This window comes from Patiria miniata, unplaced genomic scaffold (genome assembly GCF_015706575.1).
Source record: "Patiria miniata isolate m_02_andy unplaced genomic scaffold, ASM1570657v1 HiC_scaffold_29, whole genome shotgun sequence".
Classification (NCBI taxonomy): domain Eukaryota; kingdom Metazoa; phylum Echinodermata; class Asteroidea; order Valvatida; family Asterinidae; genus Patiria; species Patiria miniata.
The window spans coordinates 5,584,515-5,728,693 of NW_024037068.1; the positions used below are offsets into that span (position 1 = coordinate 5,584,515).

Below are 144,179 nucleotides of genomic sequence, written 5' to 3' on the forward strand. Positions count from 1 at the left end.
CACATGCATGACGCTAAAAACTAGACGCTTGAAATTGTGGACATGTCAAATTATCTTTCTCCCGGTTACAGCAACGAAAAATTCATAATGGCGTATGACATCAATCAAGATAAAGGATTATTTCCGTATAAATGGTTTGATAGCCTTGAAAATATTAACCCATCAATTACCACCCCATCAAGCTTTCTGTTGGAATCTCAAACAGAGAAAAAAAACATCACATAGAAGAACATAAATACTGTCAGGAAATCTGGCAGACAAACAGCATGAACACCATGAAAGATTTCTTGGAATGGTATATTAACTTGGACGTCGTACCATTCTTAGATATATTCCAAAAATGAGCGATTTGTACACCGAACGAAACATGTTTAAGTGCGCCATTTCTGTGCCGGGCTCCTCACTGAGGTACCTATTTCTCACCTTTGAGCCTTGAATATATTGTTCTTACTCATTGACAACGATAATACCGATCGGAACTACAAAATCAAGGAAAATTTAGCAATCGGACTATTCAATAGATATCATGAGAAATTGAAACTCATATCAGAAACGAACAAATTATGTGTCAAAAAATCATGGGCTTTGATGCAAATGCCCTCTATCTCTGGGCTCTCATGCAAAACATACCCACCGGAACGTTTGTAAGGAGAAAAGCAGCCCAAAACTTCAAGCCAGTAATGGCACAAAAGCACGGGGTGGAAACGGAGTGGCTGGAATGGGAGGCAAGAATGAACAATATTCATATCACGCATAAATTCAACCGACAAGTACCGAAAAAAAGGATTGGCCCACGAAAGTTGCCAGTCGATGGGTTTTGCCAGGAGACAAATACCGTATACAAATTTAAGGGATGCTACTGGTATACAGGCACAGGTGTCATCTAGACAGTACCTTTTCTTAGCCTCCCCCGCCCTGCCCAATATTTTGTATCCCATTATACTTCTTTGGAACTTTCCTCCCTTTTGCAATGTTGGTGTTTTTAATATTGTTTTGTGCTTGGTCAGTGTTATGTGTTTGGCATTGTGAAGGGTTGGAGAGACACGCCCTATTGGCGACAGTGTTTTGTTTCAGTTTTGTTGTTTTCCTTGGCAGCCCTGCACTGTCCATGTTTTGTTTTTCGTGTGTAGTGTTCATTTGGATTCATATTGTTTACATCTTTATGTTTTAATATCCAATTTTAATTTCCAATTTATGTATTAATTGTAACTCTGTGAATGGCCTATATTACATTTGCCGAATAAAACATTTTTATAAAACTGATTACAGTTAGGTTACAAAAGCGAGTTTCGAAACACTCCGTATTTGGAGGGAAAATCAGCTTACGTAAGAAAACAGGGGTATAGCCTACTATAGAAATGAGGGAGTGTGAATGGGAGGCTTGCCACACAGGCAACACAAAGTGAGTAATTGGACTAATTATCTTTAAAAATGATTTACTTTGTTCCATATAGTGACACACTTTGGCTGAAAGTGTCTCACTACACGGACAAAATGACTCAATTATTACGATATTAAGTCAAATTACTCATTTTGTGTTTTCTGTGCAAGCAAACGATCCAAACCTACGTCAATTTTAGAATTCAATTTGCATGCCTCACTTTCACAAGAAACAAATGTCTCAGCAGCAAGCGTTAAATTTATTTTGGGGCTTGTAGAGTGCAAATTTTCATGTACCAGAAGCTCTGAAAGAAAAATTCGCAAAATTGCCTCCTATTTTAAAGAACGTCATGATAACGATCAGGGAAGATATCGGAGATCACGAATGAGTTTGCAGAGAGGGAAGGGTTGCTCAAAACGCCACGTAGAAGCTTAATTGGCAGTTTGTTGAAACTCGAATTGTACTTGCCACCATAGGCGTGGCCAGGATTTGTCTAGGGGGGGCAAAGCACATCCCCCCTCCCCGATATCTCTGTACTTTTCCTCTTCCGCCCCTCTTTTTTTTTCTTCATTTTTCCTTTTTTTTCTCCCTTTTTGTTGGTTTTGTCTACGAAAAAACGACCAACACTTTCGAGATTTGTATGACACTGGTGGGGGATTGGATGAAATACATTTGCCAAAAAAAAATTTAAGCCTCAAACTGCCCCTATATATAGTATTTATTGTTTACAAGCATGCAAAACTTCACAACTTACAATTCTATTAGGATATCCTGGTAAGTTGTATAGATCTTTCCCATTTCGAACTTTGTGACATGGACACGGATTCCGCTTACCTGGCCATCTCAGCGAGACTTTTGAAGAAATTATTAGAGAAGAGCGGGAAATTTAATTCGAATAGGAAAAGGTATAATAGTTTCCAACAGACGACTCCCCGGCTTATCGTGCCTATGACAAACATACCCCGGGGCTGGTTGGATTCGATTGAACTATGTTCAGTTATTATTCGAATTTTGAGCTTTCAATTTTGACTTGAAAATCTATTTGATATAGTTTAAGTAGGAAGTGTTTGAAATATGTTTTTTAGGTTTTAATTTTGATTTAACTTTGGATTTGATTGAACCACGTATACAGTGACTTATTTGATTTTGGGGTTGAAATTTCGACTTGAAAATTAGTTTGAATCGTTTTAAGTTTGAAGTTCGTGAAATTTGATTTTGATTGAAAAACTGACTTGCATAAAGTTTATTTTGCAAATAACATACAAAATAAATAATTGAACACAAGAGAAACAGAAGAGAAACAAAACGGACAGTGTCCTCATCTTGTTTTGCCTTCTGCTTATCTGTTCATTTTGTAAGTTTGTAGGACTAGGATTTGTTAAGCCTCCTTTTGTGAATAGGGTATAAAATCGAAACATTTTTGATCATTTTCTCATTTACTGAAATGGATGTGTGACTGAAACATCCTTTCACTGGCGTAATCGCTGGTCCAACTGGGAGCAGGAAAACTCAGTTTGTAAATCGTCGTATTCTTGTTGAGGGAAATACAGCTACTGAACCGGCTATTGATAACATCGTTTGGTGCTACGGACAATTCCAAGGTGCGTACGTTCATCTGGCTAGTCTGGTACCTATAGATTCGATTCAAGGCTACCCCGATGACCTATTGCAGTCCCTGGACCAAAGTCAGCAATAAGCGACAATAGCGCTAAGGTCGCCGAACCTTTCACCACAGGAAATTACCATAGAAATATATCTGTTATTCTCATACTACAATTTTTTTTTACAGGGGGAAAGAAATGAGGACATAAACGCTCATAACATGGTCCTATTTTAGATTTAAACGCTTATTACATGCAGTACAGCAAATTTGTGATAAGATCGGTCAGTAAGTTCATGATAAATATATGAAACTTGGTACACAGTCAGAGTATGTCATTGGAAAGATATTTAGCTATACCAGGCCATCGAAGATTTGTCCTTTGAAAAAAAAAAAGTATAATTGAATAACAAGCAATATTCCAAATTTTGAAAATGGCGACCTGCATGTTATTCTTTTACTATCAAATGAACAAGTTCATTATATTGTGCACAAATCTGGAGGCTTACCGCGAGGCTTCATCCACCCCATACGGATACCCCTTTGTCGATTTAAAACCGGACACCGCATACAATCTGAGACTTAGAACGAGTATATTTTGGGGTGAATATCCCACTGTTAATATTTCAAAAGTATCAATGACGAGTTTGAGGCTGGTCATCAAAACTTCGAGGACGGTATATTGGTCATTTCGTCAACGTTTTTATGAGGGGCGAATTTCATGAAAAATCGTGGTGAAATTTTGGCGAAAATGATTAAAAACATCAATATCTACAACCTGTCTATGAAAGTCTATGAAATACCGGTTGTAATCGCACCAACAGCAAATTAAGACAAAACGATATGTTTGTTTTTTTGCAAAATCGCAATAAATCCTCGTATCATTTTAGCTAGTGTAAATACCACCACCCTGCGTATTACTCCTTGTATAGTGCTCGAAACCGCCTGTGAGCACTCTATGGTATTAATGAATGTTCAGTAAATAAGGGGCCATTCAAAATGTTCAATGTTTTAAAATTTCGACTATTTTTCCAAATTGTGGGTGGGTGGGTCAAGCTAAATAATTGAAAATCGAAATTCACTTTTCATGGCAAAAAAAGGACAAAAAAAAGAAGAATATCTTTTGACTATACGCGCAAGCGTTCCGATATTGCGATGCGTGTTTCTTTTCCAACTTCGTCCCCTGTATGTACTGTACATGTACGTCATGTACGTGTATAAAGACCCACTGTGGCATGAGAAGGAGGTGGTTTTCTTCAGTAGACTTGGACCCTGGGCGTTTGTAGCAGTTAGGCCGTGCAGATGTAGCAGGGTACCAGGTGTACTAGATCGGCTCTATAACACGCCGCGGGCGTCGATTACCAATCGCTATAAAAACTGGATAATATCAACCACTGGACTCCAAGACTACGAGGACCGCAGCCTACGCTCGCTATACTGCATGCATCATGCATGCGTGAACGTACGAGTGTGGCATTTCCACGACTCGACTGTAAACAACATGGCTGCCACCATGGATGTCACAACATCAACATGTACCGTCACAACATGCGAGATACCTACCGATCTTTGCAGTTTCTGGAAACAGCAAAAGCTGATAATGAAGAACCCATGTTCATCGTACGAACGGTTTGATTGTTCGTCATGTTTGTTGTGGAAAAGTTGCAAAGAGACAGCTTTTGCCTCCGCCAAGCAGCAATGGATTTTTTTCGGAAAGGACACGCAACCCGCACAGGCCACCAGTGGGATGTAATGATGTACATGCAAGTGCATGTTTTGTTTTTTAATACTGCGTAACAAATCAGTTTTTTTATTAATCGAAATTAGGGGTGGGTGGGTGGGTCAAAATAATTTGGAAACAAAGTCGAAATTTTAAACATTGAATATTCTGAATGGCCCCTAAATACATTGTATGATTGTTATACAATGAAGCGTTCTCACGACGGGGCGAATTTCCGGCGCGTGCAATGAAGCGATTTTACAAAGTGGCGAATTTTAAGGCGCACGCGCAGTGGAGCAAAATCTGTGCGTACTGTACAAAAAATGCATTGACTCAAACCGCAGTAGGGCGAAATCTGCGCGTACTGACTCTAGCGTTTTCACGAAGGGGCGAATTTCACAGCCACAGGGGCGAATTTGCTAATTAGTCGGGTTTGTTTGTTTCGTTTTTACGAACAGCCACTTCTCCTTATTGATTAATTCTGCAAAAGTAATCACCTATTTTTCTTAAAGTTTGCTACATTAAGGAAGGGCAAAACCTAATTTGATTTGTATCACCCCGGCGCAAAAATTCCATCTTATAATAGTTTATGCGGTACCCGCTGCTATGTACATCAGATTCGAACCAGCCAACCGATCCCGTTAACTCGGTGGTCGAGTGGTAAGACATCTGCACTAGAAAGCAGGAGGTCGTGGGTTCGAGTCCCACCCGAATGATTTTTCCAACGTTCACTCGGGAGGTAACACACTGAGTATACAGTGTTTAAACGTCGGTGAAGGGCAAAACCTAATTTGATTTACATTAAGGAACATTAGAACCTCTTCTTTCCTCCGATACCTAAATCCTGCATATATTATGCATCTTTACGTTTCAAATTGTTAAATGAAAAATGACCAACTTTAAACGCGATTTTCTCGAATTTTCACTGTTCAGACAGTGAAAGACTAAATTCGCCTCTTCGTGAAAACGGTGACGATTTGACGTTTGCTAGATTAGTCCGTCATTGAAATTTGTCTTTCACTGATTGTAATTTGTCAAGCAATAAATATGACTTGTATTGCATGGACTTCAATTTGTCATTCCCCTATAAATTCCTTTCCCGGTATTTGACAACTTTTTCACAGCGATTGAAAGATGTCAGTGTACGACACACAGGTCGACTGCTGCTGCTGCTGCTGCTGCTGCTGCTGCTGCTGTTGTTGTTAGCGCAGTTACACTCAGGTAACACAAAACAATCGGCGACTGAAATGTTCCGGACGGTCGTTGCTCAGGCCTGGCAATGATACTGTAAAGTTGGTCGCCCACTGTTCTGTGTCGTCACACGTGCAATGTCGACCTTGGGTGGATTTATTTAAATTCATTAAATTTCAAAAGTATACCGCGTGCTATGGGTGTGCATTCTACGAAACATTGGGGGGAAATTTGCAATTATTGAAAAATCATGCATAGTTGTTTATGAAGGTTTGGAGTTAACGCTGGACGGCTAACTAATAAATGCAATACATATTGCAATAAAGTTTAATCATATGCCTCAATTAAACCAAACCTGGGATATAATTGCATGGTTTGTTCAGAGTTTACAATCCAAATGAACAGATGTTGACCTCGTTTGTATACAATTATTAATTGCGCGGCTGATCAGCCGTGTGCAATCATAGTATACTCTTGGCAGGACTAGAGTTTGCTCATTTATAGCCATCATGTTGCTCGGAGTGTTGTTTCTTCTGTTCCTGACCAGCCAGGAGGCCTGGGGTTTCTGGGAGGATGGGAGCAAGGATCCTACCTCCTCACACTTGGTAAGAATTTTGTAGTCGAGTCGTAAGACCATCACCAGTCAAGTCAAAGGTAAAGCTAGAAGCAACAGTGAATGAAGTGCACCATTTGGAATTTGGATAGCTCGTGGTGAAAAGTTCTTCGTTTAACTCGACACGTACACTGCTAAATTACAATCAGTCTTACTCCCTCCCGACCTCGGCTTCATCACTCGTAATTTTGGCTTTATCTCTGGTTCATGGACGCTTTTAATATCCGTACGAAATGAATACAATCCACACGTTGAGTAGACGTTACTGCACCATGCAGAGACTAATATTCAGCCCAGCCAGGGACCAAAATCACCTGAAACTGAAAGACGGCTATACAAGGCAGAGGTTTTGTAATTTAAAGTTTGATTGGTAACATTTTCCACATTCCGAATTGGATTAAGAGCAAGGCACAAACCACACCGATTAAAATACAGGCTGGTTTATATTGTGCGTATGCTATGATTGCAATTCTAGTCGCCACTGAAAACACACGCATTTCGACTAGATTGTCGTAGTTTTCGACTAGATTGTCCTTCTCCGCATACCTTCCGGTTTTCCTTGTCAGAAATACCAGTGACAATTCGTAACTTGCATCGGCATGACCATTTTTTTAGGTAATAGCCAACACCATTATAAAATAAGACCACGAAAGCCTAATCAAAGATGGTCTCGGACAGTCTTAGTCACAAGTGACGGGGAGTCAGTCAGTTAGTCAGGGAGTCAGTCGGGGAGTCAGTCGGGGAAGTCAGTCAGCCAGTCAGTCGGGGAGTCAGTAAGATACAAAAAAGACACTATTTGACCGGCTCCACAAAAAAATGGTATCAAATCGCACTGAGCATTATTGAGTAATGGCCCGCTCAACATTGAGAGTGTGAAAATTTCGTCAAAACGTGATTTTCATTTTTTTGTCAAGAATGATATCTTTAATACCTACGGTTTTAGGTTTAATTCACAGAAATGTTGATTTTGATGAACAAAGTGGAACAAAAAACAACAATTTTGTGTAAATCGTTCTGTTGTTTTATAACAGAGCCAGCTATTTCAAAGCCTGTTTTTTTCAGTTGTGTAATTTTAACTCCAAGGTAGTAATTAATATGCAAATACGTCATATGACTGGAGGGGCTATGGAGCTGTATTATATACCAAATGAAAGCCTACATTGTGGGCTTTCCAACCAATTATATAACTAAATTTCATTTTTTTGGCGACATAGTACCTTTTTTGTGCTGGTCATGTGACCTCTGGCAAAAAGCGTGTAATTGTCCTGAAAGGAACATAAAATGTAGTGTGGTTAATCTAAGGACCTACTCCTCATAAGAATGAGGCTCTCTTCGTTTTTATTTAATTATTTTGTTTTTGTTTTACAAAAAACAGGGTTTCTACCAGAAGAACTTAACATGCAACGACGCCGGAACTACTTGTCAGCTTTGCTACACTGCGCATGTCAACGGAAGAGCTTATCCACGTATGTTTCCTTTCAGTATACAGTTAGACTTGACTCAAGTCGGAATTGCTTTAAGTCGGTATCTTAATTTAAAAAAAAAAAGTAGCAAAAATCACTTAATTTGCGTCTTTCCAGATGCCCGACAAGGTACACTTCAGCGCGCGTTCCACTTCAGTGCCGTATAACAATGCGCACACACTGTATGTACATTGTACAACACGCGTATTACACGTACATGTCACTGCGTGTGTGCATGTATTTCAGAGCATGTGCATACATGTGGTGCAAAAGTTAGCAATTCCGACTTGATCAATCTGCCATCAGCACCCCCCCCCCCCCCTCGCGTGCACGCGCCTGTATTCATCAATGCATATGCAACACCATCTCTATGCATGGGTTGCTGCATCACTTGAAAATAACATGTACATGTACGTTTTTAACATGATGGTCCGGATTCGACGCATGAGGGCGCGCGTTATGTACTGTAAGTATGCGATATATATCGCATATATATGCGCTGTGAGTGTATTTACTATATAGGCACAGACCGAGCGCAACCCAGACTTGGCCAAGTCTAGTATACAGTGTGTTCGATTCTTTCTCCCGCGCTTACTCGTGCAAGCGCGACAGCGTTCGATTTACCTCTCACGTGACTTCTCGCGCTTACTCGAGCCTGGCCCTAGTAACCGACTCGCCGAGCCGGTTACTTGGGTAAGTATTCCATAATACAACGTCCGGCGGGCGCCTCAGCTCGGGCCATGTCCGAAACGGGACTCCACGGAGCATAGAGCTACAAACCCTATGTAGCTCTATGCACGGAGCTACGGCTACGAATTATTGTCAGCGCGTCCTAGCGTATTTTCACAGGGCGTGGACTTGCTCTAGATATAGACAGTTAATTGATTAGGATGCAGCCTGGGAAAAATGTTGCAACCTGACGCAATTTCCGCGATTGTGTACAAAGTCTATGGAGAGTCAAGAACATTTTATAAGTATTTCCTAACAAAATTGGAAATATTCCGCAGTCCCAGATATGAAAGATTCATGTCCTATCATCATTTTTGCAATGAATGACCTTCATTGAGATGATATATGAAGAAAAAAGTGGCGTCAGGCTGCAACATTTTGTCCGCCTGTGTCGTGTCAAAATTGAACTTTCCAGCATTTGGCGTCGCGAGAGGGGGGGGGGGGGGCAAAGGGGGCTTCGCCCCCCCCCCCTCCGAAAAAGCAAAGAAGGAAGAAAAAAACAGAAAAACAGAAAAGATAAAGAGGCGAGAAGTCATATTGGTGAAAATTTAATTGGTGGGGGGAGGCAAAATGTTCCTGTCCCCCTCTAAAACCAATAAATCGAGAATATGTTGAGAAATACAGGATTTTTTTGGGGAAAATATCCCCCCCCCCCCTCTAGAAAAAAATCCTGGCGACGCTCATGTTTCCAGCTCTTGCACGAAACTAAACCGTTCGTTTATTTAGCTCCACTGTGCATGTCTGTCAACACGCGAGGAGCCAGGCGTGAGTAAGCTGGGGGAAGTAATCGCACGCACTCAAGCAATATACGTGAGTGAACTTTTTTTTGCCGGTTTTGAAACAAACATAATTATCAAAACGTAGAACATAGTTGTCATTTTGAATATATTACAGGTTTCGTGGACAGCTTAAATAACAAATCGTTACATTTTGAACCACGCCCATTAAATCCTATTTAAAGATCTATTCTGCCTTACAATGGCATTCAACAATCAAATTTAGTGGTTCATTCGATCGCTTGAACTTTGCTCGACATAAAGTTTGTTCAATTATAAATTGACACCGAGAAGCCAGTAAACAGAAACGTAGGCCTACAACAACATTCTGTTTCCCCAATCTGGAAATATATTTATCGGGTTTTTATTGTTTGCGTATTTCCATTTCAATCCATTTGTGAAGACGGGCTCTTGACATTGCAGAGCAGTCGCCAAAAAAAAAAAGGAGAGTGCTGGCTCAAGCCTTGAAAATATATAGCGTTGCTATTTTTTTTCATTCAGAAGATTGGTCGATTATTTACTTTCTTCGGTAAACAAAATGCAATGCACGGGTCTGTGTTCAGAATGCATGCAAATTTGACCTCATAAATACCAAAACAATATGCACAATATTTATGGAGGAGTTTATGGACGTACGGGCGATTAGTACGACTCATCATGTGCAATTCTGTGCGCGGCCTATTGCATTAATCGAGGCTACTGCTGGCATATTTGTTGTCATTCAACCCTGATGTACTATATATTTGCATAACTGTATACGTGTGTTAGTATGAGAGGTTACGCTTCAGTTCAATAACCTTTTGAATCCACTTTGAGGTTGTGCAATTTTACAGTTTCCATACTGCAGGGACAAAAAAAATTAACGCTACTTACGTTTGAATTGATAATAAACGGTAACCAGTTAGCTCAACTTTAAAGCTCCTTAAAATAGTCAATTTGAAGTAAATAATCCTTTCGTAGTATTTTTACATTTTTTTTAAAAAATCACATATTTCAATCCATACATTCGTTCGATTTCATAGTGTTTGTATTGTGGTAAAATTGATTTGTAGATATTATCGAATATACTACCGAACCCTATAAGTTGGAACACACCAGCCTCGCTGGAAGTTATGATGGCAAATACTCCGTCATTCAAGGTAAGCGATGATGAAAAAAACACACAAACAAACAAACAAAACACCCTCACAACAAACAACCCAAATGGCCAACACACAAACAGACAAACAAACAATAAACACCCAAATGTGTTCAACCAAAGATATTAGAGAGGGGAAGATGGGACAGTCCGCTTAAAAATTGAAACAGGAAGTACTTGCTCAAAGGTCACGATGGGGAAGGGCGCCTCGCACGGCAGGTAGGGGAAAAAATAGATTTCCCCATGTACTCAACGTGAAAACTGAGCTATGCAACGCCGCTAAACTACTCTTTTTTTGGAGGGGGGGATACATTATGCAGATGGGTAACATTTTAAAGCAGATTATTCTCTGTTTAATAGCGCCATCCCTGTGCTTCATGAGAAAATACCTTAAAGTGCCTTTTGTAAGTATTATGCTTAAGAGCTTTTGTACAGGTTCAGTGACAGGGGTGGTAATTTGAACAACTTATGCAGTTTGCATCGTGTTTATTACTTTGTGTTTATGGTTCAACGTTATTTTTTGCAAACTAAACAATATATTTGTTAAATAATTAATTAATTAATTAATTGTATTAATTAAAGAAATTATGCATGTTTTTAAAGTGTTTGTAATGTACGTTAAAGCATTAAGAAATCAAATGAATTATTATACCTTCAAAATATTTAATTGTTCAATAAATTAATTACATTAATTAATTGTAAACGCATTTTTAAAATAAATGTTATATTATATATTTTTATATTTTTTCTGAATTTTTTTTTTATTTCAGTGTACTGTGCTTGTGATGCAATGTTAAGTATTTTTAAAACAAAATGAATTATAACATCAAAGCTTTAAAAAAAATAACCATTCTATTTACGTTATGAGCAACGGGTTATACATAGGAACCAAATTATTCATATTAAATAATACAAATAAAATGCTAATTTGTTTTTCAAGGAAAAAACCTTGAAGCGGGTCTCCATAATTTGAACAACTTCAGGAAAGTTATAAACGTTTTAAGCATTCGCAGCTGGAGTCCTTATCGATTGCATTGCTTGGTCCCCCCCCCCGCCCCACGAACAATTTGATCAGCATTGCTAAATCTCAAAGTAGCCTACTATTTTCATTGACACTACTTTAATTCACCTTTGTATTCATTCGTTCATTCATGTATTCCTTTGTTTATTTTAAAATAAATGTCTCGGTGTATTTGTCTTTTGAAAGGTTTTTTTTTCTTCATCAAGTTTTCATCATCAACACCGATGGGCTATTATTCACGTGTTAATTCACCTTAACGTCATATGCGTTTACCTACCTGCCGTAAGCGGCGCCCTTCCCCATAACCCCAATTGGATGACGTCATCGTGTTTCACAGGTCACCTTACAAATAGATACCCAGTGTCCTATATTTCCCTCTCTAGTTTCTTTGGTTCAACTCAAGTATTATGTGTTTCCTAAAAGATTTACTTCGAAGAGCAAGAGCTACAAACCAACAAAATATATACTGAACGATATATAACCTGAAAACTTTATATTGCGGTCGAGTAAAATAAAATGTTTTCTACCATCACAAGCAGTCTGGTTCTTTCTTCTTAAAATGAACGGAAAATATAGAACCAAATAACCTTCAAAGACAAACTTGCGTGTCTTCTATATGTGATCCTATAAGAAGTCTTGAATCACACAATAATGACAATTACAAGCTGACCCCATGATGCAGTTTTAGTGAACCGTGAATGAAAAAAAAAATGCAACCCAAACATGAGTGGAAAATCACCAGAGCTCTTGATCAGTAACCGGCATTTAATAAATTATTCAACACGGGCACCAAAAGAAACTCGAACTATTTCACCCATGAGTCTGTATGTAATAAAATTATGTCATGGAGTGTGAAATATCAAAACTAACAGCAGAACATGCGTTTTCTACTGAAAGCGAATGCCAAAAGGGGGGGGGGGGGACTCATATCATACGTTTATAGGAATGGGTTCTTCCCTTTATTTTCTTATTTTGTTATGTGCGTCTTGATACGATCCACAGACGATCCGACACAGACGTTCCGATTGTGCTCCGAGCTCCAAACAGAGCATTCTCACATGAGAGACATGAAGTTTGAGCTTTGCCTGGAAACTCGATTTTCTCGAGGTGGAATGGTGCCGGAGACCTGTGCCTCACCCATCGCTGTGGTCTCCCTGCAGGTTAATGATGGAGACAAGAAGATGAGGGGCCAACAGGTGTTAGTGTGTAAACCTTAGCAGTCAGGGGCGGTACTGTAAAGGGAGTTTGGAGTTTGCCACCCCCCACCCCCGCCTCCCCCATTACCACATCACCCAATGCTTACATAACCACAAATATTGTCATACTGTATACAAATAAATGTCAGGATTAGCGTCGGATGATGTCCAGCCAAGGCCCTGCTGGCCTGGCTGTATGTTCTTGTTCCATCTTGTTCATGTCGAATTTTCCTTGCACATTATTTTGCCAAGAAGCCTTTACGTAACTTGTAGGATGCTCATCGGGCCTGTTATCCCGTGTTAATTATGCCAGATACTAAGTATATTTGTGACGTTCCATATCACAATGTGGAATAACCCACCACCTTTAACTTTTTAAGTTACATACATCATGTTAAAGCGCAAATATTTGTTTATTCCAAAGATATGCCACAGGAACTTCAACAGTGTCCCGCCGAACTTATGCCATGGTCATTTCGAGAAAAACGGCTTTGAAAAAGAAAAACGCATTGCGATGCCAACTGCAGTGGAATATGTTCTCCAGTTTCCAACTGTTGGGAGTATTTTTTCCCCAACATAAATTCATAGTGTGAATCTTGAATACCTTAGCTACTCAAAAATAAGAAAAACCCATATTGATTTTGACATGATTTTCTAGTGCATCCAACTTTAGGCGTTGATTACTCAAAACAAGGTTTTGGGGGACATTCCTCATTTTGCCACAGTAGGTCACATTTTCTTCCTGTATACCGCAGCATTGAAGTTACGTCCATTGTTCATCTAATATTTTAGACAAGATGTTGCCCCGTACTCGACATAATTTGGAAATTGAAGTAACGTGAGTACGAATGTATACATTTCATTCTTTTCAGCATCTGGGTTTTTTTTGGTTATATGTTAGGTAAAATAAGTGTGTTTAATTAAAATAGAAGTGACTACTTTGTTCTATGTTGGATAGTTTCAACCTTCTAAAAATACGCCTTTTGGGGTTGCTTTTGCGCCCATAACGCACACACGATGTGGATGAATAATTATTGGGCCACAACAATGATACCAAAATAAATCTATACTATGAATATTCAACAACTACGTCGGCGATTTTGTTCGATGAATCAATGCAAACTCCAAACCGCTCTAATTCGAGGGCGAAAAAAGGTTTGAAAATGAAAAACCTCGAACAAAGTTCAGGGAAAATGCACAAGTTTAAGCTGTTTCCAAGCAAGCACACAAGCAAAGCAAAACAACAACAACAACAACAATCAACCACTCTTGCATACGACTAGTGACATTTTTTTATTAGAATCTTTCAAACTTTGGGGCAATTTTAGGCCCTTTTAAATAATAAAATAATGTGTTTTTTTGTAACATTATGTAGGAAACATTACTGTCTTCTATTACGCTTCAAATTTTAAAGGGTTCGTACAGTGATACTTATAGTAATGTCGTATTTGCTTTAATTGACTTAACAAAAAGTTGCACACTGTTAAGAATGTGTCGGTCTATGTGAACCTCCGATTATCACAATTCCAATTGTAAATTAAGTCGTAAGGGGATGCAGTGTATTGTGTTTAACGCTGTGTTCTAAAAAGATAAGTATTTGGGAAAGAATGGTAAATTAAAATTGTTTGAGTTTCTAGATTAAAATTGAGCACTTGTTGGCTTTCTTCCATTCTTGTGTTACTATCATTAGCATTATTTTTTTTGTCTTTTTACAGGCATTATTATGATCACCTATATTATACATTTTGTGCGTTTCCAATAAAAACACTACACACCATCCAAAGAAGAATGTTCAAAACCTAACCTGTTGAAGTTAGGCAAAATAAAAAAAAACATGTTTAGCGTCCCCGCCCTCTTCCATTTGGGAGGCCGCCTCTTTTGTTTCTTAAACCGAATAAAAAAAATGATATATTTTAAACAGTGACATCTTTTGGCCCCTTTGTCTGTAGCATTGAGCCCATATAAAGCTGGCGTGTCATTTTCTGAGTCCAAGTGGCAGTCATTAAAAAAAGAATGGCAGCCATCTTGAAAAATAGCCCGGTCGTCAGGAGGAAAAAAAGAAGAAAAAACAAAAGGCCTCTTTTTGCGTTTTTTTTTCTTCAAAAAGGCATGACGCTCAACATTTTTTAATGTCATTTAAGAGAAAACTCTTCATTCCAAACATTAATCCAGTGACTGATCGCTTGAAATTACCTACATTTCTTGATTTCTTGTAAATGACAGCAAGTCAGACGGAAATATTTCACAAATGTGTTTAATACTAGACGAATGCTTTGTTTCATCATAATTCGCATGTTGCTTTCGGATAATTGCAAATGAACCTATATGCATTTAACACGCTGGCTCATGCTCGTAAAGGACATGCAAAGATGTTTAAATAGCACGGTTGTGCTATTCAATTGGTGAAGAAAAGGAAACTGAGATTGTATGCGGACATGTAACGAGAGCGAGCGGACTAGTCTGTCAAAGACTATCCTAAAAATAACAGTGCAGGGAAAGAGGAGACGGGCAGACAGAGAAAAATGTGTACAGACAACATCGCCGAATGCACCGAGGAAAGCTTTGCCACAATACAGGTCCTTGCTCACAACCGTCAGAGGTGGCACCATACAACGCTCATGCACCCATGCAGCGCCCCTACGACCCCGGCGGGTTACGGGACCAGTAAGCAGTAAACATCTCATTCAAATAAGTCTCGCAACGCCCCTGGCTATCACTTGTGAATAATTCTTGCTTAAACCTCACCCTGGCCCAAAATGTTAACTCCTATGACTATGTTTTTGACCATGGTAGACCCCTAGCCCTACGTAGACACAGACCAACAGCGGCTACAAGGTACAGGGCCTTTTTTAATTAAAGAGTTTTGCACTCAGAATTATATTATTTTAACCACTGAGATGCAACCTTCGGTAGCCGACAAGTCACACAGAACAGAATGTAGGATATATTTTTGTGATCTGTGCAATTACATTTTCAATATTTATTTAAAACAATATCCACAAAGTAGTTTCAGTTATTGCATTCTTGCGGGGGGGGGGGCAAAGTTTGTTTCAATACGTGTTGCATTTGGTAGTTTCAATCTTTGTGTAACGGCGAGAAAGTGTAATACCGCCCTCAAGTGACGTTGTTTGTAAACTTCGTTCTGGTAAATTTCGCTGAAAGGGCATGATGTGACCGACATCACAAATCATGTAAAATTCCCCCATTGTTGCTCGAAGAACTCCAGGGAATACTACAGTTGGTCAAATTTATAAATCCTTACGTATCAGTTATCGTAGATAAAACATTCCTGTGTATTTTTGGGAATCGGGGGAGATTTCATCGTAAATTTGGCTACATTTAAGGGACATATACAGGCCACGTGTATGCAAATCGTTGACATGTACATGTACATGGGGTTATTGTTGACACATATAAGGCCTCCTAAGTTATTAGGCCTCCTAAGGCATCCTGGTCTAGGCTATAACTTACCTGTGATTAATGTTCAATTGTAATTAAGCATGTTCATGTTGATTTAATAATTAAGACACATAATTGTTGTAACTGCCTTATTGTACATGCTATCCTAATGTAACATTCATGTAAATATTGATTGTGATTTGTTTGTCAGTGTTGTAGTACTCGTAATCGGTACTCGTACTCAAGTACTACTCGAGTACTTTTTTGGAGTACTCGTACTCGAATGTCAAAGTACTCGTACGCGAAATGACGGTACTAGTACACGGGCAGCAAAGTACTCGTACTCGACATGTCGAAATTGTACTCAATCATTAAAGTACTCGTACTCGATGGAATAGCAGTACTCAGGGGAAAAACATGTTATAGCTTCACTCACCATGGCCGTATTTTATCGATTCTTTCAGTTGGAAATTGTTGATTGGCTTGTTGAGAAATCGAGATTTCCTGATTTTCCTCTGTGCGAGTCTGGACAAACACATTTAACAGCTAGCCGTGAGTGGGTCTGTATAATGGTCTGACTAGGCCTTGGCCAATTACGCACAATTAACCATTTGCCGTGCAAGTACTCGTACTCGTACTCGGAAGTACAAGTACTCGTACTCGGAGATCCGTTCTTGTACTCGGAGGTACAAGTACTCGTACTCGTACTCGGCATTACTCGGCAGTACTCGGCAGTATTCGGCAGTACTCGGAAAAGAGTACTCGACTACAACACTGTTGTTTGTTATAGTGAACCGCTGACTTCAGGAACAAGAGGCTGTCTGTTAAGGGACATACTAAACAATGTTCAAGTCAAGTGGAGCCGGTTGCTAGCGCGTTACTTCTTGTATTTCTATGTAGCCCATTCAAGAAGCTACAATTTGCAAATTATTAAACAAAGGGTACTTGTACATGATATATTTAAATTGTAAATTCCATTAAATAATTTCATAAACTTAACGGTTTTAAACCCGGTGGCTGTTTTATGTCTTCGAAGTAGTGGAATTTGTTCCAATGATTTGCCAGACTCTATTGTTTTACACAGCCGAGAAGAAAAGGAGCAGGCAGGATTGAACAAACAAATTAAACCAGTCATGGGCGGCCGTGTACTCATCTCTTCTCTCACAAAACTTACTACTTCTACTATCATAATGACAAGAGGGAATTCTCAAACATATGGCCATCTAAAATAAACAGGTTATTTGTACAATCACGACAATCACCTCATCAGTAGGACATTACCTTACAGCAGAAGATGACAATGGGAACTTAATTAGCCTGTCGTTCCTCACTTATATGGTCCTTGAAAAATCTAAATGTTTGTAATTTGTCAATTATTAAACAACTACTGAAAGAAACTAACAAACTATGGAAGAGGAACATTATCGAAAATACTATGAAAGACTATGAGCCAATTCAGCCAAAAGACATAAACATGTAGTATTGAAAACTGTTTACAACCGAATTATACGGTGGCTGGTTTGTTAGACAACATGTTACGGCACAGATTATTATCATAACATTGTTAATAGTGGACATTTACAAAGACTTCTGATAATATGGTAGCAAAATACTTCAAAATACAGTAAATGTAATAAAGTGTAAATGATGACCTTTGTTCAAGTTTCCTGTTTTTACTTCCGTGACTTCTGTTCAAATGTTTTGGCCATTTAGGCGACCGATGCATTTCCCGAACTAACCACTTCCTTGTTCACGGTAAAGACGTACATTGAATGGAATTTGATTAGGTAGAGTCATTCTGGACATTCCTTAGTTAGGCCCAAAAAAAATAATCGGTCTCTGGTCTGACCAAAGTTCCGGAATTGATGCGGCGACGCGTTTTTTGGGTTTTTTTTGGTGGCTTTTTTTTTCAAGCTTGAATTGTACAGACAATGTGGGTACTATTTTGCTTGTTTGTGTCCTCATTATACATTGGTGTCCTCTATAATTTGCCTTGGTGTCCTTTATAATTTGCCTTGGTGCAATTTCCCCATTCCTTGGTGCTCCTTGGTGCAAAAATTTGAGGAGGTGCGGCAATAGAGGGCGCTGTTGTAGCTTCCGTGTTAATTTGAAGAAGAAAAAAAGGTTGACGCGCATGATTAAAATCGACGCGCACGCTGACCAGAAACAGAGTATTTTTTTTCGGCCTTAGTTCGTTTATTTATTTATAACATTCACCCCAGGACATGCCCAACTTCCGTTGGAGCCCTGCATACGGTACACAATGAAGTCAAGCAAAGCAAGGACACAAGCAGGAAAATGCACTTCGAACATGGCTTACAAGTACAAGATATAAGTTTATTTGAAACATTCAATATGAGGCTGACTACGGGATGGGGAAAAACTCGGCACAAACTTTGTGGGGAAAAACGGGGATGATTCCTGATCTGGCTCCAAATAGTTATCACGGTTGTACGTAGTTTTTGCCACCAATGGTTGGCAACTTTAGGCAAAATTGTAAAACATTACAGTTAGCCGGAACTGTTGCAAATTAGGGTTGAAATGTATTCATCTTAAGGCCCGCTCAAGCAGAATGGTGTCTAATGTTCGCAAAATTATACAAGAAATGTATTGTATTGGACTATCTGCATTAGAGAGTGATGTCAGCTAATAAGGAAATGTCTCGATATACAGGTTTTCCTTAAAGAAGGAGAAAAGTGCTATATATATTCAGTCTGAATGGATTAATGATGTGGTTGCTTTCTAAATTGTAAACTTGGGTTTTTTGAATATAACTGAACTATATAGTCAGAATAAACCAGTTCGGTGTTTCAACTACGGATGCAAGGAGAAACAATGATATTTTTTTTTGGAAGGGGGGAGGGAGAGGAACACTTAACTGCTTTATTTACTTCAAAATGACGTCATCAGTTATTTACGTGAACATGCGTAGTCTGAACACCAAAGTGGCTTAGACTAATATTTTTTTAGTGTCCTCGTGGCATTTAATAAGTCCAGTAGTCTGGCACCAGAGCCTGTGAGATGACGTCCTGTGTTATGGTTGTCTCCGCGGGCGCCCCCTTCTGTTTGGTTGTCAGGCAGTCGTTACCAGGCTTCGCATTCTCGTAGCCTTGGCGCAGACGCCTGTACGTCTCGTCAAGGTCGTCACCGAAGCTGGTCTTACGTTCTGAGTCGAATTCGGTGTTCGGTCCCGGAGACGGGAGCGCGTCTACGTTTCGATCTGGTCCACTTGTCTGGGCGAGATCGTCATCAGCAACGTGAGCATAACCATCCGACACTGGCCGCAATTTGGGCGGAATGCCCGGCGGATTCAGCGATCCGCGCCGTGGAAGTTGCATGGCCATTTGCTGACCCATGGGAGGGCCTGGAAACAAGTCCTTGTTCACATAAACCTGACTATCATACGATTCATAGATAGCCTCGTCTAGGTTCAGTGCTATCTCGCTCTCGGGAACATTCGCGGGTTCACGTATCGGAAATTCATAACTCTCCTCAAACTCTAAGGGCATATACGCGCACTCTTCTTGCTCCCGATTGACGCCACGGTGCCGTGAAGGTACTGGTGGGGGTGGGTTCGGCGATTCGAATCCCTCTGTTGTCGACTTGTCCCGTTTGATGAGAGACTTTTTAATGCGTTTGACGATTCCATCCTTTGGCGTTTCGATCTTGATTTTAAGCCCGCTCTCTGGGTCCTTGAGAACAATTCTACTGCCAGCAGCCAGTTCCATTCCTGTCAGAAACGAGATGGCTTGAAATTACAAAACAAACGTATCATCATGTCCGCCGTATATTGACCACAGACACACGGCATCAAGGCTGCCCCCTCTAGAAGATTTTTTTATAATGAAATTATTAAACTGGTGAAAATATAGACTCGATAATACTGAAAAAAAGCATAAAGTACCGTGATGGATATTTCTACATATGAATAAAACATGTTTTGAAGTTTTTTTTGTTGGGCTGTTGTGTTTCTTTATTTTTTTTTGGGGGGGGGGTAGGCTACTTATTTTTTCCCCATTTTGTTGAATTTTGTTCTGGATTGTTCACGTATAGGGGACGGGAAAGAAAATCGATCAAAAAAAGTCATATTTACTTCTGTGTTTAACAAAGCTATTTAGGGATGGATGGGCTAATGTACCCAAGAGCGCCCCCCCCCCCCTCCGCCCTGATCCGTCAATGAAGCTCTTCAATCGTTACGAAAGTAATCAAATAACTCTCCCCGTGGGTGACGGCATGCCGGTTGAACGGATAGAAAGTGTTGATTCTCTTTGACTCACCTTGAAAATGCTTCGGCGCATCGAGAAAGGCCTTCATACTCATTGCCTCCGCCATATTGTTCTCGCTAGTAGATGGTACCACGTTCCTGATCTCTAGAAAAGTATTCTATTGGTCTGCAGCCGGTCACTCCAATGGCATAAGTGAAACTGGCTTATTCTTCCACGGTGACAGTTCACTTCACCTCGGTTACTGGGAAACAAGGAAAGGAACTGTAAGCATTGGGAAGTCCCCGAATTATTGCGCCATCGATTCAATGATAATGCTTACTACCATTCTATTTGTAATTCCCTAATCCCGCTAATTATTGCGCAATCGTGTCAGTGAATCATTGCCTAATACCATTCTATTTTCAATTCCCTAATCAATCCAATGACCCTAATCTTCCGCGACAGTTAATACGTATCATGTAAATGTCGCTTCATCTTGTGCCGCACGATGACACGTTGAATCACTTCTCCTGCAATTTCTTTTATCTCTTAAGTAATGCTGTAAACACTTCTATATAACTTTTACCTGGTGGTTTGAGATGTTTAAATTAAGACACTTTTGGCGATTGATTTGTTGATAGACTGTATATTGGATTTCGGCGACATTCAAATATATGCTGTCATTTTTTTACAAATCTACAAGACATGAAAACCAGTGCATTAAATTTTTGAGCAACAATTCTCCCGAGATTTTTCTTTTTTGTTTTGTTTTAATTTAAGTTTACCATCAACCGTCAGATCTGCTTTGATTTGCTTTTAGCCAAACAAAAGCAGGTATACGTACAGCGCCATCAGCTAGCTATGCCATGTCTTCATTGATACGCATAACGAGTAGACGCATACTTCACTCATTCAATCATTGTCACTAATTTTAAGTTACAGAACTTATCCGGAGCGGGGGCGCCCTAAGTAGGCGGGGTGTGGGTGCTGTACAGTGAATTACTGTCAGGAAAAAGCGCGGCACGTCCTACCAGACCAAACAAAAATGATTGGAATAAACTTAAAGCACCGGATTGTACACAAAAATTACAGGTGCATAAGCTCATACTTGGTAATTTTCAAATTTCTAAAGGGCATATCTCCAGTCTTGTACAGTATCTTCTCTGGTATACCCATGGGCTCTTTGCAAGGTTTATAAACGGTTACTCGTTAGGTTGAGGTTTTAACCAGAGAAAAGTTACTCGTTTAGATGATAAAGGACAGTCAGGAAAGTTGCAGAGGTTGATACAAAAACAAATATGACAATTTTTTTCCTAACAGATTCTTATTTATTGGTTGATGCTACGAATGAAGGCTGAAACCGTCTTCTCAAAAAAAAAAAAAAAACAACATTCATTACAAATGTCTTATTTGAATACAAACCGCAATAAATACTACCAAAGCCTTGGAGCCTAAGAAGCCAACGTTGAATATGTTGGTTGTTGACCTTGTTTGTCACTTAGGCATACTGCATGGTATGTATTGGTAGGTGACTTACAAAAACAACCGGGCACAAACATTTCCTCTTTGGCCAACACATCCTGTTTCGTTTTCTTTTTGAATGTTACTGTAAATTTCCTTCCCCGAATAATAGTGCACAGCCGGGGCAACTATTGCTCTCAATATCCGTTAAGAGTCTTGACTATTCTACAGGGTGAGTAAAAAACAAGTTCCTTCGGAAAAATCCTGGTCTCCCACAAAAGCGGGAAAGGTTACCCGTTTTTCTCTTCAGCCAACATTTGATCTTGGTATTGATCACATTCAGTACAAGTTTCACTGATATTCAGCGATGCATGCAAGGGACACAGGCCTTTTTTGTGACTATACTTGAAAACAACACAATGTTTTCTAATATTTTAAGGGGATATTAAAGTTAAGTAATGGCCAGCACACTGCAAGACAGAACATGTCAAAGTAGGTATGGCCAGTCAAGATTTGGAGTACACCTTCCGGAGGTACGGCAGCCTAACGCTCAGACAGTGCAGAAACGTGGTAAAATACGGACACAATGGCGCAAGCAAGAACCTGAGCAAGGGTAGCCAAGATCGCCGGATCTTACCCCCTTTTATATTTTTTTTCTTTGCAGGTACTAATTTGGTTTCTAACTCTGGAAAAAAGTATTACATGCACCCTAACACCACGTACATGCGTTGACATCCGGTATCTTATGCATGTCAAAGTTCAGAGCTTGTACGCCTTTAACACCAGTGACTTCCGCAGTTTGTATGCGAGGTGTGTTCGTCCTAGCGGTGTTATGAAGTCGGTGAATGGGATACTTTGGCTCATTTGACTCTGTGACTCGGTAAAAACGTAGACATGGCACTACGCTCACCGTTTGGATTGACCCGAGATAAGTTGGCGGAATTGCTCTCCTGTGGGGTGTGTTTCGAGAAGTACGATGATGGTAGCAGGGCGGCCAAGCTGCTGCCGTGTTTGCATGGGTTCTGCACGGAATGCCTCGGCCGGCTTGTGCGCGGTGCTCCGGTGCTCACGTGCCCACTGTGCCGTCGAGATACTCCTGTACCAGAGGCCGGAGTCCATTCCTTACCCGATCACTTCATCGTGACGAAGCTGCGGGAACTCGATCAGGTACTCAATATCGATGCCCATCAAGCACGTCACGCTTTCCGCTGCGGATGGTGCAAAGACGAAAGCCCTGCCGTGTGCTTTTGTCCTGGCGAGGAATGCTCGGCGTTCCTTTGTGAAAAGTGCAAGGATCACCACGATAATATGAAAGCCTATCACGGTCACGTGGTACACTCCATGGAACAGGTGCAAGAGGACCCAGATATTTTATTATCACGGCAAAAGCTACAGTGCGAGCAGCACATCAAGCATGCCCTCTCCGTGTTTTGCGAGGAAGAGGGCTGCCATCGGGCCATGTGCTTAGTGTGCTCGACGACAGATCACCGGGGCCACCAAATTATTGACCTAGATCAGAAATCTTCAAAGGTGAAGGAGGAGTTACAAAGACTTGCCCGGGCGTCCCAAGGTCAGAAGGTCAAAGTTGAAGATATCTCAGGGAGAATTAGCACCGAGATAAACAAGACAAGTGCTCGTTTTGAGGAGATGTCGTCTGCAGTTTGCAAAGTGTTCGAGGAACTGCAGAACCAGCTCAAGACCAGGCAAGAGGCCGTCATTGCTGACTTGAAGAAGTTGTGCACCGACAAGGCCAATCAACTCAAGCACCAAACAGACCGCGCCGAGTCACTGGCTTCCCAGTTTGACTCGGCCTGTCAGTTCGCCGAGAGAGCCTGCGACATCGGTAACCCCGTCGATCTACTCAAAACCAGGGCACAGATCATCTCCAGGCTATATGACCTTAATTCTCTGGATGTCGACAAGTCTCTGCCGTTCCTTCCTGCCGGCGAAGCCTTCCTCTCCTTCACCGATGATCATGACAGAGTCTTGTCCGAGATTGAGAGCCTCATTCCACGCCTGGGGCATTTTGTCACATCTGGTGATGAAAGAGATTTGATTCCTAAGGTAAATATCGAATTTCCATGGAGACATGGGTCGTCCGTGGAAGTCAAAGCCGTGCAGAAAGTTCGTATCTCTGAGGACAGCCCATCTTGCCCATCCGTTGAAAGTCTCGGTGAGCGTCTTTTTGCGTATCTGCAATCCCCTGACGGCAGCACCACGAATTGCAAGGATCGCAGGCAATGTGGTGACTTCTTTGAGTTCGAGTTCCAACCACTGGTAACGGGACAACATCAGCTTAGTATCAGTGTTTCTGGATTGCAAGTCACTGGCAGTCCGTTCCAGATCCACGTTGTCGATCGACCCGTTCAGGCTGACGTTAGGCCGGCCCCTTCCAAAAGTCTCGACACCCAAGTTCTCCCGAGTGATGCGACTTGGGCCGACGCCTTTGCCAGATGTGAACACAGCGTTGTCTTTAAGCTCCGCAGTCCACAGAATCGCCAGCCGCAACTCGAACAAATAACGGTGCGGTGCACCATGCCCGATATCCCCGAAGAACTTCGCTCTGTAGCTAACGTGAAGCCCTGGCGTTCGTCGTCAAACAGAGACTCCCAGTTGACTGGCATCGAAGCTCACATCATAGAGACCGAGGAGAAAGGAACCTTCCGTGTCGCCTACACACCGCCAGCAGCAGGACAGCTGCTCGTGACAATTCTCGTAGACGGCAAGCCCGTCACTGTCCAGCCAATCGTCATCACGGTCAACCCTTTACATCCAGACTCCACGGATATGGTCACATCATGCTCAATGGGGCGATGTTACGAGGACGGTGCCGCGCTAGATGTGCCATGTACGGTGCTCATCAGCACGCGGGACTACATGGGCAACCGGCTGAGCAGCGGGGGGTATGAAGTCACTGCAACGGTTAAACCTTCCAGTTTGTCGGATGGCGATTGGCCCTGTGATGTCCAGGACAAATCTGATGGCAGGTATGAATATCTCGAGTCTAGCAAGACTCATCTAAACTCTATTTTGTCTTGCCCCTCCCTTTGTGGGAGTTTTGCATTATTGAGAAGGCCCAACGTTCCCCCAATGTTTGATCCCCCCCCCCCTCCAAATCTTAACATGATGATCGTGTCCCTGAATTTCGCTTTCTTTTATGGCCTCACCTGGGAAAATCGAACGCAGACTGTTACTTTATAGTTGTATCTCGCCCTTTATTTTCTTAATAATAATTATTGAGTGCATAATAATCAGCCGGATCTATGAGACAAATTATCCGGGCAAAATCTCCTAATAAAAACAACTTGTGCAGACATCCGTGCATATCTGATGTGTATGGAAATAATAAAACCTTGCTTCTTATTAGAATTGTTTGATTATGTGATTGACACAATGATACTTTTTTATCTCTTTTTTTGTTTTCGTGTCGACTACCGCCTTCAGTTACCTCGTTACCTTTACCCCACGGACCCCAGAGCCTCATCTTTTCACCGTCAAGATCTGTGGATACGAGGTAAAGCCGAATATGCCCTTCGTGGTTCCCGTACACGACAGCCTGACGTTCAAGGATCCCCCGGGCGGGTACCAGTCTCCCTCAGCGATAGCTGTAGACATAGAGAGGTCAGTCGGACTAGGGAACTGTTAAATCGTGTAATTCGTATAACATTTGATAGAAATCAAAGTTGCCTTTCTTGCGGAGTGTTCAGACGTAAAAACAAATGGCCACGTGGTTAACTACAATGCATGATGGGAATCTAATATCGCCGCTTTTAATTTCACCTTTTCTGCACAATTGTCTCTGCTTTTGGGGTAGTTTTCAGGTATATCAACAGTAATTGTTTGTCCGATTTCATTTACATTTACAATTACTTTAGATCTCGGGATAAACAGTGAAAACCAACACTTACAAATTAAAGGACTACAGAAAACAAAAGGAACCTAACAGCTCCCGAAGGATAGGCTCTCCTAACTAAAATGTTCACACATAAATATTAATTAAATTGAATTAAATTAATCAAGTTGAATTTAATTTTTAAGCAAATATTCAGAGAAACCTCAAAAAGAATTAACAGAGTACGAGTATTAAGTTTAAATTAGATTATTTCGGTTGAAAAAGGTCAAATTGATGGACACAAAAAATTGTTATTTAGCCCACAAAGAAGGTACGCTTCCTCTAGCGGTGAAGTGTTGATAATTGATTTAGAGACTGTTTATTCCACTTTTGAATGCATTTAGGGGGCCAAAAATACTGTATTTAACCAACAAGTGGAAACAAAGAAAGAGCGTCCTCTTGTGGTAGCTGTACCGCAGCCGAACGAGCTCCTATGGTAGAGTACCGGCCATAAGCGCCAACGTATATGCCTGCGACATTAATCCCTGCGATATGTTTCAGGCGAGAATGGTGCATTTGGATAACCGTTATTTCATGATGTTATTTCAAGTCGAGAAGTGATTTCAATCGACGGTCGATATCCATTTCAAGTCATACCTGGATAACTCAAGTATGGAATAAATTGAATGAGTAGTAATGTCCTATCCCTAATTTCTTCATCCTGTCTGATTATTCCAGTCAAGTCATGTACGTGGCAGACGGCAAGAAAGGCTGCATCCACCGTTTGGCGATTGACAACGGCTGTTCCGTGTCTACCGATTTGGGGTCACCCATCGATCTCACCCTACGCCACACCTTGCTGATTGCCCTGAGCGCAGCAAGTAATCTAGTGCTGCTGGTTCCCCGATATGTCTGTGTGATCATCTATAATACGAAGGGGGACAAGGAACTCAGGTAATGCCAAATAAAATAAAACATGTTTAGCGTCCTTGCCCGCTTCCTTTTCTGAGGACCCCTCCTTTTTTTCCTTTTTTTTTAACCCAAAAATGATAAATTTTAAGCAATGACATAATTTTGGTCTCTTTATCTGTTGCATGTAGCCCATGTAAAGCGTGTACGTCATTTCCTGAGTCCCAGTGGCGGCCATTAAAAAAAAAAAAGCTGGCGGCCATCTTGAAAATAGCCGGGTGGGGCAGCCATTTTGAAGAAAAAAAAGCCTCCTCCTTGCTTTTTTTCAAAAAGGCAGGACGCTAAACATGTTGACCTAGATGACCTAGCGACGCATTGAGCGTCACTACGTCATCCGTGCTGAAATGTAAACATTTTTTTTTCCACCGGTCACCCAGCCTCCGTTAAATGAGGACGCTGTTCAAAGCAATCGATCATGGGCACTATCGGACAATAGGTGGTGCTCTTCATGGCACCACAATTGCCGACGTTCGCAGGGAGTTATAAAGGGCACTCGTGAAAAAAGGGCACACTTTAGTAAATATTTGGGGGGGGGGAAATACCCAATAACCCCCCCCCCCCCCCCCGATGCAACGCCAGTGTGTTTGTGTGTAGTTTTAAAATGGGGAAAGCATCGTGGAAGCTATTGTTCGCACTATCTCTGTACTGTTCAGATAATGCGGCAGCTGCTTCGTATTTTTTTTTTTACAATAGCTGGCACAATGCTCTCGCCAATGATGGGGGCCTCCCTTACAAAAATATCCCATGGTGATTTCCCATGGGATCGCCATGACGATTTCCCATGAAATGGGGTTTTGGACCCCATGTAACACATGGGACTTTTCCCATGGAATTAACCCCATGTACCACATGGGACTTTTTTTCATGGTATTTCCACCATGGGATTGTTCGCATGGCTTGTTTCAGAACATATACCTTTCCATAGCAGAATTCAATATCTGCATTATGGTTTTACCCCATGTCAATTATATTCACACTTTGGGGAGTGGCCATCATGGGACTCCGAAGGTATGGTATTTTCCCATGCGCGCATATCCATGCGCGCTATATTATAATTGTCTTTGTATTGACAGCCTAGCGGAGGCTCTCAGTTAGACTTTTTGTATCCTCATTATGTTTTTCTTGTTCATTACCTATCCAGAATGAGAAGGGAAAAAAAAACAGTTGACTAAAAAAAATGCTTTTACTTACTATCATGCCCTAGTTGAAACGTTGGCTGACTTTGGTGTGGTTTGATTTGAACCGTTTCGATGGTTTCGTTGTTTTTCCTTGTCAGCTGGCCATGCGCCCAGGAAAACACGAAACCCGTCAACATCACCATCTCCGCCAAAGATCACGTGATCATTGGTGACGGCATGTTGCAGACTCTGTTTGTGTATGGAATGGCGGGTGAACAACTTGGCCGAATTCAACTTCCAGAGGGCGCCCTTGGGTCCGGGCTACACAACGTCTGCACGGACCGCAACAACGACATCCTCGTGGCCACGCACTCGGAGCCCTACCAGATCCTGCGGTACCACTTAGCGACCGGAAACCTCGTCTCCCAAATCGACTCACCCGTCGCACTCAAACAACTGGCTGTGGCCACGACGCCAGAGGGCGTCCTTATCGTGGCCGCGCTCGGGGGAGTTCTTGTGTTGCAGCACAGCTCAGCTCCTGAGGGCGTCTCTATTGTCCGTAGGTTTCAGACGGATGACATCTACTCGGAATTGGCGTATGTTGGGAATAGATGTTTTGTGGCTCTAGACCGGGGTAAGAAGCACCTGGCTAAATACAAGTATGAGCCTTAAATGGCAAACCCATGGATAGGGGACTAGATTAAACTGAACGATGACGATCTAACTTTGATATGTATATATACAAGGACGTTCCACAAGAGGCTCTTGTTCTTCATATTTGTTCCGTTGTATATTTTGTGTCCCATCAGGGTTGCAGTCAAATCGACCATAAGTCATAGCAACGTAAAATAACAACTCGATCAAAGGTCAGATCACAGGCAGGGACATAGGGAAGCTGGTGTATGTGAGCAATTGCAACAAAAATGACTTTGATTGTCGCTAGACTTGTGTTTGATTGACTTGTGATTGACTTGTCGAAACCTGGCGAAACTGAGCCTGCCGGTCCAATCTTCTTTCAACACCAACTGTTTACCCTTACCTTCAGAATATTATTTCACAATTGTTATCCCTTTCCCCCACATATAACTGTGTAAATAGTCATGCTAAACAAACAATTTATTTTTCTGTAAACTAATTTGTTTACGGCGCTCAGATAGCTTCTCATTTATTGTTGATCAGTATTGCCTGTAGGTTTTAAAATAGCTTCAATTTAATCAAATACAACGTATCAACTTGTTTCACTGCTCATAATGATAAGCTCTCATAATATTTACAGAAGAAAGCAGTAATAAATAGTTAAGTGCATTATTGTTTTTTTCCACATATAATTTTAGATATAAGTAATTAAAAGTAGCTTTTGACTTTGAGCCCGTAAGTGTTGTACCATTGGAAATAATATTTTTTGAGGCTTTAAAATTATTGTTTAAAGCTAGATTCTCATGAACATTGCCTTCATTTTCCTGTAGCAAAAAAATGTAACTGTAGAATAAGGTAGCACGTCTGACGCTTGTATTTAGCTATCACAAAACAATGCGCATACAATTTGTTTTGCAATTGTTCTGTATTTTAATAAAGGTTCAAGTTTAATGATAATACAAGGTCAAAACTGAAACTTCATAACTGACGCTTTCCTTCTTATTTTTTTGGGACTGATTTTCGATATGTTATATTAGGAATAAGGTTATAAAGTTCGTTCAGTTTAAATTTAAAGAAACACAGCCAAAAAAAAATCATATTAATGATGAATTAATAACTCTATAGTCAATAAATAAAACCTCAACATCTTTGCAATTTGTTTAAGAGTGAATTTCTCACATCAGGATATCTCTTTTCTCACATAAGTTTGTTTTGTCTCCTTCTCATTGTTGTTGGCGTCAGCAGAATCGTAATGAGTAAATTTTGAGAACCTTCCACCAATCAAGTAGGCTTTTGATCAGCGACTTCTAAGACACACAACGACACACGAAATTCGTCTATAACCAAAAGACAAACATATGGAATATCCAAGAAACACTAGAAATGTTGTTAGTATATCGTAGCTAGCTGGCTTTGACGTCGACCCCAGAGGGCGCCCTGTTTGACTCTGTTCTGACAGGGATGCTGTTCTGAAGCTCGGATCTGACGGTGAGGGCGTACGGCTAGTCAAGCACAACCGGTGACGGACCACTTCTGCACCTGTTTTGCAATGGGCATATATGCCTCGTTGCATACGTTTGACCAGCAGGACATGGTGAGATAGGTGCGGTAATATACTTTAGTTCGATTACTTTACATGCGTGTGTAGATATGGCTCATATTATTTCAAGTTCAGAAACACATTCACTTCAGAAAAATGAAAGAAGCAAGTGCAATGACATTAACTTGTTCATATGTAAAATAATAACAAGGCTGATCACGGGTTCCAATGGTTATAAAAGCATTAAATAGCGCCCTCATAAGGTCCAGGTCTCTCAAACTACACCTATTCAAATTACTGTATATACGTATCAATTTTCTTTGTAATACACATGCATGCATATACTTCTTACTTTCATTGTCAATAAATTATAACCTGTCTTCATGTACAAGGAATCTCACTCGCGGTTCGTTCAAACCAACCGCGTCGGGCCCCGGACCCCTCATTTCTGTTAGCTTCCTCATTGCATACATTTCTGTTAAGGCCCTATCACAGTGTTATCATCGCTCAAGGAAGGCACTTGCATTAATTATGGCGGTAAGCTTTTCACAATGCCTTCCGTTTGCTTCATGAATTATCGTACTATAGAATTGCGGCTATATTGGCGCTCAAAGATAGGGAGCTGAGTTGGAGCAAATTCTCGCGTTGGAAATGATTGTGTTGTTACCTTTATATTTGCAGGTGGCATCCACATGGTCCTAGAAGGCATTCTGTTGTTGAGTTTTGATGTTATCTGAATCTTCGTCATAATTTCGTGCCAAGACTTGTGCTGTCAAAGGGAAATCTGCCATCATTGACATTCACGGATATCTCAGATGAATTTCTAGAACTGCTTTGCAAGATCTCATAAAAAAAAATTCAAAGAACTTGCGGTCGGATCTAACTCTATCCCGCTTGATTTATTTCTGCCCTAGATCAACCAGGGACTTAAGGCATGTGATTTTGTAATGTGTTTACTTATTAAGATTACATGATATCAGTAATAAGGGCCTTGGTGTTCCACCTCCTTCTGTACAATGGCAGATCGAGGGTCGGGACCAACTAAGCTAGGCCACCCTCAACAAGAAACACTTTCATGAATTAGGCCTATGTATTTTTTTAAAACTGATTAAGCAAGAAGTCAACAAGGGCGGATCCAGGGGGGGGGCCAAAGGGGGCCATGGCCCCCCCCAAAAACGAAATCAATTTTTTTTTTTTTTTTTATGTGACATCGCAATAACGGCAGGCAATGAGTACACCACCATCTTTTCCTCAAAAAAAAACATTGGTTAAAGTGGTCAGAAATTGCCTCAGATCGCACCACAGAGCATCTAGAATCCAAAAAAATTTCGGGGCCCTTAAGCGGGCCCCGAACCCAACGCCGTAATTTTTTTGACCCACTTTTTTACATCGCAATAAAGGCAGGCAATGAGTACACCACCATCTTTTCCTAAAAAAAAACATTGGTTAAAGTGGTCAGAAATTGCCTCAGATAACACCACAGAGCATCTAGAATCCAAAAAAAATTTCGGGGCCCTTAAGCGGGCCCCGAACCCCACGCCGTAAATTTTTTTGACCCACTTTTTGACATCGCAATAAAGGCAGGCAATGAGTACACCACCATCTTTTCCTCAAAAAAAACATTGGTTAAAGTGGTCAGAAATCGCCTCAGATCACACCACAGAGCATCTACAAACCAAAATTTTTTCGGGGCCCTTCAGCGGGCCCCGAACCCCACACTGTAATTTTTTTTACCCACCTTTTGGGGGGAACCAAAAATTTTTTTGGCCCCCCAAAAAATTATGTTCTGGATCCGCCCTTGGAAGTCAAGTGAAAATAGCTGTTTTTTTTTCTTAAACATGTATATGCTATTCCCTTTCAATCTATGAATTTGCTTTTGAGTTGCCTAGTATTTACCATCATGTTATGTGTATGAAGTTGTTATGAGACCTTTTCACTGTAGTTTGTTAAATACATTATAATTGTGTACAAATATTTGCAGAAGAACTTGGACGCGAGTTCAAATCTGAGGTCTTTTCCAAATTCTTAGGCATTTTCAATATACTGACCTTCTTTTTCAAAAACTTCAACTATACTGCTCATTATCAAAAACACAAATACTCCAACAACTCTGTTTAATGTCATAGGTTAATTCCTACGGACTCACTTGTCAGACTCTGGACTAGCTAGCGTTGACATCAATACTGATCAATTGTGTGACAGGGCCACAGTGACACCAATGAGCACTTTTTTGTTGCAAATGATTTGCTGCAAAATGTGCCGGTGGTTTTTTGGTTTAATGTATTTTTGCTAGTCCAAGAGGCCAGTCGAGCTACATCATCCTGGCCTAAAGAGTTGACGACTACCCTTATTCATTTGCTCATAATTAATGATGGCCAACTTGTTTTGCAGAATTTGTCCATGCTAATATAGCAACATGTCCACACGTTTGTGCTTGTATATGTTTCATACTTTAAGAAGTATCAAAATGTTGTGACTCCTAAGAAAAACCGAAAGACCAACCCACCTTACCCCCTTCCAAAAACAGGTGCATAAGAAAAGTATTGTCTAAGTAAGAAAGACAGATATCAATGTGAAAAGAATAATTCCCCGACATGTGATCTACAATAAACATGCACTAATGGTTTATGCCCGCTGGTTGGTGACTTCGACGATTCACCAGTCGATCGTTATAGATTATTGTAATCAAAGGCTGGCAGAAATAGAACTCCAAAGTTCAAAGGTAGCTCTTTATTTGACTGAGAACAAGGTTCAATACGAATATACATGTATTATTGTTTTTATCGAGATGTACATACTTTCTTATCGGTCAACTCGACTATTTATGGAAAGGGGCAGCTGTATGAAATAATACCTATCATCAAGTCTATGGGCATGCTTGTATACGTACAAGTGCTGACATTTCGCTACTTAAGTGGATGACACCTGGACAATTAGTTCTGGATAGCAAATAGGTCTGGATATGCATGTACAGCGCTATAACATTTTGTCACTTTTCTGGATGATTATCTAGACAACAAGTTTCTGGATAGCTTAGGCCTGTAGTAACTTTTCAAAGAAACTATATCGCTTGATAAACGTTGCGCAAACAAATCACAGGCGTTCTTCAGTATGTCAAATACAGTAGTCCATCGCACAACAAAACCACTACCCCAAACCGATGAAGATGTCTTTGGGAATGAGCAAGAGCGGCTGGAATGCGTCTACAATTTCAGACGCATTGACGCACACGGGAAACTCTACCGGTCAGCGCGACAGGACGTGGCTTCCGAAGGGGACCTCCGGCACCTACATAGGCTCGGCATACGCACCTACCTGGACCTACGCAACGGGATCGAGTATCGCAACAGCCTGGGCCGGAAGAAGAAAACTGTGGACGGCGAGGTTCGGGTGGTGGAGCCGGTCCTGCCAGACCCTCGAGAGAAGATACCTTACCCGAACCTGAGCTCTGTTCCGTTGAAGGGTCTGGATGGAAAACCTACTGTGCTCGGTGAGATTCTTAAATAGATCTACTAAGATATGTCTATGGATTTTAATAAAATTATATTGCCACAGAAAGCACGTGAATTAAGATGAATGGTTTTCTTTGTATTATTAAATTGAAATGTTTCCAAAGATTTAATGGAATAGACATACTGTTGGGTTGTTGTTCAAGCCTTTGTACGGTAGTACATGTAGTTACTAAATCAGTACCTTGATCCTTTCATTTCACCCATAGGCCTTATAGCAGGGGCGGATCCAGTAATTTTCACACAAAGGGGGGGGGGGGGGTTGCATCGGCAAAAAAAGCCCAAAATGTAGACTTTTTTTTTCTCCAGACACTTGGCCTCCGAATATCCAAAGGTGGGGTGGAGGGGATGGGGTGAGTGGGGGGGGGGGGGGGTTCCTTGTGCCATATTTTCAATGGGCGCTGTTCAAATTCGACGATTATTTAACACTATATCACAGAATAGTGTACCTACACCCCCAACGAAGCTGGGTCTATCCGTATTTTGTGCAAAGGCGGACATTATTACCAGTAATACAACATTTGGTGTCAGAGCAGGGGGGGGGGGTAGCATTATTTTTTCATTAATTTCTATGGATTTTTTTTGACAGAGCTGGGGGCGGGGGGGGGGGGGTGTTGTTGACCCCCCCCCCCCCCCATCCACGCCTGAATATCCCTGACGTTGTATAATAGCGCGATCCATACTAGATAAGCTTTTACCATAATCACCACAAGTCATTGCAGTGCGGAAGCGTTCCTGACTATTTCTACCATTGTCATTAACTAATTACTTTTTAATAAATAAAAAGTTAACAATTACAATCTAAGCATTTCGTGGTAAAGTGTTAAATCGGACTCCCAGCAAGTACATTATCATCAAATCCAATGGCAAATTGTTCAGAAAAAAAATATTTCTTTTCTTGTAGATGGCTCACCCACAGCCACGCCCACACGATACCTCATAGACATGTTTCCCAAGGAGCTGATCCTGGCAGTGTTCAATACTGCTCCGCTGTACAAGCGTCTGTTCTCGCTCCTTCTCCTTCTACTCGATGTGATCTTGGGCAATCACTACAAGTACTTCGTCCGATGCTTCTCGGGCGAGATCAATCGGCTCGGACTGGTCGGACGATACGTCAATATACTGGAGCACTGTGGCAAACAGCTATGCTTCGGTAAGTAGCAACAACAACAATCATCTCGAGTCACTGACAAAATCATTGCAACATTTGAATCTACGAGAGACTCATATCCGACCAGGCATAATAATAATAGTGATTTCCGTCTAGGGCCGGAAATTTGGACGTACGTTTTAGACATTTTTGGGGCTGGTATTTTTTCATGTGTTAATGCTGTCGAGTTGAAACGCATGGTTTTCAAGCATCCCTGATAGAAGTGTATGTCTTAACAAGTAAATTGGAAAATCGTTCTTGGTAAGCACGATAGGTCCGACTCACCACTCGGTTTCGGACGTATTCAGAAAAGGGTTTGTTTTTTAATTCATATGACACTATCAAAAACCATTCTGAAGCGTTTAGGCCATTGATTGAAACTGATGTAGTTTTGTTTGTAAAGAGGGACCAAACTGAAGAAAGCAACCATTAAAAAAAAATAGGAGTTGCAACTACTCGTTCACCTTCACCACTGCGTACATGGCGCCACACCGCACGTTTTATTGTCCTCCCCGATCCCATCCACCACCCCTCTTCCATGAGAGGTAGCCCAAAAAAGTGTTTGAATTTAGTAAAAATATGTAAACAAGGCAACAGTCTTTTGACACTATTTTTTCTCAATTTCTGATGTTGCTGACATCTCATACTATTTTCAACATGCGTGTTTGGTAAAATTCAGTATTATTTCATGAAAACTACATACTATGACCTTCGATACGACATATTACTTATCATATTTTGACGATTTTTAAATTTTGACCTTTTGGTTTAATAGTTTCCGGAATTGCTCTCTACTGGAATCGGCAAGCTATCAGATCGGACGGCACAGATATTTTAAATAGTGCTTATTACAAAGTGTTTGCGTACCATTCAGAGCACGCGATTACTGTACATTCACGGAAGCCCCTTGGCGACAGCATTGTGAGTTGATATTATACAAAACAACTACCGGTACTCCTTCATGACGTCGGGATCATCTGACCAGTAGCTAGCACTGCTAGACGATGCTTTCGCAATTGAATGGTACTCCGTTAGTGTATTATGTGCTCGGAATGGTCTGTAGGGGATGAAGGGCAGTATCAGAAACATCAGACGAATATCCCCAAAGAATGAGTTTTTGTAAGCTGCATATCAACAGCAATTGGGCAACTCATTTCAATGATGATCGAAGGACATACTGATTGCTTCCGTATCTTGGTTCCTGTTCCCCTCTGATCAGTTCTGAACACACTGTCCAACCCGGAGAATCTGCCCGCAGTCATCTGCTGTGCTCACGGTAAGGACCGGACCGGTCTCGTGACGGCCATGGTGCTGAGCATACTAGGCAAGTCAGACGAGTACATAGCTCAGGAATACGCTCTGTCAGAGGTAATTACTATGCAATAGATCGTTTGAACCGTACAGCCATCTTAGTCTGAGGTGCGCACTTTTGTTCAATAAGGCCAGCATGAATATCCATTGTTAATAAATGTTCATAGCAAAACGCACCTCATAGATGACAATCGGTCTGCAGTACAAAGATGTACATGTAATGACGTAATGGGAGTCATTATATGTCTCTTTTCTATTTATGTTCATGTACCGGTGTACTGTCAAGCTGCATCAACGCAAATCTTCACTAGTTATATACATTGTACCGTGACTCTATCTGCTACTTTGTTGTTCAAACTTCATTCGATGGCTTTATCAAGAAACGCAAACAAAGCACGCCAAAGGCCTGAACTAGACTATATATTAAGACTTACCTTATTAACTTGGTCTTCGCCCAATACGAGGCACGAGCGCTACTGACACGGCTATTGCATGGAAAGTTAGCCGAGAAACCGTGTGGTTAAAACGACTGCGCGCGGAATGTACGCAAATCGGCGGTGAGTTATCCAGATGCTAGACTATTATAGAGACCTGACCTCATATCATAGATCACACGTGTACGCCTCGTGCTTCTAATATCTAATTGGTTGCTGTGCGTCTTGGCTGTCACGATTAACGCGCCACTATAATTAGGTTCACGTATATTTGAGGATCAGACATTCACGTGTGCAGAGCCACACGAACGAACGCCCGCTATATCCTAGCATGCAAATTGTATGCGACCCCGCGCACCAACCAACCGGAGTCTAAGCTAAGCTGTTGATTGGTCACTTTGGCAGCCATGTTTTTGTAAAACAAGAACGTGTTACGGAAGCATCGATAGAAGGCGCGCGCGTAATGGTCAGAATATTGATGTTAAGACGCAGTCTTGCTTTGCATAAATACCGTAATCGGCGAATCTAAGCGAATAGGCTTAGCTACCACAGATGATTGTACATGTATACAAGCGGCTATTTCATGGACTAATGGGTTGACCTCTACGTCATATAGGTCATTCTGACAATCCATGTGCTGGCCGGTATCAGACACAAATGGCCTTGGTGTCACCGCTGTAGCAACCTCGTCCCCAGTGCTTACTTTAATTCCAACCTCGTTTCCAATAGTAAGCCCTGGATAGGAAACTTTCTTCCTGTATCCTGATTCAATACCGCAATTGGCTAGTAATGCATTTATATTGTGTAGTTGGTGTTGTTATTTCCAACGTGGATTACGTGTTTTCACGATCATTGTAATTATATCGTCCACGCCTTCTCAAAATACTCCTTAAATTTCCTTTCCAGTTTGCTCATATTAATATGAAATGTGATGCTGCATGTTGGCGGGCCAGATTGTAACATTTTAACTTCCAAAAAAAAAAAAAACACGTTTTTTTCATAACTCACGGCGCGACGAATTGATGCTGTTTCTACCCCAGACACATACAAAAACAAACGCTCATGTAACGCACATGCAGGCACCAGACTATTCCTCATTTGCATACGTGTTCAAAAATCTTGCACATGCAAATGATCCAATACCAGGGTGAGAGAGCAGGTAGTGGTGGTCGCGTACTGCTCGAAACCCTGGGGACGAGGTTGCTGTTGTAGCCATCACAAGCTTCTTTTGTTATTGCGGCGGCACCAGCGACGTCGTTTGTGGATTTAAGTTGCGATTTCGAATCCTATAATGAAAACATACAACTGTATCTAATCAAAAGGAGCTCCATAATCTAATTCACCCTCTTGGTATTTTGAATGGCCTGTATCCCGCAGGCGGCCTGTGGTATTTACTTTGTAATCATTTTGTCATGTTGTCTTTGGTAATGACAGGAAGGTCTACGGCCTATCCAGAAAGCCGTCCGAGAAGAAACGTCCTTGAAGTACAACATGGACGAGTCGTTTGCTTGGGCCAAGAAAAACACGATGCTGGAAGTACTTCATACTCTCAGAGAAAGGTAATCACAATGCACTTTAAGTATAGGTGGGTGCGGACATCCGGATTTTTTTTATTATAAACTTTTTTTAAATTGGCTTATCTAGTTCCCAGACCTACATTCTTGAAACTCAATGGTTCTTGAGTCTGAAGTGCTGAATGGCAACACGTACATAGCAACCGATGAAAACTGGTGTGCAACATAATATATAGTTTCATCGGATGACGTCACTCCTCCCCGATATAATCCCAGTGACATTTCTCATTTTTTTTCCGAACAGCTTTCAAAGAATTACGATGTCTTTGAGTAAATAAATTGTTTTTTTCCCCCAGCATTTTTAGGGGCAATGATTCCTAAGGAAAAATCCCTTTGCAATGTGTGCCTGTTTCACACTCGAGCTTAAGTCAGACTTAGGCACGAGTCGGGTGTTGCGCTTGGTCTGTGAAGTACACGTACGCATATCATACACACACTGAGGTGGACGTGCGTTAAAGCGGTTGTGGAATGCTCGAAGACATTTCCGTCATTTTTCGGGTATATGTAGCCTAAGGTGTGATGAAATAAAAACGACTATTGTTTGTGTCATAAAATGAATACAAAAGGTACTTTTGAGAGCTGTTTTCAGGTCCTGTTTCGACCCGAACGTGCAATTTGTGTAAAAGTCGTCGTTGGGGGCAGCAAACAAAACATTGTAAATCGTTACGTAATAAACAGGACTCCCTATGCAGCGTAGTATAACCGAGTCCTGTTTATTACGTGACGATTTTTCTGATTTTACAAAGAACCCGACGACTGTTGATTTCAATTATGCGCTCGCCGACCAAGAAATTACTCGATGAATTTCAGTTTTATAGATTATAAACCCACATTACAAAAGAATGGGAGTTTGTCATTATGATATATATGGGTCTACTCTACAATAAAAAAATTGGCACTCGTTATACTTTGAGTACGATGTTGATGATGGACTTCAGGGCTTGGTGGTTGTGATGATTGCAGTGTGTGCTGTGAATAAAGCTGAGTTTACCAATAAAAAAAAATAACTTATAACGTGGACCAATTTTTCCGTTCTCAATGTCCCAATGGAAGGTTCATAGGCCTACTCATACTTATTGCCAACAAAATAATGACCAATGCAATTTCAAATTTGTTTTTCAGGATGCCACAACCAAAAAGCATGCACGGGACCCCCCTTTAATTATTCACATTCATTATGACACGATTTCAGACTCCGAAAACTTTATCCACATGGTGCAAATCCCTGCTATAACCCCAACAAATTAACGTTTAGAAGCATGGATCGCACCGTAAGGTCTAATGTAACAACTGAAAAAAATAAGAAACAATTGGGAAATTTGTCACGTCTTTCCACGCGTTAAAAGTTTTTGAGCTAGGATAGAGGTTTGGCTTTTTTTTCAGGTAAAACGTTCGATTTCTCGCGAGAAAACTTGTCAAATCTTCTGTGCTGGAATTATTTTCTTCCATTTTTTTTTTCAACATGAGCTGAGTGCTATGGGTTTTTATTTTATTTTGTTTTTTTTTAAGTAAACGCTGATTTTTTTTGCTGATGTTCTTCAGATATGGGTCGGTGGAGGCGTTTCTGGAAGCATCCGGCTTTACCAAGAAGAACCAAGAGAAACTCCGTCAGGTTTTATCTTAAGGGTACATGTACATGTACATAGGATCATTTGCTTTTGCGCATTTGTGTTTTCGTGTGAAGCAATAAATTTGCTCAAGGGGTATATAACAACAACCTGGCTCCCACTACTGGCTCCCACTGCTCCAGACTGATGGGTCTCCTATACCCTAGGTCCTAAGCTATACCTTAGACTGATGGGTCTCCTATACTCTAGGTCCTAAGCGATACCTTTGACTGATGGGTCTCCTATACCCTAGGTCCTAAGCTATACCTTAGACTGATGGGTCTCCTATACCCTAGGTCCTTCCTCTACTGAGACTGCAACCCTACTGTTCCACTTCGGTGGGCAGCAAGCTTGCTCTAGGATCCCAGCTACTTGGCATCCACACAGGATGCAACTTCACACTTCACCGATTTCGCGTTTGCTACTTAAGTGTTTACTTTCTTAGAGTTAAGGCACTCTCCTGAAGACGGTCAGAGCATACTGACCGGAACGTCGAGTTTATACCTCTGGTTTTTTCAGAACCATTTTCTTAGCTGAGAAATTATTCGCACATGGTGTTTCCGCAAACCTTTCATTAGTTAGTATCTCCACCATGCAACGCCTCAAAACTTACTTAACAACTAACCTGTTGAAATTCCAGCTCAGTGGATACAATACATTTTGAGTTACAGAGAAAACAAATGGAGTCTCGTAAGTGGAAGCCGTTGCTTAATCTCCAAACGGTACAACTTAAGGCGCAATAACTTCATTGGGTATTGGTACGGCAGATAGGTGATGGCAAGGGATTGTTCTTCATTTGATGATAAAAGCATGGAATTTGACACACGGTCAGAGTATGCCACGAGAAATAATATTTGGCTATAGGGTCATCGCAGATTTGTCCTTTGAAAAAAAATATATAGGTAGAATAACAAGCAATGCGGCATCCATTTTGAAAATTGCTTGGTATTCTACCTATATTTTATCAAAGGACAAATCTGCCTTCAAAGGTAGCCAAAATATCTTTCTTAGAGATATTGCCAAATGCCGTGTTTTTTTTCTCTCATCAAAGTGAGCAATCCCCCAAATATACATGTATTTATATCTGCCCCACTATGTGTGATATCTGTCCTATCTTCACTTGACTTGACTTGAAGTTTGTCAATACCATTTAGTAAAAGTCACGAAAGCGCAAGATTATTTATATCAATAGATAAAACATCCAATTTTTATGGCATTTCGAAGAAAAAAAGAGAACATTTCCTTATTTACAATCTAGACACAATGTTTAATTATACTGTATCCTTGTGTATGAATACAAATATTCGTTAGGAATGTTGACTGAATGAACACCATAATGCTGATTATCTAATAGGAATACATTGTATGCATCAATAGTAAAATAATGGGGAAAAAAACCCAATAATGAATTACAGGAATGGCCGTCATAAAAAATTTTTTAATTTGTATTCAAAGCAAATCTCAAATGTGAATTTGCTTTAGATATAACTGGTATTGCTAAATATCTCAATGTGTATGCTCTAAAATCAATCAACAATCTCAAACTTCTTTCTTTAGTGATTAATTAGCAGAATTCATATCAGTGTTTTTGACATTATTTAAAGTACAATAAATAATATGTAACATAATAAACCTTGAATACATATATGCAAGCTGTGTGGACAGAGTTTGAAAATATTAAATATGTAACAAAAGCTACCAAGTCAGGTGCAAATAGTGAAACACTGAACTCAGATGAATCCTTGGTTACAAAAAAAAAAAAAAAAAATGAAGGGAGGTCTGGCAGCTTACCTGTGTTTGAAGCAACAAACGTGCTCAAAATCTAAAGAAGGGTGCTGAACAACTAACCGGATGAACTTTTAGCTCAGCTTCAGCTGTATATTTTGAGAAAAACAGCATTCTAGGATCTCGATTTCAAATCAAAAGTTGCTGAATCTTGTTTGAATTGGGCCTGAATTCAGCTTCCGAGACGCGTTCTCACTGAGCCGATTGCAGCTTCGCGATGTCGCGCAAGCGTTGGAAATTGCCAAAGGTGCATCTTTAGACACACCGTTGGAAAGGCCTTCTTTCGTTGATTTCTTCAAAATGACAGCTTGGCAGAAAGAAAAATTTCACAGGGAGTTTAGTCCCCTTAGTATCTTTCAACCAAGTATGTTTTTCAACAATAATTACGTCAGTTACTTTTTGGATAGCTGCAAATGATGGAATGTAGCTTTAAAGGAAATATACAACATTTGCCAACATAAGAAATAACGATTCCAAATAATTATGAAATCCTGTCTTGACTGTGAATAATAGTCTCAAGCATTCTGTTAAATCCTGACACTTGGTGTGCAGTCATTTCAAAGAAAAGTGGAATTTTTGTATCAATTTTCAATGATGGTCGGCTGACCATCCTTGTAAAAACAATCATGACCATTGTCAAATACTGCCCCCAATTTACTTTACGAGTAGCTAGTCCACATTTTGTTTGGAATCAGTTACACATCCATGAACGGGTGTAAGCAAGCTAGTCTTGTTCCCTGACCTGACAATTCCCCATTTCAATACAGTCCAATCTCGTTAGTACAAACTCTGTTAATACAAAATTCTGGTTATAACAAACATAAAGCCTTAGTCCCGACTGTGCATTTATGTGCACAATGAATGGGACTGATGCTCCTCTTAATACAAAATTCTGATATAACAAACAATTTGGCTAGGTCCGAACAAGTTTGTATTAATGAGACTCGACTGTACATTGCTTTGTTTCATCTGAAGCAGAGTCACTGAACGAGACTACAAGAACATCTATGAACACAAAACTTTAAACAGGTCAGTGTCGCAATATCTGCCATAAATTAGAAACACCTCAATCCATCCATTTTTGAAAATTAAAACAAAAGCAAATAATGTATATTACCTTTAACCCTTACTCTCTGAGGGTAGTTTACTGCATGTCAGTTGGTTATGCCAATGCCCTCCAGCTGCAGTTTATTGGCAGATAGTTTGTCTTAACAGTGAAGGCTCCAATTGGCAGGAGTTGGAGGCCCTGGAGGGTGCCTGATACTGACCAGCTGGGGGCACTCACTTTGTTATCAGAGGACTCTCATTGTTCTCTGTGGCATGTATTGGAGTGCCTGTCCAGTTACCCTTGAAATGACATGGCAGATATTGGAGGGCCATGCAAAAAACATAGGAGATTTTCTTGAGGCACATATTGGCATGCGTTGGAGGGTCTAGTAGGGTAAGGGTTAATGTAGAAAAATACATTACCACTTCATGACAGGTGTTGAGCCCTTTTTTTTAACAGCCATTGTTATTGGCTACTTACTGATTCTTGATCCCCTTAGTTGGGTTGACTGTTGATAGTATCTCACTGTGGTGACACTGCGGTGACACTGTGCTCACTGTTTGACGTATTTCATGCAGGAATGCAGAATACCGATGCCGCCGAGTTCTCTCAATCTTTCAAGATGTCTGAGGGGAAAAAAAAAAAAATTAGGATATTAACTTTGAATTTACATGAAAAACAGATCATATGAAATTGTTTATTCAATTTGAAAATGTCCGTTTGATTTTTGCCTGTCTCACAAGGGCCAATCTATAGTCCTCTTTGTACTTGTCGGACTGACTGACTGACAGACTGACCAACTCATGACTGCCTAAGTGACTGGGGTGAGATTTGTAAAAAATTGTCCGATTTCAGGCTTTTTGTCGATCTTTTTTTCTGATTCCAAGATCTTTAAAAAAACTCTTTTGAAATCTGGAGTTCTTGAGGTTTCCGGTTAAGGTGTTTGAGACTGTGGTGCCCTTTTCAACTTTGACCTTATGCTAATGAGCGTGCTCGTTCAGCCATTCTTCTTGTTCTCGTGTCACTGCGTGGTGAAAGTCATTCGCAGTTAATCGGAACTTTCTCCGTGATTTTGCCAGCTCGGAACTAGCTGAAAGTATCAGCATTTGTACAGTTTGTATCCAATTTTTGTTCTACATTTTTTGGATCGTGCAGTCGACGATCCTTGAGAGAACTCACCTCGTTTGAGGGAGACACTTTCTCGCGAAATTGAGAGGCATTTTTTCCGGGCCAACTCGCCCCCACGGGCTCTGCGTGTGCTCGCCCCCATTGGACAGCTACTACACACGTATTACCTTACTCGCTTGGTCTTCGTCGTCGGTGTCCAAAAGACGAACTATAGGGGAGTTGTTGTGTTCATATTTATGTAGCAAATCACTACAAGACCTTTAAAAATTATAGAATAAAATAATAGTGATAATTTGGGAAGCTAATCATCCTGACTCGCAGCTGAGAAGCTGAATTGCGACGGGCACGGCTACATCGTGGTCAAGCCATAGGCATTTAAAGGCACCTTTGACAGCAAGCCATACGACCCACAAATGACTATGGAGCACAGCCAGAGATCAAAAGTGTTCGATTTTTTGGAGGGAGGAAAACCTGAGGGCCCGGAGAAAACCTCTCATGGCAGAGGAGAGAACCATCGCACAACTCTACTCACATGTGGTCCTAGCCGGAAACGAACAAGGGCCACAGCGGTGAGAGGTGAGCGCTTTACGAACTAGCCACCCATGCCACCCATATAGAACAAAAAAGGGGTATTTTTCAAGTGTTCGATTTTTTGGAGGGAGGAAAACCTGAGGGCCCGGAGAAAACCTCTCATGGCAGAGGAGAGAACCATCACACAACTCTACTCACATGTGGTTCTAGCCGGGAACGAACAAGGGCCAAAGCGGTGAGAGGTGAGCGCTTTACGAACTAGCCAGCCATGCCACCCATATAGCACACAAGAAAGGGGTATTTTTAAGGGCTGCTTCAAGGCAAATTAATGCAAACATACATAGACTCTACACAGCTCTGAGGCCTTTGGCAACCCTCGTACCCTCTGCCAACCATTATGTGGCTGTTTCCTTCACCCCAAATCTCACACCTGGATAGGGCCCTGCATCGGAACAGGGTACCCGAGTACCCGACATTTAATGTCATGAACCAGTTCCAGATTGTAGGATCGGGTACCCGTAACCAACTTTACAATTGACTTAGTTACTTTTAAGACAATAAAAAAGAAAGGTTTTGAAGTCATTTGTGGGGAATTTTCAAAATAATAACCAGGCCATATGGGAAAACAAAACATATTTCATATTAATGACACTTGCGAAAGCTGCAGTTTACACCGTAAAGCTATAAAGCTCACTGTACACACTCGTACCGGTGTCTGGCTGTATTGATGCACAGATATCATGCGGACCTTTGTAAACAATCTCAACAGCAACTTCCGAGATGTGAATTTTCGCATGTTTGGCATTGGGTTTCTTAAACGGGTACCCGGATACCTGTGTTTTTTTTTTTTTTCAATCGCTTACGCTGTTCCTGTACTACCCGTGAATTCACACCCCTATACCTGGAGTGACTTTTCCTAAACTAAACACAGGCTGATTTGTTTGGTGTTTCTTTTTCTCACATCCAAAAGGAAACATCTATTTTTCAGGGTAAAGCAACAAAATATGACAGGCAGTACATCTTAGGCCCCCCAAAAGTCTCTGGTTTCTGGTATGGAGCTTGCTGCCCCAAAAGTGGTGCGGCGACGCGGCTTTTTTTTTTACTTTTTTTTTCTTCTCATGTCGGCTGATGACTGCACTATAAATTTAGTGCAAAATATATGGGAGTCAAGAGAGGCCACATAAAGCTTATACTCGATTGTAACCCCATCTAAAAACACGTTAAAATTGTGCAGCAGCAGGATTCCAGTCAAACCAGTGAGTTTAGCAGTTTTGAGACATCATCTTACATTGAAAAAAATAAATAGGCGCGTGCCTACCAGAAACCGGAGACCTTTTTTTTTGGCCTTAAAGATATTCAGCTGATATTTTCACCTTTCGTCTGTCGTGGCAAGTTTGGCCAGAGCAATGGCGCAGTTCTCCTTCACCGCGTCACCCGTTGTGTCCGTATTTGACAACAATGTCTTGATGATGTCGGAACTAACAAGAGATGCACTGAGCCCTGGTACCTGGGTGCAATGCCCAATGATCAGCGCGGCGTTGGCAATGGAAATGCCGCTGTCTCCTGTCAACTGCTCACGGATGGTTTGCAGTTCTGATGATAAATAAAAAAAAAAAAGAGGAGTTGAAGACTTTTGTTCTGGATCTGTGCAAGAGCAGTTGAGGGCCCTGTGAGGCTATCTCAAGACTGCCAAGCAGGAGGGACAGAGTTTCACAGCGTCAAGCCACCAAATTAAACATCTTGTATAACTCTGGTGAGGATGATGAGCTCCTGAGAACCAGAGATTCTCAGATTCTGAGGTTCTGAAAAAGGGCCGATGTATTGACAAATTTCAGGATCTGAGAGATTCATAGTGGTTCTGAGAAGTACCAGACTTTCTGAGGTTCGGGGAAGAACTACATGTGCTGAGGTTCTAAGAAGAACCACATGTTCTCAGAAGAACAAGCTGCACTGAGGTTCAGAGACGTACTGAGGTTCACAGACGCACCAAATATTCTGAGGTTTTTAGGATTCTGAGAAGAACAAGAGGTTCAGAGTTGTGAAAAAAGGAGGTTCTGAGGTCTTAAAAGTAACAGAGATGAGAGGCTCCCACATTTTCAGGAACGGTTAATGTTCTGAGGTTCTTTTTCTTGGGAACGAGACAATACAAAGTTCTATCAACAATATAGAGAAAAAAGTTATAGTGTCTTTTCTAAAGATGAGTCAAAGAATTCCAACGCTAAAAATGCTTTTACAGTTTTGAAGTTTCAAGTCTTTACCTTGATCAGTTTTAACCAGCTCCTTCTTTGCTTTCTCGCTCCTCTGTGTCAGCACAGCCAGGCACTTCAGGGCATACTGACTGCACCTGTCTCCATCACTCTAGAAAAATGCACACAAAGATGGTTTGACATGTAGGAGCAAGTTCAAGTGTGGACTAAAGTTAAAGGGAATGTACATCATTGGCTTTTGCTGTAATTTTCAGAAATGAACTATTTGAGGGGTTAGTATAATAGATCAAATATTGTTACACTGATATGTTTGAAACTATGTGTTCGAAAATGCTGGAAAAACCAAGAAAAACAAAAAGGTTCAAGTAGTCTGGTTCCCTGACTCCACCTAAGATAAAATGGATCAATTTATTGATGCCAGAAAATTGCTCTGCACCCGTTAATGAACATGTAACAAATAGCAAACAAAATTTGAACTGAAACAAAGGTAAATTTGGAGCAGTAAATGAAAAACAGTTTTTGGTCGACTGACCACCGCTGGAAATGTATACAAAAATACAATTTTCTTGAAAATGACTTCACACCAGGTGCCATAATTTTACAGGATGCTTTAGACTGTCATTTACCAACATCCCAGTAAGGTATTTTGTAAAAACTTGGTAGTTTTATTTTTCGATGTTTGCAAATGTTGTATATTCCCTTTAACAGTAATTTGACTAAATTCTCTTGAAGGATTGTTGAACAACTCAAGTTAACTATTTGGAAACGGGGCTCAGTTCCATCGCTGGTTACCAATAGCCACGCGTACATCATAATACATAGCTGGGGGCCAGAACCAGACAGCTTAAAGCTATGTCACACATCGACTACTAGTCATCAACAAATGGTCCGGTCCTCACCCCGAACTTGCTCCTTGTTTATAGCCAAATATTTGATTGCTGATAATTATTGGCCAGAGTGAAAACTGGATTGTTAAAGTGTTGAACTGGTTTATTACAGTTGTACTGTTTGTAGTACATTACTAAGCATGACCTTCATATTAGTCCTTCAAAACGGTCGTAGCAGAATTAAGGAAGGTAGTCTACATGTACAACCCGCCACTATTACTTTTGAGGCTCGATGCAGTTTCAGTTCAAAGAATTTGCAACTAGTTCCCTGCACGGTTCCCAACAAAATGTCCCAGGGAACTTAGAACTGACTAGTTCCGTGGTGAACAATATTTACCTTCATCACATCGATGATTTGTGGTATGACATTTTGCTTGGTTACATCTATTACACTTTCACTGGTATTTGGCAACGTTCGGCTAAGCAGACCAATAGCTCTCTGAAAAAAAAACAGGGAGAATTAAAAAGAAAAACCACCAAAAAAAAAGAGATGCCACACCAGAAAGTATGGACTCAAAAGGGTGTTGACTACAAGATGATTATATAAGACTACAAGGTGAGTAATTATAAATATGACCTTTTAGCAAACTTGAATCATCTATCCTGATTGGTAAATCCATGGCAACAATAGTGAGGTATTGGGGAGTCAGGTTGGCGTAGCGGTACTTTCCTCGCCTTCCACCACTGTGACCCGGGTTCGAATCCCGCCTGGGCCAATATGTGGATTGGGTTTTCAGTCCCTACCTGATTTTGTGGGTTTTCCCCAGAATATTCTTCTGGGGTTTTCCTCCCACCTCTAAAACTGTAACTTCTTCTCATTGTCTTCTCTCCACAGGTTTCTTCAGGCTTGCGAGCTACAGTGCCAAGGGCGCTTTTGAGGAATCCTTGGTTTCATTACCAGAAATGATTAATAATAATAATAATAATAATAATAATAGCATTATCCCATAAAGCACGATCTGTATTGCACACTGCATATTACTCTTCACGCTTTTCCTTCTCCACGAACACTTTAATAGGATAACTACCTACGCGTTCCAGCTTTACTGTGTATCACGTTTGTTTGATGATAAATTTGTCATTCTACTTGTGCTCCGGTATCCATATATTTATGGGACAAATATGCACTGCATTCGTCTGTTGTTCCACTTGTATTTGTGGGACGGGGCCATATCATAAGTCCAACGCCTCATGGGTCCGACGCCTCATATGTCCGAACTTTCGGACTTATGATCGCGTCGGACCTATAAGGCATCGGACTCAAAAGGGTGTTGACTCCAAGATGAGTAAGACTACAAGATGAGTAATTATAAATATGATCTTTTAGCAAACTTGAATCATCCATCCTGATTGGTAGATCCATGGCAACAATAGTGTGGTATTATCCCATAAAGCATGATAATAATAATAATAATAACAGGTTCTTATATGGCGCTTTTAACTAAGATCAAAGCGCTTTACATTATTATTACCCCTAATCATTGGGCCAATTAAACATTCCATATACCATCTCAGCTCCCTGGGGAGTATACAGCTCGATGCTGCCTGTTAGGCGCAAGGAAGCTAATTCAAGCACAATAACCATCACTGCCCTCATAGGTACCCATTTACTCCTGGGTGGAGAGAAGCAATGAGTGACAAAGTGCCTTGCTCAAGGACACACGCACCATGACCCCGCCAGGACTCCAACCCACGACCTGCAGCTTTACCCACAGACCATGAATCAGTGCCCTTAACCACGAGGCCACAGCACTCCACTCCGTACTGCACACTGCATGAATCACTGATAACTGCCTACTGTTCCAGCTTTACTGTGCATCAAGTTTGTTTGACGATAAATTTGTCATCCTACTTTGTTCCATATATGCCACTCGGCCTTCGGCCTTGTGGCTTATCCGGGACACAGATGCACTGCATTCATCTGTGTTCCACTTGCATTCGTGGGACAACCGATAATGCCTCATTACATTTCAATATGCAAAACCATGTCATACTGTCTTATTACCTGTCTCATGTCCGTATTTTCGCTCTTGAGAAGTTGCATCATCATTCCAAAGAGTGACTTCAGCTCCTTGTGCATTCCTTCAGACGGACAGCTCTCGGCAAAAATATTCATCAACAGTCCAGTCAGATCGACAAGAATCATCTCATTCAAGGGTCCAGATTGGTTTTTGATTAATCTCTCCTTAAAAATAAATAAATTAGTAAACCTCAAGTTATTCCCACATGTCTACATGCACGAGCGATACAACAGAATGTTCAATATATTGGAAGATATTGCTTTTTGACCATTTAGCCACTTAGTCTTCCAAAAATGGCCATCGATTGAACGCGTACATGCAGCATGCGCTGCATCTAGATTTGACGCGTTTTTTTTTTTTTGTTCGCATCAAAACATTGTCACTTTCCGTCTCACAATTTGAACTGCAGCATTCAACAAGTAACACACGACGTTCGAAACACTGTGAACCGTGGTGGAAAAAATGTGAACTAGGAGAACTACGATATTACAAATTCACAGCGTGTGAGAACAGATCTAAGATGGCAATTTTTCCTCTATAGAACACCGACGCGTGTACCACTCACCATTGTGCAGACAACAGCTGCAATCACATTCTTTGTTCTCATCTTGTTTCTAACGTACTTCTCTTTGGTCAGGGCGAATATGGTGCGTACGCTCTGAAGTAAAGCAGCCTGGTGTATCTTGGCATTCTTTAACTGTGAATTGTTTGGGGAAGAAAATAGTTCTCCTTTTTTTTAATTTGTTACTTTTAATAATTGTGAAGAAAACTACAAAATGTGTGGAGAAGAAAACTACAAAATGTGCCAGCAGCAATCACATCTAGCAGAGTGGCAGTCCAGTTACCAAGTCATCACAAGTCATCAAAAGTCATCACAAGTCCATCACAAGTCTGTCAAAAGTCACCAGAAGTCATCACAGCTAGGACATCACGAGTCATCACAAGTTATCACAAGGTCATCACAAGTCATCATAAGTCATCACAAGTCATCAAATGTCATCACAAGTCATCATAAGTCATCACAAGTCATCAAATGTCATCACAAGTTATGGCAGTTAAGCCATCATTAAGCCATCACATGGCTACATTTTCATTGTTTGTTTCTCTTTCTATTTATTTATTTGCTTTTGTTTAATAATCCAATAGAATATATTAGCAATGCTCATACCAGGAGTTTTTCAAAGGCAGAATTCAACTCTTCGAAGTCCCCAACTGTGGCCGAGAACCTTGGAACAAACCTGGGATGTTTACAAGAAAATTAAACAAGTTTAGGTTAGGGCTGTCCACTTTCGAATAATTTAGTATTTGATTACTCGAAAACGTGTTTGACCGAATATTCGGATATTCGAAACTGCCAGCTGCAAGTGCATGCTGGGCTAGTCAAAAGCTGCATGCAGAGTGCACCAATAAGCCTTTTCGGAGTTCCAACTGCGCATTCATAACCTGTGACAACGCGCATTGTTTGTCTCAAATGGCCTTTGACATCATCGTGCCACTGACTTTACAAAAAGGCTGTTTGTGCATTATTTGTGGGTACTGTCAAAGGGCATTTGAGTAAAACAATGTGCGTTGTCACAGGTTACGAATGCGCGCAGTTGGAACTCCGAAAAGGCTTATTAAAATGTGCGTGCGGTGATCGATATGGAGTCTTTTGCAGTAAGTATTTTATAAATGTCATGTAATGTTTAACCTGCTAAAAGGATAGAAACAATGAACCGCCATCGACTAAAAAGTTACCATCAACAAAAAAGGTGGCGCCTGACAAATAAAACACCGCAACTTTATGATAAAGTACAGAAGTACATGTATAAACATCACAGTCGTGTGTGTATGTGCGTAATTTATTGGTTTTTGAATATTCAAAGCGGCAAAAATCTATTCCAATATTCGATTGATGATCGAAATGTGTTTGAAATGAAAATGCTATTTATTGGAAAGAGCAGTCAAAAGTAGAATGTAAATGTCCACACAACCATCCTTTAAAAATTTGACGTTTTGTACTGTGTTATTCTTGCGAAAAACCAATTTCAGGGGTCAACATTTTGACTCAGAAAAATTGAGCTGTACGGGTGCCACTCGTGATTCCAGTCGCACATGTTGCACCAGTGCATCACATGCTGCGAACGTGCCGGAAACATCATTTAGTGCATTGGTATTGTGTGTATTGGTTGGCCTACATTACTGTGTACACACACACACACGAGACATACGCACGTGCTACAAAATGTCCACCGCCAGAAGTAAACAACCAAGTTTTTTATCTTTTTTTTCAGGAACACTGCGACAATATGTAAGTTTCCTTTTAACCAGACCTTTGAAATAGGATAAGTAAACAATTTCCAACATAAAAGTCAGCGATTTCAGGACGATGTGCCCTTTAACCATTTAGTCATTGTAGCGCCCCAAACTGCCCTGCCCTATTACACACTGTAGCGCCCCAAACCGACTGAGCACTTACTGGTTTGATTGATTCTTCAGTGAATAAACACAATGTAATTTAATATAGTACAGGTGATAATGCGTTAAGGTCACACAAGGATTCTTTACCCACAAATCACTGATCTCTATATAAAGACTGGATAGCAAATAGAGAGCCGCACAATGAATGAATTTGACGCCATATTGGTGAGACCGGTGAGACCGGCTGGTGATCTACACAGGACAAGTCGCCGTCTTCATAGACAGCATGATTTCTTTTGTAACATCGCGGTTCACTTGACTTATATTTTGACCACCACCACTGACCAAGGTTACTAATTTTCTACAGACGTGGTTTACTTTTTCGGCGTTTTGGAAATAATAATCACTAAGGAAATGTGTCCCTTTTAGAACATCATAATATGTGTACGTGACTAAAGTGCGCGTCAACTATTGATACAACGCGCGCGTATTTACTCGCTGAACGTTCGTTTTATACGCAGCCATCTTCGTGAGACTGGGGGCGAATTGGTCAATATGCAAAGTCTACTGTGTGAATGCTGTATGGATATCCGCTATCCAGTCTTTATATAGAGATCAGTGCCACAAATGCATCAGGGTAATTCCAGCGTTATGTACATGTACTGTTCGTTATGGGGCTTTTAAGAATTTAGTGAATAAACCTGAACATTTTCTTTGTTTAATCTTACACATCCATCATGTAGTAGTAATGATCAAAGAGATTACAGACTATGACGTTTGGATAATATATCTGAACAAGCAACCCTCCTGCTGTCTGAATAGTCACAGACAGTCAAAAAAAATCAATCTTCTTCCCTGCCATGCCTTTTAGGCCAAAAAAAAAAGTCTCCGGTTTCTGGTATGGAGCTTGCCCAAAAAGTGGTGCGGCGACGCGGCTTTTTTTTTTTTTTTTTACCTGATTTTTTGGCTTCAAATGTCGGCTGATGACTGCAAATGGTCCTCGACTAAACTTAGTGCAAATATATGGGAGTCCAGAGAGGCCACATAAAGCTTATTCTCGACCATAGCCCCAATCTAAAAACACGTTAAAATTGTGCAGCAGCAGGATTCCAGTCAAATCAGTGAGTTTGGCGGTTTTGAGACATCATCTTTCAATGAAAAAAAAACTTTTTCATTTTGCCAATGCGCATGGCTACGGCAACGCGCGCGCATACCAGAAACCGGAGACTTTTTTTTGTGGCCTTACACAGGCTTAAGTCACAATCAGTGAGATCATATATTTCAAGCAAGCACTGTGACTAGTCAAATTCGGTCGACAGACAAAAGCGAGCAAGTGGAAGGCACATGCTGGCTTTTCAATCACCTACAATCAAAGGCATAGCTGTATCAAGTAACATAAAACAGTCACAGCCAGTCAATCCTGCTTCATGTAGGCTGGGAGCTCTTAACTGTTAAAAACAGTCACTTGATTGATTTTGACTGGAGGGACAACTTTGAACAAGAATATATGTTTGCATAGGTGTGTATCGTGGTTAATTGGCTCTGTCAAGGACATTACACTTTCTTTCCCAATGCTGGAATTGCCGACAAGTGAACAGAAATAATCAATTATCAAAGTTGTACTCATTTACCTTTCATTTTGTATTTGTCCAAGCAGATCAGCAGCAATAGCACCGATGGAGTCTGCCCTAGGATCACGTAGGAATGTCAGCAAGGCTGTCAATAACCTGAACATGACCAGAAGGGAATATACCACACTCTTTTAAATAATGAGCTGTGAAGCTTTAACCCTAACCGCCCTGAATCCTCCAAAATCCTTTTTTGCAAATTGGAGGACTTTGCAGGATTGAGGTTACATGGCAAAAGTGGGTTGCTGATTTCGGAGTACGCACGGTGTCAAGGTCTTGGGCCGGACCTTGTGTTGTTTATGCTCAGCCGTGCATAAATTTAGTCCTTGATTATACTTGACATCCTCCGCACTGCTCCAGGATGTCACTGCCTCTGCCTCAGCCTATTGACAGTCATAGCCGGAGGATTTTGCAGGATTTAGGCAGTGGTCACCCCTCCATGGACCATATTCAAGAAATAGCGGAGGAATTTGCAGGGTTGAGGCTATATGCTATTTTTCCATGAGGTTTTGGAGGATTGAGGCTACATCCTTGCAAAAAGGCCTAGGGAGTTAGGGTTAATTGGCCACCTTTTAGACAAATACAGGTACGTGTGCTACATACACTCACGGGGCCCCCTTCAATGGAGAGACCGTTGTGAATGCCGCTGTACAAAGTAACTGCCTCATGATTGATTATCTGTACAACAGCTAGCACAACGCTTTCACCACTGAAGGGGGCTTCCATGATAGCAGTGATAGTGTGCTTGGATTTCTATAGACCCACTGCATGACCAAAGATGGTATTATGCGACTCTTTGAGTGATCCCCGTTTGCTGGTTTCCCAGGTTTGCAGCATTACTAGCATCTTGACTTTGGGCGTGATCCCTGCATACGGGTTTATGGCTTCTGACTTGTGCCCCTTTAAAGGGAATATACATCATTTGCTTTTGAGGTAATTTTCAGAAACGGATGAATTTGGGGGGTTGGAAATATATAGAAAATATTGTTACACTGACTTTTTTGACATTTTGGGTTCGTAGATGCTATAAAAACCAAGAAAAACAATCATTTTTCTGTGTCTGGTTCCCTGACTCCATTTTAAATGAAACGGAGCAATTTATAGACGTTGGGGAATTGTAAGCATGGTAAGGTCAGGGAACCAGTCTAGCTGGCTTGTATCCGTTCAGAGGTGTGTAATCGATCGCAAACAACAAACTAAAATGGTTAATTGGGGCCAGCATTTGAAATAAGCGAGTTTTTTCCAATGCTGGTCGGCCGACCATTGTTGGAAATTGAAACGAAAATACCACTTTTCTTGAAAATGACTGTGTTTTAGGTGCCATGAGTTTACAGGATGCTTTAGACTGTTATTCACTAACCGTCCAGCAAGGTATTTCAAAATAATTTGGTAGTTTTATTTTTTGATGTTTGCAAATGTTGTATTTTCCCTTTAACAAAGATATTGACAAAATGGGGAACTGCCAACATAGGGCTGGATAGCTCCTTTGTCCGAGCACCCGAACGACATTCCGGAGGTAGCAGGTTCAAACCCCACTCCTGTCATTTTCTTATATATACGTGCGAGCTAGCGCAGAGTTTTTCATCTGAACGTACACGACCCCTTTGCCTCTTTGCACAGGCTCATCAGTACAGCAAAGCCACTTTCGCAAAATTTCATTTGACAACTGTTGACTGCTGTGATGTGAGATATGACGTTTTCCGAGGGGTTCGCTGAGGGTGCTATGGCCCCTTGGGTGTTCAAAACGCAATATCTCACATCACAGCAGTCAACAATTCTTTCGTTATACCTCTGTTCTTTAGATGTGAAATTCACGAAAAACAAACAGCAGTAAAAACAGTCATGACAATCGAATGTCAACTCACATGCATGCCACGTGCTGAATACAGCTGGTCGTCTGCTAGTTCACTGCTCCCACTCATGTGTGAAAACATGGTCAAAATACTAGCGTGGGTACCAACGATAGAAGCGTTTCACACTGTACGCACTGTACGTACAAAGTCATAGCACACTCCCTGTGGGATATCACATACACAAATTGTGTACGTGATTTCCCACAGGAAGTGTGCCATGACATTTTATAAACTTAAAGGGAAAATACAACATTTGCAAACATCAAAAAATAAGTTTGGAAATCATTTGGAAATACCTTGCTGGACTGTTAGTGAATGACAGTGTAAAGCATCCTGTAAAATCATGGCACCTGGTATACTGTCATTTTCAAGAAAAGTGGTATTTTTGTATCAATTTCCAACGCTGGTCAGCCGACCAGCGTTGGAAAAAACTGGCTTTTTTTCAAATACTGGCCCCAATTGACCATTGCACTTGTTTGAAATCGATTACACACCTATGAACGGGTACGAGCCAGCTCGACTGGTTCCCTGACCTTAAATTCCCTAATGTATGTAAACTGCTCTGTTTCTTCTTATATGGAGTCAGGGAACCAGACTACAGGAAAACGATTGTTTTTCTTGGTTTTTATAGCATTTTCGAACCCAAAACCTCAAAAAAGTCAGTGTAACTATATTTGCTATATATTTCGAACCCCCAATTCCATCCATTTCTAAAAATTACAGCAAAAGCAAATGATGTATATTCCCTTTAAGAAAACAAGAACACTAGGGCTGTCCCGAATACTTGAATATTCGATCATGAACCGGATATCCAAATAGCTGTTTGCCGGTTTGAATATTCAAAAACGAAAAAAACTATATTCACAAACACACACAAATGTGATGTTATTTTTTCGTAGAGTTGCAGCGCTTTATTGTCAGGTGCCCCTTTTGTTGTTGACGGCAACTTTTTCGTCAACAGCGGTTTATCGTTCGCATCCTGTTAGTTTAACCCCTTGTGGCCGGGTTTTTATGCCTCACTGCACATGCTTATATGCATCACTGCACAGTAGCCTCTGCGCAGTAGCGGCAGTAACGGCACTGCACAGTAGCAGCTGCCCACAGACGGCATACATAGGCATAACGAGGCATACCGGTCCGCGGCTATACCTGTCAGCCACTATGGAGGGGTTTCAGCCTTTACAGTTATAAAATACTTAATACTGCAAACAATCATGTGCCCAATATCGATTGCCGCACACAAATGTTGACTAGGACAATCTTCGTGCAACTTTGCACCAGTGCAGCACACAGTAGCAGCTGGCAGTTCCGAATATCCAAATATTCTGTCAAACTCAGTTTCGAGTGAACGAATGATAAATTATTCGAAAATGGACAGCCTGATAAACACCACTCACCTGAACACATCAAGGTTTTGAAGTACAGTGCAGCATCCCCTCTCGTTCTTGGACAACGTGTAGACGAGACGAACACATCGAGACTGGAGCTGGCTGGAAGCATTGCACAGAAGATCGACCACCTGGGCGGGGACCATACTGAGATGTGTCAGATGGACAATATTTTCCTCTGTAAACAAGAAAAAAAAATCAAATCCTTCCCTTTTTTACTTCAAATGTCATTTTCCTCTTAACCCCATGCACACGGGAAGCGGTCATGGCCGCGGCCGCGGCCGCTAATCCTCATTGGAATGCAGTTGCCAGCTGTGGTATGCCGTGGCACACGGCTAGTGGGTAGTTCCACAGCTGCTGCTTTTGTGCAGTCCCGCTACCACACAAAGGCTGTGCAGTCATGCGGGCCACTTGCTCTATGTGTGGAGGAATGTCCCCATTATAACCCGTCCTTAAGGGGTTAAGCATAGACTTCACCTCTGGCTCAAGAATCATTTTGTCGAAACAAAACAAAAACATTACTATTGGTCTCATTAGGTAACATTTGCTATTCCTAAAGAACACAAAAAATACCTTGCTTACCCCTTTGACAACTTCGCTCACTTGAGAGGCCAAAAAAAAAAGTCTCCGGTTTCTGGTATGCGCGCGCGTCGCCGTAGCCATGCGCGTAGGCAAAATGAAAAAGTTTTTTTTCCAATGAAAGATGATGTCTCAAAACCGCCAAACTCACTGGTTTGACTGGAATCCTGCTGCTGCACAATTTTAACGTGTTTTTAGAAAAAAAAAAAAAAGCCGCGTCGCCGCACCACTTTTTGGGCAAGCTCCATACCAGAAACCGGAGACTTTTGTTCCTTGGCCTTGGCGCAGAACTTTCTGAAACAATTAGTAGGATTCATTGGTGGCAGTAACCATGAAATTGGGCATTATGGAAATAGTCATGATGCCGACACCATCAGCACAGACCCACGATTACGACAAATTTATGATTACGACCAAATTCCATGACTCGGAGTCTACAATTCACCGCTATGATACAGCAGTACTTAGTGACTTCTTTTCAACACTGGGGTACAGCTGGGGACACCAACTTGAACAATTTCAAAAGCTTGGGGGAGGGGGGAGGAGTGGGGGGGGGGGGGGGTTGGCAACCACCGGACTAAAGGGTTTGTTCTATGCATCGGTATGCATTTGAAAAACAAAATCAAAAATGGGGGAAGGAGAGGGCTGGCAGGGGAGGAGGAGAGGATCATTTCCATTGGCGTTCCCTGTCTCCCAAAACTATCCGCTCCGTTCACAAGTACCCCCTCACCGGCAAGCAAAGTGCAGTTGGGGGCGACCGACCGACGCCATCTCGCCCGACTGCAATTTTATTTGACGCGACGTGCGGCCGTACCACTGCGTGTGCACAGTATAAATCCCCTGGTGTACGTGCGTCACATGGGACGTCGTTGCTAGGTAAAAGGGCGCCCTCATTTGTTGGCGCACAGAGCTCATTGGAGGAGTCTTTTCTAACAATACCCAAAAACATCACTGCCGATGCTTTGTGTATGACTGTGGACACTGCAGAAATACAGAAACGGCTCGGCCGGGGTCGCGTTCGAATTACAAAAAAAAAATGTACTTGGCTGCGGCTGGAGATAACACACGGGTCTATGGGAAGTGGCTGCAGCTGTTCCCATTTCCTGTGAGTGTAATAATCGGCAATAGCCAGGTAGTTTGGACACAGTCTAACCACTGATCTCTCTATAAAGACTGGATAGCGGATAAAGAGCCGCACAATGAATGAATTTGACGCCATATTGGTGAGACCGGTGAGACCGGCTGGTGATCTACAAAGGACAAGCTGCCGTCTTTTTATAGCCAGCATGATTACTTTTGTGACATCGCGGTTCACTTGACTTATATTTTGACCACCACCACTGACCAAGGTTTACAATTTTTCTAACGTCGTGGTTTACTTTTTTAACGCCGCAGTTCAGTTTTTCGGCGTTTTGGAAATAATAATCACTACGGAAATGTGTCCTTTTTAGAACATTATTATAGGTGTACGTGACCAAAATGCGCGTCAACTGTTGATACAACGGGCGCTGAATATACACGTAGAACGCTCGTATTATACGCGGCCGTCTTCGTGAGACCGGGGGGTGAATTGGTCAATATGCAAAGTCTACTCTGTGAAAGGTGTAAGGATATCCGCTATCCAGTCTTTTTATAGAGATCAGTGAGTCTAACTCTACCATTGTCCATAACAGCGGAGGTGAAAAGGTCAAGGGTCGTACACATGAGGTCGTGAGCTCCAGACTTCAGATCCTCGCCGGCTGCTGCATCGTCAAGACTTCTGCAAAATCGGACATTGCCACATGACAGTCACATGACATTCGCTGATATGTTAATACTGGCATTAACATAAGAAATGCAATCAACACAATGCATTTTTTTCTGTTGGGAATTGATCGAATGGTTCAATTACAACGGCACATTTTTTAAATCATTAACTCCACTTTAAAGTTGCATTCCCCATACTATTTTTGAGTCTCATTCCCAGAAATTGATTTCTTTTCTAAATTGCTAGTTCACTAGTAATACAGGAGTTATTCACTTTTGAACGAGACATTGACCCAAAAAAATGTATTGTTAAAAGTTATTGACAATTTCGAATTACTGACTGACAGATATACATGTAGAAAAATTTTTTTTTGAAGAGCACGGGCAACGCAACTTTGAAAATGACCTTAAAGGTACAGTCCATCATTTGTAATTTGTGCATTTTGTTCATTTGAAGCAACAAAAGTGCTCAAAATCTAAAGAAGGGTGCTGAACAACTAACCTCATGAAGTTTCAGCTCAGTTTCAGGTGTATATTTCGAGAAAAACAGCATTCTAGGATCTCAATTTCAAATCAAAAGTTGCTGAATCATGTTTTGAATTGGGCCTGAATTCAGCGTCCGAGACAGTTCTCACTGAGCCGATTGCAGCTACGCGATGTCACGCACTGATCCGACGAATTATAGCAACCGCGCGTGCGTGTGCATCGTGTCAACGCTTGCGCGTCCTTTGCCGAATAAAAACACGAACTACTCACGGAAATTTACAATGATGCGTCTTTAGACAGACGCATCATTGGAAAGGCCTCCTTTTGTTGATTTCTTCAAAATGACAGCTTGCCAGAAAGAATAATTTCACAGGGAGTTTAGTCCCCTTACTATCTTTCAACCAAGTATGTTTTTCTACAATAATTACGTCAGTTACTTTTTGGATAGATGCAAACGGTGGACTGTAGCTTTAAAGGGTTTCACAGAGTAAACCTGACAACTGTTTACATGTAGTTTCATCATTGATACTGAAAACAAGTTTGCTTACTTTTGGATGATCGGGTGGTCTGTCAGTAGGTCAAATCCACCAAATGTTCTGAACTGTGCGCGGGATGAGTCTGTGAGAAGATAACAGAGAATTGAATCATAGCAACTACTGCTGTGGTGTGGTCACCCACACAGGCCAACCATATTGGACGTCTACGGTTGCAGACTTGTAAATTAATTACTGTAGACCCCAGTGATATTTACGCCCACTACTGAAATACAGAACAAATACTCACAACTCTCAAAGGTGTCTGAGACGAATATCATCATCTTTCATTTTCTGTTCAATTTTTTGGGGGTTCACCGGTACCAATGACTTGTGGGAGAAAAATCGGACATTGACCGTGACAAAATACTACAGCATATGTACTTTACGCATAATGCAATGTACATGTACTGTGCGATTGATCTAGCCTTTCAAAATGGCGAATCTTGCACCATTCATGTGATGCCAAGTGGATGCTAAACCTCAACACAATCTGTGCCAAACACTCACAATCACCCCCTGCATCACACAGGAATAACAGCTGTGATCAAGAAGAGTAAACCCAACAATTCAATTCAATTCAATTCAATTGACTTTATTATCCCTGACGGGATAAATATTACACAAAATACACAATACATGTACATTTACTTCACTAAAAAGAAAGATATAAAAATAAGTTATTAACATTAAAAAAAATATAAAATATTGCCCAGAACCTTAAAAAGCCCGTTTAAAAAAGTTTTGCGTGGGTACAATTAAAATCCGGCGCACACAGAAATGCCACTTAATATTACAGACCAGGATGTGAGGATCTTTAAAGGAAATTCCATCATTTTTCTAGGACAAAAGAAGGGCTTTCATGACCAATTCCTACGCTGTTTAGGCATCTAATATGAGCCTATTCACTGGCTAGTCATCACACTGGAGGCAAGGGACGCCTCCCCCTTGATCAGTCATCCAGTGTGACACAAGACCACTGTGCACCACATAACCATCAAAATGCATTGAACATGCAACCAGTACAAGAGCATATTTATGTACACGCATATTGAGGAAGAATAGAGAACTGGCTGACTGTCATAGCCAAATATTACGCATCATCACCTACATGTATGGGTTGTGCATGACTCCATGACTTTTCAGTGACATTTTTGTCTTGGAATATCAATTTTTCATGACTACTTGAACAGTTGTAAAATAACAAAATTCCGAAACTCATCCATGACTTTCCAGGGTATTCGCTCCGTTCACAAGCACAAACCGGCAAAGGAAGGACAGTTTGAGGTGACCGACTGACGCCATCTTGCCTGACTGCAATATTGCCGCGACGCGCGGCCGTACCACTGCGTGTACATAGTTCAAATCCCCTGGCACACACAAGGAACAGTGCGCGTCAACCAGCTAAATGTCCCGCCCATGGGACGTCGTTGTTAGGTAAAAGGGCGCCCTCTTTTGTTAGCGCACGGTGTTCGAAATTGCCGGAAAAACCAAGAAAAACAAAAATATTCATGTAGTCTGGTTCCCTGACTCCACTAAAGATGAAATGGATCAATTTATAGATCCCGGAAAATGGTAGGGTAAGGGAACCAGTCTAGCTGGCCTTCACCCGTTCATGAACATGTAACCATTAATAGAAAACAAAATTTGGACTGAAAAAATGGTAAATTTGGAGCAGTTGTTGAAAAATAGTTAGGTTTTTCCAACGGTGGTCGGCCGACCACCGCTGGAAATTTATACAAAAATACCACTTTTCTTGAAATTATTTCACACCAGGAGCCATAATTTTACAGGCTGCTTTAGACTGTAATTTGCCAACATCCTAGTAAGGTATTTCGTAAACATTTGGTAGTTTTGTTTTTCGATGTTTGCAAATGTTGTATATTCCCTTTAAACCTACATTCAAGATTATTATTTGGGATCAGAAACCTACAAATTATTACATTGTACCTATTTTTCAAAATTATCGCAGAGTTTTTGCTTACCGTCATTGAGCGTGAGACTTAAAATACGCATTCCTCCGACATAGTAGGCTGTGGGCCGGTGCGGTTGTTTGAGTTTCATTACTATCTCATGAACGCCTGTTGCTTTGACGTCGCCCTCGTTGAACAGCCTCTCAGCCTCCATATCCGACTTGGCCGTGGACTCGGCAAGATTCACGGCTGCAATGTAGTCTAGTGCAGGAGTTAGATTGGCGGAAAAATGAAAAATGGACAAAATAAACAGCAAATATATGCATGGTGGATCTGCAAACATTTCAACTCCTTCAAAGAGAAAATAAAACATTTGCTTTTGCTGTAACTTCCAGAAACGGATGGATTTTTGGGGTCATCAGTATTTAATGACAAATATTGCTACACTGACTTGTTTTGAAGTTTTGTGTTCATAAATGCTGGAAAAACCAAGAAAAGCAAACGTGTTCCTTTAGTCTGGTTCCCGACCCCACTAAAGATGAAAGGAGCAATTTACAGCCATTGGGGAATTGTAAGGTCAGGGAACCAGTCTAGCTGGCTGGTACCCATTCATAGGTGTGTAATCAATTGCAAACAAAATACGAACTCACTAAACATCGTAAATTTGGGGCAGTATTTAGAAAAAAAATCCTGTTTTTTCCAACCCTGGTCGGCCGGCCAGCGTTGGAAATGGATACAAAAATACCACTTGTCTTGAAAATGTCAGCACACCAGATGGCATGATTTTACAGGATGCTTTAGACTGTCATTCACTAACACTCCAGTAAGGTACGTCATATATACTTCGTAGTTTTGTTTTTTGATGTTTGCAAATGTATATTCCCTTTAAATACACGCCCTGAATGTTTTACGACTTCAGATTCGTGTTCACATTCACAAGTTTGTGTCTTGGCCTAAAGACTGCCGACCCACCTGCGACCATTTTCTCGTGTTTCTCGTCAATCTTGAGGATTTCTTGGTAAGTCGTAGCGGCTGCCTGGTAATCCTTCAGTCCCTGCTGGGCCTTGCCCAGGTGCACCAACGCCTTCACATTGTTGGCTTCAAGCTGCAAGGCCGTCCGGCAGTCCTCCATTGCCTCTGTAAACTTTTCCAATTTGTTGTAAGCCTTGGGGGGGGGGGGGACAAAGTGAAAGGAGGGGATTCAAATTTGCATTATGGTGAACAATGAAGCGTTGATGATTTATCTCGCAGGACAACATGTGAGTCGCCTGGGAGTAATCATCTGCCCTAATTTGTTAGGGTGGCATGGGTGGCTTGTGCGTAAAGCGCTCGCCTCTCACCAAGGTGACTACGGTTCGAATCCTGGCCGCGGATCGCATGTGAGTAGAGTTGTGCGTTGGTTCTCTCCTGTGACACGTGGCTTTTTCTCCGGGCCCTCCGGTTTTCCTCCGGGCCCTCCGGTTTTCCTCCCTCCGGAAAAATCAAACACTTTCGATCTCAGGCTGTACTCCGTGGTCATATATGGGTCGATATGGCCGGCAGCCATAGGCGCCTTTACGTGCCAGCAGCCCGACCACGTTGTAGCCGCGTCCTTCGCAATTCAGCCTACCAGCTGCGAGTAAGGATGATTAGCCTCCCAATTTAGTATTATTATTATTATGCGCAGTACCACGAAAACATAAACGCAGCCAACTCCCAGCAGCGTTGTAAATGAAGCTAGCAAGGCTGTTTACATAAAAAGGTCAAGCTGTTACTGTATATATAATACACTTGAATATAAAGGGGAAAAATGTGATATCAATCTAATATGCTAAGAAATATGCTCGTTTCAACATGTGCTGTCGACATCAACATGTTGCAGGCCTCACTATACAAATCTTGAATCTTTATGAGTGCAATGGTAAGAATAATTTCATAAGGTGACACATGGAATGTTAATGGACATTCCATCTGCCACCGATTATTATTGCTTCATTGCATGATAGTGAAACATTCATTATTTGTTTTATAAATCCTCGTCATCTGATTGGCAAGTTGTAAACTGGTACTATGAATGTACAGCATCTGAGCATAACCAACCGAGTCACCGTGCAATGGAAGTTCTGTTTATCTTGGAGTGGGGCTTCTATTTTTGCTGTGTGGCTGCGGTGTGCGTTGCGACGAATAATTCAATGGCAAGTGATCAACATATATATAAGCTCTGTGCACAAGTACCCCCTCTACGGGAAGAGAGGGAGAGTTGGGGGAGACCACGAGGTGTACAAAGTGAGTAAAAAAAAACGAAACCCAAATGTTGGAACAATGTTTAAGGGAAGTTTTGCATGTAGCATTTTCAAAATTTAGGATATAAAAGCCCAATACATCAGCTTTCTTTTAGTACAAAAATCATTCAAATCACTCAGGTACCTTTTAAGTAAAAGAATTTTCAACACAACCACCGTTTTAAAGTTCCGTCCACGGATCACAACAAAGTTCAGTGTTCTTTCAAGCAAAACGAAAACAAATCACATGGGGATGTGTGTGAATTGTTTTCGTTTTGCTGAAAGAACGCACACCTTTTATGTGATCCGTGGACAGAACCTTAAAACGGTGGTTGTGTTTAAAATTCCAAAACTTGAAGAGTAAATGAGTGATCTGAATGATTCTTGTACTAAAAGAAAGCTTATGAATTGAGCTTTAATATCCTAGATTTTGAAAGTGCTACATTTAGAAATTTCAATAAAACAATAGTCCTGACCTTTGGGTTTTTTTTTTTTTACTCACCCTGTATGTTTTCAGACACTCAAGCGAAGACGCTATGGTATTGTGCACATTCATAATATAAAAGTGGTGTGTACTTCCCGAGTCCTGTCCATGGGGCTCCCGAAAGTGGTAACAAAGCGCCTTGTTCGTGCACGGAGCTAGACTTGACTAGACTTGTTTACCTGTGCCCTGTTGGTGTACAACACTACAAGGTCTTTCAGACGCTCCAGGCCCTGCGTGTAGAGCTCAACGGCTCGTGTGAAATCGCCTTTCTGGAATGCCTGGTTCCCCTGATCTTTCAGAACCGTCGCCACTGCTTTACGCTTCTTGCGTTTCTCTGCGCGCTCGTTGGCGTCTGCTTCCAGAGCTCTCATAAAATCATCTGAAAATAAAGTCGATCACGCTTTTCAAGTTACGTAAAAGGACAGAGTTTACTACAACAGTACACACAGGGGTTTGGCTTTTGAACAACGCATACTCTTTAAAGTTTGAACCTACAACCTCACGATCATGAATCCTGTGCTCCAACGCTAGACCACACGTGCCCACATGAAAGTTCAGGACAAAATTTGGCCTCTTGATAATGTTTACTTTCAGTTCAAAATGTCATTTTGATTATGCCTCAACCAGTACTACATGTACCAGAGAACACTATTTTGAAGGCAAATGCTGATTTCTTATGAAGCAGATGTTGAGAAGACATACTTCTCTGAGTCCATAAATTTATAACGCCCCTTAGAATGCTGGAGCTTGGATACCCTCCAGAGTTGCAACTTTTTGGTTAAATTCGTCAACATAAAATAAGGGGCACTAGGGCCAAAAAAAAATAGTCTCTGGTTTCTGGTATGCGCGCATCGCCGTAGCCATGCGCGTCGGCAAAATGTAAAAGTTTTTTTTCAATAAAAGATGAAAAGTCTCAAAACCGCCAAACTCACTGGTTTGACTGGAATCCTGCTGCTGCACAATTTTAACGTGTTTTTAGATGGGGTTATGATCGAGAATAAGCTTCCCTATATGGCCTCTCTGGACTCCCATATATTTGCACTAAGTTTAGTTGGGCACCATTTGCAGTCATCAGCATACATTGGAAGCAAAACAAAACAGGTAAAAAAAAAAAAAACAGCCGCGTCGCCGCACCACTTTTTGGGCAAGCTCCATACCAGAAACCGGAGACTTTATTTTTTTGGGCCTAAAGGTAACATATGGAGTTTGGAGTGTGTCATTGTTACGCCCCTGATCATTAGAGCCTCAACTCGGTCACATCTTAAGCTTGGACCCTCCCAACTAAAAGCATAGTTTCCATTTTGACGCATAAGACACGCAAAGTGAAACGCAAACAGGACCCAAACTGCAACGCAGACACATGGAAACATTTCCTCTGGAAGTGTCGCCGACAACTCAGACAGACGCAAACTACCTGGCAGATGATCGGCAAAGTTGTATCCGGTTCAACTTTGCCAATGATTCCGCGTACTGTCTGCGCAGTCTGCATAGTCTGCGTAATCTTAATGTCGATAATGAAAACCAGACGTAAGTTATTCCAGCTGGGACGCTGTTTCTACGTGATCCTGTGTTGTATGTTAGAGGGCGCGCATTTACGAACCATGAAGTATATACATATATAGTGCCAGATAGAGAAACTAACTTGTAATTTACTTATCATTCATTTGTGGCATGGATATGAGGAAAAGGCAAAAAGACGCATTTTTGACGATTTCTGCCGTGAAAACTATGCCGAGTCCAGTATAAGTGCAGTTGGGCTGGCCCAACTTTAAAGCTATAGTCCATCATTTGCAGCCATCCGAAAAAGTAACTGACGTATTATTGTTGAAAAACATACTTGGTTGAAAGATAGTAAGGGAACTAAACTCCCTGTGAAATTAATCTTTCTGGCAAGCTGTCATTTTGAAGTAATCAACGAAAGAAGGCCTTTCCAACGGTGCGTCTTAAGACGCACCGTAGGAAAATTTAAATTAGTAGTTCGTTTTGTTATTCAGCGCAGCGCGCGCAAGCATTGGCACGACGCACAGGCGCGCGCGGTTGCTATAATTCGTCGGATCAGTGCGCGACATCGCGTATAGCTGCAATTCAACACAATTCAAAACATAATTCAGCAACTTTTGATTTGAAATTGAGATCCTAGAATGCTGTTTTTCTCTGAATATACAGCTGAAGCTGAGCTGAAACTTCATCAGGTAAGTTGTTCAGTATCCTTCATTAGATTTTGAACACTTTTGTTGCTTCAAACGAACAAAATGCACAAATTACAAATGATGGACTATATCTTTAACACTTTTGTTGGGACGGTACCAGCTTAAGTTGGGATCAGTGGGCCACAACAGCTTCAATTCTTAGGTGCATAAGTACCTGGTCCTCGGCTTTGTGAAGGTGATCCATTTCTTTGAATAGTCTATAAAGATATTTAAAAGAATTTAACGTCAGCTGCAATAAAATATAAGTCAAATTACAAAATGGACAAAGTGTACATTTTCAAAAATTGGGTAAGTAAGGCCTAGGTAGGAATTTTTTTTACTTTTTTTGGACAATTTTTTTGTGCGTACAATCATGTGGAGGTGTCTGTGTGAGGTCAAGGGTAAAAGGCAGAAATTGATGATTTTGGGTGTTATTTTTCTCATCTTTCGCATAAAAAAATTAGGGTGGGGCTGTCAGAACAGGGTACGTAGGGAAACCAGAAGCAGAACCTTTTTTTTTTTGGTCCACGTCATGTAAATGAGGTACCTTTAAATGGGATCTACCCGATGCTCCCCAATACCGATGTTCCCCACTACCGATGTTCCCCCAAATCCTTAGGATTAGGGTTAGGGTTAGGGTTAGGGTTATATTGGTAGGGATTTCAGGGAACATGGGTATTGGGGAACATCGGTATTGGGGAACATAGGTATGCACCCCCTTTAAATAACCAAGGTTTACAATGCATGTTATGCATTCATCAAATGTGACCTGTTCATCAAAGTCAGACTTTTCTGGGCATACGGTAAAAAACGAGATTTTTGAATATTGTTAAAATATGTACATTTTTCTTTTAATAGGTGGTTTAATTTTTGAAACCGGTCATTCCTGGGCAAAGTTATGCTATTTTGAAGTTCATCGTGTTGAAAAGTAGAAAATGGAGAAAATGGCAGTTAAAGTTTGGGGTCTATTTTAAGACCTGTTTCAAGTGACATTTCTTTAACTGATGTACCTTAAAAAATCATCAAAATACTATTTTTAGTGTTCAAATTAGGGTTTCAAACTTTTATAGTATATTTTAGACATGTTCAAGATTACAAATATGCAAAAATTAGAAAATCAAAAAAAAATTCACCCCCACAGCGTTTTTTGGCCCTATCTCAATTTCAACCTCTGCCCAGAATGTCTGCTTTTGACAGAACAGGTCACAAATGTGATTCCACATATATTTTGTGTAAACTGTACATGTACACATTCAACCAACCCCCCCCCCCCCAAATGTAGCGAGGTATTTACCGTAGGTCCACTGTCGTCTCTGAGGGCTGCATGATTGATGACGGTCCGATCCACCGACTCCCTCTGCTGTTGCACGCTAGCCTGATCTCCTGCTGAAGAAACACTGCCCTCTACTGGTTTATCAGGAACAGCCTCGCCTGCAACAACAGATTCTGAGGGAAAGAAAGAACTGCTTTGACTAGTACTCTACATGGAACTTCTTCAATATAATATTTAATGTGCCAGTTGTAACTTTCTGTCAAAAATTCTTATGCAACCCAGACCAAGACTAGACAGAATTTCCTGGGTAGGATTAAACCTCCTACTGTCTAAAAAGTCGCAGACAGTCAAATAATATTTCAGATCATATTTCAAGCAAGCACTGTGACAAGTCAAATTCAGTCAACAGACAAATGCAGGCAAGAAGTAAGCACAGCTGGCTGATCAATCACCCACAGTCAAAGCATAGCTGTATCAATGTAAACAGTCACAGCCAGTCAATCCTTCTTTATGTACGCTAGGAGCTTCTAACTGTTGAAAACAGTCACTTGATTGATTTTGACTGGAAGGACAACTTCACAAAGAATGTTTGTTGGCATAGTATGCCGGTTAAGGACAAAAAAAATACACATTTTGCTTTTGTAAACATTTACATACCAATTCCACACACACACACAAAAATTGCAGCACTGTCTTGATCCCGAAACCTTGGACATGGTAGCTGAGATATATGTAGCTCCATGGTTTAACCAATATACCGAAGCATTCTGGTTGGACGGGCAGTTATAAATGTGATATAAGCTGAGATTGTCAATGGGGTTTTTGCAATGCCGTAATCGTAACCGTGAGGATCGCAGTTGAAAATTGCGTTACGGCCGTCGTCATATCCTACTAGCCTATATTTTCCAAAACATAGTGGCTATCATTACGACAGCCCTAACACAATTTTCAAATACTATCATTACAGCATTGTAATTTAATAAAATGCAAATTTGTATATGATTTACAACTGCCCGACCCACCAGAATGCTTTGATGCTCGATCGGATAAGGAGAAATAGAAAAAAAAAACATGTTTAGCGTCCCCGTCCATTTCCTTTTTGGAGGCTGTTTTTTTTTTTTTTTTTTCCCCAAACACGAAAAAATGATACATTTTAAAAAACGACATCATTGTGGCCTCTTTGTCCATTGCATCTGGCCCATTTTAAGCTGGTTTGTCATTCCTGAGTTCAAGTGGCGGCCATTTAAACAAAAAAAGCTGTCGGCCATCTTGAAATATAGCCCGGTCGGGCAGCCATTTTGGAAGAAAAAAAAAACAAAGGGGCTCCTCCTTCCTTTTCTTTTAAAAAGCAGAACGCTATTGAACATTTTTTTTTTTTTTACTTGGCCTTAAAGACAACCCTACATGCCCTAACACAATTTTCAAATACTATCGTTATGGAATTGTAATTACATAAAATGCAAATCAGATTTACAACTTAGCTGTCCGACCCACCAGAAGGTTTCGGTAGCTCGATTGGATAAATGTTAATTTTATTTTTTCCTTCAATAGTTCTCTTTCGGTTTGATGTTTTTAATCCAATCATTCTTTTTTATTTAAATCTAACGTTATCCCGTAGAGTTCATCTTTTTTTTACTTTGAAATCAGAGGCTTTTTGAAGGCTATTTTTAAGGAAAATAAAGTCTGAGGACTGGTTCTAGTTCAAGCAGCCAAAAATTCTGGCGTTGAATGCTATTTCGTTAACCCTAACCGCCCTGAATCCTCCAAAATCCTTTTTTGCAAATTGGAAGAATTTGCAGGATTGAGGTTACATGGCCAAAGTGCGTTGCTGATTTCGAAGTACGCACTGTGTCAAGGTCTTGGGCCGGACCTTGTGTTGTTTATGCTCAGCCGTGCATACATTTAGTCCTTGATTATACTTGATATCCTCCGTACTGCTCCAGGATGTCACTGCCTCTGCCTCAGCCTATTGACAGTCATAGCCGGAGGATTTTGCAGGATTCAGGCAGTGGTCACCCCTCCATGGACCATATTCAAGAAACAACGGAGGAATTTGCAGGATTGAGGCTATATGCTTTTTTTTTCCATGAGGCCAATTGGAGGATTTTGCAGGATTGAGGCTACACCCTAGCAAAAAGGCCTAGGGAGTTAGGGTTAAGGAACCAGACATTTCCATGATAACGGAAGCAGTTAACAATCGCGTTCATACTTCACGCGAAAGCGAAACGAAATTTGTGACGTCAACAATACATTCGAAGCGCGTCCACCATTGTTGACGACATGAATTTCGCTTCGCACAAGCTTTCGCGTGAAGTATGAACCAGGCTTTACAGCTGCCATAATGATAGCCACTCAGGTCACTGCCTAGACCCGTGAACGTGGCCACATAGCCACACTTCAGTCTATAGTAAAAACACTCTATTGTGATCCGCGGTTACTAAAATGGAGTGACCGTTCTAGCCAAATTTCGGCCACATTTGACAGAATATTTGCATACAAAAATGAGTTGTACAGAAAATCAGCAAAATGTTTTTTTTCGGCAGAATTATGAAGATGAAGGAAAATGAAAAAGATTGGAAAGAAATATGGCACATTTGGTTTGAAAAAACTTCATTTTTTTGAAAGATCCTTAAAACAAACCCTTGCACAATGGAACAGCAATATAAACTGGGTGATTTGGCAGACTTTCGAAGTGGATTTAGCAGAATTTTACATGGTATTACGGTCATCCTGCCATGTAAGACGGTTAGTCGGGTACCCACTGGTGATACTTCTTCCGTTTTACGCATGCGAAACTCGGGGTACCAGAGTGTCATGCCTGTCTTTGATTTTCTGATCATTTTGAAAACATTCGTTGTGACAAACACAAAGTTGTGCCGTACTTTACATCAAATTTCTTGGCAATGCCAGATCCAACACTTGCGGAAATTCACAGGAGGCCCAACAAGTAAGTGATTCACCTATGGGCAAAATTATACATGGTTATATGTAGCGGATCAAAAGATAGAATGCTGTTGCTTGTTTACCCGATGGAAGCGCGTGGCGTTGTATGTATACAACGCCACTTTCACGGGTCTAGTCACTGCCATGACTGCGTTTAAAAAATATTTTATGAGTGAGTGTTGATCGAGCTCGGAGTAGAACCCGTCAGATTTTTTTATGTAACACTAACAGACATGACAGAACTCTGTAAAAAATGGAGGTGTCCAACACTTCAGGATTACCGTAAGTCTAGCTCTACTGAGTGGAGCGTTGAATTACGGGTACCCTTGGTATGGAGGTGTACCCGTAATTCAACGCTCCACTCAGTAGAGCTACCGTAAGTCGTAACTTTGAAAATGCCTCGTTTTGGAAAAAAATAATGTTGCAGCCTGATGCCACTACTACACAGTCAGTGACAGTGGAGAGTAACGAAAATTTTCTGCACATGTTCTAAGATAAACAGATAAACATGATAAAAGAAGAAAACTAGAAATGTGTTTGTGGACAAACACTGAGCTGTTTCGAACGTTTTATTAATGACTGCCGTATTAGTTTTATCCAGGTCGAATGAACATGTACATGTATATTCTATACAAAAAGTGTCCATCCTATGTAAAGAAAAAAAAAACATTTTCATGACGTCATGATGACGGCACACATTTTTGAAATTTTCTGTATCTATCTACGATCTTACAAACCTTTTGCTAAAAAGAATTTCGATTTAACCACGTGCCATTGATGAGATATGAGTAAAAGGTCCAAAAATTGAAGAATTCATATAAAATCACATGATGACGTTATCGTGACGTCATTGCAATTTTTGTGTATAACGCTTCCTGGAATATCTGTATATCGAGATTGAACCCAATCGGACCACAGGTTCTCTGGATATAGTGACTTAAACTTTGCAGTTTTAGGATGACGTCATGTGACACGTGATGACGTCATAATGAAGTCATGATTCAGCATACATCTTCAGATGATTGTATAAGTGTGTGCCGGGTTTGAAGTCGATCGGACCGTATTTTATATAATTTTTGCAAAATTTGAAGAAAATATTAAAATTTGAAAAATTCATAAAAAATCAGATGATGACGTCATGCTGACGTCACTTCAGATTTTGAATGCTGTTATCTATACCTACCTACCCACCAAGTTTCATAACGATCGGACGTACCCTTATATGTGAAACAAAAAATCACGTTTTTGATGACGTCATGATGACGTCACACATTTTACGAAATTTTGTGCATCTATCTATGACCTAACAAACCTGTTACAAAAAGAATTTCGAATTTACCACATTCCGTTTATGAGATATGAGTAAAAGGTCCAAAAATGGAATTATTTAAATAAAATCACACGATGACGTCATCATGACGTCACCGTAATTTTCGTCTATAACACGTCCCGGAATACTTGCATACCAAGTTTGAACCAAGTCGGACTTCCGGTTCTGTAGATATAGGGCCTTAAAGTATGCTCTTTGAGGATGACGTCATGTGACACGTGATGACGTCAGCATGACGAAAAGTTTCGGCACACATCTTCAGATGGTGGTCTTAGTGTGTGCCAGGTTTGAAGTCGATCGGATTTGAAAAAGGTCCAAAAGTGCGGTGTAGAACGAAAACACGTGTTATCCTATGGAAAAAAAAGTGGAAGAAAAAAAAAAAAGAGAAACTAGAAATGTGTTTGTGGACAAACACTGAGCTGTTTCGACCGTTTTATTAATGACTGCCGTAAAAGGAGTTTCATCCAGGTCGAATGAACATGTACATGCGTATTCTATACAAAAAGTGTCTATCCTACGTCCCTGACTATGCATGAAAAAGTTAGCCGGAAATCGGCTAAAACGGTCACAGTGGACAGGATTTGACCTCAGCAACACGTGCGCTGCGCGCGGGCTGACTGACATCCGATATGTACAACGTACGTGCATGTACATGTACATTGTGGACTGTGCATGTTTTAAAGCAGAAGTATTGTCAACCTGAAGTTTGAAGCGTGCGCAGGGCATGTCCGAGTTTGCCTATTGCCTCGAAGCTTTGAAATATTTTAGACCTACCCTTAAATAGACAATTATAGTAAAAACTAATATGAAAACTGCCATGGTTGATTTTTCAGGAATTTTTTAAGGAAAAAGGGTCTTTTCATTATAACTTCCGGTCTGATGACGTCATACACCTTAAACTTCGCACACGTCTTAAATGGGTCAAGGTCATCATATACACCAATATTTAGGCGATTCCGACAAACTTCACCACAGACATCTATTCAAAATACATTTTTGAAAATTTTCAACCTGTCGCTAGAGGGCGCTCGAAGATTGCATGACGTCATTGGTAGATGATTTGAAGAATACTATCAGCCAAGAGACTAACACAGTTAAAAGCAAGTTCATATCTATTACCACTTTTAAATAATAAGCCACTTCCGGTTTTGGCCTTTTTCGACCGGAAGCAAGGGTCACGTGATTTTACGCACACTGAATGAAATAAAGACCTCAACCTACTCTACCACTTGCCGGCAACAGAATGCTGCGGACGCGTACGGTTGATTTCTTATGCATTTTTAAATATTAAAATTGTCACAATTTAATTGCCTATAAATAAACACCGGATGACGTCATCATGACGTCATCATTACACAATGTTGTTTGAATTAGAGTCTTTGCTTGGACAAAGATTGGTGTAAATGAATTATTGGCAAAGTGTCGAAAATGCCCTCTGAAAATTGACATTTTTTTTTAAATTTCTGTGTACAAAGTCTATGGGAAAAATTAAATATTCAAAATTCTATAATAAATCACGTGATGACGTCAGCATGACGAAAAATTTCGGGACACATCTTCAGATGGTGGTCTAAGTGTGTGCCAGGTTTGAAGTTGATCGGATTTGAAAAAAAGCCAAAAGTGACTTGTAGAACGAAAACACGTGTTATCCTATGAGAAAAAAGTCTGAAAAATAAAAGAGAAAAAAAAAAATAACAGAAACAAGAGCTGTTTCGGTGTGTACACCGAAACAGCTAAAAAAAGATGCTATTGTACTTAGCAACAAAATTGGAAGTATTTCTCAGTCCCAGATTCATGTCTCAAAGGTTAACCCTTCTCATCATTTTTGCAACGAAAACAGTGGCGTCTTGTTTTAAATTGACTGTAATGTCAGTTTACCTAACTCATCCACACGACGTAAAAATTCTTCCAGTTCGGGATCGTTCAAGCCGCCCGCCATATTGTTTGCTGTTGCTATTCTAGTATCGACTCTTTTAAATCGGTATTTTATAAAAAATCCTATCGACTTCAACCAGGTATCGAAAAAGTTAGACTCATCTCAAGTGCTGTTTCAATAACTCGATTTTGCTGTACACTTTGCATGATGATTATGAGGACAGGTGTATAGCGTGAATATCCGACTCCAAAAAAAAATACTCATTGGTAGTATCGCGCATGCGTAAGTACGAGAATATGCTATTTTTGTTTAGGATAACATACGGGGAGTGACCTGTCACTTGCGAGGGATTAACCAATAATAGGGAAAAGGGGTCGCGATTTTCATAGGAGTCGGATCGTGTTCCCGAATTTCTCAGACATCTTTTTGAGATATCATGGGATGTGTATAGGTAACGATAGAGAAGGTGAATCCATGGATAAAAGTCAGTATATAAGGAAATATAATTTTGTCATAGTTATAGTACATGGGATGATCTTCACCAATATGCTATACCTCCATGTTTTAACCACTAACGAAAACCTAACAATAGTGTGGTGACATTATTTGGGGGGGGGGGGGCTTATGGTTACGACATGATCAATACAGGGCGCTAAATATGATTACGAGTCGGTCCCGATGCCGGTCTAAAAATATACCGGTATCTGGGCAGACGGGCCGAGGTCACCGGGTCAGGCCCTAGGTGGCTGGGGACTAAGTTGTTACAATTGTATTGACTGGAGATGGCTAGGAGGGTTGGAGCAGGGAGTATGGTTGGACAACTGGAGGAAAATGGAATAAAAAGAATGGCTCCAAAATAAGTGTGAAACAGAAACAGCGGTTCACGACATTACGGGCACACTCTCGCAAAATGTGGTTCGGCAGCTTTCTATACAAAAACCTCGTTGGCTCGGGGTTTTGTGCGTAAACCTTATCAGTCAGCCGATCACGCTCAATAAGGCCAAAAAAAAAAAGTCTCCGGTTTCTGGTATGCGCGCGCGTTGCCGTAGCCATGCGCGTCGGCAAAATGAAAAAGTTTTTTTTTCAATACAAGATGATGTCTCAAAACCGCCAAACTCACTGGTTTGACTCGAATCCTGCTGCTGCACAATTTTAACGTGTTTTCAGATGGGGTTATGATCGAGAATAATTAAGCTTTATGTGGCCTCTCTGGACTCCCATATATTTGCACTACGTTTAGTCGGCCACCATTTGCAGTCATCAGCCGACATTTGAAGCCCCCCCCCCCCCAAAAAAAAAAAAAACAGGTAAAAAAAAAAAAAAAAGCCGCGTCGCCGCACCACTTTTGGGACAAGCTCCATACCAGAAACCGGAGACTTTTTTTTTGGCCTAAGCCATTTGCGAGTTAAATTTGAATAAAATCTAGGAAAACTGACTTAATCCAATGCTTTGCATGTTTTTACTTAGCATTCTCCCGACCAAAGAGGCTGTTACTATATCACGTGATTCGGGGCAAGCCTTATGCTAGCAACCCTCACCTCCGGCATGGTCTGGTGTCTTTGTGCCATTCTCACCCATTGTGAGCAATGTATTGATGCTGAGCGTCTCTTACGTAACTATGCAAGAGCTTGTACATGTGATTAGCAACAGTGTCTTTGGTCTGGAGACGTCAAAGTTAAAATGGCCCAAGCATTCTGAGCAAGTCAGTGTACCAGATGTTTTTCAAATTCAAATCCCAAAGGGTATAGGTACTCGCAAATGGCTTATTGACTTCGGCCAAACCGCAAGTCCCATCATAAGCTAACCATGTTAATCGGACCATTTTTTCCAAGGGTGTGTCTCTATAATGGTGTATGACGTTTTAGGCGAACCGGATTAATGGACCGATCCAGTAAACCCATAGAGTTATATTATAAAAACTAGAGCGCGCATTCACTATACTGCACGCACAATGCAGACGTGCCACCCTGTAGACCTCGCCGCCATTTTGTAAGTGGGCAAAAAATACTCGAATGTGCACACTTCAGGATTGACTGCAATGCGTATCTTGTTGTTTTACTGTTTGTTCCACTTATAAATCCCCCCCCCCCCCGACGATGCCTTGTTTTACCGTGCTAAGTTTTGCCTAACGTTATGTGTTGTGCGCATGTGCTTTGCCCACTTACAAAATGTCCTTGCCAGCACGGGGTCACTTGATGAGTACGCTCTCTAGTTTTTTTAATATAACTCTATGAGTAAACCTCGCCCACTGCGCACTGGGCAAATTAACACGTGCTCCTATGCAATGCCACGCTGCATTTTCCTGCCGCGCGCATCATACGCGCGTGACTTTTGTGCGAGCACGTCGACATATGAGTCACGGCTGTGATTGGTCAGAACACCATAGGGGCGGTGCTTACTGGATCGGTCAATCATACATTAGTCCACCCACACACCGTATACCTTTATTAGAAAAAAAACTCCGTTTATTTCGTTGCATTCCCGATGATCATTATCGTACACCACCATACATTTATCGTGAATTTCATGTCGCGAAAAAAAACCGATGTTGTAGAACTTCAATGTCTAGAAAAAAAATTGCGATCATGACAGTGACGTGAAATAAATTATTTAGTACGTCTTAGTTGTCCCTAGTTCGGGCCCAGGGGCGGCGAAACCGGGTTGGCACTCCCCCCCCCCCCCCCCCCCCCTTAGATTTTCCCAAGTGCCCCTCCTGCGGACATAAATGTGCCCCCCTTGAGCATAAAATGTGCCGGCCCCCTCGAGATATATAAAAACAAAACTGGCTCTAAAATCTCGGATAATTTGTTTTCCCAAAATGGTATAGCCTGAGAGTTCTGATATAAGCGGGGAATATGAAAACCCGAGCCCTAAAACCTCTACAATGGGCCTTGAAAATGGGCACATTATAAATTAAAGCATTGGAATGTTCAAGTCAGAATTTCTGTCTCTTAACATAGATGACATCATTAGGGGGCCCACTTTGTTGGGATATTGATACAATGATAGGTCGATACACAATTTGGTTGAGGGCTGTGTTTACTGTGACTGTTTATTCCACAACAATATTTTAATACACATTGATTGATTGAACTGGTTACAGTGAACTGAGACAAAGAGAACTGGGTGAACTGAAATAGACTAGAATAGAAATGGAATTGAAACAGAATGAGATACTGCTAGTGGAGCAGCACTTATATACTGGTGGAAACAGGAAGTCTTGAGAGTAAGAAATACTTAAGAATGGGGAAACTTAGTCATATCGTGGTTTCCTTGAGTCTCAGAAAAATGACTAGGAATGAGTAATATAGTTCCTTAAAACAATGATCTTGAAAGTAACTTGGTTTAGTGACCAAAGACTTGTGTGTGGGCAGTGAAGGTCATTTCCTCTGTATACAAGTATAGGGACTACACATTGCATATGTACTGTGTGAGTGTATGTGTATACAAGGAAAACAATGAGTAATGCATTCAAGAGAATTAATCATTAAAAAGTTCAAAAGGAACACTGATAATCAAAGTGTGATAATTAACTAACAATTAAGACGAATTGATAATTGAGAATTGATAATCTGAAAACGCTACAACTTCATGTAAATATCTGCTCGGTCACCATGGCGTCTGCATATTACATCCCTACTGATGAGATTATGCATGCAGTATATTCCACCAGATACAGAACCAGAATAAAATGGTCGGTTGCGAAGAGCGCTCCAATTTTTGAAAACTTGGTACCAGCCCACCCCCCCCCCCCCCCCCCCCATTTGATTTTACGGAGGCCAAGTGTCCGGTGAAAAAACAAACATGTCGACATCAAGTTCAGCACAGATGTGCCCCCCCCCCCCCCCAAAAAAAAAAAGCTGGATACGCTGCTACACCAACGGAAGATGCCTTTGATTGAGCAAGTGCCCCGTGATGCGACTGTAACCGGTCAGTCCAAAAATTCAACCCCCAAAAGTGGGTGCAGTACATTTTGTTTTCGTCCTTCACAGATTTATTTAAACAGGCAATTGTTTTCAACTCAAGTTGATCAGTATGAAACTGTGCCACCCCTCTAAGTAAGTCTCGTGACCAAAATGTAATCGCCCATCGGGAGTACGTCATTAGCATTCTATCCGATTCTCATTTCTAACCCAGGCTTGTGCTGAATGACATTATGCAAATAACGTGTTTTAGAAGATTTCCACTCAGACTCCAGCCCTATTGTTACATTCATGCCTCGCTGATCACCATGGTACAGCGACCTAGCGTGCAGGGGCTTTATCTTAAGCTGTTGTTTCGGTGCTGGGCTAGGCCTTCATTACTGTCGTTGTGCTCCTCACGCTCACTGCATGCAACTCATTACACTCTTCAAAATTATCGTTTTGGCTCGTATAAAATTGTTATTGATATTGAATTAACAAAGACATCGTTACCATTTACTCCAAGATCAACACAAGAGGGGCAATGTCTTCAAGAGTAGAAAGAGGTACGTTAATGTCTCTGATTAATGTACATGTGTATAAGGTTCTCCTACAAAATCCGAAGCAGTTTAGATATAAAGTTTGAGACTGCAAAACAGAAGCCACTGGCCGGCCAGGAATTGTTTTCTTGCTGAGCGGATAAATTACTTCATTTCAAGGCAGTAAAAGGCTTTATTTTTTTTAGGAAGCTCTGGTAAAAGTAGAGAGTTTTGTCACCTGAAACAGAGAACTCCTTAAATTTCATTGGATGTTAAAAAAAAAAGTTTACATGGAAGATAAATTACAGCAGAATTAAGGTTGAACGAACATGATTATTATATTCAATAATAATGCAATGCCAATAGGAATTTGTCACGTGCAGTGACATTGTGTTCACACGTGTGTTAATTTGCATATAGGAATTTATAAAATACGTGCAGTGACATTGCGTTCGCACGTTGAGTATAACAAGTTTGCATAGAAATTCGTCTGGGAAATGGGCAGTGACATTGTGTTCGCACGTGGGGAGAAAATACAATTTCGAAAGAATTCGTCAGACACGTGCAGTGACATTGTGTTCGCACGTGAGTTAATTTGCATAGGAATTTGATACGTGCAGTGACATTGCGTTCGCACGTGGAACAGTTGAAGGGTAGCATTCCAGTGGAATTTTTTTTTCCAAATTGTTGTCCCTGAATAATTAAACTCGCTAATTTACACCAGTATTTTCAATGATAAACCTGAGACAGTGTCTCCTTCATTGTCACATTGACTTGCAGGTCTTATGTAACTCCCTTTCTGGAGAAGGTTAAAAGACGATCTCCACCTCAGTCTCAGAAACTAAACAACAAATTGAAACAATATAAAACCTAGTCGACATTCTGGGCAAAACGTTGGTGCAAGTGATGCAAACAATTAATTCGTTTTTTTTTTAAAGTCAAGTTGGGAGAGGAGTGCAGACGCTGCAGGCGTGCATTATGCAGCATCCGCAAAGCAAAGCAGCTGCTTGATCTGTAGGAGTGTTAGGATAATGTTATAGGCATTTAAATTCGGCGAAATATTCTCATACGCGTTTAGAAACCTCCGCACCGCGTTCTATCGCTTTTCCGTTCGACAATAAGGCATATTCTTACGTAATGTTCGGCAAACTCGTGTTTTTTTGGATAGACCGGAGACGGTTTGGTACGAAGACCGTGAAGGGACATGGGAGTTATTTAGTTTTGTTTCATAATACTATTACGTATGTGTTATTGTCACGTACGTACGTAACTCACGCACGTACTTGAATATTATCACGTACGTAGGTAATATTATCACGTAGGGTCCACGTGATAATTATTACGTACGTAGGGCCCACGTGATAATTATTAAGTACGTATACACAACGTATACTCGTTCAAGGATACACGTACGTATTATCACTTACATATGCAATACATGTACGTACGTAATATGTATTTATTTATCAGGTATGTACGCAATAATAATACTAATATTGCGTTACTACGTAATATTATATTATCACGTACGTATGTGATTAATTAAATGTATCACGTACGTACGTTGTGATTGTCATATGTATAGTAGTAGGCCCTAAATAAGAAAAATATGTTCATCTCCTCTTGGTCTTCGTACCCACGTACCCGCCTATCCGCATATCCGCATATCCGCGTACCTGCGTAATCGCGCGATTTCGTGTACCATACTTCGAAGTAATAAAATCTAGGGAACTGTTTAGCAAGGTGCAATGAACAGTGTTAGGGAAAATGAAGCAAACGAAAATTAGGGAGCAAGCATAGCCCGCTGCGAGCATGCGCACATTGAGCCTGCAGGCAGTGCGATGGGGAGTTTTAGAAGTTTTCTATAGAAAAAAAAAAAAAAAAAAAAAAAAGATACAAATAACACTAACTTAATGCAAACGAAAATCTGTCTAATGAATAACACTGTCCCCCTAAACTTGAAAGTACTGGTGTATTTTATTTTATTTTCGCTATTAAGAAACTTCACTCGCAAATTTAAAGTCGATTTTGTAATTGATTGAGAGTCATTTTGTGATATTTTATCGATCATCAACTGGAATGCTGCCCTCTATACGGACATTGGCTGGTACTTTGCCCAACTCAAAACAATAATTAAACACAGTTAGTAAAACAACTACAGAAAGTGGCAATGCCTGGTGCGTTGTCCTCCAAAGACGATATGATTTCTTTATCATTGTATAAAATGTTTAAGAGCAAACAAGATTCATAAAATCTAGGCCATCGGCTATTGACAGTGACCATACCTGGTGCAGTGTCACTTGTAAGGGATACCCTCTTCGGTGCATATTAGCGCCGATTTCCAAGAGGCCCCTTCCTTCAGAAGAACTTGAACATCAAAACTTAAACCATTTTACAAAAACACGGAAGGACGTTACTACTTAAATAGCCATACAGAGAAAACTGTTGGTTAATAAATAATACTAATTCCTAAATTGAGCTCTCTGTTAAGGTGACATATACGCTCGTATAGTAACACTAAAAGGTAAAAAAATCTGGGATTAACAGCGTCTGAAAAAGCGCCGCATTGTCTATACTTCGCTAGTCTGTGAGCAGTGAGGGCACAATTGACAGTTTATTTTAATGATCGTAGTAAAATCAAAAGTCATAACTTTGGTTAATTATACTTTGCATAAATTTATATAAAAGACATTTTTATTCTGTGAAGAGCTTTTAAGCTCGGTTCATTATTAAGTATTTAAAGATAAACTTATCTGTGAGTAAAAAAATGCTTACAGAGAGAATGACTTTGGGGGGAAAAGACTCACAAGTAGATTGTATTTTGTTTCATTGTAAATGTTGCATGTTTGATTTTTTTGCCTTTGTGTGCATTGCTCTCTGTGTGGTGTTTTTTTTTTAATGGTATCCGTCTGTTGTCTCTGACAATAGACAAAATTAAATGTTTTTAAATCAAATTAATCGTTGCGGCTACGAAAATGTCGAATCGTTAAGCAAAATCGAAGCAGATGTTGAAAGGAATACTACTTGAAATCAGTGTTATTTTTTTTCACAACTACAATACGTCGGGCAAAAAAAGTTACGGTTTTGAAGCGGCAAGCCTCAAATTGACGAAAATACGAAATCAACTTTAAAATGTCGGGCAGTATTGGAATAAATAATACCTGAAATCGGTGTTATTTTTTACCTTTACTGCAATACCTACCCGGATATTTACTTGACTACGCGTATGACGAAAACTGAAAACAAAATTCAAATCGGTCAAAAATAAATTGTATCGAAAATCACATCGTAAGCGATTTTTTTTACGAAAAAAAAAAAAAATCACTCCGCTTTCTACGTGTAGGCCTACACGCTAGGAAAATGATGAAAATAACGCGAGGAAAACATCACAGCGTTAGTGAGAGTAAAAATACCCGAAATCAGTATTCTTTTTCTTGCCACAAAATGGGTTATGGAAATAACAAATCAAAATGACGAAAATAACGGCATAAAAATTAATCATCCGAAACGAGAGAAGTAAATACATGTACATGTACGTGCAAATTTGGCAACAGAAAAAAGACCGAAATTAAGATTTAAAACAAGTATGAATACCGGTTCTACATTGTCTCAAAAAGTCGAAAAGCGAATTTTAGCAAACGGTGGGAAAATGACGGCAGCAAAAGAAAATGAAATTGACGAAATTACGACAAAAAAACACCATAATGAACAAAATATCTGTTTAGAAAATGACTGAATTTCAGTTATATACAGCGGCATTTCAAAAACATCAAAATTGTTGGCATTGTCGAGAAGTGCCTTCAAAAAGACCTAATTGCCCCCCCCCCACCAAAAAAAGTACATTGTGAAAGGGTACAACTTATTTGCAACCTGCCATTATCGGCGTCGGCACATGTTCGTGTGCATTATGACAAAAAAGATCATGTCTGTTTTTAAAAGTAAATAGTGGAAACATGGGTAGAATCGTTTAGTTTCTATTTGGTAACAAGTGGCCTTATTACAGGTAGGCTTAGACATAATGCTTTGGAATGTTTCACTTCAGTAACAAATGGGCTAGGCCCAGTGTTTTTGTAACCCTGTTCACTTAGGAAAGAGTTGCAGCTTTCATCAAAGAGACTGATGATCTCAAAGTTGAGACAGACTGGATGAGCTAGGCTGCTTTGTCTGGACGAAAATCAACCCTCCAAGGCTCCAACAGCCTCATCACACAGAAACTCGAGGAACCGGAAGCAGGGAGGAGGACCGACAGATGAACGGATGACCTGCTTGCTGGTCTACCCATTACTGATTCTTGAGGTTAGTTTACATGTTGGCCTCCTCTTCGCAGGATCAACCAAGTCACAGAACTCATCAAAATGGGCGATCTGACTCTGTTTTAAGTTTCTTCGACAAACAACGAGTTCTGGTATCCTTTCAGAAAAATGAAGACCACTAACTGATGAGGGAATTGCTTTACTGAGACTGATGAGCCTGCCTCAAGACATCGTCAGGGCTCCAACAGCCTCATCAAACAGAAACCCGAGGAACCGGAAGCAGGGAGGAGGACCGACAGATGAACAGATGACCTGCTTGCTGAGCTTCCCATTACTGATTCTTGAGGTTAGATTTTAGTTACATGTACCTAAAGAATAAGCAGAAACAAGTAATCAAAGTGGGTGATCTGGCGCTCTTCTATGTGCTGGGCTTCCCATTACTGACTATCAGGTTTGTGTACATTCAGCCTGCTTAAACAGAAACAATCAAGAACTAATCAAAATGGGCGATCTGGCGCTATTCTATGTTCGTCCAAAAACAACGAGTTCTGGTAGCGGGGCTTTGCTTTGTGGGTTATTCAATGTTGTCTTTCTCTTTTCTAGCCCTGGCACTGTTACATCTCAATAAATCAAATGTTTTCTTTCGTCATTTGAATCCTTCCAGAAAAATGAGGACCACTGACTGATGAGGGAATTGCTCTACTGGGATTGATGAGCCTGCCTCAAGACATCGTCAGGGCTCCAAAAATTAACAGCCTCATCAAACAGAAACTCGAGGAACTGGAAGCAGGGAGGAGGACCGACGGATGAACGGATGACCTGCTTGCTTGGCTTCCCATTCCTGATTATTAGGTTAATTTACATGTAGGCCTCCTCTTAACAGGAACAATCAAGTCACAGAACTAATTTAAATGGGCGATCTGACTCTGTTATTATGTTCGTCCACAAACGAGTTCTGGTAGCAGGGCTTTGCTTTGTGGGGTTAATTCAATGTTTTCTTTCTCCTTTCGAGCCCTGGCACGAATACAGCTCAATAATTCTAATGTTTTCTTTCGTTATTTGAATCCTTTTAGCAAAGTGAGGACCACTGACTGATGAGGGAATTGCTCTACTGAGATGAGGATGAGCCTTCCTCAAGACATCGTCAGGGCTCCGACAGTCTCATCAAACAGAAACCCGAGGAACCGGAAGCAGGGAGGAGGACCGACAGATGAACAGATGACCTGCTTGCTGGGCTTCCCATTACTGATTCTTGAGGTTAGATTGTAGTAACATGTACCTAAAGAATAAGCAGAAACAAGTAATCAAGGTGGGTGATCTGGCGCTCTTCTATGTTCTCCCACAAATAAAGAGTGCTGGTAGTGGGGCACTGCTTTGTGGGGTTAATTCGAACATTTCTTTTCCCCCCCCCCCTTGCTCTACCTTTCAGATATTTCTTAATAATAATTCGGATATTTTCTTTCGTCATTTGAATCTTTTTACAGACATGAGGACCACTGACTGATAAGGGAATTGTCTTACTGAGATGGATGAGCCTGCCTTAAGCTACCATAAGATGGGAGGACCGGCGGTTGACCGACTCTGGCTGCTTGGTTGGCCATTACCGATTCTTGAGGTATGTTTACTTGAAAAAAGACCAGGGATATGTAGGCCTACACTTAAATTTGTTATTCCTTTAATACTATGTCACCTCTTACGATGCTTGATTTCTTCTTTAAATATTAAAGATAATATTGCTAGTTCACTCTTTCTGTCATGTTTAATAAGATGAGGACCGCCAAGCTTGGATGAGACTGGACAATTACGAAGCTGCTCTTTCTGGACAAGGATGCCCTCATCAGACACTTTCCAATTTGCGGAATATTGGAACAAAAATTTGCAATATTATAAAACTTAAAAACGACGAAAATACGAATTCTTACGCCAAAGTTACCGCTATAATTGGAAGAAATAATAGCTTAAATCACTGTTACTTGTTAACTTTACTGAGATACCTATACCTGAAATATTTGACAACGAATATGACGAAAATTGAAGAAAAAAAGTCAAATGTGTGTAAAATACATTGCAGTGAAAATCAAATCATGAGTGGATTTTTTTTCTCACAGAAATGCTTCTCCGCTTCCAACAAGTGGCTGAGAAAATGATGAAATTGACGCCGAAAATAACTGAAATCAGTGTTGTTTTTACCTTTACTGCGATACCTACCCGAAATATTTGACTAAAAGCGTGTGACGAAACGTAGAAACAAAAATCAAATCGGTCCAAATTAAATTACAACGAAAATCACATAGTATGTGGAGTTTCTTCTCGCAGCACGGCACTCTGTTTCTACAGGTAGCTACAGGAAAATTACGAAATTTACACCGAAAATCAACGCGGCATATAAATGAAGTGACGAAACATAGTTTACACGGCTAAAAAATCACAGCGTTAGTGATAGAAATAATACTTGATATCAGTGTTATTTTTCTTACCTACAAAGTAAAAAAAAATCGATTGCGGAAGAACGAAATTAAAGAGACGAAAATTACGGTAAAAAGATTAACAGCGGCAGCGAAAGAAATAAATATTTTAAAATTGGTTATTTTCTAAACTTCTAGGAACTATGCCATGAAAAAAATTGCTAAGGAAAAAATGACCGAAATAATGTCAACAAAAAAATTGCAAATTATAATCGGCAGCCACTTCCGGTACGGTACTACACTGCTTTAAAAAGTCGGAAAGCGAATTGTGGTAAACGGTGGGGAAAATGACGGCAGAAAAAAAGGTAAAAAAATTACGGAAATTAAGGAAAAACTCCATTATATCGATGTAAAGAAAATGACTGAATTTCAAAGGCATGTTAAAGGCATTCCCTCCAAGTTCTAGGCCTACACCACATCTTTTAAGTATTATTCGTCAGCGAAAATAACTGCAATTTGTGACATTGTCAAGAAGTTTGCCTTTAAAAAGGCCAGAAATAGCCAGGTTATGCATGTGAAAGGGTACAACTTAAGCATGGGCGTCGCCAGGATTTTTTTCTAGAGGGGGGCAAAACATATTTTTCGCAAAAAATTCTTGTATTTCTCGACATATTCTCGATTTATCAGTTTTAGAGGGGTCGGGCAGGGACATTTTGCCCCCCCCCCCAAAAAAAAACCCATTAAATCTACACCACTATGACTTTGCGCCTCTTTTTCTTTTCTGTTTTCTTTTTATTTTCTTTCTTTTTCTTCTCCTTTGAGTTACTCATTTGGTTGTCTTACTTTGACCTTTGATAACGTTTAAGGCCGATAGTGCTGTTTTATTGAAGGGGAGAACACGAAAACCATAACGGAAACAAAGCTTTGCAGTAGTTAAAAAGATCGGTCTAATATAGACTTTCACGATCACATCTTTGTGGGCTACAAGTATACCGTACTTAACGTAAATTTCAAAAGCAAGCATTTCAAGATATGCGACAGGTTTAGAGTAACATAGAAAACTACTATTTCCTTGTTGATTTTAGCCTACGTGTAACCCTCCTTCCGTATAGTACTATGTTCAATGTAAGTCCGATTTGGAAGGGATCGGCAAGGATTAAGATGGCATTTGTCATCTTAATGTCACGTGAATTTCTTTTAATGGTTGTTTATAGTGTGCGAGTTATATGCAGTTTCCAAAGCAACCTGCCATTATCAGCGTCGGCACATTATGACAAAGTAATTGTGTCTGTTTTAAAAAGGAAATAATGTACACATGGGTAGAATCGTTTGGTTTCCATTGGGTCCTACCCATGACCTGGTTATAGGTAGGCTTAGACATAATTATTGGCTACATTTGCAATGTTTCACTTCAGTAACAAATGGGCTAGGCCCAGTGTTTTCGAACCCATGTCCACTTAGGAAAGAGTTGCAGCTTCCATCAAAGAAACTGATGATCTAAAAGTTGAGACAGACTGGATGAGCTAGGCTGCTTTGTCGGGACGAAAATGAACCCTCCAAGGCTCCAACAGCCTCATCACACAGAAACTCGAGGAACTGGAAGCAGGAACGAGGAACAACAGATGAACGGATGACCTGCTTGCTGGGCTTCCCATTACTGATTCTTGAAGTTAGTTTACATGTAGGCTTCCTCTTAGTCACAGAACTCAAAATTGGTGATTGGCGCTTTTCCGTGTTCTTCCACAACGAGTGCTGGTATAGCGTTGAGTTGCTTTGTGGGGTAAAAATCGAAGTTTTCCTTCTCCTTGCACATATTTCTTAATATTTGGTTTTTTTCCCCGTCATTTGAATCCTTGTAGAGAAATGAGGACCACTGATTGATGAGAGAATTGTCTTACTGAGATGAGGATGAGCCTGCCTCAAGCCATCGTAAGCTGGGAGGACCGACGATGGACTGACACCGCCTGCTGGCCTGGCCATTACTGATTATTAAGGTGAGTTTACATTGAAAACGAAAAAAGACCACGGTATGAGGATTATAATTTGTTATTCCTCTGATTGTAGTTTGTCCCTCCTACAAAATCCACAGTGCTTAAATTTCCTAATATATGTATTTTTTTTTAATTTGCTTGCTTATTTTGTCATGTTTAGGACATGAGGACCACCAAGCTTGGACGAGACTGGACAATGACGAAGCTGCTCTACTGGACAAGGATGCCCTCATCGGAAACTTGAGTTAAAAAAACTAGCTTGCACAATATGAAATGATAAATCGACTGCATAATGCAACGTCATTCATGTTATACACTAAGGCAACAACACTAAAATAAAATGAAAAGTAATTTTGATTTCATTAAATTATATATGCCTCTCAAATAATCTTAAACCGGATACTGCAACATACAGTTAACAATGGACAATAATGGAAACTTGCTTAAAAATTATTTTAAGGGTAATAATTTGTCACTGGCTTTTTAGCAGTGACATGTCTGGGAGAAGGAATGTTCCTTTGATCTGTCCTGGGTCATCCAAAATTATTGCATCAATAAGTTAATAATTTCATACTCCTTACCTTTAATGCATTCAATTTGATCTTCTCGGTAAATTATAAACGAGGTCTCGCCTATGGCTTTCTATTTGGTTTTTGTTCAGTTGACAATGGAGAATTTTGCTCTATAAATTTAATTTGATATTGAAGGTGCAATTTTAAGAAAACCAATTTAAGTCATAAGAGTTTTGAAAGATTTCAAAAAGGATTAATTTATTGTTTAAAAACTGAAGAAATGTAACAAACTTTATTTAAATTTAACGTCTTTAACAAGAAGTCGGTTTAACTAAAACGTGACTTTCTTTCCATTGTATATTCATTAGAAAACACAAGAACGTTTAATTTTTAGGAAAATTTAAAGAATAAACTGTTCAGGAACTTCTATCCATCAAAATGCATTGCAACGGGTATAAGTGACACTCAAATTACATTTGTGTTTGTCCTTTTGTGATATATTTCATTGCACTTTTTTTTACTTGTTATATTTTTTACTTCGTATGCACAATTGGTTTTCTTGGTGGTTTTGCACGTCTTTTTATTTTCTTATTAATAATTAACTAACCTCACAAAAGGATAAACGCAAGTATATCGAGTGTTGAACTTGCCTCGCATCAAATATTTTTTGTTCACCTAATAGCTAAATAAGACAAAATATAGTCCTGAAATGTTTCAAAATAATCTAGGATATTTTAGGAGGGGGGGGGGGGGCATTCCAAAGTTTTATCTTCCCTTTTTAAAATCTTATTCACAAAATGGCGACATACAAAAACCTGGCTTTACCGTGCACACTCATGTAGTCGTTGCTTATGTAATATAATCTATGATATAATAAAGTGATTATTAATTTCTCAAACTTTTTTCCTCATTTGGAATCTTTTGTATTTGTTTGTATGAATTGGTTTAAATATTTTTATGTCAATAAGACTAAGGAATTAAACAAAATAAATAAAACTTGAAAGATGTGAGATACTTGATATCCTTGGAAGGTTTTCAGTATTTTGCCTATTTTTGTTTTAGTTGATGACGGGGGAGTTCAAGCTACTACAAAAGTAACAAAACCCAGCTATAATGACGTTTTATTATTTATGGGCGATTGGGGGCGGGGTGCGCACATACAGGCACGTCGGGGAATATAAAATAATTAGGTGTTTTTGTAAGGGAAATCTTTACTCTTAAACGGAAATAAAACAATCTCCTAGGCTCCTAGGTTCTACCTTTTAAGATTGTCCAATAAAACTACCCGAATTGGCATACGCCGGCCAAATCACAATTGCATGCCCCCATGGGCTTTTAAAAAGAACTTTTGCAAATGGAAAAGACACTTTGGAAACATCCAATCAGTTTGAATATGCTTCATGAATTTCTGAATAAACGAGCACATTTGTAAACAGTATTTAATTACTATTATTTTTCGATTATTTTTTTCGCAAGTCCCATCATAAGGAATAAGTTAACCGGACCATTTTTTTCCAAGAGTGTGTCTCTAATGGAGTGCTTTTTTTGTTCGAGTTCAGCGAAGATCTATACCCGCCCTTCCCTTCACAGCGATAAACTACAATAATATTGTCGTTTTTCTTTACCTATCCGTCAGTGTAAGGTTGTTTTGGTTTTCTTCCTCACGGAAAATAATGAAAAAAGTTTGGTATTACCAGCAAAGCTCAGAGAGACTTGAAATTTAACATATATTTTTAAACTGATGTAGGCTATACCTAAAAGTTAAAACGTCAAGATGACGTCACCAGGTGTCAAATTACACTAAATCAAAGTTTAATATAGGTTTTCCCGCACATTTTAAAACTTTTTTTCATTCAAATTCATAAACGGTTTACTTCAATCTCGTCTTGAAAATTCATGATCTTGCATAGTACCCCCATTCAAGTTCGTCTGTCGCTCATTTTCGCAACAATTTCATCCCTTATTTTTTTATAAATTTCATGTAAATTTCATTCAAATACGTCAAATGATTAATTGTATGCTATATCTTCAGTATTTTTATGTTTTCATCTGTTCACAGAAAATAGTCCTCAGGTGATTTTAATTTGCACATCATCAAAAATTGAAGCAAGTATGATGATTTTTTATGTGAAAAATGCAAATAAATAAAACATGGAAGTAATTTAGTAGATGAGGATGTTGTAAGATAGACAAGCATTTGCTACCTTTTTCCGCGACGGCGAAGTAGGATCGTGAATCATCGGGAACGAGTCGTAACGTCAAAATCTCAATTTTTCGCGACTTTCTCTTAAAATATCAGCGAGTTGCCGATGTTTCATGGTCAGATTCATAAATATCTTATTGGGTACTTCAATCCTTTTTTTTCAGACTTTTACATCATTTCTCGAAGAAAACCTTTACAGAAATAATATGGTAACGTTGAACCACTCATTTTGAAACAAAAAGATATAGGAAGTGCGCTACACTAGTCGTGTAAGACGTCCACGGTGGGAGGTCTATAAATCGACCTCCCACGTGGACGTCCTATATCGTACCTCTTTTGTTTGTACTAACTTTTTTGAGGAAGATCCCATATATGTTTTGTGCACGGTCCCCATCGCGAACGTATGCTGGGAATCGCGGACGAAACATATTTGTTCTCTTTTGTTCTCCGTCATTTTTTGTCCACGGATTGATTGCCTGAACACGCCCATCACCCGTACGTTCGCTGTGCCAATCATTGCTTGCCAAATGGAAGACCCAACACTGCACAAATGGAGATATTAACGAAAATACTATTTGATCGTTAGAAAAACAAATAAGCAAAACAACCCAATAAAATACTTCCTAAACATGCCTTCTTCTCTTGTAGTTCTTAATATTATGAGGACTTCTTTTCTAAAAAATATGCCACCAACCATTAACCGCTTACGTCAGGCGAATTTCTTCTCCGTAGATGGGTTGCTTCAAAGTCATCATGGATAATTCAATAGTTTCGATGGGGCAAGTATGTTTATTCATGAAACAGAACAATGCTATAAAGAGCATTATTGTTAGTCAACAAGGCTAATTAACTTTTTTTAAAAGCTTTTTTGAAGTACGGACGTCGCGTCGTCGAGCTACCAAACTGTAGCCTATAGGGGTGTAGACCAGTAAATCGGTCCGAAATTGCCTACACCGGCCAAATCACGATTTGCATGCCCTCAAAATCTTCAGTATTTGAGCATGCTGAGGGCCTTTCTGTGTAATTTGGATGTAATTTGGACCCTAAAAGCGCTCTATTTTGCAATGGAGTGTAGGCATCGTTTTTCAAAATGGCGATGGGCTTCAGGACTATTTTCAGGGGTGATCATCTTCAGATGGAAATCTCTCCTAAAAGTCATCAGTTGACCCCCAAAAATTGAAAAGAAAATGAAAGATGATGAAATAAGCTTTAATTTGATGTGTGTCACCTTGGAGAGTTGTGAGTATTTTCCCCGAATTTCTGAAGTGGGAGCATTTACCATTGGGGTCTATGGAAGTTTATTTACTGGTCTGCTACCTTAGTGGGTGGCGACACTACGCATACAACTAAGTTCGAATCCACGTAATCGCTGCTCATTTTCATTGACTGTTTTTCGTCTGTGAATGTGTCGTTGAGAGTGTCTTGCAGCGATTTCAAGGAATAACGATATGCATGACATTTGAGCAACTCACCTACGGAAACCTACGGCAGCCCATGACACAAAAAATGACGCTCAATGATTACAAACAATAGAAAGGTGTATAGAATAGACCATTATCATGCTGCGGCCATCTTGATTTTTTTCCCATTCAAATCAACGTAACCAAATCGATGCTTAAAGGAGAAAGTGTCTGGCTCATTTTTGCGCAAAACAAAAATACCATCAGTACCGATATTGGATAAGGGAACAAGACTGAAATGGTGGCAGCGCGATAAAGGTCTATTGATCACGAGTTGGCATTTCGCCTTGGTCGCGTGGCATCGTAAAGCACGTGGAGACGCATCTTTTCAGCCATTGCGCACGCGCCGTTGGATGCATAATCCTGATATGCACTATCGATAATTAAGTTGAAACCATAATTCTGCACAAAAGAACGCAGACCTATTGTTGCACTGCACTTTATTGTGTGTCATTCTCGGAACAGCATCGGTATTTCAAGGACAGTGTTTGTTGACTTAATAGCTCATTTGTGGGTGACTGTTGCTCGTTGGTGAATCTATACCTGACCTGTCTTGGCTTGGGGAACGCATCAAGTATTGGAGCCGCCCGGATATAATTGGAGGTAGGTTATAAATTAAATTTGATCATCTTCTTTTTAAAAGCCGGTATAAACTGAAAAGTTCGATGACCTATCATAAATGAACAATATCCCTTTCTGTAAAAGAGCGTATTAATTATTTCATTGTTTCATGTTCAAATTGTGTAATTCTTAACACTGCTATACTGCTGTTATAGGTTTTCCCGGCTATTTTAACAATTGTATCACACGAATTCCCTATATCGATACTTTAATTTCGTCCCCGATCATCGCCAAGCTCACTTCTCGATTTGAATTTCAGAAAGCCACTACTAGATTTCATTTAAGGTTCAGTATAATTCAAATTGGTAGCATTCCGATTCGTCCAAAATCTTTGAAATTCGTCTCGTGAAACAATCGGCGTTGAATTGACAAAGCAAATTCGTTTTTTGTCATTCGTTTTCATGTTGTTGTCATTACATTTCGTCCCTGGTGACTTAAATCGTATACGATTAGAAAATGCGCCCAATCTTTAGACTTATTTGAAGAACTATGCGTAAAACAATGATAATTCAACATATATTTCCTTATATGTATAAATAAAAGTAGTTAGCTGTAAGGTATGAATTTTTATTTCTGTGTTTCACAATTAACATTAGAGTCAGGAATTGACATTTCACAATATGCACTTATGACATGGACACTAAGCATTAAGTTCAAAGACCTTCGTAATGTTGTTCTTTGATAGGCATACCTTATTTCTGTTGTTTTATTCATATACATATATCAAAGAGTAACTTTACGAAGGTGTTTGATTTTAAAGCTTAATTTCCATATTTCTGATGTTAATGTTAATTGTCAAAGAAAACTCAAAACTTACAGCTATACTTTCATTCATAAGGAAACAATATTTGTTAAAAATTAAAATTTATTAAATGCGAAAACAAGTCCAACGATTAAGCACATTTTTAATCGTAACGTTTCAAGTCATCAGAGACGAAATGTAACGACAAGAACATTAAAACAAATGACAAAAAACGAATTTGCGTTTTTGATTCAACGCCGATTGCTTCACGAGACGAATTTCAAAGATTTTGGACGAATCGGAATGCTAACAGTTTGAATTATACTGAACCTTAAATGAAATCTAGTGGTGGCTTTTTGAAATTCAAATTGAGAATTGAGCTTGGCGATGTTTCGGGGACGAAATTAAAGTATCGATATAGGGAATTCGTGTGATACAAGTGTTAAAATAACCGGGAAAACCTATATTAATATAGGTTTCCCGGCTATTTAAAAAAAAAATCATTCAGATTCACCAATTCTAACATTCAATTTTGTCCGAGAAAAATTTCAAATGCTTTTAACAAAACCAATGTAGTCCAGTGCCATTAAATTTCACTGGTTTGGTCACCCTTTTTAGGCACCGGGTCGAGAATATTCGTCATTACAGATCAAATCCGTCTAAGCTGTTGCCGAATGGTAGCATTCAGAGATCAAATTCGTCTGATATAAATCAATTAGAGGAATTTGATTTCTGAATAACACGTTTCGGCGTAGACGAGACGAAATCGAATACAACGGGTAGAAAACGTGTGTTCATTGTTTGAATTTGTTTGGACTCAATTTGAAATTGTCTGATAATTTGACGAAATTTAGCATTGATAGTGCAGTAAATCGATGTTGCTGGACGAATTTGAATATAAGAATCGGTGAATATGAACGGAAAATGTTTTAAAATAGCCGGGAAAACCTATGTTATCACTGGTAAGGAATGTCACATATACGAAAGCCTGAAATGTATTGGACAATGTAAACAACGTTAAAATCAAGTTAGGTTTTGCCCTTCACCGACGTTTAAACACTGTGTCCTCAGTGTGTTACCTCCGGAGTGAAAGTTGGAAAGAATCACTCGGGTGGGACTCGAACCCACGACCTCCTGCTTTCAAGTGCAGATGTCTTACCACTCGACCACCGAGCTAACGGGATCGGTTGGCTGGTTCGAATCTGATGCAGCGGGTACCGCATTAACTATTATAAGATGGAATTTTGCGTCGGGGTGATACAAATCAAATAAGGTTTTGTCTTTCACTCGGGAGGTAACACACTGAGTATACAGTGTTTATACGTCGGTGAAGGGCAAAACCTGATTTGATTTGTATCACCCCGACGCAAAATTCCATTTAATAAAAAGTTAAAATCCTCGTTGACTATTGCAAGTAATTGACAAAAATGACGTAGTTTCAACGTATCGGTTAAAAAAAAAATGTTGACAACTGATGAGGAGTTTCTATTTTCGGTCAAAACCTGATTGAGCTTTTATTCGTATGAAGTACTGTCCGTGACGTCGGCAAATCGATAATGTTATAAGAATGCATCTGTATATATATAGGCTGTATATGCCATGTGTCAAAATCTGTATCAGCTACCGTCTAGAAGTTGAGGTTCAACTTGAGGTCAACTTTACTAATTTGATAGGACTGAATCTAAATCTGGTTGTTAGCATTGGCCAAAATTTCACATTTACGTTCTAACGACATTTGTTTCACATTAGTTTGCCCATATTTGGTCAAAAATAGTATTTTTACCATAACTTCTATGCTTTAATGTGCTTATTATGTGCACATTGTAAAATATCAAATTAATCATAACTGAGAGAGAAATTAAGTTGCCACTAAAAAGTTAAGACGAGATTGCACGTTTAAGGCTTTGGCCCACGGCCTATGAGGGTGATTCCTTACAATATCAAAATGTGAGAAAACGGAGTGTTCACATTTTGATGATTTATTGGCTTAATGCCGGAACACACATTCGCATTTTACAATCAATGAACCCCAACCCAAGAATGTTTTTTTTATGTCCATGTGCATTATTGCTCATTGTTTTTTTTAACGATGTAACTGTAAGTAATTGCCACATTTTATTGGGTCGTTCTGATGGTCCGTCTTTCGGTCAGTCATTATTGACTTTCAGTCGGTCTTTTAGTCGGAATGTAGGTCGATCCGTTAGTTGGTCTATTTTTTACTCAGTTTGGTTTTGTTAGGTTTTTGGCTCGTCGGTCGCTTGATCTGTCGGTTTGGTTTGATCTCTGATCGTTTTATAGGTAAAAGACCCATATGAAATGTATTTTTTTAAATGTAATTCTTGAAAATGCAGCCTTGTGTCCCACTTAATCTTATTTTTAATTTTTATTTTGCCGTTTTTCAAGTGTATTTTGGTGCCTTTTGGGTTTTTATGCCAATGCGAATTTCCCTATTCATATGTCATATCAGGCAGAAACCTCAATCTTGCAATTGGTTTGTGCACAAAAGGTTGGCAGAATTTTTGATCTTTTGCCGTTGAAAATGTTCTTTGCTTCAGTGATTCGTTGTTGTGTTAGTACATGGCAGCAAGCCAATGAGCAAACCTCTCTCATTAATCTTATCAATGAGCAGATTATGGGGTTCACATTTGTACACAAACCCCCTAAACTGAATAGTGTCTCCCTGAAATGACATCACGACAACATCGCCCTCACTTTGTCTACAAAAGCATAGAAAATGTAAATGTTTAAAAGAGTGCACTTTTAAATAAAATAAACAAAAAAACAATGTCAAATAGTTTTCATATATTTTAAGAACAGTATAAGTAACACTAAATGTGTTTCTCAGAAAAATTCATTCCATGGACCCTTTATTTTTTAATTATTCGGTCGATGGCGTGTCGGTCCGTCGGTCTATCGATTGATAATGTAGCTTGAGTTATTTGTTGGGTCCTTGTCGTCCAGTTCAACAAATAGCTGAGAAAGGGGACACGGCACTCAACGGATTTCTTACTCTAAAAACTCAAACCCGTCTCTATTTCATACACAACGGCCAACTTGCCACTGCTACTCAAAACACAACTGATTCCCAGCATACAAAACGCACAGTCTGAACTAATGTTTATACAATAAGCCATATGCGAGTTAAATTTGATTAAAATCTGGAACCGCGCCGACTTAATCCAATGCTTTGCACGTTTTAATTTTGCATTTTCCCGACCAAAGAGACCAGCTCCGGCATGGTCTGGCGTCTTTGTGCCATTCTCATTGTGAACAATGAATTGGTGCTGAGTGTCTCTTACGTAACTTCGCAAGAGATTGCCCCGAACCATGTGATTAGCAACTGTGTCTTTGGTCTGGAGAATTAAAGTTAAAATGTGCCAAGCATTCTGAGCAAGTCAGTGTAGCAGATGTTTTGAAATATAAATCCCGAAGTGTATAGGTTACTCGCAGATGGCTTATTGTAACAACTTCACCCAACCCTGGAATCTAGCCAAGCCCTATCCGCGTAAGTGAAAAAAGAACCCCACCTAACTCAAGCAACCTATTTATAGAGCATTTTTTTTCCTAAGCGCACGCTAGCCAGACCCAAAACTAGATCAGGTGCGCGCCGCCGGAGTTCCTCCTCCGGAGCAACAAAAGCGCTGCATAAACTGTCTGTTACACTACCCCCTCCCAAGAATTTGCATATGCTCCTGAATAGGGAAATAATTACAACAAATTTAACATTAACTGATATTCACGATTTTCAGATTATTACTAAGGGATTTTCTTCCCCAAAATTTGCTGTGAGAGTACAACTTCCAAATATTTTTTTTTGTAAACGACATTTGAAATCAAAGGGGTGTCATCATTGGAGGTCGATCAGCGTTGATTCTAGTCCAAAGGCTGGTTAAATAGAATCAAACTATGATACAACTAACCACGGTGCATACCTTACACAATATTGACATACATCTAGAGAACAAAATACACATTTCTTATTCTTATTAACAGGGTTTACATGATTAACCCATTTTTAAAAACGAAGAAAATTATTTGTCAAATGATGTTTACATAATTCCAAAAAATTATAAAAAACAATTTACTGTATATATTATCAGGAACAAATGCTTACTTACAAATTATTGTCCATACATTTACCTAGGGTGTCGTCGAGACTGTTGGTTAATGTTGATTTAGGACCCAATTTGGTTCCTACTTCAAGCAAAAACATAAAATTCATCGGGGACTAACCATAACCATAGGCCTAAGACTCTAGCTGAGGCCGACATACTCCGGCTCCTCTCCCGGGCCGCCTTGGTGCCAGGTTCGCCATGGAACGTCCCCTGGCTACTTGAGTTCGATAGTAGTCTCGGTCTCCGGGTAGACTTCATACCGCAGGGGTCCTCCCTGGTCACCTGGATGATAGTAGAGAACTCCTCTTTCATCAGGACCGTCTCGGTCTGGGCCGCTAGCTCCGCTTTTCCCACCACTGCTGCAGGCCGCATCTCCTCTTGTAGGGGAGCACCCTCTAAGCCCTGCCGTCTCGACCCGGTCGGCCATATACCACCGCCTTCGAAGGTAGAGCCTTGCCCAAGACGGCGAATCCCCGTTGCTGCATGCCCGCGCCGGTTGCGAGACTGCATGGCTGGTCTGGAGATGATATCAGTTCAAACTCTGTGAATCTACGAACAGTCCTCTGCGCTGACCCCTTGCCAGACTTTCAACTTGTCCGCGTGAACTACTTGCGGGGTGGAGCGGGGAAGTACACCACATCGACAGTCTTTCCACTACGACGTAGGGACCAGTCCAACTCGGGCCCAACTTTGAACCAATTCCCTTCTGCTGCGCCTAATGAAGCCACACCACACCCCCTTTGTTATTGACTACCCGCGCTACATTCCCGCCATAGTGTTTCTTCTTGGTCTTCATCTACTTACTGCTAGCTTCCCTGGCAACTTCGTGGAGGCATTTGCCTGGAGTTGTATGTGTCTCCAAGGTAAAACCAAACAGCCTCTGACATTATTGTCACCGCTGGACCAAGCGACGGGCAGACCGACACATAGAAGTCTAATAGAAGTTGGCAAAGGATGGACAACTTGGCAAAGGTCTTTGAAATACCAAGATGTCCTGTGTTTGTTATTCGTAGTAATGCCTCAGCACAACAGGCTGCAACTCTTGGGGCAACAATATTCTCAGTCGGGGCATACCAGTCAGTCTGCTCGGCTCCCGTCAGATGTTCCCTGCTCGGTCACAAGCTGTGTAAGGCGAGCCCACTACCTTTAAGGCATCGTCGCCGCGTTGTTACAAAGGGAGTTGACGTCGTCGAGGTACAACACAGCCACTTGCCACTGCAATGCCGCAGAAACCCGCTCCACCTCGCCCTTTGCTGAATGCGGTCTTTGACCGGTCTTCTTCGGCCACCTCCACCTGTCGGCCACCTCCACCTGTCAGTCCAAGGTTTAAAAGAATGGGGACTATGCCAGTGAATCAAGGTGGTCCTCTATACGGTAGTCCATGCACACTCGAACAGACCCATCTTTCTTTCTCACTAGAACAATTGATGAACACATAGACTCTCTGATGGGTCAATGACACCCAGCGAGTTTGTTTTTTTTTTCATCTCCTTGTCCGCAACCTTAAGCCCTTAGTTTAATGAGAGACCCTACTGCGTCTCTGACGAATTGGTGGGGCTGCCCCTGTCTGGATGTGGTACTGGGTCAGAGTCAGACTAGTTCGGCCAATGTCTCCATCCCCGGTATAAAACACGTCAATGAACCTTCTCAGTTACGCTGCAAGTCCAGCTCTCTGTGTAACCGTCAACCCTTTGCAACTATATACGTTCAAACAATGTGGACAGATGTTCAGGTACTGACAGCTTTTCGATCACTCTGGGATCTCGGCTCACCAGATCTTGGCGTTTTAACACCATAACACTATCGACAGATTAAAGGACGGCAGCATCAGTTCCCTCCTAGTTATTATAGTGCTTCTGATGGTAAGTTCGAGACTCTCACCGGAATGTGATCGCCCTCTGTATGCACAGGGGCACTGGCCACTAGAACTTCACGATCCCTGGCAGATGTCTCTGCATTCTGCAAACACCTCACATCGGCAGCTATCCTCCATCAATGAAACTGGCACTCCTGTTGTATTTCAGAAGAGGGGGTACGAAAATGTTCTCGACTATACGAGCCCGACAGACCGCAGGTTCCTGGGGATATTTATGCAGGGGGGACCTTGTAGTTACCAAGGGTGAAAAACTTCCACAAAATCAGCTGGCATTGTTTTCTCGTAAAAAGTCCAGTCCCAGGATGACATCATCACTTACGCTTGCTAACTAAACGTTATGTAGAATCTCGCCCCCAATCTTTATCTGCATTTTGGCGCGTCCAGTAATGCATGATTCTCTTCCATCAGCTTGGCGGTACCTCCGAACTTCAGGGAAAATTTTGGTCTAAAATTGGGATCTATCCTTTGAAAAAAAAACTCTCTTTGGCTGCAGTTTCAATCAGGAAACTGTCCACCGTGTCCGTGATCTCCCTTCGGATATAAAGCCCCAGCTCGTGAGAAGATGCAGGTCGTATTCCTAAGTCGGAAGACGGCAGGCTGCCTGCGCAGCCGTGAGGCTGTCCATGCCGGCGGTGGAACTGCCTTCGCCAGCGGCGAGGCTGTCTGTGCCGGTGGCGGAACTGCCTGTGCCTCCCCCATTAGAGTACTGGGCCGCTGGGTTTCTACGGCTGGACACTTCCTTGTTTGGCCTCCCGTATTTCCATCATGCTGGCTTCCAGTCGTCGACCTTCTGTGCCACTTGGCCACGCTGCTGTTTGTCCAATAGTTATCGTAGCATTGTCAATATCTTGTCAGTTGGCGCGGGGTCTGGAGATTTCTCTGCACGTGCCTTAGGCATCACTGTTCTTGACCGTCCAGCCTTCTCTGCGTTGCACCATGCCTCAGCCTCCTTAAATAATCTCAACTGCCTGACCGATTGTGGGCGGCTTATAGTGCCCGCTTGAGCTCGATGTCTTCCAGCGCATTTCTAAACTGTTGGATGGCAAAGTCCTCCATAAACCTGGGGCTGTAGTCGGGGTATGCCCGGCGGATCGGACCAACTTCCTGACGGCTTGGCCCAGCTCGGCGACGCGACGTCTCACCCACACGCCTCCTTCGCGTTGTTAATTCCGCACGATGGTGAATCCGTTGGCACTCTGTTCCAAAACGTCGCTCAAGAGCCTTGACCAGCTCACTGAACGGTGAATGCGACTCCTTGGACAACCATTACAGAAATGTCCCATGAGCATCCCATGGGATTCCCATGGGGTCCCATGGGATTCCCATGGGACCCCATGGGAAACCCATGGGGTCATCAAGAACACCATGTAAGTTAAAATGATCATCATTGGAAACCCATGGGAACACCATGGAGATTGCATGGACAACATGGGAACACCATGGGGATTTTACGAGCTCCATGGGAACACCATTGGGATTTTATGAGCTCCATGGGAACACCATGGGGATTTTACGGACACCATGGGAACACCATGGGGATTTTATGGACATCATGGGAACACCATGTGGAATTAATGAACACCATGGGAACATCATGGGAATTTATGGACACCATGGGAACACCATGGGAACCCCATGGCGATTTTATGGACACCATGGGAACACCACGGGGATTTTATGGACACCATTGGAACACCATTGGGATTGTATGTCACCATGGGAACACCATGGGGATTTACTGGACACCATGGGAACATCATGGGGATTTTAGACACATGGGTACACCATGAGGATATGGGGATTTTAGACACATGGGTACACCATGAGGATTAGGACGCCATGGGAACACCATAATGTGGGTGATATAAATTATGGATACAATGGGAACACCATGGAGATTTAAAAGGCAGCACGGGGACACTGCCGGGTTATACTGAAGAACATGCATGTGCCATGAAAAACCATCATAGACCCAATTGCACTCCCAAGTTATAGGCAAACCTTTCTTTGATTTAATTACTTATTCGCCTAGCTGTAAATTTGAATTCAATTAAAAATATTTCCCTTGTGGCCATAGAGGTTATTAAGAATTCTATTTGTTAAGCTGACCATGGGAAACTCCTGTGGATGTTCACCAATTGAACACAATGGGATAAACACCATGGGACACCATGGGACCACCATGGGACATTTTTGTGAGAATCCCTTACAATAACGAGTGTTGTAATTGCACATTTTTGAATTTTTCTGTTGATAAGTGAAGTTAAATGATGCATACAGTATTTTTTTATGTGGACAATGTGTCATTCAAACTTTGGATAATATTGATTCATTTATTATTACGGTTGGAAACATTTATGAGAAAATAAGTTGGGAACACTGTGATAATATGGTACAACTTGACAAGTGGTATGGGAGCAATAATGTGAACTTAAACATAGAGTGCACAAGCCTCTCCTAATACGTGGAACAACCCCCATCGGAGTTCCGTGATGTGCTTTACCTAGTTGGTGAATAGCACTTAACACACAAGGTTAAAATGTATAGGAAGTTGTTATTGAAAAATACCATGGAGCAATAATTTTTTTGGAGAAATGAAAGGAAACCATACATGGGAAAAAGCCCATGGGAAAAATCCCATGCTACATGGTGTCCAATTCACCATGCAATTCCCATGGGGTCCTATGGGAAAATTTCCCATGGGAATTACATGGGACATTTCTGTAAGGGAAGGAACACACAACCTCCCGACCTGGGTCATTCAATGCCACCAATAGATTGTCTGCTCGGTGCTCATCGTTCCAGGAGTTAATCCTGCTCACCCGCTCGAATTGCACAAGGTAGTCTTCGATGCATGCCGACCTGATGTACTCCCGAGCCTCTACCCGCGGTGCGCAGCGCTGCTCCGGTGCGTTCCACGTTGCGTGATGGCACTGTGTGCACTGCAGTGTGCCTGCTTGCATGACGAGGCTTGCAACCGTACCGCTGCGTGCCCCGGCAGGGTTAGACTTGGTGCCATGTACGGTAAACGGTTACTGGTGCACACCGGTAAATAGGCCTAAATTCATCCGCCGAGCTCATGAATAAAAGTTATACCCTCAAAATATTCCATACTAGAGAGTTCTGAGCGCCGTAAAATTGGGGAATTGAAGAGATATGGTAATGAACCTCTGGCCCGGACTTGGGGCTTCCAATTCTGAGCATTTTGGATGCTATTGGGCTTGAAAGTGGCGCTATTTTGCCATGTTGTGGAGGGATCGTTTTTCAAGATGGCTACTTTTCGGCTTTGGGGAAAATAGGGGTCGTCTTCTTTGGGTGAGAATATCTCGAAAAGTCAATGGTCAACCCACCAAAAATGAAAAGAAAATGAAAGATGACATGTTGATCATCATTTTTCTGTGCAGCTTGAATACCTGTGAGAGTTGTGAGTATTTTTAAAAGAATTTTGAAGTATGGGCATTTAGCACTAGTGTCTATGGGAATTTATTTGCAGGGTTGCATCCTTACTGGCTCTCCACGCACGCAAAATATCGCTTCAATGCGCGCAGTCTGGTTCCCAGACCAAATGATGATGACTATTTCTGATAAAATTATGGAGAAAACTTTTCAATTTTATACACAACATATGGGAGTATTTTAAATCGCTAGCGAATTCTATGCGAGCTCTCTGAAAATCAGTCTAATTTCTTCGAGGGTTCGTACTTTGTGTCGTGTAATGTTACAAAATTCATTCTAGGGCATACACGACTAAAATCAATCAAGTATCACAATGAAACATTTTAGTTCTATACACAATTGAGTGAAATGAGTCGTTAAACGTCGTCAGATCTGCAAACATGTCCCTGACGTATTAAGAAGAACTCGCCATGCAACGGAATGAATGAATCCTGATTGCATAGCGGTGCGCGCTTTGGATCTCACCGCAGAAATGCACTTTATTATGTATTGCGCTGCTTGCATATAATTATGAATAACGGTACGAGAACGTAATCGTCAAGTCGTTATATTTGTCGCAACCCGGCCAATTACATACTAGTCTTATACCAGCCGCACCGATTGAGTTCGACTGAAATTCACGGACAAAATGTGACTAATATGTTAATCTATTAACAACTTGTCATCAACATTGGGTTATCGGTCGATTATCAGTCGATCAATTTTGATTGATTAATGGCTTATAAACATTGCATAAGGTAGATGAAATAAATCTTTGAGAATTTCGTTTCAAATTTGGTTTGCATATTCACTAGAGTTGACAGCAACTAACTGTGCAGTTACTTTATGAATGAACTTGGTGAGTGGCAGGAAAATGGACCACCCCGGAGGCCATCGGCCGAGCACTAGGCCACTTCAAAAGCATGTATTGTTAATGGCTGTCTGACAGAGTCAGTGTGCTGATGTGCAAAAGTTGTACATAAAATTGTTCCACATGTACAAGCAGAAATAGTTGGTTTCTACAGCAAGCCGATAAACTAAATTCACATGGGGTACAGTTACTATGTTCAGTACTCGTTTATTTTAGGAGTTGTGGTTTCAGTAAGTCGAGGGTGTATGCATTAGCCTTTTCCCATAATGTGTGTGAATTCAGCATGTATTTCAACGCTGATCGTTTGTATGGAGGATGGATGACTGTTTTATTCTCAGCATACAAAACACACAGTCTGAACAAATGTATACAATTTTAACAACTTTACGCAAACCTGGAATCTAGCCAAGCCCTACCCGCGTAAGTGAACAAAAGAACCTCACTTGATAAGCAACATATTTATAGAGCCTATTTCCGGAGCGCGCGTGCTAACCAGACCCAAAACCAGTTCAGGTTCGCGCCGCCGCCGCCGGAGACCTAGTGCGAGAAAGCAATGACAACAAAAGTCCTGCTTAAACTGTCAGTTAAAATAGATTAGTTGGTATATTATATATTTGACTTCGATGAGTCGGTGTTGGGTTAATAGGTCAGACGTTCTTAATGGTCGGTAGATTGGTCAAACTGCAAATTCAGTGTTGCCTACTTTGGAACATTGCCGACGGTTGTCCACTTTCTGCAAAAACAAAATGGTCACGATCTATTAAATGACATTGGATCCATCAGCTTCTTTTTAAACTTTTTTTATTCGTTCTTCACCAAGCTCGTCCCCAGGACTTAACTATATTTTCAACCTTGTTGCCAATAATAAGACCTGGATTATCGAAACTTTCCTGTATCCTGATTCGATACCGCAATTGGCAAGTAATGTATTTATGTCGTGTACTTGCTTTTTCCAACTTGAATTACGTGTTTTCACGTTCTTTGTATTTATTCCATCCGCACCCTCCTTACATTCAAATTCGCTCATATTAATATGAAATGTGATATTGAATACTGGTTAAATACGATTGTAAAATTCTAACTTTGAAAAAAAATAGCGTATTCGTAACTCACGCCGCGACAAATTGATTCTGTTTTTACCCCAGACACCGCATGTAAAATCAAACGCTAACGTAAACGGTAAAGCACGGGCAGGCACCAAACTATTTCTAGTTTTGCATAAGTATCCAACATTTGTGGATATTATGCAAATGATCCAATGTCAGCGTGAGAGAGCAAGTATTTGAAGGAGCATACTGCTCGACACCCTTGGAACGAGTTTAATTCGTCACTTTCCCGTTAAGTATGTATTTCAACATGGACCATCTGGGCTTGTAGTCTTCCTGATTAGGACCTCAAAACTATTCTGCTCTTACCTAATTCCACGGTTGTCATTCCTTTCGCAGTGTTTGTATCCCAAATATGGGTCGTCAGAGATTCCTGATTGGGACACTGGCAGCGTGCATACCCCTGTTCTTAAATATCATCCCTATTCTTCTCATTCCTTTCACAGTGGTTACATTCCAACATGGGCCACCAGATATTCCTGATTGGGACCTTAGCAGTCGCCATCTGGTTGTGCCTGATTTCAGCGCTAGATGCGAATGCAGCACAGCAACGCGTTCAGGTTTTACGCAGAGGTTGCGTCCAGATGCGTCTAGGTGAACGAGACGGTCTCCCACAGCTGGACCCATCTGACATCCCCCCGGCAATCAATATCACCTTCAACGGGTTCTCCTTGTCGTGGTTGCACGGTAGAATCGGCAAGCCGGTGCCGGAGATCTCCGACGTACAGACCCTCATCGAAGATTCCCTGCCGAAGCTGGCCTTGATCGACGCCTACGGTGAGCTGGCCCACAGGGTTGTCTCAGCCTCCCAGACCTGGGGCGACATCGTCCGCAACGTGACCCTTGAATACTACCGTGGCCTGCAGGACGCTTGGCTTAACTCCCATTCCGGAAGGCCTGATTTTGGAGGGCGACAAAAGCGGTCGCCATATGATCCCGTCACACCCACCCCGTCTCAAGTTACAGAAGCAACCGACCGTGGTAATGGCAAGTTGCGATTCCCCACGGTGATGGATTTCAACATTACCAAGCGAGTGAACCTCCTGAGAAAGCTAGCCTTCCACGGCCTGCTGTTCTTCGGCAATGGGACGAGCCGAGAGGGAGCACCTGCTACCGAGAGCATCAGCGTTCCCCACGAGGCTCCCTTCGAGTCCTTTCTCAATAGCTTATTGGCAGCCCACATCTCGGACGTGATGAGGCATGCTTTCGGTAAGTCTGACAAGGGGTCATGTTACTGATTAGCTGCTTAGCTGAAACCATTGCTTAGCTAAGCTGGAGTCACCCAAAGACTAATCTCTGCCCTGCATGTTTCTGTGGTTAGGAACTACAGTCCATGAAATTGGCCCTGTTGTTACGCCAAAATGGCAATAGCCCTTTGTTACAACTGATAATGTAGTAACCAACGGATAATGTGTCACCAACCGATAATGTCACACAAATTGACCGATATTGTATCACTAACCGATAATGTAACAGAATTTGTACCACACTATCAGTCGATTGTTGTTACATTATCCGTCTTAAACAATAATGAAATAAATATTGACCGATATTGTATCACTAACCGATAATGTAACAGAACATGTACCACACTATCAGTCGATTGTTGTTACATTATCCGTCTTAAACAATAATGAAATAAATATTGACCGATAGTGTAGTAACATTTACTGCACGCTCGGTCAATTTCTGTTACATTATCGGTAAGCGATACAGTATCGGTCAAGTTGCGTGACATTATCGGTTGGTGACACATCTGTTGGTTACTACATTATCAGTTGTAACACACTTCCATAGTTTTGGACAGTCGCAACAACACTTATAGATTAATCCGGATTCCAGGTCATATTTAACCTGATACTTTATCAGGGTGACAATAGGTCTCCTGGTCAAAGTTGTCTGGCAAAATGCGTCTCTTTTAACCAGGCAAGGTGTCAATTAGACCCTGGAATGTCAGGTCAAGTGTGATCTGGATTGTGGGTGAAATCTGACCTGGGATTTTGAAGAGTTTCAATACAGGGGAAGTAAAAAAAGAGGAACCGGAACCCCCAATAATATATTTCATATGTAGCACCAAAACTAATGACTGGAATGCAATTTCATAAGCTACTTTTAGATTTAAAAAAATACTTGAAAGTGCTCAAATCCGTTCAAAGAATTTCACATTTTAACGCAATGACCCTAAAACCTGTTTCGTAAAAAAAAAAATATTGTGTATTCAGACTGTTTGGAATAACAAAGAAAATGACACAGAATACTTGTTTCAAGTCAACAACCGTCAGCAACTGTAGTACACAATATCTGTATCAGCAACCCTGGTAGGCAAACAATACGATTTATAAAGATCGACTTTTTTGAAAGACGGGCATTCAAAAGGACTTTGCTGAATATTTGTAACTTTTATACTGAGGTTGTATCGCTGGTGATGTTTGAAGACAATTGTGACAGCGATTCTTAAAATTGCATTATTGGACGAAAGAGGTTTTAGGGCCATTGTGTTTCAATTGTGATATTCTTTTAACGGAATGAGCAATTCGGGTAGCTTGTAGAATTTCAGTAGCTTGTAGAATTGGCTTTCTTGTCATTATCATATATGGTTATACATCCTTTTTCGAATATGAAATATACTTTTCGGCGTTTTGGGTCCGCTTTTTTACTCACCCTGTATCTAGGTGAGTGTACTCTGACGGTCGTCAAAAGAAGGCCTTACCCCGACAGAAATGCCTATAGTTCTTTTCAAAGTCAAAGTACTCCAAAGGGTGGACCCCCCCTCCAAAAAAAAATGCAACCCTGAAACATTTTCCTTTAAAAAAAATAATAAAGTGATTTGTAAATTTGAATGCTTTGAATATCAGATTGAAGCTGAACGTTTTTTTTATTTTAAATACTGAAAACAAATTATGAAAACAGAACATTGGGTTGCTGAGAAAATGCCAAAGATATAAAAGAACAGTCACACATGATTTTGTTACTGATAGCCCAATTTGCAAATGTCTTTCATTTGCCGCAATTTCATAAATAGTTTTACACATTAACGATGCTGAAAAGGTTAAGAATATAGTTAAATGACAAGATACCTGGTTAGGTGGAGAATAAAAATATAATCACATCAACTGCATCTGCATGCAACCTTCTTATACGTGTTAATAGCCAAAATAATCCAAAGTCTCTATTGTCAAATGTATGGATGCTACTTTTTTAGACTCTTTTCTTTCCTGATTTGTTTTTAAGACGGACTCCGAAGTGCGACCGGGGGTGCTACCGGGGGTGCTACTGGGGGTGCTACCGGGGGTGCTACCGGGGGTGCCACCGGGGGTGCTACTGGGGGTGCTTCCGGGGGTGCTACCGGGGGTGATACCGGGGGTGCTACCCGGGGTGCCACCGGGGGCGCTACCGGGGGTGCTACCGGGGGTGCCACCGGGGGCGCCACCGGGGGTACCACCAGGGATGCTATCAGGGGACTCAGAGACCGCTTCACGGGTATTCTTGGGAACCTTAGGGATGGTTTCCCAACAAATGAGACACCAACAGGCTCGATGAGGTTCGACCCTACCGGCGGGCTACAGTTTGTCAGCCTGCTGCGAACCCTTCGGGGCCAAGTCCGGAGATGGATCGAAGAAGACCACCCGGACCGACCTGCCTTGTACAAAGTCAGCTGTTCGATTGTCGGAGCAAACAGCTCCTCGTCCATTCGCTGCCGAGTGTGCCCGCCGAAGGAGACCTCTGACGAAACCGCTGAGGTCATCGACTCGCTCGCCTCTAAGTTGAGGGAACCGTTCTCGCTGCTGAGACTCGAGCTGCAGGATGTTTCTGAGAGCATCGGCGGACGATACCGGGCTTGGATGGCTCGTATGAGAGGACAAGGTGAGTGCAAAGCTTTTTGTTTAGTAGATGGGTCATTCAATAATCACAGGTCCAAATTGTGAACAATTTGCTGTCCCTGCTACCTCCGAAAGCTGTAATCTGCCATTCAATTCACTTCAAGTGTTTGGGGGTTTTGGTAAAGATCGATCGATCGCTATGAAATAAATTTGGGAGGGAACTGCATTTAAAAAAAAAGTGTATCCTGAATTATGCAGTCATAGATGTCGGATGTATGAGAGACGGGAAGAATGTATTGAATACCCAGATCCATTTACTACGCAGAAGAGTGCAAACGCTCTCTCGACTCATTCATGTTTGCTGGTGCTATCGTGCTTACGTTTGGTTTTCTTCCGTTCTTGAAGTTATCATTTGAATCGCTTTTCACCTCGACTTTCGTGCCGAACTATAGCCATACGTTTTTAGATTATCTTTCCTCGATGATATTTGAAATTAATCAAACATTATGATATTGCTTCATTGTGTGGCATTTACGACACAAAAAGCAGACATACTCGCAACGCGGGGCAATATTTTTGAAAGTTTTAGTGGATTTGCATTCCACGTGTTTGAAGACTGTTTGCAAGTCTTCCGCTCGCCCCTACCATAACGCGGTACTGACGCCCCCATTTGATGGCAACAGGGATAAGGCGATCGATATGTGCAATCCATTGGAGAACGTTACCTTGGCGATGTCTTCATTTGCACACATCAGTATTGTATCTCTCATCTCCCTGAAGAAAATGCGTGCTTCTGAACGTATATAGAACGGCGCCCCTATGTTATGCGTAGCAGTAATACCACCTGCGTCGGTCATTTCATTCCAAAGTACGACCTCCAACACAATTCAAATATTAAGGTTTTATCCTACAAATAACAGGTCAACTGTGGTATATATTGGCATAGACTATCCTTCAACGTAAGTGTTTTTTTTCCAGCCATTTACTGATTCAATGTTTTTGTAATGCAAAAGTGTACAAAAATGGTTCAAAGGTATTGTAACTGTGTTTCTGATTAAATCGTTTTATTTCTCATAGTGTACATCAGAAAATGTACCAAAAATAAATCGCTTTGGGTCATTGCAATGAAACTCATTTACTATGAAACGATCAAGAAGAAAAACGTGTTTGGTTTAGAAACCTGATAAATCAAACTTCAATTTCTGCATTAATATCGAATATCTAAGCACTGTAGTATTAACCAACACGTTTCATCACGGTATATTGAGCAACTCGGTATATGTTGCAAGTAATTTTTCTTTGGTCAAAATAATGGCGGAGGGGGGAAACACACACACTTTGACAAACCGTGTAACGGTGGGCGCGGACATCCGAGTATTTGGTGTGTGTGTGTTTTTTTACATTGGTTTATCTAGCTCCAATACCTATGTTCTTGAAACTCAATGGTTCCTGGGTCTGGAGTGCTGAATGGTATTTATCAACCGATGAATAGTGGTGTGCAAATAAATCCATGTAGATAATTTCATCTGCTGATGTAATCTTGCTCACACCTATACGCAAATTACCGCAAACAAAGACATTTGCAAACATCGTCATTTTGGTTACAGAAACAGAAAATAAAACAGAGAAAACAATTGGCTATCATTTTGGAAAGGGCCCTGTATACCGGTGTACTTTAATATTTAAATTTCCTTGTTTGTTAAAGAGCGAAGGAGCTTTTTAAAATGCAGAATGAAAGAGGCAAACTCATGAACAAAGACTTGATAAGATTATAAATTCCTGGGTAATTTAAGTGTCTGGGTGAGTGCACTTTTTTGTTCCAACTCATCGCCGACCTTTTTTTCATGCTGAGCCTATTATGATATCCTTTTTTTTTTTTTTTTACTGATGATGACTAGCAGATGTTTTGACGTTTATGTCATAAACATTGTTCGTTGTGTCTGCCCAAAATTACTAATACCGACGCCAGATACCGCGACGTCGTGGGTTGGTTTTCAGGAATACGCACTCGTTTACAGCCGGAAGCATGAAATATAAATGACCATCAGTACAAAATGCTTTGTCTGCTTCAGCTTAATTTAATTGATATTAATGAAGGGTGTTTTCACTCACGTATTTCATGATCAGAACGATGGAATTCAAAAATTGCAAAATATCATGAAACAAGGTCTTTTAGGTTACATTAAATTATGCTGTATGAGAGTACAATGCGGCCAATGTGAAAGATATCCATGTCATTCACTTTACTGTGATATTTCGGACTAACTGTTCCTGTAACAATTTTCTGCATTTATAAATATCAAAATGTAGGTTTGTTCCTGAGAGAAATTGATATTCCTTGATATAAGAAGGTGCACCGCAAAAGTATTATTTGAATTTATTTTCAAAAAGAATACAAACAAACAAAAACAAAAACAAACAAATTTCGTGAGTATAGTTATTGCTTGAAAAAAAAAAAGGAACACATGACGAATACTCCATCCTTTAAGGAGACAGAAATGAACTGCTAGCATCATCAGCATAACCATCAGCATAATTTTGTTTGGGCTCACTTCTAAATTTTACCAATTTCTTTTTTGGCTGACACAAAATCGTTCAGCTTCAAACCTCTCAGCTTGATGACCTGCCGGCGCAATATGACTGTTGACACCTGTTACCGTAGCAACAAGAGATGCACGTGTACGTGACTTCGGCGATATTTGAACCATCAGCAATTGGTATTTTGTTGGCTTGCTTCTAAATTTTACCATTTTTTTTTTCTGGCTGATGCAAAATCATTCAGCTTTAAAGCTATCAGCTATATACCGGCGCATTATTGACTGTTGACACCCGTTGCCATAGTAACAGGTGATGCACGTATGCCTGACTTCGGCGATTTTTGAACCATCAGGAATGTTTTTTGGCTCCTTTCTATTTTTTTTTCTTCTGGCTGACCCACAATCATTCAGCTTTAAAGCTATCAGCTTGATGAGCTGCCGGCGCAATATTGACTGTTGACACCCGTTTCCATATAGTAACAGGTGATGCACGTATATGCCTCACTATTAATTTAGCGATTTTTGAACCATCAGCAATGCTTTTGGCTCGCTTCTAAATTCTACTATTTTTTGTTTTGTTTCTGGATGACTCAAAAAAATTCAGCTTTAAAGCTATCAGCTAGATGAGCTGCCGGCGCTATATTGACTGTTGACACCTGTTTCCATAGCAACAGATGATTGCCGGAGGCGGCTGTTGACACCCGTTGCCGTAGAAACGGATGATTGCCGGAGCCGGAGGCGCACTTTGCTTTGCCAGAAAAGCAAGCGGCCTTTTCTCCCAACGTGGTCGATTAAAGATGGTGGCTGCATATATCCACGGGAGATTTTTTTTTTAACCATCAGCAATGCTTTATTTTGGGCTGGCTTCTCAATGTTACCAATTTTGTATTGTTCGCTGACGCAAACTCAATCAGCTTCAAAGCTCTCAGCTTGATGAGCTGATGGCGCCATACTGACTGTTTACACCTGGTGCCATAGCAACAAGTGATGAACGTTTGCCCGACTTCAGCGTTTTTTGAACCATCAGCCTTGCATTTTGGCTCGCTTCTGAATTTTACAATTTTTGTTTTGTTTTCTGGCTTACGCAAAATCATTAAGATTTAAAACTCGTAGAGTCCGGTACGCAGTCAATTTAAGTTAAGACCTAGAACAAATTGCAATAGAAACCATTGAAGCGTCACACACTTTCAAATAAATAAACAAACAACATGTGCAAAATCTAATTGTTTTTATGGAGAGGAAGGGTGTTTTTCAAGCATTTTTTGTTGAGATTAAAATTTGGGACATTTTGTCCTCGAACAATTCGTCTGGTGACTTGATTTGATTTGCATGCCTATATAAGCTAATATTTAGAATTCATGACCACATGCGAGTGCAGCTGACGACATTGCGTCGGGAAACTGAAAAAAAAATCTGCTTGTACTGTCAAGAGTGAAATGCACTACTCCAGAAAAGCATACTTGAGTCCCGACGAAATGATTCTTTGGATGGAACAGACCTCGCGTTGTTATATAAAAAAAAGATCTCAATTGCATGGTCCACAACCTCCCCCCCCCCCCCCTTCCCCGGCCTAAGGTTTTGATCTGGGTGAATGTATATTCTTTTGTAGAGGTAATATACACTTGTCACACTGCCTAATTCTTTTCTCTAAAGCCGAGAATTCAGCTACATTTTCACTGCAAGATTTTGATCCAGTTAATTTGTCTTCATTAAGATTTGTCTTTTAGTATATATTATTTTTTTTTGACAATTAATATGTTATCATGCCAGTGACCTAAGTTCATCAAACACGAATCTTGGATTTCGGATATTTTCCCTAATAGTTAAAATTTGATTCCGGCCTATTGGCGTAGACACTTAAATTTTACTTTTAAATGGATTTCTTTGTGTCTATCATTGCCCGGCCTTGTTTCAAGTAGACCTGTTTTTGCAAAGAATTTCCGTGAAACAAATAGTTTATTGAGCACAAAATGATTTGTTTTAACCAATAAATAATTGGGGAAGAAACAAATCTCATGGTTTTTTTTCAAGAAAATATCCTATAGTATTTGGCGACAGTGTAAATACGGTATATTGTAATAATTGGTGGGCATAGAACAGTCGTCGCTCTGATCAGTCGTGTCTCGCAAAGTCTCATGCGTGATGTGAACGGATTTTCTGACGGGTAACGGACGCAAAAGAAAACATGACGCCCTCCATACGACTGTTTACGGATGATGAACAATTAGTATAGCGAAAAAGTGAATAAATCACTTTTCCACTCCTTCGATGAAATTAGATTTTTAGTATGTTAAATAGTGATATTTCCTTAGCGGGATAACGTTAAAATAAATTCTATTGCAATGTGTCCTATAGGTCAGGCCCTATTTTGTTCTTAATTGACTGGACTATGGACCGTTCCAGTAAGCACCGCCCCATGGTGTTCTGACCAATCACAGCCGTGATTTATGTCCGATATGCGTTCACTAAAGTCCGACATGTGGGCACGCGCGTATGATGCGCGCGGAAGGAAAATGCAGCGTGGCATTGGAGAGGAGCACGTGTTAATTTGCCCACTGGATCGGTCCATTAGCTCAATGAGCTGACGGCGGAATATGGACTAATTGTGCAACAGGTGATTGCCGGAGGCGGCTGTTGACACCCGTTGCCGTAGAAACGGATGATTGCCGGAGCGGGTGGCGCACTTCTTCTTGCCTCAGAAGCGAGCACGCTATTGTTCCCCCAACGCGGTTGATAAAAGATGGTGGCTGCGTATATCCACGGGAGATGCTCGCAGTGGAAACAAAACAGCAACAAGGCCAGAAATAGAATCCCGGTACATAACGTTATTTCGTTTCACCGTTTTGGATTTCCTCAAAAACAAAAACAGTAAAACGAACCATTTACTGTTTTGTCGTTTTACAGTTTTGTAAAACGGTCAAACGGTATTTTTGTTCCTTTTTTTAGATTGTAAAAAGCGATAAACGGTTAGTTGCTTTATTTTTAGAGTGTTGTTTTACAAAAAAATATGACAATGACAAAACGGTAGATAGTCTTGTCGATCATTTTTTGATTTTTTTCGGCAATTAAGCAATGCACCTTGCAAAGTTAATGTGTCCTGGCCTTCGGATCGAGTCAATGCCCGGGACCCAAGTTGTCCTCTTTAGCCTACATGTCGTTCTCATGACAGAATTTACGAATTGGCTATTGAAGATCCGCGCCGAACTCCAATTTCCTTCAAAATACCTGCAACTTCTTCAACGTCTTACAATCCTGTATCCATTGTAAAATTTCCTCCTTGAAATTTCCCAGCGCCATTTTTGCTTGCAACTCTTTAGCCCCACCGAGTGAATCGCAGTTAGATGGGGATCAGGGTCACGCCAGGAATCACACCACGCATTAATTATGACGAGGTAACACTGTACTTGTTCGTGCGCGGCATGGTCCCCCTCCATCCCCTTTGTCCACCGCCACATACATTCACTACGGACTGTTAGGCCTTAACTATGACACTGAATTGAAAACAAAGTCTGTATTCGATACTAACCGTTTTGCTGTTTTTCAAAGTTATTTGTAAAACTGTTAAACAAAAATCATTGATCGTTATATATGCTGTAATGGATTTTACTAAACTGATAAAACGGAATAACCGTATTTATCTTAAAACCGTTTGACCGTTTTACAAAACTGTAAAACGACAAAACAGTCAATGGTTCGTTTACTGTTTTCGTTTTGGAGGAAATCCAAAACGGTAAAACGAAGTAACGGTATGTACCGGGGCCCAATTGACTGACATTAACGTTTAAATAGAAGCAGAGTTTTGAATCGGCATAGCTTTATCTGTATATACTGTATATATTTTCTTTTCTTTTGTTTTTCTTGCAAGAAGGGTCTGTGAGCCAAATAAAGGTGCATCCTGATCACAGTTTTTTGGGGGAGGGGGATCTTTTTTTGCTTCTCACATTGCGATTTTTCTATGACGGTAGTGAATGAACTGCAAAGCCGAGTAAAATACTTATAGACTAGGCTTTATTTCAGTAATTGTTACATGATGAGGTATTTTGATGAAAACATGAATGTAAAAAACATATGGGGAAAAGTGCAACTTTAATGTTACGTAACCTGACAGCTGATGACGTCCGAATGACGAATTTGTTCTAGGACCATCTGTGGGTGGTAGTCTAATATGTACCATGTCTGAATATGTACCATGTCTGAATATGTACCATGTCTGAAGTCGATCGATTTTACAAAAGTGCAAAAGTGTACGGTTTGAAGAAAACGTGAACAACATAATTATGGGGAAAATGTATTTTAATGTGACGTAACCGGACACCTCATGACGTCACGATGTCGAATTTCTTAGGACAAATTTTGGGTGGTGGTCTAAGTGTGTGTCAAGTCTGTAGTCGATCAGATTTAAGAACGTTCCAAAGTGTATGGTTTGACGAAATCATACATGTACAGGGAAAAGTGCATCTTTAATGTTACGTAACCTGACGTAAATTTTAACGAAAATAAGAGCTGTTTTGGTGTTTCGGTGCGTCACCGAAACAGCTAATAAAAAATTAGAAGGCCCATAAAAAGTGGCATCAAATCGTCACCGACACCACGAAGTAACACTCATGTAAATACCAGTAAAAACTATAGCAATCGGAGAAAACGGCATCTGAAGTTGAACGCCTTCTAAAACAGCACTTTGCGTCAAAACTGCAGATAAGAGTATTTTTAGTTGGTTTCTCCTTGTGGACACTTGATGTATTGATGTCATTTAATTTGCTGTTTTTGACCAGTTTGTGTATTAAAGGGAAAATACAACATTTGCAAACATCAAAAAATAAAACTACCAATTCATTTTGAAATACCTTGCTGGACTGTTAGTGAATGACAGTGTAAAGCATCCTGTAAAATCATGGCACCTGGTATACTGTCATTTTCAAGAAAAGTGCTATTTTTGTACCAATTTCCAGCGCTGATCGGCCGATCAGCGTTGGAAAAAACTGGCTTTTTTTCAAATACTGGCCCCAATTGACTATCGCACTTGTTTGCAATCGATTACACACACTATGAACGGGTACAAGCCAGCTAGACTGGTTCCCTGACCTTACAATTCCCCAATGTATGTAAACTGCTCTGTTTCTTCTTCAATGGAGTCAGGGAACCAGACTAGAGGAAAATGATTGTTTTTCTTGGTTTTTATAGCATTTTTGAACCCAAAACCTCAAAAAAGTCAGTGTAACTATATTTGCTATATATTTCCAACCCCCCAATTCCATCCATTTCTGAAAATTACAGCAAAGGCAAATGATGTATATTCCCTTTAAAACAACAAGAAATAAGAGAAAAAAAAGATGAGTGCTAGTTCGTGAAACCAAAAAAGCTGCGAAACTGTAAATTTTCGTTTTCACGAAGTAGCTCGCTTCAATGTATTACAACACTAGAAGAGTGTTACTTCGTGGAAACGGAGTTCAGCGCGCGCGCGCTCAAACAAGAAGAGTGTTACTTCATGAAAACGTTTTTTTTGCTTGCATTTAAGAAGAGTGCGCGCCATGCATTACAATGGTAAATGGAACTTGAGTGTTTCTTCGTGAAAACGAAAATGGTCACTTTCGCGCAAAAGTTGCCATGGTAATTAGCGTAATTATTAAAGTAAAGCTCTTGAAGATTTGAAACTTCGTGCAATGGTAGGCCTTGATGAAAAATGTTTAAAAATGTAAAAAAAAAATGAAAATCGAAAACAATTATGGTTTAACACGTAGAGTATTACTTCGTGGTGTCGGTGACGAAATGGTTAACCGTTTCCATAACTGTTCAAAATTGCAAGATTCCCAAATGCAGAAATGGGCCTCAAATATAGGCCCAAGTGACTAACCGTTGAACTTTGTTACAATTGTAAGTTTGTGGATATTTTTCCGACCTTTTGTTTTTCAGTCGCTACAACCGAAAGCAGTGATGGTGATCGGGGAGATGGCGTGACACGGGAGCCAGACAACGGTGGTGGAACTCCAGGCAACGGTGGTGGAACTCCAGGCAACGGCGATGGAACTCCAGGCAACGGCGGTGGAACCCCAGGCAACGGTAGTGGAACTCCAGGCAACGGTGGTGGAACTCCAGGCAACGGTGGTGGAACTCCAGGCAACGGCGGTGGAACTCCAGGCAACGATGGTGGAACTCCAGGCAACGGCGGTGGAACTCCAGGCAACGGCGGTGGAACCCCAGGCAACGGTGGTGGAACTTCGGGCGAGGTTGATGCTACACAAATACCAGGAGATGGTGAAAGTCCAGTCAGTGAAAGACCAAATGTACCGGTTCTGCAAAGAGGTAATTTAAACCTCGACGTTTGTCATTGTACATTAAATCATGCATTAACCCTTACTTAAGTAGTCTATGTAGTAGACCATGGTAAAAGCTGTGAATGGTCACATAAAGCACATATTCGCCAATTAATTAGGCAAGACAACCCCATCTTGACCTCTAGATGTTGACCTATCAGCGGGCGCTTTCTATATCGGGTCTTTGGTCATTTACCCGTCGTCGCGTCATTGACATGGATAAAAAAAAACCTGTGTCAAATCGTCTGTGTGCTCTGTATTACGGTTACCCGATATGCATATGCGCTCGGCTGTTGTTGTATTGCAAATCACTACATTTAAATTGACCAATCAAACCATTATAGTCCTGACTTGGGAATGGATTGATGTCACGATTTTAGTAAAGTCGACTCCGATTGGCTGGCGCTTTGCTTGTTATCTGCATGTTTGGACATATCAGACGTTATACCAGGATACTGTGCTCCGTAAATAACGGGTGAAACTCAGACTATAACCTCAGAGGCATCCTTGCTAGGATGCAACCTCAATCCTGCAAAATGCTTTTGTCAAAATTGCATGAAAAATCCTTCTTTATTTCTTGAATTCGTATAGTCCTTGGAGCGGGCACCACTGCCTCAATCCTGCATAAATCCCCACCAATCACTGTCAATATGTTGATGCCAGTGACATCATTGAGCAATGCGGATTATTAAAAGTGCATCTGGGCCTAAATTTATGCACAGCTGAGCATAAACAACCGCGGTCTGGTCCAAGACCCTAAAACTAGTTGTTACAATCAAGAGATTTACATACGTATTTAATAAGCTTAAGATCCAATCCACCTGAGGATTAGGCACACCTTGAGTATGCAGTAAATAAGTATTAAAATTCTAGCGGCCTTAATCGCAGCACATTGTATTGTATTTTTTGGGATTTGACGAGCATATAAGGCTTGGTTTGACTGCCCTCGTGTCACACACGCCAAACTACTACCACGGGGTCAGACGAAGGCTTCGGTCCACTCCCTTCGCTGCTGTTCTGTGTGTCGCCCCGCAGCTGTAACGTTTCGGTAGTCAACGCCGAAACCCTCCAAGAACCAAGTCAAGACGATGCTGGTATATAGTGAGCCTGCTTTTAGCTCACTTTCTCTGGTGGTCTCCTTCGATGATCCAAGTCAAGAGCTCTCCGTAGATGGGTTGAGCCAGACTAGCCCATTGCTCTCCGTAGGTGGCTTGGGCCAGACTGGCCCATTGCTCTCCGTAGATGGCTTGGGCCAGACTATCCCACTGCTCTCCGTAGAAGTCCACTCCCGTGCCTACAGGAGTCCGTAGCCGTATAGCCACGCCCACGTAGGACCGCAGCTCGTCACGCCTTGATATTGTGGCGGATTTTACTATTGCCAGGTCGGTTGTCCTCGGCGAACACTCGCGGGTAAGGCGAGTAACCCTAACAGCGCCGAGGTGCAGGTCCGTTCGGTTGGAAATATACCACCACGTATACTCAGTCTACTCACTAGATCGCTCACTTCCAGACAGTCAATACAGACTGACAAACATGTAAACATGACTGTGACGCAATGACAAAAGGAAGAAGGTTTCACTGATTTATTTAATTAGATCAATTATTATGATTAAAGTGATTTATTTGAATAAGCCCTAATAGCGCCTCAAGTGAGTGTTATGGCGCCTCTAGAGAGTGTATAGCGCCTCCCGCCGCGAGTTTGCACTTATCCACCGCGCAAGTGCCGCATTTACGAACTTCTAAATGTCGCGCACAGTTGTTCCCTCAGCAACGCCTCTCGTCTCCTTGGGCCTCAAAGGGGGTAGGCTCCTCGTGAGCCTGGTTTATATGGAGCGTGTAACTCCTCGATGAGTCCTAACGCCTCCACCGCTACCTACAGCAGCCCTGCGCCTCAGTGCTCGGACCGATGACTCAGTAGATGTACGCTCGCTAGCGTACGTCGTCCCTTGAGGCGTCCGGCCAACAGTCGCGCCTCTATGGCTCCGCTATATATGCCCCACGCTAAAGGAAGGTAGGCACATATACTGACTGCAGTACGCCCTTTCGCCTCCTTGGATTGACGCTCCGGTAGGCTTGGTTGGTCCTTCCAGCACGAGTCGCGTTCACCAACTGACTAGTAGCCCGCTGGCGGCGACAAACTAATCGCGCGTCTATCGCTTTCTATGGCGCGCCAAGTCAAAACAAATTGTGTCAATTGCTCAAATGTTACACAGCTTCCTTCTAAGCCTGAACGTTCTGTTCAGAATCAGCTGACACAAATCACTACAAACATTAGCAATTGCTACTTAATCATGCACAAAGAAAATTAGCAGGCAAATTAGTAACACTTAAAACTTATTTATTCAAAATGATCGGCTTCTAAACACAACATGGCGACGTCTCTAAATTATCTCACTTTTTCGCCATACTAATTTAAGCGGACTAACATCAAGTGCCCCATGTCGCCTCATAGTGTCTCATAACTTAGGACACTGTTTCCTCATAAATTTAGTTTATCAAAACGTTATATAAACGAGGCAAGTCTCTGTTCAACACATTTTAAGGAACAATCTATTCTACAAAAACATTTCTTTTCTTTTTAACTAGTAACAAAACAAGTGGAAATCGAAGATCTGCAACATCTGGTAGGGTTGGCCTTGACTACTATTTCTTCTCGAATAGCTGGTCAAAGTTGACTTCGTAGATTCGCTCTATCCGGGTTTCGCTGACTTTGGTCCCATCCTGGAAGGTTGTCTGAGTGCTAATTTCTGTAACTTTGGTGACGTGACCTCGGAGGACATCTTGTAGGGCCAAATGTTACACTATTTTAAGTTGAACACATTTTATGATTGTATTAATTCATTTAATTGTAATCATCTGTATCATTTCTCTTGTAAATATTAAATTAATTGTTCAAATATAATTGCTGATTTCACTTTTGTATTTCCTTTTGTCATTTGAATTTTGCGCACGTAACATAGTGCATCCCCAAAATCAACGGCATTTTTTTGGCCATATGTCCCAAAATCCTCCGTTTTCCAAAGAGGCATTTGCAAGTTTTGGGAAGGTTGGGGTTGGCATTTTCTTTCGGCTCAGTCCTTTCAGTTTCTAGAGCCTGTGAAAAAAAATGTCAAGCATGGATTGGATTGAACCCGAGACCTCTGTGTTGCTAATTACTAATACTTTTAAGCTATTACACCGGTTATATTCATTTTTTTTCCAGTTGTTGCCATCGTCAGTGGACCCAACGAGATACCCTTCTGTGGGACTTTGCTTATCCGTGGTAGTGCATCCGTTGGTCCTCGTCTTACATACACATGGGCGGTTAGTAGCAGGCAGGGCACCTCTGAAGCATTGTCGTCTCGTCTCAGAACAATCAACGGTAAGTGTTGTCTTGAAGTCTGTTCACTTAAGTGTGGGTTTGTGTGGCCTATTAGTTTGTGACTTATAATAATAAGGTCAGGGTTGAAATCCAGCTGCTGATCATAATGTTGTGTCCTTGGGTACCGGTATAAGCTGTGGAGCCTATCCAGGGTGGGGGCAATGTTGTCAGTCGTTTCATGTCGAATTTCAACCTGGATGGTCGTTTACAATCACATGTCTTTGCAGATAACAACCGCTCGGACTTGCAGCTGGACGGCGACCTGTTGATGGTCGGCGTTGTGTATACCGTCAGGCTGACTGTCTCTACGAGGGGCAGGTCGAACACTGCCTCACACAGAGTACAAAAACTGCCCGAGGAAGTCATGAAGCCCGGATTGGTGATCCAGCATCGCGGACTGGGCGAAGACAATGTTGTTTTGGCATCAAAAAGGTGAGTTGCTATTTGTTAAGTCATGTCATTTCTCGCAAGGGTAGATCCAGAACACAATATTCTTATGGGGGGGACAAAACAATTTTGGTCCCCAAAAGCGGTTCCAAAAAATTACGACATCACTTAAAAAAAGGGTTATTTTTTTTTGGGGGGGGGGGGGGCTACCTGGATCCGCCCTCGATGTCTTGGAAAAAAGGGGCACTAGGTCCTGAAATCTTCAAGAAACATGATTCTTCAAGAAACCTCTTCTTGGATTAAGGAAAACCTATATAATAAGCCCTCTTCAGGCAATTTCTAAAATATCTGAACTTGACCATTGAATTTGATTTCTGTCCTGTTATTGTTTTGGGTTTTTTCGTTTTATCAAAACAGAATCGTCTTGTGGGCCGATGTCCAGTTCTACAGCAGGTGCATTGAATCGTCAAGCGTGGAGTTCATTTGGACGGCGACAACGCAAGATAATGTGACTATCGCCGGTGCCCTCAACCGTCGCGGCAGAAACCAAAGGTTCTGGGCGCGCAACTTACCAGGTCAGATACTGTTTATAACATCTTGTTTTGACTAAATCTAGAACCCATTGGCTTGAAGGTAGAATGTTTGCGCTGTTATACATTATCATTCTCATGCGATTTGAAAAAAATGTGAATGAACACGGAAAACTAGGAACAAAAAATGCCGGATGTGAAAGGTTGTAAATGAAATTTGTTTTTGCCCTGACTTTGAATAAACTTTTCTTGAAGAATACTTATATAAAATTCCGACATTGTTTGTCGGAATGGTATCGGTTAGAAATCATTCTGTCAACATATTTATTGTTCAGTGCCGTATGTAGGCCGCGCCAGGGTTCCGGAAGTCGAGTCACATGGCCTTTTAATTTCAGGCTTTATTAGATTTTTCTAATTTCAAAAAAAAATATGCCAATTTAGATTACAACTTGTACGTTAACTTTGTTGAAATATGACAAAGAAAGGAGGTTTTTAGAAAACAGTTTCAAAAGCTTCAAAATTACAGTAGGGAAAAAGCTTTTCTGTTATATTTCCTTGATGTGAATTGACTAACGCCTTTCATTTCCAAAATCATTGCCAACGTTGCTCTCTCACTCCATCTTAATTCTCTTACCATCCGCAGCTGGGCAACCCATCACCATCTCTGTGGCAATCCCTCCCAATGGGGAGACAGTGCTCGTACGCACCGTGACCTCCATTACCATCACCGTGCAGCGGTCTTCCCTGGTGGCATCCATCAAGGGCGGGGACCAGGTCACCGTCGGCCGAGACGCTGCAGAGAAGTTGTTGCTGGACGCCTCGGAGTCTCACGATCCGGACGACAAGAAGGCGAGTCTCCGCTACAGCTGGTCCTGCCCACGGGTATGTAAACAAGTAGGAATCAACAAGTCTGCAGAGTTTTGGCAGAGTTTGGCAAAATTGTGCAGAATTATAAGCACTGGTCATTCTGCATACTCCTTGACTTGCGACTTCTGATTGACTTGCGATGGACTCATTGGTGCTTGCGATGCCTTGTGTTTTTATTAAGAATGACTTGTGACTGACTTGTGAATGACTCATGATTGGCTTAAAATTTACTTGTTATTGACTTGTAATTGACTTGTGATATCTTTTTGAATTGGTGACTTGTGATTGACATGTGATTGACTTGCAATTGCCTTGTGATTGGCTTGTGATTGACTTGTGATGACTCATGCTTGACTTGTTATTGACTTGTGAGTGACTTTTGAAGACTTGTGATGATTTGTGATAACTTGTGTGGACTTGTCATGGACTTGTCATGGACTTGTGTTGATTTGTGATTGACTTGTGACGACTTATGGTTGACTTGTGATGGACTGGTGATAAGTTGTGATGACTTACGATTAACTTGTGATGACTTGTGACTTGTAATTCACTTGTGATTGATGTAGGATAGAAAGGTTACTTGGTACGATGGACTTGTGATGACTTGCGATGACTTGATGACTTGTGACTGACTTGTTACGATTACAACTTAAGATTCACTTGTGATAACATGTGGCGAGACGCACTTTTTGATGACTTCCAACCCTGATTAGATATTAAAGGGAAAATACAACATTTGCAAACATCAAAAAATAAAACTACCAAATCATTTTGAAATACCTTGCTGGACTGTTAGTACATGACAGTGTAAAGCATCCTGCAAAATCATGGCACTTGGTATCCTGTCACTTTCAAGAAAAGTGCTATTTTTGTATCAATTTCCAACGCTGATCGGCCGATCAGCGTTGGAAAAAAACTGGCTTTTTTTAAATACTGGCCCCAATTGACCATCGCACTTGTTTGCAATCGATTACACACACTATGAACGGGTACAAGCCAGCTCGACTGGTTCCCTGACCTGACCCCAATGAATGTAAACTGCTCTGTTTCTTTTTCAATGGAGTCAGGGAACCAGACTTCAGGAAAATGATTGTTTTTCTTGGTTTTTATAGCATTTTTGAACCCAAAGCCTCAAAAAAGTCAGTGTAACTATATTTGCTATATATTTCCAACCCCCCCCCCCCCAATTCCATCCATTCCTGAAACTTACAGCAAAAGCAAAAAAATGTATATTCCCTTTAACTAGTGTTTATTTGTATCTTCACCTTTTGACCAGAACGGCTCCGTCTGCACTGGACTACCATCCTCCCTGAACGAGTCTGTCTTGGAAGTGACCCCAAGTAGCCTGAGAGTTGGGTCTTACACCTTCGTTGTCACTGTGCGTCGTTCCCAGGGCCAGGATGAGGCCAGCGCAAGGATGATGGTAGAGGTTACCAACGGGAATCCCCCACAGGTAATGAAAAAAAAAATAATAAAACTAGGTTCTCATCCGCGCTGTTTAAAAACAAAAGGGAGGAGTCGGCCCGTTTTTTAAGACGGGCGATATTCCAATGTAACGGATGGATTCTTCAATTTTCTGAACTCTTTCACTGACACTTCTGTGTACAGCCGTCACTCTTTTCACTAGATTGCGAACCAATAAAAGGACAACATTGGAAATGTATAATTAAGAAGAAGAAAAAAAAACAAAGAAGAAGAAAAAGGAAAAGAAAAATACGCGGCAGGGACGAGAAACTTGTGGGTTTTTTTTTATTTGGCCTTTATATACGAGGAGAGTGGTTAGGGTTCTTGACTCATGATCGGAGGGCCGAGGGTTCGAATCCAGCTGCTGGTCATGTCCTTGGGAAGCCACTTTACCCCCACTAGCCTCATTCCACCCAGGAGTGTAAATGGGTACCGGCATCGGCTGGGGAGTAACCTGCGATGGTCTAGCATCCCGTCGATCCAGGGGGAGTGGAAATATTCTCGGTCGCTTTATGCTACTGAAACGGGAGATAACCGCCGGCCTTATGAGCCACATTGGCTCGTGAGTGACTTTACTTGATGAGGAAGACGTGCAAAAATGACAGGGCATAGTATAGGGCCTGGGTTGCGAACTAGTTTAATACCTGGCTACTGTTGGAAGTGACACCTGCTAGGTCTATATGGGAGGAGACTGAAGCTGCTTTCGTTGCCGCCTGTGTAATTTCATAGCCATAGTGATTCAGACACGGTCTATTTGGCCTTTTGTGATTGTTTCTAGATGAAGCTGAAAGCACCCTTCAAAGGCATGTTCAAGCCGTCCAGGCGCGTGGTTGTCAACGCCCGGATCCGCAATGCCGCGCTGGTGGAAAGCGTTGAGTGGCGCGTCCTGAGAAACACCACCTTCCAAAGCGTGCAGAGCGCCACCACGAGTATCGTCAAATGGCGTGGCTCTGTCACAGCCAGCTTCAGTGTCCGTGCAGGTCAGTGAAAGACCGCCAGATTGGTTTCCATCCAGTGACAAAAATTGTGCATCTTCCAGCTTATAAGGGTTGGCATGCTGCCTTGTTTGTGAGGTAAATTAAGGGGGGGGGCGGTAGCTAACTCCCATATCAAGCCAGTGATTGGATCACCTCTGCGTGCGCGCAGCAAGATTGCTTATGTTTGAATCACAGCTCAGCTCTGTGCAATTTTTTTACGTTAAAGAAACTGACTCTTGTCTTACCACAACAATCTCCATTTTGTCCATGAAGGCAGCTTTCAAGCATTTCAACTGCATAGATTGTATAATATAAAATTTATGCAAAAAAATGTATATACTTTAGGCTTTAACTATTTTTTTGTTTAAATTTGCACCCCAAAAGCTACAAAAATTAGTTACAAACACAGCAACCACAGAATTTCACCCATAGCAATAGAACAGCCTTGTCCGTGTCTGTGCTGTTGTGCCTTATTTTAAATTGGTTGCGTTCTGTGATTTTTTAAAAGCTCTTTGACTTCATTCGATGTGAACAACAGCACTCAGAGTAGGCAATAATTGTGTACTATAAACCACTCAGTGCCGTCCAAAGTTATATACTACACCCCTCAAAGCAGTCAATATTATTTCGCCTACTTTACAACTCAAAAGCAGTCAATATTTTTATTTGCATACTATACCACTCAAAGCAGTCAATATTTGCATACCATACCGCTAAAAAAACAGTCAATATTTAGCTATTTCGGTGGACACACCGAAACATTTCTTAACTTTTGTTATTTTGTCCCACTCCGTTTTCCATAGGATAACACGTGTGTTCGTTCTATTGCATATTCTAAGGCCCTATATCTACAGAACCAGAAGTCCGACGGGGTTCAAACTCGGTTTGCATGAATACCGGGACGTGTTATAGACAGATATTGCAGTGACGTCACTATGATGTCATGGTGTGATTTTATATGAATTATTCAATTTAAGGACTTTTTAGTCATCGACGTTCCGTGGATGAGATCATCAACGGAACGTGATATATATTTAAAATTCAGTTTGTAATAGGTTTATTAGGCTTTAGATAGATACACACAATTTCGAAAAATGTGTGACATCATCATGACGTCATCGAAAACACAGAGTAAATCTGACCGTTATGACACTTGAGGGTAGGCAGGTATTGATAATAGTATGCGAAATCTAACGTCATCATGACGTCATCATCTGATTTTGTATTATATTTGAAAATGTTAATATTTTCTTTTTTTATTACATAAAATACGATCAGATTGAGTTCAAAGTAGGCACAGACCAAGACCCTAAGCTTGTATTGTTTCTTAACAAGTTACGTCGTGATGATGTCATCATTAGTCATATGACTTCATCTACATTTTGCTATAACAACAAATTCACTTCCACACAACCCAATATTTGTAGAAAATTATCATGTTCATGTCATTGGACTTGGATGAAAATGCAGTGATTGCTAAAACAATTTAAACAGCTATGTATTTGTTAACAAACACAATTCTAGTTTTAAATTGTATCACTTGTTGTGCTGCAGGTGTTTTGTCAGCTGGTAGTAACTACACCGTCAAGGCCATTGCCAAGGACAGCGAGGGCAACAAGCTGTCGTCGGGCGCTACGACCATCACCATTTACAATGGCGTCACAGGATGCGAGCTAGAACTGCTCAGCTCTGAGTACCGAGTTTTTGAAATCGTACGCACAGTCGCATATTTTTTTCATCATCATGAATTAGCATCCAAATACACAGACGATTGCAGCTACAGTTTTCTGAAATGACGCAAATTCGTGTAACATTTCGGACAGTCAGATGTTCAAAATTCTAATACCTTCGCTTTGGAATATCCTATTTCCAAAAAAAACCAGCAGCGTTCTAAATAGCAACGTTTATGTTTTTTTTTAATAATATCTCAACATTGACGTCTTGCTCAAAAGTGCCTGATTTTGACATACGTACCATATTTAGTCAGAAAAAAACGCCATGGTATTTTTTTATTTCAGATTGATATCAATGTCGTGGGCTGCGTCGGAGTAGGCCAGCTGGGCTACAAGGCATTCGTGGCCCCCTCGGCCAATTCCAGAAAGCGTCAGGTACTGACCACTTCGGCCAGTGACCAGTCCAGGTTGAACCAGGACCGAGCCGTGGAAGTAGCCGGTGCCTCAACTGTAGCCATCATCGTCAAGGTAAGTGCCATGCTCGCTGGCCTGTACTTGTAAAAATACTCGTCTCAAAGTGTTCCAGCTGGATCGCAAGTAATGGTTGGTAGTAAAACCCGGATTTTGTTTATATTTACTATTTGATTTGGGTATCGGAGCCAACCTTTAAAAGTTAAGCAATTTTTTTGACACAAGTTAAAAGAAGAAAATAGAAATGTGTTGGTAGACAAGCACAAACTGTTTCTTAAGTTTCTAAAGTCGATCAGACAGACAAAAGTGCCAAAGTGTATGGTTAGAACAAAAATGTGTACTAACCCTATGCAGACAAAAACGCACCCTTAATGTGACATAACTTGACAACTGGTAAATTCTGAATAAGACTTTCGAACTCGAAAAAAAAACGTGTCCAAAACGTATAGAGAGGAGTCTGACAAAGAGAGAAAAGGGAAAAAAAACCACACCTTTTTTTGAAAACAAGAGCTGTTTAGGAGCATGTATCCTATCAAAAAAAAAACCAACTGGAACATCCCCTATATTTACTCAAGTGTAAGCTAATGAAATCTTTTGTTGAAAACGGTCCTCGATCGTGCGTTTATGCGCTTAGTCTATGGGAGAGTGCTTTATCACAGGGACAAAGGGCTACACAATGCCTTGTCTTCGATAGTTATGTAAAGTACGACTGTGTTTTTTTTTGTTTGGTTATTTTGATTGGTAACGTATATTAAGGTGTGTGATGAGACCCGTAGCTGTCAAGTTGTATCTCGGGAAGGCACACAGCAGGTCAAGGAGGCTACAGAGCAAGACATCGAGGATGTGAAGAATGCGAGACGGCAGTCGGTCCAGAGAGGTATAACTGTGTCCTAATTGTTGCCTGGTGGGGAATATATAATAATATTCACTATGGGTGTTTATGAAGAATAACAATATACGCTGTAGAATTGTGACGTCACGTGGGGTCGTCTCCAGTCGTAATGTGTTCAAACAATGTCTTGTCTGCCAGTTTTACCATAGGTTTGCATGGGCGAATTAGGTGTTCGTCTTCAGGCATGACATTTTCCAAAAATGAAATCATTTTAAATTTGAAAGAAAGACATAATCAGTATAGAAAGAATTGCATCTTTTAGAATATTTTCTTTTTTAGAATTGACATCATCCCTGTATTTTCTAGTTAAAATTTCTCAGACACTTAGAATTTAGAATAAAATGAATAAGACCGAAACATGGGACAGTGGTTCGTAGCTGACTGTATGTATCACTCAGAACGTGACAAATTATTTTACTTTAATTTTCTAATGTATAAAAAAGTGGGCACCGTGCTATCGCTACGTGAGGCCAGGTTTGTGTAGACATACAATCCATTTTCCAAATGCAGTGATCATTTAGTGATCAAGTTTAACATGCACCAGCCTAAGGCAGCCTTAACTGGCCGATGATTGGGATTTTAGTCTATGTTTTGTCAAAATTGACGGAGAGCATGTTAGAATAAATACGGCATGGCTGCATTTGACCGATTTTTGAGAAGAATTTTGAGGTAATATTTCTCATGGGAGCTTTCATATCAGAAGTGAAAGTGGCATTCAACAAAAGTGTGTCACTTGGCAAACAAAACCACTCAACTAATACGTTTGTCATCGTCTCCTCGAGACCACTCCCATTGAAAAGTAGAGCAACTTCCGGGTCAAATTCCATGTCAAAGTTCTCGGGAATGCAATTTTGAATTTAGAGAACCAGTTCAGAGTTTATAGGTTCGAAAGGAAAGAGAATCCTTGAAACCCTCGGAGCAGCGAAGCGGTGATAAAATTCTCCACTTTTCAAAATATGGGCATAATTTTTTTTCAATGGGCCAATTAGGAGAAACTTCCATGTAATCCTCACCCCTACTATACACCACAAGCCTGTCGACTCCAATAGGCCAGACCCTAGCCACTCCGATGTAAGTAGTGTTGAAAGACAGAAGCCAAGATGGCGGCTCATGCCTTTGTGCAGTAATTAGAGAAAATGGCGGCCAAAACCCTTTGTTCCGCCGATCTCTTTGTGTCAACCCCTCGTGCCGCCCAGAGCTCAGATAGGTTGTAAACAATCCCTGACGATGTGAATGACCTATATCTTGTGCGTGTACAGACATGCGGGGGTTATTGACCTAGAACCACATGTGGTGATAAAATTCTCCACGTGGCAACTCCGTGTGATTTTTTTTGCTAAGCTGCTCCCAGGGTTAAGTAATTACAACATAAAGCAAGCTTTCACGTATTCCTAAATTTCCTGTTTTTTCCTACTTTTTTTGTCCCACAACTCCAAAAAATGAAATCTCATTGAACCTTTTTTCACAAAAGTGTTAAGACACACGTTGTCATTTGTAAATCACACAATGAAGGGTTTGGGTACAGGGGTGCTGCAACTGCACTTTCAAGAGCTTAGTTGAGGATGGAGCACATGGGTACTCAACATTTTTAACTTAGAATCTAAGGGTAACCCGCAGAAATGCACAACAAATACTGCTGTGCCGGTCCTGAACATTTTCAACTTAGAATCTAAAGTTAACCTGCAGGAATGCGCAACAAATACTGCTGTGCCGGTCCTCAACATTTTCAACTTAGAATCTGAACTTAACCTGAATAGGCATGCACAGCAAATACTGCTGTGACATGGGTCCTCAACATTTTCAACACATAATCTAAAGTTAACCTGCAGGAATGCACAACAAAAACTGCTGTGGTGGGTCCTCAACATTTTCAACACAGAATCTAAAGTTTACTTACAGGCATGCACACAAGTGTTGTGAGTACAGAACATGCCAAATGAAGCTTATGGTGCTGTGGACATCGGTGAGTTTCAAGAGGAGCTACTCATGAAAGCCTGCAAAAGTCCTACCTTTATCCTGATTTTGACCTCCAAACGTCTAACTTTTGTCGCGCTTTTCTCCTGCTTTTTCGCCTGGGTCTGCCTGAAAGCCAGGTCGGCTAAAGCACGTGCATGCTTACAAGCCAAAACTCTTATCTAATCCACAGAATATGGTACAAAATAACGAAGCTTCTTCGTAAACGTTAGCAGCAACAGGACATTGCAATCAAATCAGTTCCTCACATTAATATTTTTCGACCTTCTAACCCCTTCTTTTTTAAACTAAGGGGATTATGTGGGTGCCCTGCACCAGAACGGCATGCTGGTCAGGTACGGTCCAAGAGACGACGCCTACGAAGAAGCCCGCGTCAGGCACCGCATGTACTTCCGCAATGCCACGTCCGATTTCCCCAACCTGGACGTCTCACAGTGGGATTCTGTCGCGGTGGCCCTAGATTCTTTCCCTGTGGAAGAAATCGACGCTAAAGGTAAAGATTGGGTGGAGGGGAGGCATATAACTTTTATTATTTTCTACATCTGCATTTCTATATCTCCTAAGTATTATCTCGAAATACATATCATCCAAGTTGGCAGTGTATTCTATTTGGGATCCACAGATCCACAAAAAAATGGGCATGCTAAATCACTAAAAAAGGTATGTCTTACCAGTCCATGTTCCATTTTTCTGTGAACGCTGTAGTACCAGACAAAGTATGTTTGAATTTTAATACCCAATACTGGAGAAAGTTGAGGGCAGGATTTATATTGTTGTAATTTGCATTGCTTTTTTGTCTCTTTCGAAATACACATTTAGTTGATTGGATGGGCCCAGTCAGGACTCCAAATAAATGCAAAAAGTAGGATGGTACACATGTTGTTGATCCAGTAAAAAGTAAGAAAGCTCATTCGGGATAAGTGTCTTGGTTAATTAATGCTGAAGGATTGAAGTAACTTGCCCTTTTCGTACAGTCGATGCGGTAGACATCATTGAGACAATGTTAATGTCCTACCTGGAACTTAATCCGGAAGAGTTTGATGAGGAAGCGAGAGACAGCATCTTGAAGAAGATCGGCGACGTGCTGATGGACCTAAGCCCGGACACGGAAGACAGGAGGGCACTCATCCACAGATGCAGGTCAGAACCTGAATTGGCCTATCCCAGCCTAGCCCAATCAACGCAGCCACCAGCCCTGCCTTGCCCATTAGACCAGATCAGCCCAGTACAGCCTATAAAACCTGCCCACCGAGCCTAGCCAAGCCCAACCCATCCCAGGATAGACAGACATAAAGTAGCCCCACCAAACCAATCCCAACACAACCCAACCAAATAAAGCCCAACCGTTTTCAACCCAAACCTATATCCTAACCAATCCCAACCAAACCCGACCAACCAAACCGAACCCATTCCAACCTTACCCATCCCAGCCCATTCCAACCCAACCCTACGTACCTAGCCCAATGCATAAAATCCAATCCAACCAACACAACACATACCATCCAATTCATCCAACCCGATTCATCCCAACCAAACTCATCCAAGCCCAATTCATCATTCCAACCCAACTCCCCCAATCCGAACTCTACCCAAAACCAACACATGCCACTCAACCTAGCGCAACCCATTACAACCTAACATATCCCAACCCAAGCAAGTGTGCATATTTGCCTGCAATCTGGGACCTCCTATTGGCCCTGTTTTGTTTGTACTCTTAACCTTTTAGGAAGACCTCTCGTATGTTTTGTACACGATTCCAAATAGGGGACCTCTCGGGAATTGGGGACCCTATTGTCTTCCATTGTTCAACGTCCCCTATTGAATGCAGAAACAAACTAACACCCCACCCCAACCCTTCCTAACTAAAATTCGACTCAACGCAACATCAACGCCACCAAATTCAACCAAACCCAACCCATTCCAACCCATTCCAACCCAACCCATTCCAATTACCCAACCCAACCCAACCTATTCTACCCAACCCAACCCCACCCCAACCTTTCCTAACCAATTCAACCAACTCCAACCCAACCCAGCTGAACCCATTCCATTCCAACCGAATCCAACCCATCCCAACGCAACTCGACACAGCTCCATTTACCCAACCCAAACCACTCATCCCAACCCAACTCATATCAGCCCAACTCATCCCAGCCCAACCCATTCCAACATAGCCTATCCCAACCCAACATTATCTAACCCAACCCAACCAAATTCAACCCAATTAACCCACCATATTTCAACCCAACCCAACCGACCAAAAGTTCAACCCAACCTAACCCAACCCAACCAACTCATCCCAAACCAACCCAGCCCAGCCCTGCACCAAATGAAACCGAACCCATCCACCCAACCAATCCCAACCAAACCCAGCCCAGCCAAATTCAACCAAATACACTCAACGTAACCCAACCTAACTCAAAACAAACCAACCCAGCTCGACCAAATCCATCTCCAACCCAACCCAACCAACCCAGTCCATCCAAACCCAACTCAACCCATCCCAACCAAATCCGACCCATCTCAACGCAATTCAAGACAGTTCCATCCATTCCAAAAATATGTTCTTCAAAGAACCTACATTATCTGTGCTCTCTTGCTGATAAGAAAATGTAAGTTTACAACTGGACTTGCACACTGATGAGCTGTATATCTATCCTACCTATAAAACTCATTGTTGAATGTTACCATTTTCAGGATGAAGATGAGACAAATCACCGCTTACGTTGGTCGCGGACTGGCAGAGGGAGACAGTATCACCACCACGACGGTCCGCAACACCGTGCACATCAAGAGACTCACCCTGCAATCCGCACAGCCTATCGAGGCTGGGACCACCATGCTCAAGTTCCCTCAATCTCTAGAGTAAGGCCGCGTCCAAATTACTTGGCTACGGCTGATAATAACACACGGGTCTGTGGGAAATGGCTGCAGCTGTTTCCATAGGCGTGTGTATTTTCGAGCCGTAGACATGTAATAAGCCTCTGTACTGATAACGTCACACTTTGTTTACACTTTCCTATGGAGCCAGTGGGGGCCCACGGTCAACTGAGCACCATAGGAAAGCACACAGGTAAACAAAGTGTGACGTCATCAGTACAGAGGCTTATTCAGGCACAGCTTTTGATTCACAAATAAGGCTTTTCAAACTCTGGTTTTGCACTCCTATAAAATACTCCGATAAGAATCTTTTAAGAATCTTATAAGAATCTTGTAAAAATCTTTTACAAATCTTGTAAAAATCTTACAAGAATCCCATAAGAATCATATAAGAATCCTATAAGAATCTTATAAGTATCTTATAAGAATCTTTTAAGAATCTTGTGTAATTCTGAGAACATTTTATAAGAATCTTATAAGAATCTTACCTTTACTTATGAAAACAAACTTTCTTATACACCCGAGGTTTCTGATAAGAATGTATAACAATTCTCAGACATTTCTTGCATCATAATCCGTTTCTCTTGCAAGGGCGGATCCAGAACACAATTTTAGGGGGGGGGGGGGCAAAAAAAAATTTGGTCCCCCATTTTTTTGGGATTCTAGATGCTCCGTGGTGCGATCTGAGGCAATTTCTGACCACTTTAACCAATGTTTTTTTGAGGAAAAGATGGTGGTGTACTCATTGCCTGCCTTTATTGCGATGTCACATAAAAACAAAAAAAATGGTTTCTTTTTTTTGGGAGGGCATGGCCCCCTTTGGCCCCCCCCCCCCCCGGATCCGCCCTTGCTTACTTGCTGTGTAGCCGTATCTTATAAGAATCTGATCAGATTTTTCTTGTCACTTTTCTTACTTCAGAAAACCATCTGATAAGATCTGATAAGATTCAGACTTATTTATAGGTATCTTATAAGTATAAGATCTTATAAGTTGAAATTGTATGGGTAATCAGCTTTGAGTTTGTTCTGGGGCGTAAACTTTTTGATGGATGTTAGCTTCGCGGAAGCACCATGTTGTCAAATTTCATTTGTGACAATGTGGATGAGGAACTCAACGTTTCAGAGAGTATGCTCAGTCCACCTATAGATATACAGTTTTATGCTGTGTGCATTTTTTTTAAAATTAATTAAATCTTATTCCCTCGCATGTTTTATTCCAACCAAAAAATCATTGTAATCTTTTTTTGCAACCCTCTGAAAAAAAACCTGTTTTGTTTTGTGCACAAACAGATCTGCTTTCCGAGCAGACTGGCTCCTGGTCCGTACATTGTCGATACTGATTGAACGGCGGGAACCAGCCTTGTTGCCTAAACAAAGTTTTGGGGGACATAATTATCAGTCCTAAATTCTGTATAATTGTAACCCGTATGACCGTATGTATGACTGTATCCCCGTATCCCCGTATGTATGTTTGTGCAGAGTGACATGTGCCCCTGTGGTGCACAGGTGACCGAAATTTTTGAATAAAAAAAAATTGAGGGCCAATGACGGTCACCTTCCATCTAATCCTCATTCAACCCTTGCAAAATGAGCTGGTTCAATGAACTTTGCAGCCAGGGCTTCACCCAGGCCGTGTCAACAAACTTTCGACCAGGCCTCCTGCCAAGTCCCATTGAAACATATACAAACACCTGTAACTTGACACAGCCATCTCCCTTCATAGCCGCAAACCACACACCCCAGTCAATTATCTTTTAAGTGCACTGTCTGGCAACTGCCTGGACACTGTCTAGCACGTGGCTTTTTGTTGTTTTGACATGAATAGGGTCTTGCGTAGTGCGGGAAGGTACCTGTGGCCCAAAGGGCCACTGTTGGCGAGTTCTGATAAACATGCTTTCATGGATTTGGATGAAACTTAAAAACTGTGACCGTTGGTTGGGCACAATTCTTCCTTGGATAACTGAAATCAAAGGTCATGTAGGGGTCAATATAGGTCATTCTTCAAACATGCTCAAAATGTTTCTTTGTCTATTTGATGGATTTTAATGTATTTTGGATGTAGTGATCCGTGGGATGGGGTTAATCACAAGTATGAAGGTCAAAGGTCATCTTAGGGACATTGGAGGTTGTTTAAGAATGCTCAAAATTGGCTTTTTTAAGAACACAAAACATAGGAATCGATCGCAAAAAATGGTGACACGTGTGATCTGCGGCTCACCTTGTTTTTTTTCAGTCGACGTAACATGCAAAAGTGAATAACTTTTGTAGAAATTGTTTCTGGGATGAAATAGCACAGGGAACGCAACTTTAAATGTGTTTTAATTTTTTTCAGGCACATCGGTACCAGCATGACGCTCAACGTCGAGGAATATAACGACACCGAGGACTTGAACAGTGAAACCAACAGGACACAAGAGTTGTCTGGACCAATACGTACCATCAGCATGCAGTTTGCAGATGGTATGTGACCTCCTCAAATAAAAAAAAAATTATAATAATAATAATAGCCCAAAAAAAAAGAACATTTGTGACCTGCTGAGGCAAAATGAGGGATGTCCCCCAAAACCTTGTTTTGTGTAATCGACGCCAGAAGTCCAGTATACTAGACAAATTCTGTCAAAATAGATGTTGATTGTTTTGTATTTTTGAGTTGCCAAGGTATCCATGATTCACACTATGCATTTCTGTTGGGAAAAAAATACCCACAATAGTGGAAAAACTGAATAACGTTTTTCACGCTGTCGGCAAGGCAATGCGAGTCTTTTCTTTCAAAGCCGTTTTTCGCGAAATGAGGTTAGCGAAACTTGACAGGACACTGTTAAAGTTCCTGCGTCATATCTTTGTAAAAAATAAGCTACATAAATTTGGTATCATTGGAAAGCCAATGATTTGTGTAGATATCTTTCACAATTTAGTCTATTTTCTTTGAACACGAACGGTAATGCGAACTTGTGATGTCAGGTTAGCTTTTTCACCTAGTTATCAAGCGTTGATAATATTTCGGGTTTTTTTTCATTGCCAGTGATAGTCCCGAGTATTTTCTAGTGGAAACATTTTATTCACTTTGCAATTTTTGTTGCATGAGCTTAGTGTTATAGACGTCAAAAAAATGAGGTTGCATGCAACGATGCAGTGTAGTAAATAACTGGGAAAATATTGGTGCGTGCTACGGGCTCCGTCCCCGAATAAGAGACAGTGCTTTTTCACCACTTTTTAGATCCAGTGGATGGATTCGCCATGTGTTCCTACTGTTAAGGGTGTCTGCATGTTATCGGAGTTCAGCAGTTCATGCACGCAAAACGCCAAGTACGCACGACTAAGTTTATTTGGAATGTACACAAATTACATAAACATCACTGTCAATTCCCATAAACGTCATTCCCAGTGGTCTGCCTCAACTCTTCCGTATACCATTGAGGGGACTTCCGTGATACCGTCAAGCTAGGTTCAATACTGACACGGCCTCTGATGAAAAATTTGATCTCTCACCAGGAAACGTGTATGATGTCAGGGACCTGGCAGATCCCATCGAGATCACGTTCCCGCAGATGCCGGGCAAACACATCTGCCTGTACTACAACGAAACCGACAAAGTGTGGAGCCGGAAGGGGCTGAGAACAAAGCAAGCGAGGGCCGGCGATCATGTCACCTGCGAGACCGACCACCTCACCGACTTCGCCACGGCGGTCGATCTGAACAACGGAGGTATATTTAGTGTGCACCGTGCATTTGAAGCCATTAGTCCCTGTGACGACCACAAAGTGCACTGCCTTCCCAAAACTGCCATGCCTTTTACTCACTGCACTGACCCAAACAACCCTGCATGTTTATCCCTGTACTGGCCCAATTAGTCAAGCCTGTTACTCCCTGCACACCCTAAAACGGCAATGCCCATCACTCCCTGCACCACCCTAAAGTACCCTGCCTTCCCAAAACTGCCCCGACTGTTACTCCCTATCTGACCCAATGTAGGCCCTGCCTGTTATTCTCTGTACTGCTCCTGCTTGTTCATTACTCCCTGTAGTGCACAGAATCGCCCGCGTTTTACTCCCTGCCCTTACCCAAACTGCCCTGCCTTACAACGTGCAGTGCATTGGGCCAATTACCGCCCGCCTAATAACCATCCTGCCCGTTATTCCAGTTGAAAGCGTCCTGCCTGTTACACCCTGTACTGCCCCGAAATTACCTTGCATGTTTCTCCTTGCACTGCGGTAGTGCACCAAACTACCCTGCCTGATACCGTGCACTGCCCCATACCGATCCTTATGTTACTCCCTGTAGAATGTCTAACTACTCTGCCTGTTACTCCATGTAGAGCGCCCAAACACTCTGCTCCATGTAGAGCGCCTTGTCATTCTGCCTGTTACACCCTGTAAAGCGCCTAACCACTCTGCCTGTTACTCAATGTAGAGCGCTTTACCACTCTGCATGTTACTCCCTGTGGAGCGCTTTACTACTCTGCATGTTGCTCCCTGTAAAGCACCTTACCATCATGCTTGCTACTCCCTGTAGAGAGCCTTACCGCTCTGCCTGTTACTACTTGTAGAGCGCCTATTACCATCCTGCCTTTTACTCCCTGTAGAGAGCCTTACCACTCTGCCTGTTACTCCCTGTAGAGCGCCTAACCATTCTGCCTGTTACTCCCTGTAGAGCACCTAACCATTCTGCGTGTTACTCCATGTAGAGCACCTAACCATTCTGCCTGTTACTCCCTGTAGAGAGCCTTACCACTCTGCCTGTTACTCCCAGCCTGTAGAGCGCCTAACCATTCTGCCTGTTACTAACTGTAGAGCACCTAACCATTCTGCGTGTTACTCCCTGTAGAGCACCTAACCATTCTGCCTGTTACTCCCTGTAGGGAGCCTTACCACTCTGCCTGCTACTCCCTGTAGAGCGCCTAACCATTCAGCCTGTTACTCCATGTAGAGAGCCTTACCACTCTGCCTGCTACTCCCTGTAGAGCACCTAACTATTCAGCCTGTTACTCCTTGTAGAGCGCCATACCACTCTGCCTGTCACTCCCTGTAGAGCGCCTAACCACTCTGCCTGTTACTCCCTGTAGAGCATCTAACCATTCAGCCTGTTACTCCCTGTAGAGAGCCTTACCACTCTGCCTGCTACTCCCTGTAGAGTGCCTAACCATTCTGCCTGTTACTCCCTGTATAGCGCCTTACCACTCTGCCTGTTACTCCCTGTAGCGCGCTCAACCACTCTGACAGTTACTCTCTGTAGAGAGCATTACCACTCTGCCTGCTACTCCATGTAAAGAGCCTTACCACCCTGCAATCTAATCCCTGTAGAGCGCTTAACCATTCTGCCTGTTACTAACTGTAGAGCGCCTAACCATTCTGCCTGTTATTCCTGTAGAGCACCTAACTATTCTGCGTGTTACTCCCTGTAGAGCACCTAAACATTCTGCCCGTTACTCCCCATAGAGCACCTAACCATTCTGCCTGTTACTCCCTGTAGAGCGCCTTACCACTCTGCCTGTTGCTCACTGTAGAGCACCTAACTTTTCTGCCTGTTACTTCCTGTAGAGCGCCTAACTATTCTGCCCGTTACTCCCTGTAGAGCGTCTAACCACTCTGCCAGTTACTCCCTGCACTGCCCCACTAATCTGTCTAGCCCGTTACTTCTTTTTACTGCCCCAAACGGCCCTTCTTGTCCCTGTACTGCCAGACAGATATAGATATTAAACTATTTTTTAAAGTCAGTATTAAATATGACAAAAGTAAATAAGTCGCGGTTTTGTGATTCATTTGTTTGCTTTTTTCCTCCCTTTTCTTTTTCTGTTTTTTTTTTTTTTAAGTTCAAGTGGAAGACTCCAATATAGGTAAAGTCTATGTTTTTGAATTGATTCTCTGTAATTCACTTAGCTTTATATTTTTCACTTATTTATATATTCACTTATTTATTAATTTTCTGGTTATGAAACCAAGGATTCCCAAAGGGTCCTAGGTACTGTAGCTCGCAAGCCTGAAGAAACCTGTAGAGAGGAGAAAAAAATGAGAAGACAGTACAGTTTTAGAGGTGGGAGGAAAACCGCAGAACATTGTTCTGGGGAAAAACCACGGAATCAGGTATGGACTGAAAACCCAATCCACATATTGGCCCGGCCCAGGCGGGATTCGAACCCGGGTCACGGCAGTGGAAGGCAAGGAAAGTACCACTACGCCAACCTGACTCACCTTTCGTGACAGCCTTTCACAAATACACACCAATAAGTAAAACATTGTTATTGCTTTCATTAGAATCAGCATTTGGGTGTCATAAACACCATGGTGAAGCAATTTAATACATGGTTTACAAATATAATCAAAAGTTGTTCACTTGTTTTTGTTTATCTTTTCATAATTTATTTCTTCCTCTTTCATCCAGGCTTGCCGATTCCTATCGGTGGTGAGTAGCACGATTATTTTCATCTTCATAACTAAGACAAAATAAACAAGTAAATGTGTTTGGCCTGATTTTAAGTGATGCTCTTGTGGCCTCTATCTTGTCAGAATGACTGTTCCCTCCCAATATGTTGCTGTAAAGAAATCGTCCAGTGAGGCATTGTAATGATAGGTGGCACTATCTATTGTCAGACTGTGGCGTATTTGCAAACACATGATTTTGCCGACCTGCACCATGCACTACCATTTTGCTGACAAACACTAGCACTATGAACATCTTCATCCCTTAAAAATTCACAAAAAGTCCATTTCTCCGTGAAAAGAATTTTTAAGAGATGTTTCACAGATATTTACATGGGGCTTATATAGGACTAATCCTGTAAGGGTATTTTCACGGTTTTTTTTAATGACCCTGGCCACTGGAATCATCATTGGTTATACATAACGAAACACTGGGTCTATCTCCATGGGTAAACAAAGGACTTTCTAAAGGGTGTTTTCACGGACTCCTAATCTGGCTTAATATGTTGAAAAATCCGTGAAAACTGTAACTTTGTTAACTGTAACTTCAAGGGAAAATGGCTTTTTAACGAATTTTTAAGGGATGAACGGAGGGGTGTCACTTTAATACTCCCACCCTAGCGAAATCCGTGTATACTGCCCTTGACAAGCACGATTATTGGCTTTTCTTTCCCCTTATGTCTGACAGTTGCAAAAACAAGTAAAGGGTGGGATGGTGTCGCACCCCCCAACCCGCATCTCACCTCACCCCAATGAAACGCCCCTGTATACTACCCTTGACAAGCAAGATTGTTGAGTTTTCTTTCCCCTTCATTCCCTAGGTCTGACCATTGCAAAAACAAGTAATTGGTGGGATGGTGTGACATCTCCCACACCCCCAACCTCACCCCATCCCTAATCCTATGTGACACTGTGTATACTACCCTTGACAAGCAAGATTCTTGGGCTTGCTTCCCCGTCCATCCCTATAGGTCTGACCGTTGCAAAAACAAGTAATTATGGGTGGGATGTGTGACATCCCCCACACCCCCACCCTCACGCCCACCCCCACGCCTACCCTCACCCCCACCCTCGACCCCTCCCCACCACGTGATGCCTGTACATACTACCTTCGACAGGTACAATTCTTGGGTTTGCTTTCTCCTTCCATTCATAGGTCTTACCGATGCAAAAACAATTACTAAGGGAGGATGTCAACCCCCCCCCCCCAGCAATAACTATGTATACTACCCCCTGACCAGAAACTGTTGTTGATTTTCTAGGTCTGACCGTTGCAGCAGTGGCTGGAATCATCATGGGCGTCCTGGCCTTGTTGGTCATCGTCATCCTCATTGTGTTCATGGTCCTCAAGGTCAACAAAAACAAGAAAATCAGTCCCACGGAGTAAGCCCGGTCAGATAATCCCCGGATCATAATCCATCAAAGATAAAACCATTCATACTCGGTTACATTACTTGTCGTCTACTCGGTGATTGAATACAAGCTTCTATGTTAACAATTACGATTATCTGGCTAAAATCAGATATCATGACAGTTTCTTTAACGCACTAGGCATTACCACATAAGGCAATCCTATTTTATGCAGATAGGATGCAAAGTAATAGTAGGCTTTCTACCAATCAAGAAAGAGGTGAGCAAACTTTTAACCAAGGAGAAAGTTTGTTGTATCCAGTTACGCAGGCTGAGGATTAAGTAGGCTTCATTTAATAGCTTCACAGCCTAGTGATCAAAGAACATTTTTCGTGTATGATTTTAGCGCTGGTTTGACTTATCCGATTTATTACTTGGATTTCTCTTTTGGGTTGGATACCTCCCACTGATTTATTACCTAAATTGAATAATCTGGCGAATTTATTGCCTGGATTTATTTTTCGGACTAGATTACTCTTGCCCTGTGCCATGTCGGTTTGGGGAATGATTCCAAAAAGGAATGGAATACTGCAGGCCCAATGCGTTGCAACGTGTGTTCATTAGCTGTCGCAGGGGATCTACTTTGCCTTAAACGTTTTTCTTTTATTTCTCTGAGAGCAAATTATTGCAAGTTTTGCCAAAAATGTAACCTCACCTTAAAGTTATAATGTTCCTCACATAAAAAACACTCTTTCAAACAGTTTGGCATGAAGTCTAATTTTCTTCCTTTTTTGATGTGCAAATTGTACAAGACACTTTCATTGCCTGTTTCACCACTTCAATAAAAATAATAACAAACATATTTGTTCAGTTTTGTTGGTTTTAACATGAAGTATCTCAAATCTTTATTATTCATTTTTCACGCATTCAAAATACATTTTTGAACAATTTTGCACGTTTTTCACTTATTGCAAGTTTGACCAAAAAATTAAAGTTCACTATTCCTCACATTAAAAAAAAAAATATTTGCAAATTGTGCTGGACACTTTCATTGCATGTTTCACAACTTCAAATAAAAAAAAGATAAACCATTCTTTAACAATTTTAACACAGTATTTCACCAAAAAAAAGTAAACGCTGTCCAGTATTATTATAATTTTTTTTTTTTGCACAACAGAACAGAAATCAAATTGTCATTTTCCCTAAAATAATCAAATCATTGCGTCAAAAGTATTGAACTGTCTAGACATTTATCGTATCTTGGCCATTGGGCATTAAGTTACATCTTATAATTGAGTTAGAATCTTACGTAAGCTTTGGCTTAGTGTTGTGAAAATAAATGTCCTTGGATTCATGCTTGTTTAAATTTTGACAATATATTTAATATTCTTGATTTTGCACGTGTAAAGGAAATTTGCATAGTTTTCAGTGGCGTAAATCTGTGCGGGCGGGTAGGGGGTAGTCTATGTAATAGACCACGGCGAATGCCGTACGTGGTCTATATGTGAGCAGATTCGCTAATTAATTAATTAATTTGCCTCTTGACCCATAGATTTTGACCAATCAGCGGGCGCTTTCTTTATTGGGTCTTCGGCCATTTACCCGTTGTGCGTCATAGACGATGGATAAAAAAAATGTGTCACGCGCTCTGTATCACGTTACGCGATAATGCGCCCTGTTGTTGTTGTATTGTTGTATTTGACCAATCAAACCATTTAGTCCTGATTTGGGAATAAAATGACGTCACAGTTTAGTAATGTCGACTCCGATTGGCTGGCGCGCGGCTTGCATATATCTGTCTCGACATATCAGATGTTAGACAGGAAACTCTTGGCTCCGTGGTTAACGAATGATTCTCAGACTGAGTAGGAGGATGGGGGATGACCAAAATCCAAAAATTACCCGGCCGTGGACATTTGAAAGGGGTGGCTGCGCTGCTGGACACCACATTACACTAAAGGATGCTCTTGAGAATGTAGTTGTATAATTATATTCGCGCTAATTATATCAGAATGCCGCATTTAACAAACGTTTGTACTTTGTTTCTCCACTTGTCAGTGCTATTGAATACATTTTGGTGATTTTCTCATCACGAAAGACTGAGTGGTTGGGGATGATTCCCACCGGTCAAAAAGTGGGAGATATACACCCCCTTCCCTCCGTGATTTACGCCCCTGATAGTGGAACGTAACTGTAACGAATGCATATCATATCACCAGACCAATGCAAACAAGTAGCATATTAGTCATGCCTTTTCAGCTCCACTTGACTAGACAGTGACAATATTTCTTTTGACGTAGTGGTGTGAATCAGAGAATACACTCCATACAAGTGTGGATTGCTAGTGTTCACGAATTCACCTGGCGTGTTGCGCCTCGAAAAATATTACATTACGAATCCACACTTTAGGCTCGTGTATTCCCCTTTTTTGGAAATACACGAAAAGGTGTGGATTCGTAATACACGAGAAAGTTAGGATTCGTAACCAGAAGTAGAAGTTTAAATTTCTACTTTTGGTTTTGACGTGTGCACTTAAGTCGGGATAGATATTTGGGCGGGAGGGTGCTTACGGCAATTTGCCCCCTTTTGTACTGATCATGTTGGTACAGTTGGTGGTACAGAAATGGGATTTGCAAGTTGAAGTACTGGTTCGTGAGTATAACTGTACTGAAAGAGTGAGTTTATTTTTGTATTTGGTGAAGGTGTTGCAAAGTATATGGCCGTTTATAAGTTTCACACCGTCCCCTTTCGTGTGAATGTTTTGATCGCAGTCATTGTAAAACTTCATAGTGACCTTATGAATGCTCAGCAAATTTTGCATAAGTAAGCAAAGTGGTAAACACAGTTAATTTTTTTTCGTTCAAAGTTTGAGTCAACATGTAAGATTATCGCGCGGTTCTGATAAAGAACTCAATATTAGGAACACGTGTTACGGAGATGGTTACCAGGGAAACCTAAAAATCATATTTTGTAAAAAAAGAAAAAAAAAAATGAAGTAGTACATATGGAATATTAGAGTTTGTGTCACATAAGATCAATGACGTACAGACAAAGCATTCTGAGTGATCGTTGGAATGTAATAGCGCATTCAGGTAACTAGGAATTGACATAAATAATTAATAACAAATTAACAAGTTGTAAATAAATTGAAATTGCCACATTTCGGGACACAAAAACACTGCAAGATGTCCGTGTTCTATATATTAGTTTAATTTCCTGATTTCAATATTTTTATGTCGTGTGTATTGTAATGCTTTTTTCTTGGAACAAAATAGTTGTCATGGAAACTGACAAATTTTTCATTTGTCATCGAATTTAAATTGCCAATCTTGGGACATGAATTTTACTAACCTAGTGCCACACCTAGTAACAACAAATATGTTCAAAAGTTCGAGCAGGATTAAAGAGGAACTCACAATGCTTTTAGCAGCTATGTCTCAATAGGGTACGTACCTGTGGAGTATAAATTCTTTTGACGAAAATAATGAAGGAGTAATTAAAAAACAATGTCAGTACTGTCACACCACCGAGTTCACTGCTACAACATTATGGTTTATTTTAAGTGTAACACATGTGTTTAGTATATACACATTGTAAATGGCTAGATGAAATAAACTGTATGCACCTCGATCGTGTGTGTGTGTGTGTGTATTAGAATTTCGCGGACTGGTTTCAAATTTAATGTGCCTATTCATATTCCTGATGGATTTGATGTTATTGCAGATGCATTATCCCATTTCCAGATGAGTCGCGTATGTGCTGCAGCTGTGAACGCAGAGGCAGACATGACGTAGTACTGCATGACATGTAAAAGAAAGTTATATTTGATCCTAAATAAATATGTTGTTTACCAATGAAATTATAGCAAAATTTCAGATCATATCAACAAGGCTTGACCGATTTCACGGAGCTAGTTTCATCAGTTTTGTGCAAGAGGGTGAGATTTACGAGAACAAAACATTACTGGAGATCGACGGTGAGGAAAGGCGCGTGCTGCGGCCGAACGCTTCTGAAGGAATGCATGATCACCCCTGATGTCACCGTGCACCTCGATCGTGTGAATTGCGCCGCCAAACGATCGAGAAGGTGTGCAATGACATTAAGGGGTGATCCTGCATTCCTTCAGAAGCTTTCGGCCGGAGCACGCACCTTCCGCCACCGTCTCTAATAGTGCT

General features: G+C 41.1%; 6 protein-coding genes and 1 long non-coding RNA gene across 9 annotated transcripts; 5 read left to right on the forward strand and 2 right to left on the reverse strand.

Moving 5' to 3' along the window:
• Window positions 1-6,337: 6,337 nt before the first annotated feature.
• LOC119735429 lies at window positions 6,338-13,265 on the forward strand. The gene is made up of 4 exons (XM_038209131.1): window positions 6,338-6,497; window positions 7,881-7,971; window positions 10,526-10,612; window positions 12,635-13,265. The coding sequence occupies exons 1-4, from the start codon at window positions 6,402-6,404 to the stop codon at window positions 12,847-12,849; spliced, it is 489 nt and encodes a 162-aa protein (XP_038065059.1). The 5' UTR covers window positions 6,338-6,401; the 3' UTR covers window positions 12,850-13,265.
• Window positions 13,266-18,539: 5,274 nt separating this feature from the next.
• Window positions 18,540-22,889, reverse strand: LOC119736114. The gene is made up of 3 exons (XM_038210128.1): window positions 22,804-22,889; window positions 20,505-20,694; window positions 18,540-19,957 (listed from the first exon to the last, which is right to left on the reverse strand). The coding sequence occupies exons 2-3, from the start codon at window positions 20,557-20,559 to the stop codon at window positions 19,212-19,214; spliced, it is 801 nt and encodes a 266-aa protein (XP_038066056.1). The 5' UTR covers window positions 20,560-20,694; window positions 22,804-22,889; the 3' UTR covers window positions 18,540-19,211.
• On the forward strand, window positions 22,632-29,581 carry LOC119736113. The gene is made up of 4 exons (XM_038210126.1): window positions 22,632-24,880; window positions 25,338-25,514; window positions 26,464-26,679; window positions 27,971-29,581. Exons 1-4 carry the CDS (start codon window positions 22,788-22,790, stop codon window positions 28,482-28,484), a joined length of 3,000 nt encoding a protein of 999 aa, XP_038066054.1. The 5' UTR covers window positions 22,632-22,787; the 3' UTR covers window positions 28,485-29,581.
• Window positions 29,582-32,412: 2,831 nt separating this feature from the next.
• Window positions 32,413-39,715, forward strand: LOC119735465. Its single transcript, XM_038209165.1, has 5 exons — window positions 32,413-33,478; window positions 34,402-34,650; window positions 35,867-36,015; window positions 37,827-37,951; window positions 39,509-39,715. Exons 1-5 carry the CDS (start codon window positions 33,100-33,102, stop codon window positions 39,588-39,590), a joined length of 984 nt encoding a protein of 327 aa, XP_038065093.1. The 5' UTR covers window positions 32,413-33,099; the 3' UTR covers window positions 39,591-39,715.
• A 3,010-nt stretch (window positions 39,716-42,725) lies between these two features.
• LOC119735994 (tetratricopeptide repeat protein 12-like) lies at window positions 42,726-74,167 on the reverse strand. Of its 2 annotated transcripts, XM_038209978.1 has the most exons (17): window positions 74,065-74,166; window positions 67,935-68,086; window positions 66,816-66,858; window positions 64,631-64,830; window positions 62,679-62,871; window positions 61,779-61,967; window positions 59,809-59,878; window positions 58,687-58,787; window positions 56,459-56,627; window positions 53,212-53,307; window positions 50,349-50,418; window positions 49,746-49,877; window positions 49,165-49,344; window positions 47,497-47,598; window positions 46,324-46,423; window positions 45,439-45,658; window positions 42,726-43,032 (listed from the first exon to the last, which is right to left on the reverse strand). In XM_038209978.1, the coding sequence occupies exons 1-17, from the start codon at window positions 74,123-74,125 to the stop codon at window positions 42,960-42,962; spliced, it is 2,151 nt and encodes a 716-aa protein (XP_038065906.1). In that variant the 5' UTR covers window positions 74,126-74,166; the 3' UTR covers window positions 42,726-42,959. The 2 variants fall into 2 exon arrangements, with proteins under 2 accessions (XP_038065906.1, XP_038065907.1); XM_038209979.1 differs by lacking the exon at window positions 53,212-53,307 and having other exon boundaries at window positions 74,065-74,167.
• Window positions 74,168-82,272: 8,105 nt separating this feature from the next.
• Window positions 82,273-88,105, forward strand: LOC119735965. 2 transcript variants are annotated; one of them, XR_005272244.1, is made up of 5 exons: window positions 82,273-82,799; window positions 84,241-84,371; window positions 86,592-86,830; window positions 87,021-87,155; window positions 87,313-88,105. It is a non-coding gene; the product is annotated as an uncharacterized LOC119735965 (long non-coding RNA). The 2 variants fall into 2 exon arrangements; XR_005272245.1 differs by having other exon boundaries at window positions 86,623-86,830.
• Window positions 88,106-104,554: 16,449 nt separating this feature from the next.
• LOC119735892 lies at window positions 104,555-140,363 on the forward strand. Its single transcript, XM_038209837.1, has 20 exons — window positions 104,555-105,302; window positions 107,325-107,957; window positions 116,362-116,751; window positions 119,965-120,123; window positions 120,351-120,555; window positions 120,928-121,085; window positions 121,684-121,922; window positions 123,184-123,360; window positions 124,150-124,351; window positions 125,903-126,060; window positions 126,367-126,549; window positions 127,249-127,369; window positions 129,651-129,851; window positions 130,333-130,498; window positions 132,056-132,223; window positions 134,571-134,698; window positions 135,731-135,943; window positions 138,048-138,071; window positions 138,617-138,637; window positions 139,917-140,363. Exons 1-20 carry the CDS (start codon window positions 104,555-104,557, stop codon window positions 140,039-140,041), a joined length of 4,419 nt encoding a protein of 1,472 aa, XP_038065765.1. The 3' UTR covers window positions 140,042-140,363.
• The last annotated feature ends 3,816 nt before the right edge of the window (window positions 140,364-144,179 follow it).

Excerpts from the sequence above, each read along its gene's own strand:
- LOC119735429 (XM_038209131.1), top strand. The coding sequence starts at position 6,402 with ATGTTGCTCGGAGTGTTGTTTCTTCTGTTCCTGACCAGCCAGGAGGCC. Across the intron at positions 6,498-7,880 it reads ATCCTACCTCCTCACACTTG|GGTTTCTACCAGAAGAACTT; the intron begins GTAAGAATTTTG and ends TACAAAAAACAG. Across the intron at positions 7,972-10,525 it reads CAACGGAAGAGCTTATCCAC|ATATTATCGAATATACTACC; the intron begins GTATGTTTCCTT and ends ATTGATTTGTAG.
- LOC119736114 (XM_038210128.1), bottom strand. The coding sequence starts at position 20,559 with ATGGCGGAGGCAATGAGTATGAAGGCCTTTCTCGATGCGCCGAAGCAT. Across the intron at positions 19,958-20,504 it reads TGCGCCGAAGCATTTTCAAG|GAATGGAACTGGCTGCTGGC; the intron begins GTGAGTCAAAGA and ends CGTTTCTGACAG.
- LOC119736113 (XM_038210126.1), top strand. The coding sequence starts at position 22,788 with ATGGCACTACGCTCACCGTTTGGATTGACCCGAGATAAGTTGGCGGAA. Across the intron at positions 25,515-26,463 it reads ATAGCTGTAGACATAGAGAG|TCAAGTCATGTACGTGGCAG; the intron begins GTCAGTCGGACT and ends TGATTATTCCAG. Across the intron at positions 26,680-27,970 it reads AAGGGGGACAAGGAACTCAG|CTGGCCATGCGCCCAGGAAA; the intron begins GTAATGCCAAAT and ends TTTCCTTGTCAG.
- LOC119735465 (XM_038209165.1), top strand. The coding sequence starts at position 33,100 with ATGTCAAATACAGTAGTCCATCGCACAACAAAACCACTACCCCAAACC. Across the intron at positions 34,651-35,866 it reads TGGCAAACAGCTATGCTTCG|TTCTGAACACACTGTCCAAC; the intron begins GTAAGTAGCAAC and ends CCCTCTGATCAG. Across the intron at positions 37,952-39,508 it reads CTTCATACTCTCAGAGAAAG|ATATGGGTCGGTGGAGGCGT; the intron begins GTAATCACAATG and ends GATGTTCTTCAG.
- LOC119735994 (XM_038209978.1), bottom strand. The coding sequence starts at position 74,125 with ATGGCGGGCGGCTTGAACGATCCCGAACTGGAAGAATTTTTACGTCGT. Across the intron at positions 68,087-74,064 it reads ACGTCGTGTGGATGAGTTAG|AATCTGTTGTTGCAGGCGAG; the intron begins GTAAACTGACAT and ends TCTTTCCCTCAG. Across the intron at positions 49,878-50,348 it reads CTGCCTTTGAAAAACTCCTG|TTAAAGAATGCCAAGATACA; the intron begins GTATGAGCATTG and ends AACAATTCACAG.
- LOC119735892 (XM_038209837.1), top strand. The coding sequence starts at position 104,555 with ATGGGCCACCAGATATTCCTGATTGGGACCTTAGCAGTCGCCATCTGG. Across the intron at positions 126,550-127,248 it reads CTGTAGCCATCATCGTCAAG|GTGTGTGATGAGACCCGTAG; the intron begins GTAAGTGCCATG and ends ACGTATATTAAG. Across the intron at positions 138,072-138,616 it reads AGTGGAAGACTCCAATATAG|GCTTGCCGATTCCTATCGGT; the intron begins GTAAAGTCTATG and ends TCTTTCATCCAG.